At 50.4% G+C, this 140,027-nt stretch overlaps 1 long non-coding RNA gene across 5 annotated transcripts; it reads left to right on the forward strand.

Annotated features, from left to right (window-relative positions):
• Positions 1-5,836: 5,836 nt before the first annotated feature.
• On the forward strand, positions 5,837-84,322 carry LOC142436754 (uncharacterized). 5 transcript variants are annotated; one of them, XR_012782101.1, is made up of 8 exons: positions 5,837-6,005; positions 6,300-6,342; positions 57,139-57,284; positions 62,331-62,442; positions 62,903-63,084; positions 64,152-64,274; positions 66,151-66,277; positions 70,241-74,740. It is a non-coding gene; the product is annotated as an uncharacterized LOC142436754 (long non-coding RNA). The 5 variants fall into 5 exon arrangements; XR_012782099.1 differs by lacking the exons at positions 64,152-64,274; positions 70,241-74,740 and adding exons at positions 75,917-76,010; positions 82,102-84,322 and having other exon boundaries at positions 5,839-6,005; XR_012782102.1 differs by lacking the exons at positions 66,151-66,277; positions 70,241-74,740 and adding an exon at positions 65,057-66,144.
• The last annotated feature ends 55,705 nt before the right edge of the window (positions 84,323-140,027 follow it).

The following is a 140,027-nucleotide window of genomic DNA, read 5'->3' on the forward strand; positions in this document are numbered from 1 at the left end:
CACAGTAATACACGGCTGTGTCCTCAGGATTCACAGAGCTCAGTTTTAAATAAACTTGGCTCTTGGAGGTGGCCCAGGTGATGCTGACTTGGGCCTGGAGAGCTGGATTATAGTCTGTGCTCCCATCACCCCGTATATCACCAACTCACTCCAGTCCTTTTCCTGGGGCCTGGCAGATCCAGTACACACCATAGCTGGTTAAAGAGAATCCAGAGACAGTACAGGTGAGAGACAGGGTCTGTGAGGGCTTCACCAGTCCAAGACCTGACTCATAATTGCACCTTGGCCAGGATACCTGGGTATAAAGACAAACACAGTGAGTCGTGTGCTCAAATGCTGTAATCTCAGACTTCATGTACGAATCTCTGAAGCACTCACCTCCCAGAGTTGCCACCAGAAACAAGAAAAGCCATACACAATTCATGTTCATGTGGCTGAGATTCATGATAAAGGAATGCTCTCCAGGGTGAGAAGGCATATGACTTTAAGTACATGTATGCTGTGGTTTCATCTGAATGCATATTAGGTATTTGCATGTGGGAGGTGCGGTTGTATGTAAAAAGGTGGAAAGGGCAGAATGGTGGTGTCCAAGTGTGTAATCTAAAAAGACTTTTCCCCAGCTTTGTCTTCCCTAAAAATATGCCAAACATTAGAGGCTATTTGCCAGCGTATTGTGGGAGGTAATTGTTTCCATGGAGAGCCAGAGAAGTGGTCAAACCTGCTCAGTGACATCCAAAGTTAGGCTGCCATCCTGAATCTGAGATCCGTCCATCTTGGCACAGGTATACCCCAATCCCTCCCCTTCCTATTGCCTGTATAACCCTAGATTTTCATCCTCTCATTACTGTATTACCTATAGTATGACCCCTCCCTGTGATGTGTGTCTTTACCTGAAATTAGGGGGCTTGCACACCCTCAAAGATATATAAATCTTGGTTAGAAATAAAGAATCTCTCTCCCGTGGTGCTCTCCTCTGCGGTCCTCGCTTCCGTGTCCCCTCTCCCCTTGTTCTCCTTCCCCTCACTCTCCTGCCCTCAGGTCTCCCATCTCTATGGGAATCACCGAGCCGGGGCTACGGTGAGCATGCTAACATGAAATTTGTCTGATTCCATCATTTTACTCTTTCTTCTATCGCCTGTATTTCTCTATGAGTTTACTATAATCTTTAATTATTATCACTGTACAATTGTGCCTACCAGACCTGGGATGATTTGTGAGGCGCTGGCTACCCTGACAGCCATGGGAGAATACAGTCTTCTCCCTGAGGTCTTCACTCTAGCAATCATACAAACATCTGTGCAGATTTCATGTTTAATGTAGCTTTATGTCATTTCCATCAAAATACCCAGATGTTCTATTGAAATTAAAGACAATCTCTATCCTAACGATGTTTAGGTAACAAGACCAGGCCTACCTGAATCTTTCCATACATCTGAACACATAGGGAAACAAGAGTATGTCATCCATAAAGCTCCTTGGCCCTATGATATTTCAGAATATTTAGAAAGGAGTAAAAATACTTTAACCCTATCTTCTAGATTTAGAGTTGGAATAAAAGGTTTCCTAACAATATGGTTATTGTGTGGTTAAAAGAAACCACAGAAATAAGAAAAAGTGCATTTATCCTCTCATGAGTTAGTACCGAGGGTGGGCATTGGGCTCAGTGTATTTTGAGAGGCGCCTGCTAACAGCAAGAGGCGTTTCCTGGACTTACACTGTCTTCCACATCTGTGGGTACCTCAGCAACATTCTTTTCTGGTACTGAGCTTTCAGACTCTTGGTCAGGAGTATTACCTGGAGTTGTCTCTGCAGGTTTCCTGCCATGGGCAGTAGAGCTACCATAGTGGTCAGCACAGCAGTTCTAGCTGACCAGGCACTGCAGTCCTTACCCAGACTCCTGTCTTCACTTCTGTCTTCTCTTGGTCCAGAGCTGGTGGGTCCTTAGCATCCATGCAAGTCTGCTTTCTCCCTGAGACTGGTTTTCTGTCTGGACTCACACTGACTCTCACTCACCGTGAAAAGCTTGGGCCATAGAGAATGATACAAGTTGCGAACACTCTGAATTGGTTGCAGTGAAATGAAGTGAGATCGATTCATGTAGATATTTATATAGATATTGTTATGAGATATATGCCACAATAAAATATCAATCAAGAAAGACATTTGCCTGAAAGACAATCAAAGTATTAAACAGAGGTTAGGGTTCATTCTGTCCACAGAAATAGGAACCATACTTAAAGCAGATTTCTATTCAAAGTAATTCAAGCAAGAGAGTTATAGAGTTATTTATTCCATGTTAAGGAAGAAATTGTCAAGTGAGAATTCTTTTTATGGGTTTCTGTGATGCTTTTGGGAGGGAATTTTGCAGCTGTTGGTAATTGTTGAACACAATAATAATCTAATGCCATTTGTGTTAGTCTGGGTACATTAGATAAATGATCCACAGAAACTCATATGTATAAGAGAGTTTTATATAAAGGTTAAGTGCACATCAAGAAAACATCCTAACTCAGTGGTACCCAAGCCCACAACTCCAACATTAGCCCATATGCCCAACACCAATCCACAAAGTCTTCTTCCATCTCACAAAACATGCACAATGAGGCCGATGGCAGGAAGAAAGCCAAGTAAGAGAATGTGTAAGCATCTCAGCACAGGCAGGGTCACCCCTCAGCTGTTCTAGCACTCAGGGCTTCATGGGGGTAGGTCCATGCAGCTTCTCTTAAGGGATGTTCTTGCAGGAAGTGAGCCTTGCCAGATGAAGCAGGGAACTGTCTAAGGCAGCTGCACCCTTGTCTGACCATCAGAAAACAAGTGACCCTAGAACTAGAAAGGCGAGGCTCACCAAGCCATTTATCCCTCGGCCCTTCAATTGACCCCATAAGTCTTTATCGGCCAGGTTGGCACAATAAACTATGTACCTCTCCATTGAATTATGTATGAGAAGAATGTTGAAAATATTATTTTGTAGCACATATATGATAAAAATAACTTAGAATATGACATAGTTTTCATTTTTTACTCACAATTAGAAACTGATGGAGAGTGTTGCTGGTACAACATTTCAAAAGACTAGCTAAAATATTCAATCAGAAAAGAGATTATGATATAAGCCAGAAATTTGAATTTATAAAAAGTGTTAGCAATGGAATAAATATTCTTTATTTAATATTTTATTTATTGTCTCACTTTTCCTCCAAATCTGTTTTATTGGGAGCAAATGCAGTTGTCATATCCATCCGTAGTTCAAGTGCATCAAGCAGTATTATACAACTGCTACCCCAATTAGCTTGAAAACATCATCTTCCTTTCTCAACTAGTGGCACCATCTCCCTTTATTCCACCACCACCACCACTCCACTGTAGTCCCAGAAACCCTTATTCTACTTGCTGTCTCTTTATGTTAATCAATTCTGGCTTTCATCTACCATCAAAAAGAAAAACATATCGCTGAAATTCAAGAATGCTATCCCCCAATGACAAAATACATGAGATAAACTCCAATAAGAATTTAAATTGAGGAAGCAGGCAGTCCAAGTGCAGTCAGCAGCCCTTCCTCGGAATCCATAACAGACCTAGGTGTGCTTCGGATGTGTCAGTCTGGCTACTGGAATGTGAGGATCTTGTCAGTTGACTGCCTTTCTCAGGATATTCTGGATCCAAAAGCACTCTTTAGTAGCTGGTGTCCTGCAACACGCCCTGTGGCTCATGCTGAACACGCAAACTGCTTGTCATATGCATGATATTGAATACAGCAAGAAACAACAAAAAACACCTACTCCCTGCCTTCAAGGAGATTTCAGCTCACAGCACAGCCTTATTTCTCTATGTTTGCTGTTCTTCAACTGCAGCACAAAGGAGGGATGCTTGCAAACCTCCCTCCCTGCACTGGCCACAGAGTGAAACCACTGGCTGTGAGGACTGCTGCCTACTCTGATGGTGAGCCGGCTCTGTCTCTTCTCTGTGAGCAAACTACTGTTGCACACAGAGCCTGTGTGTGAGCTGAGCTTTTGTCAGTGACTTCCGACACTGGTTTAACAGAAATCAACAGTTATATGTGTGCAGTACACAAGAAGGGGAGTAATTCAACTTGAAGGGAGAATAAGGTTATTTTTATAAAAGAACCTTGTAAATTGAAGCACAATCAGGAAAAATATATTTAAAAGGAAAACCATTAACATGTTAAGAAAGATTTTTAAAATAATATAAAAGATGTCACAGAAAAGGATGATATAATTAAAATGAGAATACGATATATGAAGTTTTGTGGAGACCAGGATGATGGAAAAAATAGAACAATTTTTAAAAATAGAACAATTCCTGATAATAATATGAAGTATGATTAAACACAATGCAGAATACACAGAAAACAAATTAATGGACATAAATAAACAAAACAAGATGCAAATTCAGAAATTCGATAACTATAAGCCATTGGCACCGTTGAATCCCGAATCACAGTGATTCTAGGACAGAGTAGAACTACTCCGTAGGGTGCCAGACACTGTTAATCTTTTGGAGGAGCAAACAGCCTCATCTTTCTCGCTTGGAGGAGCTGGTGATTTCAAACTACTGACATTGAACTTTGCATCCCAATGTAAAATAGATAAAAAGATGGCAAAATGAAAACCTGTGCCAGGGGAGGCTAAGAGTTAAGTGAGAAAGCCCTAATTCCAACAGGAAATCCTCCCTGTCATCCATCTGTGCCTGTCTAAGGCTGGGTTCTCTGCGCCCCCTGCTGCCCAGTGTCTTCCCTGCAGGGGAGGTTTGTGTCTGGGCTCACACTGACTTCCCCTCACTGTGCTCCTTGCACAGTAATACGTAGCCGTGTCCTCAGCGGTCACGGAGCTCAGCTGCCGGGAGAACTGATTCTTCGATGTGTCTCTGGTGATGGAGAGTCGGCTTTGGAAGGACGGGTTATAACCTGTATTACCACCATAATCTATGCACCCCATCCACTGCAGCCCCTTCCCCGAGGTCTGGCGGATCCAGCTCCAACAGTAACCACTGCTTGTTATGGAGAAACCAGAGACAATGCAGGTGAGGGACAGCTTCTGGGACGGCTTCACCAGTCCTGGACCCGACTCCTGAAGCTGCACCTGGGACAGGACGCCTGCAAATTAAAAAAAGAAAATTCCATGTCAGTCACAACTATCTCCATAGACCCAGGTCGGATATCTGAATCTCTCACCTTGGGGAACTGTCACAGGCACAGCAGAACACACAGCAATAGCATCTTTAGACCACAGCTCTGTTTCCCAAGAGACCCACAGCCCTGTCTGAAGAGAACTGATAGTTTTCCCACCCCAAGGGTGAAATTGTACCCTAGTGCCTGAAAGATAATTTGCATATGAGGGAGTCCTGTCCTTATAAACAGAAAGTGATAGAGGCCAGGCCCCCCTTTATCTTCTGAGCCCATGGTACGGTAACTGTTTGAACTCATATGTTAAGCAGGGACCCTCAGTTCTTGCTTCAGCCCCATTAACACTTTGGCAGAGTTGGGGGTTTGGGTGTTTCCAGTTTGTTAGGAGGATGCACATCCACACCCAACGTACATGGTTCTATCTCAACCATGTCACCCATGCACTCCCTCTGCAAAGGGCCAAATTACTGGTGCCTCAGCCATTGTTATCTGAGTCTTTGCCGCTGGAGTTTCAGCCACAGGTGTGGACCCTTTGGCGTGGACCGCCTCTCTCCTCTCTGGCTCCTCCCCGAGCCCCGCCCCAAGCCGGCCAGGCCCCGCCCACCCCCTCACCAGGCGCCTGTGCTGGCATCTCAGCAGAAATGGGCGGGGAAAGAGCTGCCTTGAGAGGAAGTGAAGGCAGACCCCTACCCCTCTCTGACCCCGCCAGCTCCTCCCACCCCGGGTCACGCCCAGACAGGGCCGGAAGTGGCGGTGTCTTATTCTGAACTGCAACTCACTGCAAGGATTCCACTGTCGGTGCTCTGCTTGCGGTGCCAGAGAAGCGCCCACAGCCTGAGCACCCTGTTGCCGGCGCTCCCAGGTGGGAGGCTCTGGGCTCCGGGACATGTATGTGGGCGGAGGCTGTTTTAGTCCAGCTGACTAGGGTGCAAGCGCCCTTTCTCTCCCCCAGGAACCCTGCCAGCGCTTCTCTTGGTGAGAGGTGGGCGGGTGTCCCCAAGGCCGGTCCTATTTCCCTGCTTTCAGATTGGTTGTGGTTCATGGTGGGAGTCCCTGTTGGAGAAAGGGGATCCCGGCTGGGGTTTGGGGCTTCGGGGTTCCCTGATTCTCTCTTTGTGGGTCTCCTAACCCCCCTCCCTTGTTTCCTTCTGCACAGCGATGCCTCCTCCCGAGACTCCTTGCGCCTCCTCAGCTCAAAGGTGAGCCGGGGATCTTGTTCTGCTGACCTCTCTCTGGACCCGACCAGAGTCTGTTCTAGGCGCAAGATCTCTTGCTGGTCCGTGACAGAAACGTCTTCCCTGGCTTTAAAATATTGGTGGCCGCCCTTTCTTCTTACTCTTTGTTTTTATTTCTATCTATATATTACTAAGGTTTTTAAAATCATTCCCATTTCATTTCCTTTCTATTCTTTATTGTTTCTGTTGGGTTCAGTTTGTGAAGCACAAAAGGAGTGGATGCCTAGAGATGAAATAACATGCGAGTGTCTGTAAGGATGCCTGGGTGGGGTCGGGGTGGGTCGCTGGCGGAGTTGGGGAGGGTGAGGGGACTTGGGGAGTAAGAATGAAGGATTGAGGGGACTGAACACTACAACTGAAGGTGACTAATAAGTCTGCTTAAAGGCGATTTAATCATAGTGGGAAAATAGACGATGTGAAATCGATTGTGGTAATGATTGTGGAATGCTTAAGATGGCTGAATTGTGGGATTATGTGGGATATGTGGATTAAGTGCCCCAAAACATGTTAAAAAGAAAGAAAGATGCTCTCCATCACAAAAGTAATCTAACTAAACTATGCACAGAAGAATCAAAAACCAAACTGAAACAAAGGAACCAAAAACAAGGTAATGTTAAGGTGTTCAACCTCTATTTGGGGGATGAAACTGGAAGTGACCCTGAAATGGGCCCTTGGCGTTTGAACGTTGTGAGGCTGAAGGACAATTTATTTGGGGCTGGTGTAGTGGGCGTTGGCCCTGGGGCCCTTGGCCAAGGCGCCTCTGCCAGCTGTCCAGGCAGCAGCAGGCTCATGGTCACCAGGATGTCGCAGGCTGTGATGGTGGAGTAGTTTGGAAGGTGCCAGTTGAGATGCCTGGTCGGCGATGTGCCCAAAGGTGTCTTTGATCAACGAGTGCACAACGCTCATGGCCCTGAACGAGATACTGGAGTCTGAGTGGACCTACTGGAGCATCTTGTGCACATAACACACAGTAGGTCTCCTTGCCGCTGCATTGGCATTTCTTGCTGTGCTCCCTTTGAGCCTTAGCTGCAGCCTCCTTGGGACTCCTCCCTGGAGCAGGCAGGGACTTAGCAGGGTCAGGTGGGTTGTTTGACTGGGACGGTACACCTGGTAAAGGTAATGTAGGTGTCCTAAGGCGAGCTGAGGGAGGACAGAAACCTCCCCTGGAGCAGAAATTGTTGAAGCTCACTGGATCTTGATTTTTAGTAGGAATTTAGACCATGAAAGAAGGACCTCTAGATCCCTCTGACCTGTTGGGGTTTCAGCAGGAAGTGTTGGAAAAGTTACCACAGGGATAACTGGCTTGTGGTGGCCAAGTGTTCATAGTGATGTCACTTTTTAATCCTTCAATGTCGGATGATTTGATCTAATCTTCCTTGTAAGATGGGGGTGGAGGGGTGAGGGGCAGGAGTAGAGGAGGGAGGACAGGAGAGAGGAAGGAGGTGAGAGGGAATGATTGGAGCTGCCTCCACACTCCCTGATCGCCCCTAGCCTTGAACCCCGGGCAGCCACCTGCTGGAAAAGGTGTGTAGGCCAGCCACTGAGTGGGGACTTGTTTTTCTCGACACTACCTAGGTGGTCAATGAGGAGGTCCTGTTAGGAAAATGGGTTGGAGATGCTCACATTGTGCACTTGTGTGTCAGCATGCCGTTTGGATCCCTGGCCCGCTGTCGGCACTCTCCCACCCTGGGGTCCCCAGGCTTTCCCACCTGTCTCACAAACTTGAATAGTTGAGTTGGATCCCATTTTATTTTTGTAGATCTTATCATTGTTTCAAAATGTTTCACACACACAAAAATCTATTTTCAATTTCATTATTTATGTGATTTTGGTGTGTACATAAGTGCATGTGTGTGTACCATACACGTTTTTGTAGTATCCTTTTTGATAACAACTAAGGATGTTTACCAGTAGTTTTGTTAGGGCAAAATGTGTGCTACCTGCTAACTGCATATATAAATCTCCTAGTACTGCTTTTGCCCATTTTAGCCCTGCAGGCAGGCTGGCCGGCTCTCCCTGCTCTCTGGCAAACAGCATCACCTCCTCCTCCTCTTGTGTTTTAGAAGGGTATAGGTGTGTTTGAAAGATGGTCAGCATCTTAATATGTAAGGGTTAATGGTTTGGGAGTTGGAGATTAGCAGTTTATCATTAGGGATTTAAGTACCAAGTATTTTTGTGTGTTGAAATGTTGCCTAGAACATTTTAACATTTACTACCTATATATAGTATTTATGACCTATTTGGCAACTTTTAAAAAATTTAATAAATCTTTTTATTGGGGCTCATACAACCCTTATCACAATGCATAAATATATCAATTGAGTAAAGCACCCTTATACATTAGTTGCCCTCGTTATTCTCAAAATTCTCCTTCCACTTGGGTTCCTGGAATCAGCTCGTTTTCCTTTTTATCCCTTCCCTTCCCTCCCCGCTCTCCCCTCCCCCATGAACCCTTAATAGTTTATAAATTATTATGTTATCTTATACTTCCAGGCCTCTCCCCTCACCCACCTTCCCATTGCCCATCCCCCAGAGATTAGAGGAAGGTGATCACACAATGATGGTTTTTGTTCTTGGTGTCTGCCACCTGGTCCGTTCAACACCTTGTATTCGCTTAGGTTGCGCACTTCTCTGTGGGCTTTGTTGTTTCCGAGCTAGATGGCCGCTTGTTTGCCTTCAATTGGCAACTTTTTTACATGACATCTTCAATTTATGATGAATAAGGAATTTTCTTTTCTTCTTTTTGGAAGTCATTTTCTTCTTTTTATTAATTCTTTTTTTCTGATCAATCTAGCTAGTATCATTTTTAATATGAGTGGTGAAAATGGATATGTATGTTTATCCTGATTCTGCGATGGGGTGAACTTTTTTCTCTTTCTCTTACATGTGACATTTTCAAAGTTTTTTTTACAAGAATGTATATTAGCATATTGAGTTTTACCTATTTCATGTTAGATTTGTAGTTGTTTTTTTTTAACATGAAAAGCTTTTTACTTTGTTTATTATTCATTCTGTGTCAATTTAGATAATTGACTTTTCCCCCATCACTAGGCATATTTGAGTGTTCATTTTCTTGTGTTAAATCAATTCTGGGATGAATTAGAATTAATCTTGATGCATGCTTATTTTAATATATTGTCTGACTCAGTTTCCTATTTTAAAAATAACTTTTTCATTCAGATCCATTATCAACACTCGTCTATAGTTTTCTTAAAATATCGTCATCTGACATGGGTATCAGGTTATTTCTTGTCTCATAGAAAATGTTACTAAGTGCTCTAAAAACTATTGTTATGTTGGAACCCAATAAGTTGAACTTAAGCAACAAAACAGTAAAAAAGTGCTTATTAATCTTATGTGAATACTCTAGCTGCCAGAATTTTTAGTTTTCATCTATCTTACAGTTAGGCTGGAAGTTTCTCAAGAAATTTTATTTTGATTCAATTGATTATAGACCTTCTAAGCATCCTGCAATCCAGTGAGTAATTATTGTCAGTCTCTTGCTCTGCTGGATCCTCTGAACTTCCAGCTGAACCCTCAGTGTACAGGACTGCATGATTTACAGTTTCCTAGACAGACAAATAGCTGCTCACCACTTAGTGAGTGTGTTGTTTTAGACTAGAGCCCATGTTCCTGAAAGTACTCTGCCACCTGGCATGCTGTGAGGCCCTTAGAGAACTGCCTTCAGCTCACCAAAAGAATGGACTAATGAGGGGTGGAAATGCCTCAGTGATTTTGTTGTCACCTTGTTTGTTCCAACTTTTTTTAACTGAAGAAACCTCTTCCCTTTTTTTCATGAGAGAAATAATATCTTTTGTAAACATAACACACTAATGTCTTTGTGTTTGCGCTGGGTGTATATTTGTGGTTTCTGAGACTGTTGTCATATCAGCTGTCATTGAGTCAGTGCCATCTCACTGGGACCCATTGCACAACAGAACAAAACATTGCACTCTCCTGTGCCATCCTCATAATTGAGGATGAACGCATGTTTTTAAAAAATTTATTTATTTTAACTCATTTTATCAGGGGCTTGTACAGCTTGTATTACAATCCATGCATATATCAATTGTGTTACACACATTTGTACATGTTGCTATCATCACTTTCAAAACATTTTCTTTCTACTTGAGCGCTGTATCAGCTCATTTTATTCTTCCCTCATGAAGCCCTGATAAATTATAATTTTTTATTGCTTTTTCGTGTCTTATACTGTCTGATGTCTCCCTTCACCCACTTTTCTGTTGTCCATCCCCCTGAGAAGGGGTTATATGTAGATCATTGTGTTCATTTCCCCTTTCACCCCTCACCTACCCCTTACTCTCCTGGTATTGCCACTCTGATTATTGGTCCTGATGGGTTTATCTGCCCTTGATTCCCTGTGTTTCTAGCTCTTTTCGGTACCCATGTGCATTCTCTGGTCTAGCCAGTTTCGTACAGTAGATTTGGGGTCATGATTGTGGGGTGGGGGGAGCACTAAACAACTAGAGAAAAGTTGTATGTTTCATAGGTGTTATACTGAACCCTAACTGGCTCATCCTTGTGACCCATTCTGATAGGTTAGTTTATTGTGCCAACCTGGCTCATAGGAACATGGTATAAATAATGTTGCAGTTTGATTGGAGGGCAAAGAGATAAATGGCTAGGCAAACCGTGCCTCTCTCTCTCTTGCACTCTTCTCATCAGATCAGGGTGCGCCTGCTAGTTCTCTGCCACAACTTGTGAGCTACACTAAGTGTTGGCCTAACAACCTGTGGATCATGTCGCTAGAGCTTGAGGTTCCTTTGAGAAGTGCTTCATCATGTTGCTGATGTATGCATCACTTGAGCTTGGGACTGTTGGATCCTATCTTCTTGCTCTTTGTTGATGATCTGCCCTTTGTTTGCTGCCTGTGTCCAGACTGCCTGCATTGCCGTACATAAGACTCACCTGTCTGCTTCCTTGACCTTGGACCCAGTGGCCCTCATGAGTTGAAGGACTTCCAGTATATTAAATGTTTCACGGAAGTGAGTTGAACTGAGCACTCTGGACAGCTGTGTGAACAAATTAGCTGCTATATTCTTTTGTGCTTTATATGTCTATCCATTATATAGAATATATAATAATATATAATGGTTTTATATATAATGATTATATATTGTATATGTAATAGATGTATGTATGCACATATCTATATATATTCACAAGTGTCCTGGTTTTGTTTCTGTGTAACACACCCTTCTGTAAGGGGGTGTCCAATTGCCTACAGATGGACTTTGGGTCTCACTCCACACTACCCCTCTTTCAAATTGATAGGATTTTTTGTTCTGTGTCTCTGATGCCAGATACCTGATCCTATTGACACCTCATGATCACACAGGCTTGTGTGCTTCTTCCATGTGGACTTTGTAGCTTCTCAGTTTGATGGCCTTTAGGACCCCAGAAGCTATATCTTTTGATAGCCAGGCAGCATCAGCTTTCTTCACCATATTTGCTTCTGCACCATTTTGTCTTAATCGATTGTGTCAGGAAGCTGAGCATCATGGAATGCCAGGTTATTAGAACAAAGTCTTCTTTCATTGAGAGAGTACTGGGGTAGAGGTCCAATGTCTATCTGCTACTTTTATATTTAAAATTTAAATATATTTACATAGATATGTTACCCTTTTGTCATATATATGTGTACATATGTAAATGACTGTATTTAGAACTCTATAAATGCCCTTTGTCTCCTACTTCTTTCCTCTATTTCCTTTTACTTTCCTCTTGTCCCACTATCATGTTTGGCCTTCATCAGTTTTCAGTAATTCCTCTCATTACATTGCCCTTGATCACGCCCTACCAGGCATCCTACACTCTCCTCAACGTCGATTTTAGATCACTTGTTGTGCCCTTGACCCCAGGCTTACAGCCACTTCCTTTCCCCCACTTCCCTGTTTCCTTTATCCCCCCCCCCCCAGAACCATCAGCCCCATTGTTGTCTCCTCTGGTGTGTTTATCCTGCCAATCTTATCTAGATAGACATGCGGAGACAATAATAAGCACAGAAACAAGACAGAACAAAATAACAACAACAAAAAAGGAAGCAACCACCGGAAAAAAAGAGAAAAGACTTAAGAATCATTCCAGGTTTGTTCGTTGATCATTAGGAGTATTTTACTGTTGGTTGAGTCTGATGTGGTACCATGCCTTGGCCACTCAGTCTGTTTTTTTGTATTTCCCGGGCACTTCATTGCTTTGCTCCTCTTGCTGCTCTGTTGCATGCCCTTAGAGTTTTGCCCCAGTGTGGTGAAGTCAGATCGAGCACATTTCCCACAGTGTGCCACAGTGTTGTCCCTCATAGCGCTGTGGGTCATTAAGGGATGCCGTGTCTTGTGATTGGGATGGCCCTATGGTCCTCTCTGTGCATTAGGCAATTTGAGCAGGAATATAATTCTTCGGGTTTGGTGAATCATTTGTCGCAGTCACTTTGTTAATCCATTTGGTAGTGGGATTCATGTTTTTCACTGCCCGTCATCTTTACCAAACAAAATATCCTTTTCGAGGAATGATCTTTTCTGATATATGTCCAAAGTATATAATATGAACTCTCACCATCCTTGCCTCTAAGTAGCACTCTGACATTACATCTTCCAAAACAGACTTGTTTGTCCTTTGCATGTCCATGGTATGTGGGACATTCTTGTCCAGAACTACAATTCTAATATATTCATTCTTCTTCAGCCTTCCTTTGTTCATCTTTCAAATGCACAAGAGTCAATTGACAATAGCCTGCTTTGGTCAGGTGAAACCAGTCCTCCAGGTAATATCTTTTCCTTTCAATACTCTAAAGAGGCATTGTTCAGCAGATTTATCTAATGCAATGATTGATCTCTTGACTGTTATACTTTCAGTATTCAGGATATTTGTTTGTTTGGTCTTTTTTCTATACACCAACCAATTTTTTTCTGGAAGGAGTTAAAATTTACTCAAGCTTTAGATGAAGAATTTTGATCAAGGAGGGGCTGTCGTAGCCAGCTCAGGAGTCAAACCGTCCTGAAAGAGGGGGAATGATTATTAGGGTAAAAAGAAGAGATTAAAAGTATTGGGAGGGCAACAGTGAATACTGAAGCTTCGGGTTTGTTTTACATACTCCTTTTATCCATGCAGAAACAACCCGGGGTTTATTATCTCATTGTTAAGCAAGCACATTTGCTACACATAGCAATTTTGTCTTCTGCCAAGGCAGACATCCCTGAGAAAATTAAACAACGTATCTTCCCAGACTTTGCATACTTTCTTGTTCTTTTTTTTTTGTTGTTCTTGTTCTTAACAGTATGTTCAAAACGTAAAGTCACAGAAGAAATCAGCAAACACTGACACATAGTTCATGAGACTTATCAGCTGTTTCAAAGCTGAGTCTTAATGGCCTTCAACAGCCCCCGCTTTTTTATTTACTGAAGACGTCTTTACTCAAAACGTCAGCAGATCACTGTGTCTGTCTTAGGTTGTGAAGTCCTGAAATCGCCCTTACCCGTCATCAGTCACTGTCTGCAGGAGACTATGACCTGTCTTAGGTTGGAATACTCAGACTCGATTTTACCCGTCTGACTAACCAGCCTCTGCCTTATACTCCTGTTTGGGGAGGGAGTGAAGTATGCAGGTGTACTTCCTGTAATTTTGTTCCTAAAGCCAATAATTCAACCATAACCTTGTGCAGTATCATAGGGAGTATGCATAAGATAAACAATACACACACTCCCGCTGTGACTAGAGAAAAAGCATGTGAGGTAGGCCTCTGAGATTTCCTAACGAAGGGAAAGAATCTTGAAAATGCTGGAGCCAATCCTCAGCAACCTTGTCGACATCAAAATAAAGAGACTTAGCATCTTTTATGGCTAATATTTCTTGATGGAGTTGTAATCAATCTAAAGACTCATTAGCATTGTGCCAAGTACCTTGAAGATGATTCTACACTTTAATCCAGCTATACTGACTGTTAGTGTACTATTTAGGTGTAACACAGATCCATGTATGTACAGCATGGCACTGTAGACTAGACCTGGCCTTAAGCCCCTGCACCTCGTCTCCTAAATACATGACCATGTCATAAAGAGCATTTACTTTTTGTTCTAACTTCCTGTCTATATCTTCTTGAGTACCCAAAACATTAGTCACATCTTTGGATAATTCATTTCCACAGTGGGCAGTTTGTAAGATTTGTGAAAGTACAATTGCTGCAGTAGTAGCAGTAGCAACTAAACTTAATATAGCTAAAATACTTGCTATAAGCAAACCTACAAAACACTTAAATCTGGTTGATGCTTTTTCAGTCTCTTCTAATACCTGTAACCCTCTTTCTGAATACCAAGGCCCAGTAATATTCACTGGCAGCATAACAAAAGAAGGTTGATATAAAATGGCGATGACAATACCTTCAGGGGACCAGGTAATACAATTAGACAAATTGCAGTTATTACAAGACCTGTTAAACTTAGAGTCATCATGATCTATAGTAATATTCCCTGCCAAAAGTACATAAGGCGATGGTACGCAGGCAGTAACATTTCCCTGTGGTCTGGAGGTAGGGCCCATAAGCTTCATGTCCCCCTAAGCAGCCCCTATTTTCCACCACTGAGTTTGTGGAAAACCCAAATCTGACCACCAAAGCCCTGCAGACAGCCCCTTTTCCCATTTGGCAGTGTTTTTTTTTTTAGTATTGTCCTGGTTAACAGACCAATCGATGATATATCTCTCTTTTGTGACGTTATACCTGATGGGCTTGTCTGTGAGACACGATCTCCACAATATGGTTTTATTATTCTTTTGAATCTCTAGTCTACATGAGGAAAAAGACTGTGGAGTGGGTGGAATAACATTTCCTTCACTTTGTACAGGGAGGGCGTGAGTCATTAACCCACATCTTGATTTCCAGACCTTCCCAGACAGCAGGAAGTAAGAGTGGTGGATCAGAAACTTAAGCCTAGTACTTCTCACTGAGCCATGTCCCCAGAAGCACTCTGAGGCAAATTACCATCTGCATGGTTTGCAAACTGCACCAACCATTCAGGCAGCCCCCATGCTCCATCAGCATCCTGTGTAAAAACCCAAACATGCCCTCCTCCCCATATTAATAGCGGGTTGGGGCCATTCCTCCAGGCAAAACAAGCCAATGATATCTCTTCATAGGCTCTTTGAAGTTGGTGGAAGGGACACTAAAGGCAAATCTCTTACAATATTTTGGATCCAAGGGCGTGGTATAAAAACAATCTTTTAAATCTAAAATGATCTTATATGTATTGGCTGGAATAGCAGAGGGGGAAGGGAGCCCAGCCTGCAGGGCTCCCATAAGTTCCATAGTATCATTAACCCTCCTTTACTGTTTTTCCTTACAAAGCAGCTGCTATCGCAAGCCCCTGAGTAAAGAAAGGTTCAATGTCTGAGCATAGTCTGATATAATCGGACAGGTTGCCCTTTTTTCCAAAAGGTCTCAGCGCTGCCTGGCAGGCAGTATTTGCATTTTCAAAAGCCAATTGTTTCCATTCTGCGGCGGGAAGCACCTCGAAGGAAAGTGTATCTAATAAAGATTGAGTAAAAGAGGCAGTTGGGCCATATTGGGCACAAGCAACCTTGAGTTCTTTTAGCTGTTTGAAAGGAATAGGAGTAAGCCCTCTCCAATAGTTTGTGTTATTTTTCATCAGTTAACCTTATTTAGAGAGCTTGAACCCCATTCTCTGGGCAAAGATGATGGAAGATAAGTCATCCTTTTCCTTGATCCATCTCATTTACCTTTAAACTTCTGCATTCACGTTGGCTCTTGGCATCACCCATGTACCTACAACTAGACATCCTTTGAGTGTAGCGTGCATTCTTTTACAAAGGCTTTATCATTGCCATCCATAAACACAAGAGCTTCAGAGAGGAGAAAATAAACATCCCTCTGGGCCTGTTTCCTAGTTAAGGATGTCTCTGCATTGACTAGTTCACCTCTAGGATTTGCTGTTCATGTCCTTCTGTTTCTTATTGTCCACTTTAAAAAGAAGTTTCACGGATTAGCGTACTCTGCTGTGCATATTACTATGGGCCTCTAATGGATTCCCCCATGCTTAGTAATTTCTTAACACTCAATAAAGTATTTTATTCAAGGAGATGTGAGCTCATAAAGTTTGAAGAGCTCACATGGGTTGGACTGAACACACGCAAGCAGGAAACTCACATAATGACATTTGTGTTTTAACAGTCATATTAACATACACATGCCTACTATGAACAAATCAGCACATATACTAGAACTAACAAATCTTCATACAATACCCTCAGATTAATAAATATACATGCATTTACTTAAGAAAAAAACCCACAAAGACACACTAAAATATACTAGAATTATAATAATAGAATCAATGCAGAACAGACTACAAGTTCTGTCACATAGTATAACATATTAAGGCACAGAGTAGTTCATGTGTACTAGCACATACAAAAAAACAGACAAAGTGCATACAAGAATATACACACTGAGCTACAAGAATGTGGAGGTGTGTGGCAGAGACATTTTCTCTGCAGGTAGAGGAAATAGGTACCTAATTTAACTAATCCTTCTTAGGCTCCTCTACATTTCTCCCCTGAGGGTCCCTGTTATCTGTGGGCTTGAGTGACCCCTGAGCCCCGCCCTCTCCCTGTATGGGTGTATGTGTCTGGGTTCCCATAGCCTTTCCCTCTGTGTGTGCCTGACTCAGAAATATGTGATCATAACTACAGCAGTCACAGTACTGATTGACAGAAAATCAGTCCCTGGGCATGTCTCTAGAGAAGGATATTCTGACAGAACTTGAAGGGAACCTGTGGGTGCCCTGTACAGAATAGGATGCTTATAGCCCATGCACAAGGGGACATAGGGCAGGAAGGGAGGTGAGGTCTGTGGAGGCATGTTGAGACTAAGCATAAAATGTGTCTTATCTCCCTTTTCCTACTCTTGTATCAATATGCACAACTGCTAAATTAAACAGCCTTTGGAGAAAAAAACACTGACTCTCAAATTAGCCTGTGGTGGACAAGGACAGACAGGAGCTGTGAATGAATAAAATGAATGAACTCAGAGAAGAAAGTCTCCATTTGGATGAATGGAGAGAGGTGACTTGATCTAGGATTGGGCTACTGGTGGTAAGTTCATGTAGTATGTTGTGTGGAAATATATATATATATATACACACACACACATACAAAGATAATAAAGTGAGATCCTTTGCACAGCAGGGACTGTTATCCCGAGGAAGGAGGGAATACAGGAGGGTTATTGAAAGCAAGGGATAAAGTTTTTGATGAAGCCGATGATTTGAACAGAATTTGTCCTAGATGCAGGAATTACCAATTACATGGGAAATTTGAGACAATTCAAGGGAAAAACGAAACAAGCTAAGTTTGAAATCATCCTATCATCAGAGGGAGATTGGGTGAGTGTTTCAGAAAGACGGGAGGAGATGCACTGATTCCCTGAGGGATGCTGAGAAGGAGAAGAATCCCCAGACACAACAGGAAGCCAGTAGTGAAGCTCCATTTGGACCTGCTCCTGGGTCTGAGTCCTGTGCTCTGCAGATCCTGAGGGGTTCCTGCAGCCTAACCTCTTCCACTAGGGTACATTCATGTCTGGGTTAACTCTGACTTCTCCTCACTGTGTGCGTTGGTCTGGGTAGACTAGAGAAACCAATCCATAGACACACGTATATTGTGTATAAGAGATTTAATATAAAGGGCAATTGTACATTTAGAAAGCATCTTAACCCCAGTTAGGGCCAAGCCCATAAGTCCATTATTAGCCCATGTGTCGGATACCAATGTATAAATTCCTCTTCATACTTATGAAATACATACAATGATCCAGAATGCAAGATGGTCACAGGCCAGTGGGCAGAAAGTCTTTGGATCCAGTGGCATTGTAAGCTTTTCAGCGGAGACGGGTCTCTACATGTCTTCTCCAGAACCCAGGGCTGCATGGGGTAGGTCCATGTGGCTTCTATTCAGGGATGTCTCACAGAGAGTCACCCTTGTCAGTAGGGTGTCTCCCAGGGATTAGAGAATCTCTCTTCCACCTCCAAGATGGAATACGGGATTTCCCAGAATTCTCAGAAGGCCATGCCCACGCAGAGGCTTCATTGGCTATGATCCAATTGACAGACTCCAACCCTTCCCTCTTTATCCTCTGAAGTCCCAAATTCACACCAGATTATGTAACTACCATACTGTGCATCTTTTGCACAGAAATACAAAACTGTGTCCTTGAAGTTCAGGTTGTCCATTTGAAGTTATAGTATGTCCTTACCATTGTCTTTGGAGATGGTGAATTGGCCCTTCGGAGAGTCCTACCAACACTATTCATGTATGAAACCCACTGCCGCCCCTTCTCTGGGGCTAGGCAGATCCAGTGTATATTATAAATACAGGCAATGAATGCAGAGACTGTACGGGAGAATATCAGAGAAGCCTCCGACTGCCTCAAGTCTCCCTCAGATGCCATAGCTCCACCTCACACTGGACACCTGCAAACACACAGACATCCTGATCCTGAAAATCATATTTACTGCCTCTCACTCATGCCCCCTCATGCACACTTTCTCTGCATCAAAGCGTCTTTTGAAATTCCAAAAAGGAAAATTGAGCTCAATAGAGATTCCATTGTGACTTGATTTGTTCAGTCTTGAATGGGGGTACCTTGGAATTCCAGAGGTGGAGCAACTGTCCAAGAGCTTCAGAGTTGGGACTTGGATGGTTTTCCTCAGCAGGGGAGGGGTCTATTTGCATACCTTCTGCCTTCATAAGTAATGTTGAATGACTTCTAAGAGAGTCACTCCAAGAGTAGATAAGAATGTTCTAGATATCTTGGAAAGCCCTGCGTGTGGGGTTCATTATGCAGTGTGCTGCTAAATGCAAGGTCAGTCATTCTAAATCTCCAATGGCTCTGCAGGGGGAAGAATTCTCTACACACCCATGAAGATTTATAGACTCAGAAGCCTACAAGGGCAGCCCTATTCTATAGGGTTGTTAAGAGAAAGAATTGACTTAATGGAAATGTCAACCTACAGTTAGAGACAGTGCCTTGAAATGTGCCCTCCTCCTCTCCACCCCTTAAGTGTGGTGCTTATTCATTTCTTGATGCAGTTAAATAAATATTCCCCTAGAAATATATATTTAATCTGACACAAGCTTCCCTTGTCTAATTCTCTTTTAAATTATCTTTTGGAAAAGAAAATTCATATGCTAAAAGTAAAACCCTCCCCAGCCCCTTCTAGACCTTCCCTTAATTGTCCCCTTGAGCTGAATATGACAGCGGCTCCTGAGTCTCGCTCCTTCCCTGCAGGTTTGTCTTGCCTTGAATCAAGCTTGCCTTCCCTTCACAAATCTTTTGCACACCAAGAATTTTAAGGTACTGAGTTAAACTTAGAAGTTCTGTAGATGCTGAAGGTCTCTACATACCCAGAGAAGCCAATGCTGTCTGTGAATTTGCATAACACATCGGGACGTTTCCAGGGCATCTTCCAAAAACTAGAGGAAGTCTCCCATGCTTGAGGAGTTGATTGTGCTCTCCAAATCTAGGTATTATGCTTTACAATACTAATGCTTTCTTTTTTATTAAATACTTTTATTGGGGGCTCTTAGGGCTCTTATCACAATTCATGCATTCATCCATTGTCAAGCACATTTGTACATATGCTGCCATCATCATTTTCAAAGCGTTTGCTTTGTACTGGAGCCCTTGATATCAGTTCCTCATTTTCCCCTCCCTCTCCCACTCTCCCTCTTTCATGAACCTTGATGAATTATAAATTATGATTTTCATATTTTGCATTGTCTGCTGTCTCATTTCACCTACTTTTCTGCTGTTTGTCCCACTGGGAGGGAGTTCTATGTCAATCCTTGTGATTGATTTCCTCTTTCTACTCCCACCTTCCCATTACTCTCTTGATATCTCTATTCTCATTGTTGGTTCTGAGCGGTTTATCTGTCCTGGATTCCCTGTGTTGCGAGATCTTATCTGTAGCAGTGTAAATATTCTGGTCTACTAAGATTTATAAGGTAGGATTGAGGCCATGATAGTGGGGAGAGAAGCATTAAAGAACTAGAGGAAAGTTGTTTGTTTCATCGGTGCTGTAGTGCACCCTGACTGGCTCTTCTCTTTCTTGTGACCTTTCTGTAAGGGGATGTCCAATTGTCTATAGATGGGCTTTGGGTCGCCACTGCACACTCCTCTTCATTCACAAAGATATTATTTTGTTCTGGGTCTTTGATGTCTGATACATGATCACGTGTACACCTCATGATCATACAGGCTGGTGTGCAAAGAATGTACAGACGTGCTTTATACAATTGATGTATGTATATTTATGGATTGTGATAAGAGTTTTATGAGCCCCTAATAAAATGTAAAAAAAATAATTGGACAAATCCTGGTTAAAGGATATGTTTTTCTCAAGAGAATAATTACCTATTAAAATAATAAATATTGACAAAAATAATATACAACTGTCAATTATTTCAGAAATGGTAAAATCAGGTTTGGTTTGGTTTTCTCTTCACAGGAGATACTTGGGCTGGGATTCACACACATACAATTTCAACCTAAAGTAATTTGGAAAAAATAATTAGGATGGAGAGAAACTGATTGTGTTGAGTGAAGCACATGGAGGTCAGAATTTAACGGCATAGAGAGACTACCAGTCCTTCTGGGATTGATTTCAACTTGTCCCAAGTGTGATTTCTTTCTCCCCTGTCTTCTGAGGAAGAATATGGGCTTTTAATTTTTAGGATCTGCCCTCCAGGAAAATAAGAGGCATGCGAACCTAGTTGCTGAAGGTTCCTTGAAGTGGTCTTCCACATGGGTGAATTGGAAAACTCCAGACACAAGAGCAAAGAAACACTTGGCACCCCCTGCACCTGCTCCTGTGGCAAAGATTGTGTCCCATGTACCCTGAGCTCCCTCTGCTGCCCAATTAGGGTTGTGATGCTTGAGATGTTTGACCATTAAGCCTTCATTATGTCTCCTAGTACGTTTCCTACATTTTACATGTCAGTGTCCTCAGGTTTCAGATTGTTAAAACACATGCAGCTGGTTGAGCTATAGTGGTTGCAATGCATCAATATGTGAAAACTGAGTTGTTGCTAAGACTCATCACAAGGCTTCTGTGCCACCTAACACAGGTCGTGTTTCCCAGAGCCTTTTAGATCTAGAAACATTGATATTTTCAGACCTGGAAGCTAGACATAGCACTTTGAGACATAGCACATAGCTTTCCCAACTCATGACTGGTCTGTAGCAGCTCTACCTGCACGATCACACCTAGGAATACGGGGGGAAATATAATTTAAAACCATTCTAAGATGAAAAGAACTGCTTTTGACATGAAGGTGCTTACAGGGTAGGACATTCATGTCACCAAGAAGAATCCAGAAGGGTGTCACCTCCACAGGCATCTCTGATTAACATGGTAAGGATGAAGGCCTAAGATACCTGACTTTCATGTGTGACTTGGAGCTCTGTTACCATATTTTACTGTAGGCGATCCACGTGTGCTGTGCTTGTGGAAGCAGAAAGAGGATGGCTCTGAGTAGGAGCAGTAATGGCCTCTAGAGGGGATTTTCCTGACCTGTGTTCTGTGAGGTCAATCTCTACCCTTCATCATTTGCACTGACTGTGGACAAACAATTTCTTCCTGAAAACCATGGGTAGATTTGTAGAAATGCAGACAGTTGGCCTGAGGTGTGAGCCATAATGAAGGGAATTCCTGGGGATACTATTTTCCTAGGAATGTTCCACTTTCTCTCTGGGCAGCCCAGTTCTACCCTTAGGACAAGGGTAGCCCATGAGATGTGCAGGCTGTTGAGTTAAAGTGGAAGGTAAAATGATGAACATTTCTGAGCATCCACTTCAAAACAAAACACTTTTATTAGAACTTTCCCCCTTATATAATTCAATACTTCAACCATATCAAGAAGAGTTGTATAATCTTTACCACAGTCAATTATAGAACAATTTCTCCCCCTCTGTAATCATTATTCATGTAATATATTTCACATACTTGCAAAACTGTATGCAACAAAACTTTCACCGATTCAACGCCTTCTACATGTGTAATTCAGTGCCATTGAGTATTCTTTTCAGGTTGTACAACCATTATTTTTATCCCCCTGCATATTGTTTCACTGCAGTTAAACTTAATTTAATGCCCCCCTAAGCCAAATCTCTTCCCACTTCACACATGGTAACCATAGATCGTTTTCTTTCTTTCTTTCTTTCTTTCTTTCTTTCTTTCTTTCTTTTTCTTTCTTTCTTTCTTTCTTTCTTTCTTTCTCTTTCTTTCCTTCCTCCCTCCCTCCCTTCTTTCCTTCCTTCCTTTTCTTTCTTTTTCTTTCTTTCTTTCTTTCTTTCTTTCTTTCTTTTCCTGATATAACATTCACATTTCCATACTTAAAACACTTCTAAAAAAAAGTTGTATGCCCATTTTCAAAATAAGCTTAATGCTCCCTCCTGCTTCACAGATCCACTGATTACTCCTCCCCCTTCCATATAAACCATTGCCTCAGTTATGGTCTCTATTCATCCACTCCTTTACTTCCAAACTTGGAGATAATAACAAAAACAATTAAAAACAAAGATATAATTAAACATAAAGAAAAATTATAATGACATAAAGATACAAATAAGAGTAGAGTACAAAACAAATAGAGAAGGTACCTACTTCGCTTTTCCTGTCCTGCTCTTTATCTGCCTCCATGGTTGCTGTGGTAGTTGTATAATCTGCTGTCAATTTGAGACTTAAGATGAAGGGATGGAGTTTAGTCTGTCAATCTGGGTGCAGTTTGATGACATCATTTGGAGGCACTGAGGAGAAAAATAGCTCGCTGGAGGCAGGACACAGTCTCATGCCCTATGAGACATTCCTGTCAACAATGCACAAGGAGCTACGCTAGAGCCCTGGAGCTGAAGGAGCCACGTGGAGACTCTTAACAGCTTTGAGATGTTTCCACCCATCTCCACTGGATCCACAAGACTTTGCACCCACTGGCATGTGCTCTTCATGCATTCGGCATCATTGCATGTGTTGCATGAGTCTGAAGAATTTATAGTCTGGTGTCAGATATCTGGGCTAATATCAGACTTATGGACTTGAACTGGACTGGGCGGTTATGCCTTCTTAATGTACAATTTCTCTGTGATATAAAGTTCTCTCTTGTACACATATGAATGTCTGTGAATTTTTTTCCCTAGTCCACCCAGACTAACATAGTTGTGGAGTTTCACATGTTCACTTTCCAGGCACTAGTTAGAGGTGCCCATGGTATATGACAGGATTTAGCTAGATCCATCCTCTAGGTGATCATATTCTGGGTACAGGATCTTAACATGGCTCTGCTCAATACTTACCTTCATTGAAAAATCAATGAAGATAGGGGCATTACAGCAAAGTGGGGTGAAGAAAGCAGATGGTACCAGGGTATCAATTATCTGGGATCTAAATGGCTTGTCTTCAAGCAGCCATCTAAGTCAGGTGTCAAGGAAGTCCACAATGAAGAAGCACACCAGCATGTGTGACCCAAAGATAGTGACAATTCAAATGTGATGAAGGAAAAACCTTCAGAGCTCAAATTATGAACATCCAATTTGTCGAAGGGTAGGTGAACAGTGAGAACTCAAAAAAATCCATCTGAAGAATATTTAGTCATATTAAACCTCTGGCAGATCCCCTTGAAAAGCTTTACTCTCAGACAGAGATAACTGCGAACTTGATCACGGTGGATCAGACCATGGCATAATATGACAATTGGTCAGTTGACCTACCTCTCGATCCAACCTGTACTTGCTCTAAGGTAAAGCATTTCTCACTTGTTCCATGACAGGATTTTTTTTTTTTTGCTGAACTTTAAAATATTGATGGTAGTCTTTCCTTCTTTATTCTTCATTTTCATTTTTATCTTTATATTATTATTATTTTCTTCTTGCTGTTTTATTTTGGTTTTGTTTTTTGTTGTTTCTATTGGGTTTCAAAGTTTGTAAAGCACAGAAGGCGCGGATCCCTAGAGACAATAACTGATGCAATGGTCTATAGGGCCCTAGGGGAGTAGAGGAGTAGGAAGGGTGAGGAACTTTCGGGAGCAAACAATGAATGTGGGAGGGGGAGAGAACCAAAGAATTCATTATTATATATATGCATATATACATATAGTACAACATTTTAAACATCTATGTAAATGAATACTATTTTTAAAAAACATTTTATTAGGGACTCAGACAACTCTTATGACAATCCATACTTACATTAATTGTATAAAGCACATCTGTACATTCTTTGCCCTCATCATTTTCAAAGCTCCCTCCTCCCTCATGTTCCCTTGACAATTTATAAATTATTATTTTGTCATATCTTGCCCAGTTCAGAGTCTCCCTTCACCCCCTTTTCTGTTGTCTGTCCCCCAGGGAGGAGGTCACATGTAGAGCCTTGTAATCGGTTCCCTCTTTCCAACCTACTCACCCTCTACCCTGCCAGTATCACCCCTCACACCCTGGTCCTGAAGGTATCATCCTCCCTGGATTCCCTGTGCCTCCAGCTCCTATCTGCACCAGTGTACATCCTCTGCTCTATCCAGACTTGCAAGGTAGAATTTGGATCATGGTAGTGGGGTGGGGTGGGGTGGAGGGAGGGGTGGAAGCATTTATGAACTGGAGGAAAGCTGTATTCTTCATCAGTGCTATATCACACCCTGACTGACTCAAGTCCTCCCCTAGACCGCTCTGCAAGGGGATCTACAGTGGCCAACAAATGGGCTTAGGGTCACCACTCTGCACTTTCCCCTTCATTCACTCTGGTAAGATTTTTTTTTTCTTATGATGCCTATACCTGATCCCTTCCACACCTCTTGATGACACAGGCTGGTGTGCTTCTTCCATGTGGGCTTTGTTGCTTCTGAGTTAGATAGCCGTTTGTTTACCTTCAAGCCTTTAAGACCCCAGACACTATCTCTTTTGATAGCCGGCACCATCAGCTTTGTTCACCACATTTGCATATGCACCTGTTTGTCCTCGGTGATTGTATCATGGAGGTATGCACCCAATTATAAAGATTTTTTTGTTCTTTGATGCCTGATATGTGAATATTATATACATCTATTTTTAAAACTATATAAAAACAAACAAAGCTTGACCAATGGTTACCATGGGTGAAGGTGAAATGGTTGTTGCTTAGGGGGAATTCAGTTTATATTATTGGTGATGGGATAATTTTGAAAAGGATATCAATAATGGTTGTAAACATGAAAAGTATCATCAAAGATACTCAATTGTACATATAACAGTGGTTGAATTGGAGAATGTTTTCTTGTGTACATTTTGCCAAAAATGTAATGATATGAACAAAAGGAAGAAAAAATTTAATCGATAGTGATGATGATTGTATGCCCCCCACTTTTTTTAAAAAAAAGAAGCATCTTTATTAATACAGTATTTATTTGTCTCTGTCAAACCTTGAGCCAATTATTTTCCCCAGGCTGTCCGGGGAGGTGCAGGGAAGGGAAATTTTGGGCAGAGAGACTTGGGACAGAGAAATGTGGGGGGTAGATATGGCTCCTTCACATGGTAAAAAGGATGAGGAAGGCCACCATCAGGCAGAAAAGCCCGAGGGCCTTCGAGAAGGCAAAGCCCAGGATGGCATAGGAGAAGAGCGGCTGCTTCAGAGAAGGGTTCCTGGCATAAGCAAGGATGAGGCTCCCAAACCCAGTCCCAATGCGGGCTCCAGAGATGCCACTCCAACTGTGGCAGCCCCAATGAGCTTGGCTGCTGTGTCAATGTCCTTTGAGATATGCTGGTTTGGAAGCTGTGACTAGGGATCAATCAAGTCAGGGAATGTAGGGATGCCAAGCTGCTGAAGCGCTCTTCTGTCAGTGTCTAGGATGTTTCTGCGCCACAGATGGGACACCTCATCAGCTGGAAGGCATTCCTGACCAAGGGATGAGTGGAGAAGAATTTGGCACTGGCAAAAATTTTTAGGGGATGAGGGGTAGTGGCAGGCAAGCTGCTCCTGCTGCAGAGAAAATCAAGACAGGTATATGCCTCTTCTTGATATGATTGAATTATATCATGTGCATGAAATTCCAATAAAACTGTTTTAGAAAAGAAACAGAAGATCATCTGTTACTTACACAGACCGTCATTGAAGGGCTTTGGTTAACAGGCTCATGGCCCAGTGCCTGTCTTTGTGAATAACATTCTATTAGCACACAGCTATGCCCTTTTCTCTTTCCTGCTGTTGTTTTCACAATCAGTAAGGTTGAATAATTGTCTCCAAGTCTATATGACCAATGGAATAATCAATTATAGTTTTCAGAGGTCTTTTTGAAAAAAGAAATTTACTGACCCCTGATCTAGGGGAAGAATCTGGATGAAAAACAGCAAGGCTTGATGAAAAACATAATTCTAAACTATGAAGACTGTTTGACAGGATATAATATTTTTTAAAAATAACTGATAGATAAGTAAGAACTACCAATCCTAATGGGACAGTCATGACTTGCCTAGCTGTTAAATGAAAATTCAGTCATTCAGACCCACGAACTGCTGTGTGGGAGAATTTGTGGTGGAATAATCTCATAAGGAAATACAGGCTTGGAAATCTTGTAGGAGCAGTTCTAGTCTGTCCTCTAGGATTACTATGACTTGGAACTGATCAATGTCAACAGAATTTTAGTTTGGGTGAAAGCAACTTTTTACAATATATTGTACTTGAATAAATGACACCACGTTTCAAACCACCAACTTTACAGCCATTAATTGAGGCCTTAACGGTTAGCACTCCACTGAGTCTTCCTGAAAGATATTCAGACTGTGGCAGTTACATGATCTCCTGTGAACCTGCGAAGGGGTGCAGTCTAGCCTGTCAATCAGGTCACGCCTTCATGACCTCATTTGGAGGTGCAAAGGAGATGAATAGCTCACTGAAGGCTAGATACACTCTCTCCCTGTGAGGCATTGTTGTTGACAAGCCACATGGAGCTATGCTAATGGCAGCCAGAACCTTGGAGCTGGAGGAGTCACGTGGAGGCCCACGCCAGCAGTAAGATGCTTCTAATGCCACTGGATCCACAAGACTTTCCACCCACTAACCTGTGATTTTCTTGCACCTGGCATTGTATCATGTATTGCATGAGTCTGAAGAGGAATTTACAGAATGGTATCAGACATATGGGCTAATATTGGCCTTATGGGTTTAATCTGCACTGGACTGGTGTGTTTTCTCAATATACCGTTGCTCTTTATATAAAGCTTTTTCCTATACACATAGGAGTGTCTATGAATTTGTTTCTCCAGTCCACCAGGACTAAAACACTGACCTTCTCAAAATACACGCTGATCACCCCTGGAAAATTTCTACTCCCTATGGGACAAGCTCATTTTGGTTGGTTGTTTTTCTCTCTATGAGAATGTTTTATTTTCTTACAATACAACTTTGAATTCACAGATATTAAGGGTAGGAACTGAATCATAAAAAGAAAACAAAACATAAATTCCCGTGTGAAATAGTGAGATGAAGAACCCTGGATCACAATAGAGATCCAGACTAGAAACTCCCTCTCCAAATGCACATGATCCAGAATCATTCCTTCTGTTCATGCCCTTACAGAGCCCTGCAACACAGCTCCCTCCCTGCATAGGAGGTTTGTGTCTGTACTCACTTTGACTTCTCTCTGTGTTTCTTCCCCACCATTATACATGGACGTGTGATTGACTTTTAGACTGTCCTTTCGCTGATACGGTGTGTTCTTGGCAATGTCTCTGGAGATGGTAAACCAGCTTTCATGGAATCTGTACAATATGTGATATCAACAGTACTAATAAGACACCCTGCAGGCCTGGAACTTGGCTCATACAGGTCATGGAAAAGTTACTAAATGTAAATCCAGAGTTTGCACATTAGAATCTCAAAAATGTCTTATGCTCCCTCAAGTTTCCTTCAGACTCAACCAGTTGCACATTGCAATTGCCATTTTCAAACAAAATATATGCCGGTCATGAAAACGATCACACATGTCAACTGTGTGCAACTCATACCCACTCACACACACTTGCTCTCAATAGCATTACTTATTAAAATAGCTGCCTGAAAAACCCAGCTTAGTACAGACTCCATGATGATTCTGTGTTCATACAAATTTCAGAACAGCGACTCTTGTAGATTATGGTACTGAGGATCTTCTCCAAGAACTGTTTTGTTGGGATTGGGGTGTTTTTTTTTATCAGCATAAGGAGGGCCTTTATTTGCATATGCTTCTCCTGGAGTGAATGAGCCTGATTCACAGATAAAGCAGTCACAAAACCCCATGCTTCAATCCCTGAGCGTTTCACCTCTGAGAGTTTCCCCAAGAAGAGGAAGAAACTGACATATTGGCAATGAGGCCTATTTTCCCAGGTGTATTAAATCAGAATAAGAGCTAAATTTGAGTAAATACATCATGAGACTATATCCAATGGACTATGTGCAGATTTGCATGTGAGTGGTAACTTTGTAATAAAGTTTAAAAGGGGTCAATCTGAGATGAGAATGTTGGCTGCTTCCTCATAGAACACATTCCCTTCCGTGACTTCTCCATTCTTCAAGAACAAGGCCTATTCTTTCAGGCCACAGAAAGTGATGAAGAAGATGGTTGAGGAGGGAGACACAAATTAAGTTTGAGAACAGCTTTGGGAATAAAGGCAGTAGTCCTCTCCTCTCAGGGACTTATATCTTTCTAAGATACTCAGAACAAAACCAAGAGCATTTAAATTGTCAGATACACATTTTCTCTCTGCAATAGATTATGTAAAATTAGATATTCAAATATTTGAAGGTCAGCTAAATCTAGAAATCTCATTGAATTCAGCCAAAAATAGCTCCCATTCAATGCGTGCTGTAAATAGGAGTGGCTTTTGTAAGTCACTAAGAAGGAAGAACTTTTCTTTGACAACTACACTCCTACATCTACTCAAGAGTTATTCTAGTGTGGAAAGAGTACATGCAACACTAAAAAAATTACCTTTGACACAGGAAGACATGTAGTATCCACAAAGTCATCATTAATAAAGTTATTCACACCTAATCTTACATTTCATACAGGATCTTATACCAAAATAGCTGAAATCCTTCACTTAAGGTTGTGTGTCAATGGATACTGGGAATGTTACCGGTATCAAACAACAAAATACTAGCAAAGCCACTAGGAGGAGGATGAGCTCATTAATAGGACAAATGTGGACCCTCTGGGTAAAACCAGAAGGAGTGGCCGACATTCTTTGGGGCTGTGAAGGTGAAGATACAACATCCAGCATGAAGAACTGAATGATCCCGTTTGGCCCTAAGCTCTCCCTGAATCCTGAATTTTCACAAAAAGGTAGTGTGCTTCCTGGACTATCATGGGCTGCAGGTTCTGAAGGATAGACTGATATAGGATATTAACACCCAGATAATAAAATGCAGTTGGCGAATTTATGTATTTTCAGATGGGATTCCAGAAAAGATACACACACACACACACAGCCACAAAGGTTAGGAAAAACAACCAAAGCTGTCCTGACCCCTGAGATTTCCCCAAATGTTGGAAACTTGACTGAATAATTTGTGGTAGTAGAGCCCTGCGTTTGCACTCTACCCTGGGGTAAAAAAAAGGAAAACAAAAAAAGCAAAAATCAGCAACAACAAAAATTGTGTCATTTGAAGAAACAATTCAATATAAAATAGGCAGACTGCCTATCTTTTATTAAATTATTAGCTAGATGATTGCCAGAATTCCTCAGAGTGTGCTGAAAGAACATACTGTTAGACTTTCAGCCAATACTCAAACACTTAATAGATACCTTTACCCAGGCACCATTTTCCTGAAGTCTGATTGGAAAATATTTTATCTGAGCGTCTTGAGAACTCTGATGCAGGGACCGCTGGCAAAGTCATTTCCTGTCCTTAAAGGTTAAGAAGCGGATTGTTGCTGTGGGACAGAATATAGTTTTGGTTACAATATAACTTTGAATTCACAGATGCCAGGAGTAGGCACAGAAGTATTATTTTTTAAATTAGAGATTTCCCACAAGGAACTGAGATTTCTGAGAATCCACATATAACCACAGGAAACCAGCCTTGAGCTCCAGCTGCTCCTGGGTCTGAGTCCTGTGCTTTGTGGGTCCTGCGCACCCCCTGGAGACCAATATCCTCCCACCAGGGGAAGTTTGTGTCCGGGCTCTCACTGACTTCCCCTCACTGTGTCTCTTGCACAGTAATACATGGCTGTGTCTTCGGCTTTCAGGCTGTTCATCTGCAGATACAGCGTGTTCTTGGCGTTGTCTCTGGAGATGGTTAATTGGCCCTTTACTGAATCTGTATAGTATGTACTAACACCAGTACTAATGCCTGCGACCCACTGCAGGCCCTTCCCTGGATACTGGCGGGCCCAGCTCATCCATGGTCACTGAAGGTGAATCCAGAAGCTGCACAAGAGAGTCTCAAAGACTCTCCAGGCTTTCTCAGATCGCCCACAGACTACACCAGGTGCACCTCACACTGAACACCTGCAAACAGACACTCTGATTAGATGACTTACATACAAACACATGCACTCACAATTATACACACACACAGCAAGCTCTACAATGATTACCATGTAAAATGGCCAAAATGAAAGCCACGTTTGGTACCAAATTCATTATGTGTCCTCTGGACTAGCTCTTGCTTTCAAAATATTAACAGCAGAGACCCAAGAAACGGGTACTGTCCTCTGAGAAGTCCCACATCAGGGCCTGTGGTTGTTTTATCAGCAGGCAGAGAGCTGCATTTGCATGTCCCCTGATATTTAGAAGCAGATGAGTAGAGAATATGGACAAGAGTTCTCCCTCAGACTGAACGAGCACTCCCAACAGAAAACAGCTCTTAAGCAGGTTGTTTATCAAGCATTGCTTTAATTGTTATCAATTATCAATCTTTTTAAAAAAATAGTTTTCAATTTGTAAACTTTATATTACATACATAACAAACTTTCTAATTGAGTGGTATGAGCATTCACAATGCATCCTCTCTGATTCCCCTTATGGTGTGGATTCACATGATGATAGTGGACCGTTCTATTACCTGTTTCTTGTGTGGGAACCTTACTGATTTTCTTTCCTTCTAAGCATTTCCATATTTCAGTGATATTTGTACAGTGTGGACAGGAAGTTCTTCATAAAGCATGTCCACAAAACATGCAGAATGGTGTCTCCTCTCCGGTTTCTGATCTGAGAGATTCCAGTCCTCCTGCTTTTGTGATAATCAGGAAACCTGGCTATTTATCACTTTTCTTCATCTTCTAAAAGAGTCAGTTTTCATATAATCAGCTTACTGGTTGTGTTCCTGTTATTTCATTTACCTTGGTTACTTTTTTATTGTCTCTCCCAGGCCCGTGCTACCTATGACATGGATATTACCTATGCATACTCACCTTTTTCTAGTTCCATTAGTTGGAAACTGAAGTAATCAATCTCAGAGTTTTACTTCTACACTATACAACTGTGTGTTGCTATGAATTCCTCATTAAGTTCTCTTCAGATGAACCCCACGGTTTGTTGTCTTGTGATTTCATTTAATCCAGTACAGCCATCCAGGATGTGAAAATCATTAAACACATGTTCATGACACAAATAATATAGTATATATCCATATATTCATCACTCACACTCACTGCCATGAGCCAGTGCAGACTCATCATGACCCTATAGACAGCGTAGAATTGTCCTTGAGCACTTCTGAAACTGTAACTCTTTAGGGAGAAGAAAGCCCTGTTTTTCTACTGTGGAACAGCTAGTACTTAAGAACTCCTGAAATTTCAGGTCGCAGCTTAATGAGTAACCAAAACACCACCAGGATTCATTTATGCATACATATATTTAAATGTGTTTATGCATACAACATATAAATGAATGAATATTGAAATTGATGTGGTGTTTTGTAATATTTAGGAAGACAAGATTCTCAGAGAAAATGTTTTGGAGGGAAAGGAAACCCTAGATACTAAGAGGAAGCTCCTTGCTCCCATGCCTCCCCCATTGCCCTTGCCCAGAAGTCTGGCTCCTGTGCTCTGTGCAGCTCATGTGATCCCTATAGACTAAGGTCATTATTACAGGGAAGGTTGTGCCTGGATGGCACTGAGTCCTCTCACTGTTCCTCTCACACAGTAATGGACAGCTGTGCCCTCAGTGGTCATTGCGCTCAGCTGCGGGGAGAACTGCTTGGTGGATATGCTTTTGGCGCTTGAGAGTCAGCTGCATTAAGGCAGGTAATTGTTTCCTGATGCTCAGACATATTGATAACAAGTGCTGCAAACTTTTCTGCTGGTTGTGGTGGATTCAGGTCCAGAAATATGGAGCCACAAGAGACAGCAAATCTTAGGGAGAGGATTTGTGAGGGATTCATCACTCCTGGGCTCAAATCCTGATGCTGTACCTGTCACAGGGCACCCAGGACAGGGAGGAAAAAAATCCATGCTGACAACTAATGTAAGTCTCTTTTATGTTAACCCATTTTTGGAGTCTCTTGCTATTACGAGAGACATAACTTCCAGGCCAAAGAATATATGAAAGAAAATAAAAACTTGCGGACAGGTTATACAGTTTCTGGAGAATTGTGACCAGTGTGGTGCCTTTCACCATGTTTTGAACTTTAACCTGGAAATTGAAGGAGTGATCTGCATGTTAGAGCCCAAGGAGAACAAAGTAGAGATACTTTCAATCTTTTCTCAAAAAACCGAAAAGAGAGTCTAATGTCTTCATCTTCTCTGGAATTGGCTTCCATTTATTGAGAACTCAAGTTCCTTACACCAAAGAGTGGAGAAAATGTCTGGACACAGAAAGCTTAGAGAGTGTTAAGAAATTCTGATTTCATTAACCCCCAGCTGACAGTGGATATTACTTCTACTGTGTTCTCTCATTTCTCTGAATAGTCTCTTGAAAATTCAGTCCTCTTTCTTTAGCCTAACATGTAAATTAGCACGAGTTGAGATGGTGGACATGTACAGAGTTTTGAGATGCAAATGGGCAAAGGACATGAATAGATACTTGACTAAAGGGGACATTCAATTTGCAAAGATACACATACAAATATGTTAATTCCCATTACTCATTGGTGGTGTTATTGTTTATTTGGTTGACTTTGTTTTTGAGATCTTTTCTTGGAATGGTTACAGAATACCTGGCCATATTTTCTGGAAAACATTTTAAGCACTTTCACGGAATATTTTTTCTAAAACATATATGTTTAATACAACCTGTAGTGTGGTTTGTTTGTTTTTTCCATGAATTTTCATTGTGCATCACAGTAATACAGAATCATTGAAAGCTGTAGTAGTTTCTCTGTGCAACACGCTGTTCTGAGCAAATAACCTGAGAAGCTGTACTAACTGAAAACTATGACATCAAGATTGAAGGAAGCCAGGTTCATAATCCGGCACATGCAAATGACATAAAACTACATGTTGTAAGACAATATGACTTGTAGAACTTACTGATAAAGAGCAGGGATTACTGCCTTCACTTTAGATTAAAATTCAATGTAAAGAAAATTAAACTCCCTAATATGGGACCAATGGAAAGTATCAGGATAAATGGGGATAATATTGAAATTTGGAAGAAGTTCATCTCTCTTGGATCTACAATCAATATTCATGGAAGCTTGACTCAATCAACTGCTGCATTTAGTTGAGGAAACCTGCTGCACAGACCTCGTCAAAGGTGAAGAGCAAGGAAGTCTCTTTGAAGACTCAGATGTACCTGGCCCAAATTATGAGGTTTCCAATTGTCTCATGTGCATGTCAAAGTCGGACAATGAATGAAAAGGATGAAAGATCAAACGATGTACCTGAATTATGGTACTGGAGAATAATTTGATGGTAGGATGGACCACCAGAAGAACAAACAATTGTATATTGAATGATGTGCAATGCTTAATAGAAAGAAGGGAGGAGGTGATTACTTCATCTCAAGTACTTCGGACATTTGTTAGGAAAATCAGAACTTGGATAAGGACCTAATGCTTTATGAAACATAAGGTTATTAAAAAAGGTAACCTTTAACAAGCTAGATTGGCACAGTAACTGCAAAAAAGGCCTCATACATCACAACTGTGAGAATGAAGCAAGACCTACGCTTCATTCTGTTTTCTCTAGTGTTGCTGTGGGTCCAAATTTATTTGATAGGACTTAAAACAGCAAAATGCAAGGTCAATGACAAACATTGAACTCAATGCAGAGTAAGTGAAGGCATTCACCTTTCAAATTGGAATCAGATAAGGCTATCATTAAATACCAATCTTAATTCGTATTGTGCTGAAACTGTGGTAGTTAAATAATCTGGTGTCAGCTTGAGAATATTGAAAGTGAAGGGGTGGAATTTAGCCTGTCAATCGGGTCACAGCTTGATGACCTCATTTGGTAATGCTATGGAAATAAATAGCTTGCTGGAGGAGGGATACACACTCACTCTAGTTGTGGGATACAAAATGCCCCCCAGCTTTGTCTCACACAAATTTCTGACAAACAGAGGTTATTTGAAAGCTCATGGTGGGAGGTCAGATGCTTAGACATATTCCTCCTGCAGGCATCTGTTCCACTCTAGGTGGGGTACCCACCCAACTGTTAATGGTTTCCATGGAGAGCCAGGAAACAGGTCAAACCTGCTTGGTGACATACAAAGTTAGGCTGCCATCCTGAATCTAGGATCCACCCATCTTATCACATGTAAACCCTTAATCCCTCCTCTTCCTATAGTGTATGTACCCCTATATCACCCCCCCTACCACTACTGTATTACCTATTCCACAACCCTTTTCTCTGATGTATGTCTTTACCTGTAATTCGGGGGCTTACATGCCCCACCCAAAAGAAGATATATAAGCCTGGGTTAACAATATAAAGCCCTCTCCCCTCACTCTCCCTGGCTCTCAGCTCTCCCTTCATCTCCCTCCATCCTTGCTCCCCTGTTCCCTTTCCCATTGTCCTCCTTCCTCTCCTCCTCTCTCCTGCCCTCCTGTCTCCCATCTCCACGTGGACCACCAAGTGGGGCTGAGGTGAGCATGCTACCAGGAAATGTGTCTGACTCCATTATTTCAATCTCTCTTCTAATCTCTCCGTATTCTCTAGGACTTTATTATAATCTTTATATATCTCAACTGTACTATTGTGCCTATCAAACCTGCAATTAGTTGTGGGAGGCTGACCTTTACCTCACACTCCCTGTGACACGTTCCTGCTGTTAAGACACATGGAGCTACACTAGATTCCTGCAGCTGGAGGATCCTGTAGAGACCCCTGCCAGCATTGAGAGTTTCCATTGCCTCTGGATCCACAAGTCTTTCCACCTACTGGCCTGCGATCTTCCTGTATCCAGGGTCATTGCATGTGTTGCATGAGTCTGAAGCGGTATTTTTAGATTGGTATTGGACATATGGGTTAATATAGGACGTATGGACTTGGATAGGATGTTTTCTCAATATACAATTGCTCTTTTATGTAAAGGTCTTTCTTAAACAGATTTGAGTGTCTATGAGTTTGTTTCTCTAGTCCACCCTGACTAACACAAACTTTGAACAATAGCTATCAGTCAACAAATGAAAACCAAATGCATCCTAAATGGCAACAAAGAGGTAAAACTCTCTATAATTGCTGATGACAACTCTCTGTAATTGCTGATGATTTTCTAAACATAGAAAATCCAAAAGCCCTAGAAGAAAATTGTTGAAAGCTCTGAAAAGGAAATCAGAAAATAATATCATTTACAATAGCTACCTAAAAGATAAAATAAATGGAATAAACCTAAGAGAACCAAAGTCTTGTAGAAAGAAGTCTATAAGAAAAACACTACTCCAAGTTACCAAAAGAAATGCAAATAATGAGACTAATGGACCATGTTCATGAAGCAGAAGGCTCAGCTTTGTGAAAATAACACACTCTAAGCAATCTATAATTATAATGCAATTACCATTATAATTAACTTCTGACCAAGATCCCAGTGTCTATCTTCAAGGACATGGAAATTACTGACCATATTTTAAAAGAAATGGGAGGAGATGAGTCACTCAGGGTTCAGTGTAGCAACAATGAAAATCAAAACCTTCCTCTAGTGCTTGAACGCTTCCTCCCCTCAATTCTCATGATCCCAATTCTGCCTTGGGGACCTGGTTAGACCAGAGGATGCACAGCGGTGCAGTAAGGATCTGGAAACAGGGAATCTAGGACGGATGAACCCCTTAGGACCAGCGGTGAGAGTGGCGACACCTGGAGGGAAGGGGGTATAGAAAGGGAGAACCGATCTAGGGGATCTACATGTAACCTCCTCTCTGGGTGATGGGAAACGGGAAGGAAGGTGAGGGGAGAGACCGGACAGTGTAAGATAAGATAAAATAATAATTTATAAACTATTAAGGGTTCATGGGGGAGGGGGGAGAAAAGAGGGAGGGGTAGGGGAAAAAGGAAAATGAGATGATTCCAGGAACCCAAGTGGAAGGCGAATTTTGAGAATGATGAGGGCAATGAATGTATAAGGATGCTTTACTCAATTGATGTATGTATGGATTGTGATAAGAGTTGTATGAGCCCCAATAAACTGATTTATTAAAAATTACTCTTCAACTTAAAAAAATGAAACAAATCCATCATAAAAAGGCCAAAACTACACAGACACTCCATACCTAGGAGATCCAGTGGTGTTGTAGATTACAAAATAGACTACTATTTGCAAGTTCTGCAGTTCAAGACCATCATCTAATCCTCAGGAGAAAGACAAAGCTTTCTGATCATGGAAGGTTTTACAGTCTCAGAAATCCAAAGGGGCAATGATGGTTTGTCCTGTACAGTTTCTATGAATCTTAATTGATTCAACAGCAGTTAAGTTGGGTGTTTGGGGGTGGGGGGACAATCCCTATAACTGCACCTGAGATTGACCTATGGGAAAACGGACAATCACAGTTTAAGTGGATCATCGCTAGACTTGTCTCTGAGTCCCTAAGACAGTCTTCTCTGGAAATGTCCACCTGGAAAAAAAATCACTCACTTGTGTCTCAGGTATTCTGGATGTGAATGAGCTAGTTTCTAGAGAATATACTAGAACAGATTGATCCATATATAAAGCCAAGGGTCACACAGCAGAATATGTTTCACAAATCCAGGCAGATGAACTACCTCAAGAAATGATTTCAAAATACTTTCCCTATGCAAATGAATGGATTGAAATTGAGGACACAACCTTGTATGAGTGTGCAAGATAAAAACAAATTTTAAAAAAATGTCCCCAAACAAAGCAACACACTCAGGGAATTAAAATAGAGATAAAATGACTCCAGGTGGGAATACACAGTTAAAATGGAGTCGGCATAAGTCTAAACATAGGACAAGCTACTAGAAACTTCTTCAGAGGAAACAGAAATTTACCTTTGGGCAATAAATAAGCAGGAGCAGCTCCCACACTCCCCCGGCTTTGTAAAAATTAAAGAAACAACGCAAAATTCTTGAAGAGTGTATGTGGGAAGGGAGATCTTCAGTACTTGGCTCTTGCCCTTCTATCGAGACCAATACGCTTTCCCAAAGAAAGACTGGCCTTCACTTTGGCTGAGTTCCTGCTCACTGAACCCCATCTTTGTACAGCTGGGCCTTTCTCTTTCTCCTTTTACTTGCCACCTGCCAGACTGTTGACTGATAGCCACCAACCTGGGTCACCTCGCTTGAGGCCTCCAGTCCTGGAAGGACTTAGCCCAGCTACCTGGGAATGCCAATCATGTCTCAGTGCGCCGTGCGTGCGCTGGAATATCACTTCAACAACCTCAAGGGTGGGTGTACTCCCCGCAGACACCCTACTGGCTGGCAAGGAGCCAGGGCATTTCCAGACCTGGGTTCTCCCCCCGCCCCGCTCCCCGGGGAAAGTTACTGCACAGGTCACAACATTGGGCAAACCTCAGGAGGAAGCCCTAACGTTCTGTGCACCAGCTGCAACCACTCGCTTCCTGAATAGCGTTCACTTCTTCATAGCGAGAGAAGAAAGGGACCCGGGGCTCATCTTTGAGCTGAAGATGTTCCAGGAGTCTCGGGGAGGTGGCACACTGTATGGAGACAATGCAGGGGGCTTAGGAGAGACCTGCAAAGCGACTAATCGGGAACACAGACGCCCAAAGCCAGTCTGGGATCCCCCTTTCTCCAACAGGTTTCTCGCAAGGAATTCCAACCAATCCCCAAACAGGGGGATGGGACCAGTCTCTGGGACACCCTCCCACATCTCACCGTACAAGGGGAGAGGTACTGGATAAGAGGAGGTGAGGGGAGAAGGGTGCTTGCACCCGAGCCAGGCTGCTGTGTGCGGCAAGGTCAACCCAACTGGTCACCAACACGACCCCAACGTGGGCGCGCCGACTACACAGAGCTCAGGCTGCAACACTTCTCTGGCTCCACACCGTGCACAGCAAGTAGGAACCTAGCTATGACCCTCACTTCCGGCTAGGACACTGCCACTTCTGTCCTGTCTCAGCGTGACCCGGAATAGGAGAAGCATAGTCATGGGTGTGATTGGGAAACACATAAGTGAAAATTCAGTCAGGACAGACTTCATTAAGCACAGATATTCAGGAAAATATGGATGTGGTAGAGGTTAATATGGATGTGGCAGAGACATCAAAAACAGTAGTTCCTGGTGCTTAAATTCCCACCAACGTATCTGAAAGTTTGTTCTTCATAACACTGACCATACAGGAAATAATTCAGATGAGTTGGAAATAATGCAATGTGTAGGTCTTAGTGGGGAAAACCCCCCCACCAGATTCTTATCCTGAAAAACGGTTAGATTAGTATTACATGTATGATCAAAGTCACATATCCCATACAGCACTGAGCTAAAAGCACCAACCTGTGACATTCAGTATCCACATCGGAAAAGGTGACGCCTGAGTCACTGTGATAGTGGGTCAGGATGTCATTCTCTTACAACCAGAATCTCACAGCTGTGCTCAGGGCCTCATAAAACAATTAACAATACACTTCTACCATATCGACACAGTTGTATACAAAATAAACTGAATATGTTCTTCAGCTCTTGGATAGTCGAGTACATTTTAACTTCCAGGTGGTGCTTATACATGTCTGAGACTGAGAAAATCAACCACTGCATCACCTGTCTAGTTTTGGACTATTGTCTATAAGGACACTACTTGCTGTGGTAAAGATGAAACATGTTCTATAAAATGTAAAACACAAAAGCCTAAGGAGCTGTTTCTCTGCTCTCTGTGGTTCTATGAGTCAGAATTCACACAACAGCTCTGACTTTATTGTTCTTTTAAATGTGTTTTCTTATTCCATATATGTAAAACCTTTAGAGTTTTGTGTATTTGCAAACCGGAGGCAAAAACAAGAGGTATATCACTTCAACCATGGAGCTTGGTAAACAAGAGGAAAACTTTTTAGATTGAAAGAGGCTGAGACAATGGGCTCAAATATAAGAACAATTATGAGGACGGTTTAGGGCAAGCCAGTGTTTCTCCCTGTGGTGATATGGTCACTATGATTTGGAACTAACTTAGTGACACCTAACAACAACCTCTCTTGTACAGGGACTGTATGTACAATAAGTACTGAAATGTTAGAGTGTTTCTTTTTAAAATAAGCAATAAAGTAATAATCATTCCAGAATCTTGTTGAAAAAAATATAATCATGGTTTTAATATGTATACCTGCAATATGAATCAATAGTAAAGGACAAAATTGAATAAATATAGATTTGTACAAGAAACCTTTTTATTAATGCATGAGAAACTTTAAAAGAAAATTTTATGACTACAGAGAATATGGGGTAAAATTATTTATAAAATACATTCTACAACAGAATATATTATACTAATATTTTAACAATAAAGGAACATATTTGATGATTACATAACTATTGGTTTAGGTGAGTGAGTAGATCATACATCAGACCAGTTTATCTTTACATTTGTGGAAATGGGATGGATTGAGTTAGAGAGCGCCTATCCCTGACTTTGAGTTCATATTTCAACTTGATTAAGTGGGATTATTACCAGGGATACAAGAATGTTTCGATATTAGAAAAAATTAATGTAACCAACCACATAAATAGGACAAATAATAAGAACCATATCATATTAGTAGATGCGTAAAAGGCATTTGACAATATCTACTACCTATTCCTGATAAAAACCCTCAATAACATAGAAATAGAAAGGAGAGACCTCAACACATGAAATATATTAAAGGAAACATTCTGTGTAGGACAATTAGTTGACTGTAACTTGGTCGAAATAGACACTTGTTCACATAGAAAGGTTTCATAAAAACCTATGTAAACATAAGAACCCACAGATTGGGGGGAAATAAATCTTAAGCAGTGCGGGGAGAGAGAGAGAGCAAGGGAGGAGAAGAAGACAACAGGATAACTGGCATTTTCAGGGATTCCCCATCTTGATGCTCACCTGATCATACACAGGGAGCAGAGCCTGAAGCACAGGGAGCAGAGCCTGAAATCAGTGTCTGAGTTTCAGAGGCGTCCAGGTGAAAAGCAGGAGAGATGTGGTCAGGTGGAGCAGATGGCAGCAGATGCTGTCAAGTGTGTGTCTCTGTGGCCCTAGCTGCTGGAGTGTCTCTTGGGGAAATTCCCACTTGGGAAGCATGCCTTCCACCCATCACTTTTCTTTCAGTTTGTCTTTGTGCCTGGACTTGTGTGGTGTTGGGATTCAAATGCAAACGCTTTTCAAATGCAAGCTGGGCCACCCAAAGTGCTCAGATTTCAGCAGGGCTTCCAGACTAAGAAGAAACTACTAAGAATGAATCCTTTGCCTTGCCAGGCCCTGAGCCTCACCTCCAGGAACCTCCCTCCACGACACCCTCATTACCTCCAGGCCCCGCCCCTTCCCACAGAGACCACCCCACCCCCTCCCCAGGTGATAGTTTCCTGCTGAACCCATTTCCTCTGAGTGAGAAGGATCCAAGAGTGCGGCCCAAGAGCTTCTGTGGGTGAGTTTCTGTGTTTCTGTGCTGATCCCTGGCGCGGAATCCCCTGCAGGCCTGGAGTCCCAGCTGTGTCCGGGTTCCCGTGGACGTTACACTTCCCGCACCCCATACAACAGTGTTCCAGGTCGCCGCGACCCCCTGGGACATTTCCAGTTAAATCCTTATTGAATTGGTTGCAGGCCTTTGCCTTCGGGCGCGGGAATACTCTGGCCGCTTTTTCTGCTCAGAGCTCCTCCGTCCAGAAAGGCGCGATTGCGTGTTTTTTTTTTTGGGGGGGGGTTGCCTGGGGCCTGTCCCTTCGTGTCAGGTCGCGGGCATGAGAGCATGGGGACCCCAGAGTGGCCTTTACTGAAAGGAGAGGCAGCCTTGCAGTCATCAGGCCACCCCACTGATGACCGAGGTCTGTATTAGAGCTTAACTTCTCAGCACCCTGCTTTGCAAAGGGGTACCAGAGCAGTGACAGCCCCAAATCCCCGCACAGATCTGGTCCTTGCATAGATTGCAGAGCCCCACATGGAGTGAGCCTCTATTGAGTGGTTTCTGCCCAGGAACCAAGGTAGTAGGTAATCTGGCCCTCAGGCTTTGCAGGGTGGCTTTGCTTCACCTCTGCAGGCAGCCCATGGAGAAGCAGTTTCTCTTGGAGGTTTGCCTGAGTGTGTGTCCTTGATGGAGGTCACCAAACTGGAGACAGTCCAGGGGACTCCTAGTCAGGAGCCACTTGCTTTTAGCCTTTCCCTGACTGCATTGGTCAGGAGGCCCTGGACCCATTTTGTAAGCCTGCTATCTAAGGATGGAATGTCTGCCATTGAGATGCATGCTTTTGTGAGTTTCCTTTGCCCCGCCCCTCCCCCACACCCTCTTTGGCTCACATCTCAGTTGTGAACCTTGGAAGCCATTTCCACCTCCTGTTGGTGGCTTCCTTCATTCAGATGATGTGTTTGTGCCCTTGTGCTGTCTTTGTCTCATAAGATTTAATAGATGTTCTCTTTAAACTATATTTAAAACGCGGTCTCCTTTTTACTCTACTGCATGTTCTTAACCATTTCTGCCCATCAAAAACTAGCTTGTGCTCTGATTTGGACTACAAAAGGAACTCCAATCTCAAATATAATTTACGGAGAACATTTATTAATTATTAAAAGAGACAAAGAGAATACAAAGACACGGACCCATCACCGGATGGAGATCATAGTGCAGTTCAGGGAAACAGTCAAGTCGGGAATCGAATGAAATAAGATTGCAACAGAGGAAACGGTCACACGTTTCTGATTGGTGGAGCATCAGTACAGCATGTTATAAATGGGACTACAGAAGCAGGGACAGGACTGTAACTGAGCCACCTTCATTGCCAGATAGAGCATTTTACAAGATTGTTCCAAGTCCTTCTGACCCAGGCAGTCAGGGCTCAACTGCTAAGGCATTTTGGGCTCCTGACTATAGGACCCTCTGCATTACCTGGAGATCAGTGAATGGTGTTCACCTTCCCAGTTCCTCTGTCCCTGGGCCAATTTAATCTATTTCCTTGCTTGATGATCAGAAAGAATTCAATGGAGGCTTAATCTACAGCCATCTATCCTATAGCGCTTTACTCACTGGAGTGCTAAGACTTTAATCTCTAATACAGCTCCTGAGATTTGTGTCTGCGGATGCTGGACTTTTCCACTTGGAGTGTGAAGAGCCCCAGGGGGGGATGTTTCCCCTATAAGCCTCATCTCAGAGATTGGTTGCATTGATGGCTCATCTCTCTTCAAACTGCCACTTTCCCCCCTGCCGCCACCCTCTTATGATCCTTCTTGGCTCTTAGAGCTTGCTGGCCCAGATTTAATATCCACTCATATTTTTAATAGGGAGTTTTGGTTTCCTTTTACATCCTTTTGAATTGCAGGACCCAGCAATTATTTTACTTACTTATTTTCAAGTCATTTTATATATTAATGTGGAGAAATAATAGGTCTTCCCCTGTAGTGTTTCAGTTTTGAAAATCCACAGGGCAGTTCTACTCTGTCCTCGGGGGTCACTGTGAGTCAGAATTGATGTAAGTTAGTGGCACATGTGGTCAAGGTCAGCACTTTTTGGTAATTTCAGTTATTTTATTTTCACAGTGACATAGATTGAAATCCATCATTTATCCTACTGGATACAGAAAGCGTTTGAAATATCCTGATGTTTATTAATTAACCAGATGAATTTAGCTTCTATATTTTCCAGCTTATGCTTGAGTTGGTCCCCATCCTCCCCAACCCCCTCTCCCCACATGATTTATTTTGAAATCATTAATAGTGGACATACATCCACATCCTAATGGCTGCATACTGTGACTGAACAACCCTAAGTCTCATTTGCTAACCTGCTGACACTCGCCTCTATATTTCCATTGCTTAAGCTTGCTATTTCTGCATTGGTCCCCGGACCCACCAGATTCAAAATGTTAGTGGGCTGCTGCCCATGCCCATGTTGGATATCAGCAGGAAGTTCCCTAGCTGCTCCACCCCCCTTAGTCAGCGTGTACAGTTGTGATCGGAGGAGAAAAGTATTCCCGACCGTTCGTGGTTTCTTGCTGTATAAACCAGAGTTCAAGTAGTGCGCTTGGGGCCCGATGGATTGAGCGCCAGCTGTTTCCTGGCGGCCAGCTCCAGTGAAGCTTTGCATTTGATCCTTTTCCCTGTGGCCCTGATTAATCTTTTGATTTACTTTTTTTTCATATGTTAGCTCTTCAATTTGTTTGCATTTGCTGTTCAAGAACAGAGTCCTACTAATAGCTCCTCCTTTTAAAATTTGTGTCATGATTATTTCTAATAGAAGGCAACCTCCAGATATATAACTGTTATATATAGTAAGATAGCATGTTATTTTCTCTGTGCCCCACTGCATGGTAATGCTTGAATGTTCTAGCCTTTTATCCACGCGTTCTTGATAAGAGGCTTGTTTTGTCCACTGCGCTACAGTGGATTCTGTGAGTGATGTCACAGCACCTTCCACTCCTCGTTGGGGTTTCTAGGCTATAATCATGCGTTACCAGATGGCCACTTCATGGAGCTGCCAGTCCTTTAACCACTGGAGCAGTGGGGCTTCTTCACGGACTAATTTAGATGGGCCACACTGACATGTTATTCATTGCAGACATGGTGATTCTTAATGGGAATTATATTTGTTTTTTATTTAGTCATAATTTCAATGTAATATCCATGTGTATACATAGACAAGAATATGTGATCATGTTCAATTTCCCCTTTGGTTAGGTGTCATGGAGTTAGTTCCATCTCATGGCTATGTCATGTGTTATAGAGCAGAACTGTTCCATAGTTTTTCTGGAGCATCATGTTTGTGGAAGCAGATCTCCTGTTCTTCCACAGTAATGCGGGCTGTTTACCCCCATCAAGCCTCAGGGGAACAGTCTAGTGCAAGCTGTTTGTGCCACCTAGAAACTTTGTCCCACCCCCCAAAACAAACTCACTGCCACACAGTCAATTCTGACTCATAGTGTTCCTCCATAGGTATCTGATAACAAAATCTATACAGAAGCAACCAGCCTCATTTTCCTTTTGCAGATGTGCTGGTGAGGTTGAACTGCCAGCCTGCAGAGTAGCAAATGATACCAGAATTCATTTTTCCCCCAAAGGAATGAACCAAATCAAGCATCTGCCATCAAACCCACACCAACTCCTGGGGACTCCATGTGAGTCAGAGTGCAGGGATGTTGCCGAGGGGTTTCAGTGACTGGTTTCTCAAGTGCATCACCCAGGCTTTCTTCCCTGGAGACTGAGTAGACACAAACTTCCAGCCTTTCCATGAACACCTATCCATGGTAACCATTATCATGCTCAGGGACATAAAAAACTAAGCAAGACACACATGTGTGTATGTACACACATGCCAGAACCTATGAAACCTGGCAATCTATCAAAGAAGGAAAATTCAAAACTACAAGGAGATTGAGTTTCTAACTATAACATGAAAAACCACACAGTTGAATTTGTAAAATTTGCAGGACCCAGAAAAATAAAGTCATTCTGTAAATTTTCAGCTCTCAAGTTTTTATGTGTATCGTACATATATACGGTAACCTAACTGGTCTCTTTACCATAGATAGAGAATAAAATTAATATCAGCTTTAATAGATCTTTAAGAGAGATGCTATATGTAAATAGCTTAGTATTCTTTCTGAATTATCATGGAAGATGAACAGGGATCCTAAATACTTTAAAGATGTACAATATTTGAGGAATTTAAAAAGATTTATGACATTATTCTATTTAGCATAATTTTGCACTGTTTAGCATAATCTATTAGGAAAAGATATGCAGTAGCTTCCAAATGGAAAAATTCCATTATTTTTATTCCATTTTCCCATGGCCTTTTTCAAAAACCCCTTGTGCATTCATGGCATGAAGGATTGGCTACCAATGAGCTCCTTGTATCTCAATTAAGTAATACTTGTTAAATATCAATCATTTTGCCTACCATTGGGTTCCATATGGTGACCGTATGTGGTTTCGGAGTAAAACTATGCTCCGTAAGATTTTCATTGGCTAACTTCAGAAGTTGTTGATTTCTTCTAAGGTTGCCTTCAGTCTCTAATCATTTGTTTGGTAGCTGAGCACTCTGTTGCTCACACTACTCAGGGACTCCATTTAGGGACCTGCATCTTGAAGTGTGAGTGCTTGCAGGCAGAGCCCTGTGTAGCCTGATGTGTCAGGAATTAGCTTCCCTTACAAATTGGTGGGCCTTTCTGGAGCTGCTTTTCTTTTTCTGTAGGTCTTTCATGAGTTCCTGTAATGATACTTTATTGTATGTGGGACACGTGAACAAAGGAGTCCTTTTGTCCAGTGGGTTAAATATTGGGCTGCTGACTGCAAGGGCAGCTGTGCACACTCACCAGAAATGTGCAGAGAAGATGAGTCTGCCTGCTCCACTAAAGATGTGCAGGCGTGGGAGTCCTACAGGGAGTTCTGCTCTGTGATAGCTCTGCTGTGAGTTGGACCAGATGTGGTGGCAGGGAGTTATGTGCGGACAATGCCAACCCTTGTTCTTGACCCCTTATTAGCTATTTGAGGCTAAATGCAATTTGATTCACATTTTTTGTGGACTCTTGTGAAGTGCAAAAAATAGAATATTTTTTGTTGACAGTTTTGGGAACTGATATATTAGTGGAGGAGAGTTTTTTGGAACATGCTATTTTTTTTAATCATTTACGTTGGGCTCAGACAACTCTTATCACTATCCATACATCCATCCACTGTGTCCGATGTCTCCCTTCACCCACTTTTCTGTTGTTCATCCCCCATTTGTCTTTAGTGATCTTATAGGGAAAGTGAGCACACAATGGTATGAAATTTTGGAACATGCTACTTTTTTATTGATTTCAATCTTTTTGCATTTCTTCATTGAAATCCCAACGACACACCTTTCTGACTTCCTTTATCCTTATAAAAATGTATTTGTTCAACCTGGGCTTTGACTATCCTTAAAACATAGCAAGTACATTTCTTCCTAATACCCTGTGGTCTGGTATTTTCTCCTCTAGGAACAAACTCTTTTGGACTACCCATTAGTTAATCCCATCACATCCTTCAAATCACTGTTTTCAATGAATGCAATTGATTAGACTACTAAGGGCAGATAAGGAAAACCACTTGTAAACAAAAGGGCCCCATAGGCAGGTACACAGAATGATTTCACAATGAAATCAGCTGAGAGAGTACCTGTTTTCACCGCCCCTCTGTATTGAGGACAGATGTTTGCTCTGGGTCCTAACTAGAGTAATTAATTAGAGGCATTTAAAAGGATGCTTTTCTTGTTGTTAGTTACCATCTAGTTTTCTCCAATTTATTACAACACTGTGCACCCATGGTGATGTAGTGTGCTATGCGTTGGGTTGGTACCCACATGTTCAGCCATTCAAAACTGCTCACTGGTCCACAGTAGAAGATGAGGCTTTCTACTCCCTTAAAGAGTTGCAGTTTCAGAAACGCGCAGGCCCTGTTCTACTCTGCTCTGTGGGGATGCTTTGAGTCAGAATTGACTCAATGACAGTAATTTTTTAAAAAAATGTACACCAGAAAGAAAAACATGCCCTGTGACCTCCGTACTCTGACTTCAACATGGTCAGCTTTTATCTCTGAGACTGGAATGGTGACTTTGAGCTCTTCACATATTGGTCATAAACCTGAACGTCCTCATTTGCATTTCTTTTAACTATTGCCTCTTTTGTTTTACTTTCTTGCTGGTGCTTCTTCATGCTCCACTTATTTTCCAGTGTGGGAAGTTCCATGAATGCTTATTGCTAACGAGCTTTTCATTTAGTGGCTGACCATGGAGCTTCCCTCTCCGGCCCCTGAAGACCTGGGTGCTCTTTGACTCCTTAGCCTGTATGTTTGAGAAACGGAAATCGAACTGAGCATTTGCAAATTCATCACAGAACCTTCCCATGTTGTTAGAATTTCCTTATCATGCCAGGGTTCTCTGGCTAGTGTTTCCTAAAGTGATCATTTTATTTCTCCCTACACTAGCTCACGAAATGTAAATATGTATGTGTTAATGCTTAGACTCCACCTCTGTTGCATTTCTCATAAGAGTTATTATCATTTGGCCTTGTGCTTTTGTTCTTGTTATTTACTGTGGAGTGTTTTCAACTCATAGCCACCTCATGTGTCCAGGGTTGAACTGTTGGTTTTGGAATGGTGTGCCCTCTCAGAACACATTGGTCTGGTTTTGTTCTGATTTGCTCAATGGTTTTTTATTTGCTCAATCAATCTAATAATTTCTTATATGCAAGAGCCAGTTGTACGGCCCTGAGGTAAGCAGTATTGTCTGAGGGTCCTGGCTTTTCCAGGACAATGCGTTCCAGTTATCTGAATTGAATAGATTGTTTTCTTCGTCTCCTCTTTGTACTACACAGAAGATCCAGATCATCTCTGTAACTGATGACTGACAGAATAAAAAGCTCTGGGCATATGAACAGAAATGTAATTGCCAGGCATTTAGTTGTACACACATGGACCTGCATGCTGACCTGGTTCAACAAGTTTTCATTTGAGCAATACTGAAATTGTGAGTAATGTTGGTGACTTCAGCTCTATCCCATTGGGAGCAACATCTGCTTAAAAGTGAGTGACAAGAGGACTAAATGAGCCAATGTGGCCAAATCTTTTTGGAAATTGCCTCAGAATCGTGGTTGCTGAATAAATGCAGTGTTTTATCATGAACATGTTGTGTGAAAGAGGCCCTAGTGGTTCACTGGTTTAATCGATGCCGCTGGCCAGACCCTTTGTGGCTCCAGCATTCCAGGCCCATCAAGGGAGGCCAAGGAGGCTGCGTGGGCCCGTGAAGATTTACAGACTTGGAAACACTAGCGAGCAGTTCCACTCCCTGTTTTATGGTCAAAATGAGTTAAAATGTACTTGACCGCAGTCCATTTGGTTTTGGTTCATCATGAAGGAAAGGGAAGGCTTTAAAACCCGGCACCCGATGCACTGCTGTGGATGAGATTTTGAAAGGCTTATTGGGTCGACACTAGGTTACACTGTTGTAGCAGAATTGTGGAGTGACCGTGACAGCTCATGCGACTTTATGCCATAGCTAGTTGGCCATGCTGTGAAATCTTAGCATAAAGTGCAACCTTTTCTATGTTGTTGTTAGGTGGCTTCGTGTCCATTCCAGCCCCTAAAGCCCTCTATGTAACAGCGCGACACACTGCCCTGTCCTGCACCATCCTCACATGTTCCCACGTTGGAGCCATTGCGACAGCCCCTGTGTCGATCCATGTTGGCGAAGGCCTTTCTCTTCTTTGCCTCTCTCTCCCTCACCAAGCACCATGTCCTTCTCCAGGGACTGGTCTCTCCTGAAAAGATGCGGGAACAAAAGTATGACAAGTCATGGAGGCCAGTCCCACAGCTGAGAGAATGCTAGTGGTCATCATGTTCAGCTAGTCGTCCTTCCATGATCTGCAAATGTGAAAAAATCTTTAAAAATCTAAAATGTGAAAAACATCTCAAAGCCTGGTATGTAAGTCCTAGTATCCTAACAGTTTAACATTGAAATGCACTGAAGTTCAGTCAACTTATAAGAAAATTGGAACCTAAGTACATTTTCCCAATCAGCAAAAAGGACATGCTATTATGATACTGAATATATTGTGCTCTTTTGTCAGTATATCCTATGAGCTTAGTGTGTATTGATGTGCGTATCCAGTATTTTTTGAGGGGAGCAGTCCATAATAATTACATGACAGTAGCTTTGTCTCAGTGGGAAAATTTTCAAGATATCTGCATATATTCTTTTTTTTAATCATTATATTACAACTCATCACAATCCATACATCAATTGTGTAAAGCACATTTGCACATTCATTTCCATTATCAATCTCAAAGCATTTGCACTTTACCTAAGCCCCTGGCATCAGCTCCTCATTTTTGCCCCTCCCTCCCCACTACCCCCTCCCTTATGAACCCTTGATAACTTATAAATTATTATTTTGTCATATCTTATACTGTCCAAAATGTCCCTTCACCCACTTTTCTGTTGTCAATCCCCCAGGGAGGAGGTTATATGTAGATCCTTGTAATCAGTTCGCTCTTTCCACCCCACCCTCCCTCCATCCTCCTGGTATCGCCACTCTCACCACTGGACCTGAATGGATCATCCACCTTGGATTCCTTGTTTCCATGTTCCTATCTGTACCAGTGTACAGAGGGTATCTATATTCTGTTGTTACCTTTCACTCTTGCCCGGTTTCCCTTTTCAATAGCTTGTCCTATCTCATTGAAAATACAAAATACACAAGCGTGCAACTGCAGAGTGACTGGAAAGTAGGCGAGTAACATAGACACTCTATAGAAAATTTCATAATTCCCCAAATAATCATCTCTATCACCAGGTAACACGTCAGCTCTTGATCACGTAGAATTCTCCAAGAGGATACCATGACTCCAGGGCTTTGGGTCCCTACTTTGTTAGTTCATACCAGCAGCTCTCCAATGGCTAAGGAGGGGCGACAGGGAGAAGCACAAATTCTGCAGTGTTTCCTAGTTGTCATCTTCCTTTCACCCTGTGCTTCCTGTTCTGATAAATATTCTAATTTCAATCCTCCCTCCAATGGAAGAGAGGATATGAATTTGGAATCGAGGCTTTTATTTTTGATCATTCATCTGATTTATGTGTTCTGACTGTTCTCTATTCTGAAACAGCTAGATAGAAATAAGGCTGCAGTTGGTCACAGACAAACTGTACAGAGATAAACTCATTATGCTAGAAGCATGCAGTCCTTGGGATAACATGTAATTAGTGAGGGAGTGTGTCTAGTGCAGTGGTTCTCAACCTTCCTAATGCTGCAACCCTTTAATACAGTTCCTCATGTGTGCTCACCCCCCAACCAAAAAATTATTTTCATTACTGTAATTTTGCTACTGTTATGAACGGGAGAACCCTTTGAGAGGGTTGTTCAACCCCCAAAGGAGTTGCAACCCACAGGTTCAGAACAGCTGATCTAGTGGGTGAAGTGGGTTAGCTAAACCCTGATGGAAATCCTTAGAGCAAGACCCCTGTGTCTAATGCCCATGTGAAGTCTCTGTTTCCCCAGGACTGTCTTCTTCATCCTTTCACATAGTGGAATGCATGGTACCTTGCCAAGCCAGAATATACGGGATGTTTTAGGACACTGTGGCTGTTGAGGAGGTGGCTCTGAATTTCTCCGAGGAAGAATGGGCATTGCTGGACCTTTCTGAGAGGAAACTATAGAGACACGGGATGATGGAAACTTTTAGAAACCTGGCCTCAGTAGGTATGAATATTTTCATTAAAAACGGAAAGATGTGTGCGTGCGTGTGTATATGTATATTTGTGTATGTTTCATACTCAGTGATGCTATTGCAGTATGTGAGCTGAGTAATGGGAATACTTTGTTATATAAACAAGTGTAGTACTTTCCTCTCAGGAGCATGATGTCATGTTTCCCCATGAATATAAGGCTCTTAGTGTTATACTGATTTCTTATATCAAGTGTGACTATGAGTCTACTAAGTTTCCTTACGTGTTATAAATGTGAGTGTTGACCTTTGGTGCAGAGAGGCTATGTGTGCATTGTGCCTTGTAAGAGCTCTGTGTTTTTTCAAGGTTAACATGATAGCTTTATCTATTTATTATCTATTTATCCATTGTGTGTCAAGCACAGTTGTACATGTGTTACCTCATCATCCTCAAAACATTTGCTTTCTACTTGAGCCCTTGGTATCAGCTCCTCAATTTCCCCCCTCCCTGCTCACTGCCTCTCCATCATGAACCCTTGATAATTTATAAATTATTATTTTTTCATCCTTACACTGTCCGATGTCTCCCTTCACCCACTTTTCTGTTGTCCATCCCCCAGGGAGGGGGTTTTATGTAGATCCTTGTAATGGGTCCCCCCTTTCTGCCCCACCTTCCTTTCACCCTCATGATAGCACCACTCTCACCACTGGTCCTGAAGGCATCTTCTGTCCCAGATTCCCTATGTTTCAGGTTCCTATCTGTACCAGTGTGCATCCTCTGGTCTAGCTGGATTTGTAAGAGAATTAGGTTCATGATAGTGGAGGGGAGGAGGAGCATTTAGGAAGTAGAGGAAAGTTGTATTTTCATTGTTTCTACACTGTACCCTGACTGGCTCGTCTCTTCCCTATGATCCTTCTGTAAGGGGCTGTCCAGTTGCTGACAGACGGGCTTTGGATCCCCAATCTTCACTCCCCTTCATTCACAATATGCCCGATACTGATCCCATCGACACCTTGTAATCAATCCATAGGTTGTGTGCTTTTTCCATGTGGGCTTTCTTGCTTCTAAGCTAGATGGCCACTTGTTTACCTTCAACCCTGTAAGATCCCATATGCTATATCTTTTGGTAGCTGGGCTCCATCAGTTTTCTTCACATTTTCTTTGCACACAGTTGTCTTCAGCTATCATCTTAGGAAGGTGAGCATCGTGGAATGCCAGGTAATAGAACAAAGTGTTCTTGCATTGAGGGAGCACTTGCATGGAGGCCCAATGTCCATCTGATACCGTAATACTAAACCTATTAATATATGCACCTAGATCTATTTCCCCACCCTAATATAAATATATTTACATATGCACATGCTTGTATTTAGACTTCTGTAAATGCTCTTTGTCTCCTAGTTCTTTCCTCTATTTCCTTTTACTTTCCTCTTGTCCCACTATCATGCTCTGTCTGTAGTTCAGTAATTTCAGGGTTTCAGTAATTCTTCTCAGTTACATTGCCTTGATCAATCCCTACCAGGCATCTTACACCCTCCTTGCCACTTATTTTGTGTCAGGGGAAAGGCCAGACCCTAACACATCACAGCGGGTGGTTGGTGCAATTGTACAGTGATAATAAATAAAGATTATAGTAAAGTCATAGGGAGCATGAGAGATAGAAGAGAGATTGAAATAATGGAGTCAGACACATTTCATAGTTGCATGTTCACCTCAGCCTCACTTGGTGGTCCACATGGGGAGAGAAATATTTATTGCTAACCAAGGCTTTTATATCATCTGGGGATGTGCAGGCCCCCTAATTACAGGTGAAGAAATCCATCACAGGAAAGTGTTGTGCTATAGGTAATATAGTAATGGGAGTGGGATGCTGTAGGGGTTCATATGCTGTTGGAAGAGGAGGGAGTAAGGGTGTGCATGTGACAAGATGGGCGGACCCGAGATTCAGCATGGCAGCCTAACTTTGGATGTCACTGAGCAGGTTTGACCTGTTCTCTGGTTCACTGTAGAAATCATTATCAGTAAGGTGTACTGTAAACCCACCTTGCAGGGTCTAAATTGAAGCCTTTAGGGGGAAGTATCCCATTGTCCTTAACAGCAGGGATGGGCCCTATATGTGGTGGGACTAGACAGTCCTCTGACAGCTGATTGCCTTCAGGGAGGTAACTTGACAATTATTTACCATTAATTGTGAGCAGTGTCCTAAGTCTAACATATATTTGGGGGAGATGACTTGGAGAAATCTTTCTGTTTCCCACTATTTTGGATCACTTATTGATTGTTCCCTTTTCCCTGGGTTGGTTAACACCACTTTCTTTCCCCCACCTCCCCTTCTCCCATGTCATACTCCCCGCCCCAACCATGGGTCCTGTTGCTTTCTCCTCCAGATTGTTTATCTGGCCTATATTATCTAGTTAGAAGTGCAGATATAATATGCACACACACACACACACACACACACACATACACACACACAAGCACACATACACACAAAAGAGCAAAACAAAATGACAAAAGAAAACAAAACAACAGCAACAAGAAAAAAAGGGAAAAAAGAGAAAAGCCTGTAAAAAGTTAGAGGTCTCTATGTTGACCTTTAGGAGTGCTTTTCTGTGGAGTCTGATGGGGTGCCACGCCCTGGCCCCCGAGTCTAATTTTGGTACTCTTGGGACTTCCTTGCTCTACTTCCCTTGCTGTTCTGTTGCACAACACCCTTAGTGTTTTGTCTGGGTGTGGTGGGGTCAGATCGGATGCAATTCCCAAACTGTCTCCAGTGTTGTCCCCTATAGGGCTATAGGTCAGTGAGGGATGTCATGACTCATAGTCGGGGCAGCCATAGTGCTTCTTTTTGCATGGGCTGCTCAGAGCAGGCATATTGTCCTCAAAGCTTGGTGGGCCAGGATGTGTGCTCCACTCTCTCTTCCTCCCCCTTCATTTTCTCCCGTGTGCTCTGATCAGACATGTCCCTTTCCCTGAGCTGTAGCTTCAGTGTTGTCCTCTGAAGTAAATTCTTCTGGGGGAAGGGGCAGCTGTCCTCTTAGTTGGGATTGGGGCTGGCCCCTCTGATATTTTTGTTATAAATAGATTTTCTTCCACCAAAATTCCACAGACCTAGAGGAGCATAGGACTGGCTCAGTGTCAGGGAATTGTTGATTATCTTTTCACACTTTCCTTGTGATGTGTTTTTCTCCAAGAGCAGCATGTCAGGTACACCTTTTCGCCCTCATATGACACTAATGTGATGGGGATCTGCCTTAGGCTGGGTTCTCTAGAAAAATAAAACTATAGACACTGACATATGCATAAGAGAGAGCTTTTCATCAAGAGAACATCCCAGCCCAGTCCAACTGAAGCCCATGGGTCCAATGCTACCTAGAGCATCCATGGCTCAGTGTGTTCAAGTCCCCAAACTTCAGTTTTTGGGTGAGCATCAATCCTATCTGTTGTCCAGCTTGATATATGTGTGTGTATCACATACATATATGTGTGTGTATCACATACATATATGTGTGTGTATCACATACATATATGTGTGTCTATATAGTCACTCTAATATTATATGTGCACACGAATGCCTTGGTTTAGTTTATTAATGCATCAGTATATGAGGACCTTCAACACTACAGAAAACTACAGGACTCTAAATTCATGCTTTCATCACAGAATGGGTGGAAACAAATTCCCTGTTTCAGGGTTTTAATCTGAATACATTTGTACTTCCTTTTCTGTAAGATAAATGCTATAATTTTGATCATGCTGTATTTCTTTTTTTATTAAATCACTTTATTGGGTCTTGTAGAACTCTTATCATAATCCACACCTCCATCCATTGTGTCAAGCACATTAGTACATTTGTTGGCATACTCATTCTCAAAGCATTTTCTTTCTACTTGAGCCCTTGCTGTCAGCTTCTCATTTTTATTCCCCCCTCCTCATGAACCCTTGATAATTTGTAAAGTATTATTTGTTCATCTCTTACACTGCCCTATGTCTTCCTTCACCCACTTTTCTGTTGTCTATCCCCCTGGGGAGGGAGTTATACGTAGATCATTGTGATAGGTTCCCTCTTTCTCCCCCCACCTTCCCCTTCCACTTCTGATTAACAATTAATAGTTAGGGAGTTAAGTACCAAGAGTTATTTCAGCGTGTTTAAATGTAGCCTACAATGTTTTAGCATTTATTAGCTATTCATGGCATATCATGAATATTTTATGGATGTGATAATTAAATTATGATTAAAGGAATTTTTATGTCTTTTTGGAAGCCTCTTCCTTAAAAAAAAGTGAACCTGGTAGCTCTAGTTAGAACATACAGTCAATTTTTAATATCACTGGTAAAAGTGGACATTTATGGTTGTCCTTTTTCTGACGTGGGGTGATGTTTTTTCAAGTATGACTTTTTCTTTTTAGGAATGTATATTAGCATATTAACATTTTGAACTATATTTGTTTTATGTTAGATTTGTAGAGTTATTTTTCCTTAGCATGAAAAGTCTTTGACTTTGTTTAGTAAGTTTTGTGTCTATTTAGATTATTAATTCTTTTTTACATTAATTGGTATATATTACAGTGCTCATTTTCTTATATTAAATCAACTCTAGGATAGATTCTACTTAATTATCATGTGTAATTATTTTCATGTGTTTTCTGACTCTGTTCCCAATGTTTTCAAGAACTTTTTCATGTAGATCCATTATCAATATTGCTCTACAGTTTTCTTGAAGTATCATTATCTGACCTTGTTTACAGGTTATTACTGGTCTCATAGAAAATATTAATAAGGTTACTCTGACAATTATTGTTATGTTTCACCCAATAACGTGAACTTAGACAAAAAGAATAAAGCGTCTATTCATATTGCGTGAATACTCTCCTGTCTAGCTGCCAGAATCTTCAACTTTAATCTGTCTTACAGTTAGCCTTGAAGTTTCTCATGGAATTGAATTGTGATTCAGTTGATTGTAAACTTTCTGAACATCCTGAAACCCACTCGACTCTCATAGATCACTTGCTCTGGCTGGATCCTCTAGAGTGATAAATGATTTACACCCCTCTTGACGGGACAAATCGTCACTCACACCTGAGACTATGGATGGGACATCCTTGAACCCAAGCCAATAAGCCCACTACTACAGTGTGTGTTGTTTGCCATCAGTCAGCATTACCTAGAAAGCTTGGAATCCAGAATTTAGGTCAAGATGACAAAATGGTTTGATCAGTCATCTCTTTTCTGGATACATCTTGCATTTTTAAGCATCTTCCCTCACCTTGGCTCTTACCATGACCCCTTGCCATTCCATGACTGTAAGCTGCAGTCTTTCCCAAAGGCTTTAAAATCGGACATCTGTAAACACAAGAGCTTAAGAGAGTAGCAAATAAGGATTCCCCTGGCTTGTTTTCTTGTTTAGAATATCTCTATCTTGGCCAAGGTACCTCTAGGATGTGCTATTGGTGTCGCTCTGTCTCTTGTTGTCCACCTGTACAAAAACTTTCTCTAGTTACTACACTATTGTGCATAAATGGGCTACCCAACCATAGGGATTTCTTCACACAATAGATATTGTAAAGAATACCCAGGATGCAAGGGGATTGGAGTAGGTTTTACTTAATGAGAAGCTCAGCCTGAGTTGGAGTGGCAGATATGAGCGTGATTCAGCTTGATCACTTTCACCAGATATGTCAAGGGTTTTGGTCTGAGGTTCCGTTATGGGCTTTTAAAGAACATTCTTCATAAAATATTCCGTTCTTCAGTTAGATTGCTGGTGAAAAGAAGATATTTACCTTCAATGGAGCTTGAGAAATTTGAGGCCTTAAGTACTTCCACTTTGTGGATCCAAAGTTGATCATGATATTTGGGAAATTAGTAAAATTGCTCTGCAAAGATAGAGTGGACCCTTGTTTAATGCAAACCCTCAGCTTTGAGCAGGATTTTGATCCCAGGTGGTGGGGGTGGTCACTATTTAGCGCAAGAAGTACAGGCCAAGAAAGTGATATGCCTTTTTCAACATTGCCTCCTCTTCTGTTTCAGAACAAAGATTTGCCACAGAGAAATACAGTCCAGTCTAGGGAGCTAGAAATCTGGTACTAGTGTCTTGCACATTGAAGCATGACAAGGAAGGACTTCAACTTCTGACTGGGTCGTGAACCAAATCCATTCACCTGACTCCAAGCAGGGTGAGCATCCCTGGGGTTCCTGGGGTCAGCACTGGGCAGAGGAGTTTGAGGGGAAGCAGGAGGGATCTGAGCTTTCTGGGGTCTGAACCCAGGAAACACCAGTGTACAAGAACCCAGGCTGCCCCATTGGTCGGGGTCCGAGCAATTTGCGCATCTCCCGGAATGATAGAATTTGCTGATAATGTAACCATGTATAATTGTATTAGAACTTAAATTGTGAGCACTCCAATTTGCAAAAGGCGGGTGGCATAGTGGTTACAGATTGGACTGCTAACTGCAAGGTCAGCAGTTCAGAATTACAAGTCACCCCTGAGGAGAAAAACAAGGTTTCCAATCTTGGTAAGAGTTATAGTCTCCGAAATCCACAAGGGGCCATTCCACCTCCCTTTAAAGGGTCACTGTAACCAGAATCCACTCTGTGGCACTGAGTTGGGTTTAAGGTTTGCATTGCTGATGACAGTGACAACTCTGTCCATTTGCTGCCTCCCCAGTTTGATTAAGCCTCCATTGAATTCCTTTTGATAATTAGCCAAGAATGTAGATCATCTTACCCTTGCGGAAAATGCCTTACAAAATAGATTGCCTGCACTCCTCTCCATCCATCCCCCTCCAAGGGCCTGCCTAGATGTATCCTTGATGGAGCTCACCTAAGCGAGGACAGCACAGGGGCCATTGTTATGAGTCTGGCCTTGATTGCCTCAGTTTGAAGGCCCTGGACCAATCTTTTAAGTCTTTCTATCTAATAATGTGCATGTCCCAATTATGGTCCCATTCCTGCTGCTGCAGTCCCACCTGTATCTGATGTATTGCTTTGCCACCAATCATGATCTGTGACATGGCCTTTTGTTCTGTGTCCTATTTATCTAGGGTCCCGACTCTGAATCCTCAGTTGCATTTGAACTGCTAATGGCCTCCCTTATCCATATGATGTGTGTGCGTATCTTTTGTTGTCTCTTAAAGTTCAATAAATGCTCTCCTCAAATTATGTTTGACAAAGAAGTCACTTTTCCACCCTAACACACAATTTAGCATCATCAGTGCCTCAAGGTACAGTTCTCTGGGACAGCATCTTGACAGCCGTACCTGCAGGTGAGGTCAGGCCCTACAACCCCCTGGCTTCTGTCCTAAATGTACAAAAATTACAAAGTTCTCTTAGTTCTGCGGATAAATTCTCTCTCTGCACCTTAGCCTTATACCAGACACACTTAGCTCTATGTGGGTTGGCAAATCTAGTTCCCCAGATAAGAACTCAAATGTACCCCTATTTCACCTCTAACCTCCTGCCCAAAGGCACTTAGCTCTCTTGTTCTGTGGTCTGGGAATGCCACTGCTCTGTCTCAGGCTCTTGGTTCTGCTGCCACCATGTCTCTGTTGCTGCTTCTTCCCTTCATGTCCACTCTTGTGTCACAGCTGCCTGTCTGCTGGATTGAAGAATTTCTGTGAAAGAATCTGGGATCTAAAGGCCCCTACTCCTGGTTCTTTTTTTTTTTTAAGTCATTTTATTAGGGACTCATACAACTCCTAATACAATCCATACATATATCAATTGTGTAAAGCACATTTTTACATTCGTTGCCCTCATCATTCTCAAAACATTTGCTCTCCACCCAAGCCCCTGGCTTCAGGTCCTCAATTTTTCTTCTCCCTCCTCACTCCCTCCTCCCTCATGAACCCTTGATAATTTATAAATTGTTATTTTGTCATATATTTCTGTGTCCCATTTTTCTGTTGTATGTCCCCCAGGGAGGAGGTCACATGTAGATTCTTGAAATAGGTTCCACTTTTCCAACCCAACCTCACTGTGCCCTTCAAATATCACCACTCACACCACCAGTCCTGAGGGGATTATCTGCCATGGCTTCCCTGCATTTTCAGTTCCCATCTGCACCAGTGTACATTCCCTGGTCTAGTCAGACCTGCAAGTCAGGATTCAGACCATGACAGTTGGAGGGGGGAAGGAAGCACCCAGAAACTTGATCAAAGTTGTATTTTTCATCGTTGCTACATCACACCCTGACTGTTTCATCGCCTCCCCAAGACCCTTCTGTAAGGGAATGTCCAGTGGCCTACAAATGGGCTTTGGGTCTCCACTCCACACTCCCCCGCTGATTCACTATGGTAAGATTTTTTGTTCTGATGATGCCTGATACCTGATCCCTTGATACCTTGTGATTGCACAGGCTGGTATGCTTCTTCCATGTGGGCTTTGTTGCTTCTGAGCTAGATGGCCGCTTTTTTACCTTCAAACCATTAAGATCCCAGATGCTATATCTTTTGATAGCTGAGCACCATCAACTTTCTTCACCACATTTGCTTATGCACAAATCTGTCTTCAGTGATCATATTATCGAGATGAGCGTGCAATGTAATGACTCTTCTCCATCTATCTTGATTGATAATTTGGCTTGGTAGCGTATTCTTGGGTTTGCATTGTTTTCCTTCAATTTTTTGAAAATGTTACTCCACTCTCTCTTCTTCATAGTTTCTGCTGATAGGTCTGATCATATTCTTATTTGGGAACCTTTATATATGATTGCTTGTTTTCCCCTAGCTGCTCTCATGATTTTCTCCTTTTCCTCAAAGTTGGATAATTTTACTATTATGTGCCTTGATGACTTCTTCTTGGGATCCAGTCTTGCTGGGATTCTTTCAGCTTCCTGAATGGTTGCCTTGTTTTAATTCACTAAGCTGGGGAAGCTTTCCTCCAAGAATTCTCTCACTACTGTTGCAGATGACTTCTTTGTTGTGTCTTCCTCCAGTAAGCCAATACTTCTAATGATGTACCGCTTCATAGCATCAGACTTAGTTCTTAAGTTTTCTTCAGCTTCTCTGATGATCTTATTAGATTTTTGTTCTCGTTTGTTGAAGTCTGCTTGGCTGTCCTCCAAGTCACTGATGCGGGCCTCTGATTCTTCCAGTTGCTTGTCGAGGTCCATGAGTGTGCTACTGGTTTTTGTTATCTCCTCCCTAAGCTCCTGTATTTCTCTTTGATTTATGGTTTTTACCTTTTCTATCATTTCATCATTTTTCTGTATTGTTTCCCTCATATCCCCTGACTCCAAGTAACATTCTGAAAATTTCTTTCTGTGGCAGCTCAATGTCTGCTTCCTCTATGCATGCATTATGTTCAGGACATCTTCTGGCTTTGCCTTTTGTTCCTCTCCTTTTTTTGTTGAGGTTTTTGGGGATGATGGCTGCTTGTGTTGCGTTGTTTTAGATGAGCCAGGTGCCATTTTCCAGGGAGTCGAAGAGCACTGGCTCTCTCTGGGAGACTTTGAACTGCCTATAGCTTATTTCACTATGGAATTAACCTACCACTTTGTCCTCCTGTGGCTTCCCTCTCGGGGGAGTGACCCAGAAGGGTTGCCTGCTTTGGTGTTGCAGAGGTTGGGCAGAGGCTCCTGCAGTAACTTTTGTTGAGGAGTGTTGGCCGAGCTGCCTTATGCCCCACAGGCACAAAGGCTGGAAGGAGTTCCCCAGTCAGAAGTTGAGCAGAGTATCCCCTGTTGGGGGCCAGCAGGGATTTTTCCAGCCTGCTAACTACACAGGGTGGAGCTCACCTAGCTGCGTGTGGCTCAGGTGTAAATGCCCTAAGCTAAGGGAGTGGTCTGGAGGTTAGCAGTAGAGTGTGAGAGACCAAGAAAGAGGAAAAGAGGAGAAAAAAAAGTTAAAAAGCAAGCCAAATGTGCCCATGAGGGGCGGGGGAGGGGGAATATAGTGAAGAGATGGATAGAAAGCAACAATGTAGCTGAGCCCTTATCCAGGCCAGAGGAGCTGCAAGGGTTTAATCCTCGTTCGGAGGTGGTAGCAGCAAGCTGTGGCTGTGTTGAGAAAAGGCTGCTGCACAGCCCTCCAAGACTGATAGGGTGACAGAGAGGAGATGCAAAGGTCTAGTGCCTGCCCCAAGGCAGGTGGTGGCAAACTGTGGCTGTGTTGAGACCAAGCAGCCCTACAGGCTCCAAATGGTCCTGGCTCTGGCAGAGACAGTGGCGGGGCAAAGGTCAAGCCCCAGCCGGCCTCCACTGAAGTAAACCAAAAGCCCCCAGCCCCTCAAAACCCCATGGGTCTGTGCCTACTTGTCTTTATGATGCTCCTCCTGCATTCCAGCAGTGTTCAGTTATCTCTAAGTAACTCTCCTAGCTTGAATTCTGTGGAGTTCCTCTGGTGTTTGTTACTCCTTCGCCATCTTGCCGGAAGTCCCCCTGGTTCTTCTTTTTTGTTGGTAGTGAGATCCCAATTTCTGTCTCTGAAATAACTCAATTAGTTGTAACATGAATTCCAAAGTAACTAATCTGTAGGTTAGGTTTCAGACAGTTTATTTACATAACCACAAGGCACAACGGTACCAATGTATTGTTGGCCAAGCTGCCCGATTGTCTTATATGACAGCCCCAGTGGGTTTCCAAGACTGTAACTTTATAACGGAGTAAAAAGCCATGTCACTCATGCTTTCGAGGAGAAATTGGTGGTTTCCAATTGCTGACCTTGCAATTAGCAGCCTGACAGTAACCACTATGAGGGACAACTTTTCCTCGTTCACATTGGCAGGCGACAAACCCAGGTAAATAATTTGGAGGAAGTTAAGGGGGCATAGCTAGACTGTGTACTTGTATAGACCACCTGTCTGACTCAGTGATTCTCAACCTTCCTAATGCTGCGACCCTTTAATGCAGTTCCTCATGTTGTGGTGAAGCTCCAACCATAAAACTACTTTTGTTGCTACTTCATGACAGTAAGTTTACTACTGTTATGAATCAGGCAACCCCTGTGAAAGGGTCCTTCAACCCCCAAAAGGGTCTCAACCCATAGGTGGAGAACCACTGATCTAACTGCATTAGGTACTACAAATAATGGTATATTAAAAACATTATCTATATTGGGATTCAAAAGTGCACTCATTATTGGGGGATATATACTTCTTCATTTACATTTATATGTAATTTATATATGTATAGATATAAATTTCAATCTAATAAATGTCATATAAATGTTTATTATGGAGCCTTGTTTTTGACATGTGTTAAGTGTTGGACTTCTATCCTCAAGGTCAGAGGTACACACCCATTAGCATCCTGTCATGGCTTTAGAATCTTGGAAGCTCTGTACAGCAGTTCTCCTGTGTCCTATCGGCAGCTTATATGTCTAACTCTACTTGATGGTGAGTTTTAAAGTGTTTCTAAAGTTATTTTACAATTTATAGTTCTCCTATAAAATAATCTTTAGTTTATAATAGCTCTTTATATATCCCATGTAAAATGTTTCCAGATGCTTTAATTAACATAATCATCTTAAAGGTTCATTGATTTGTCATTCTCTTTGAGAGTCACACAGTAAGGAATTGGTAGTTTGTATGGTGTGGGGTAGGGATCCAACTCTTTGTTTATTTTTTTATATTTATATTTGATTGCCCAATCTCTATTTGTTATAAAATAATCTTTTATTCACATGTGTGAACATTATGAGTTTTAGATTTTATTGCTCATGGTATAAGCATGTTTCCCATTACTCAGTAAGGGCACCGTTAACAGTATTGGGGACTTTGGGTGTTTAGAAGAAGGAAAGAACAGTAACAGCACCTGGACCTATTGGTTATGTGTTACACTGTATTCTCCCATCAGCCTGCCGATGGTGCATCACCAGCAGCTTAGAGGAAGGAGGAAGAGTGCCTTGTATTATTACTTTTGGGATTTCCTCACGAGAGATTGAAATTTGTGAGCATCATTAGAGCTGATCCAGATAAGACAGAGCATCCCAGTTGCCTGTAGTGTCCTAAGGACCAAAGAAAATGGCCAAGGCTCAGGTGCTTCTGATGTGTTTTATCCTTTTCTGTATTTTCTACTGGAATTGTAGGAGCCTGTATAATACTGATTCAGTTCATTGGAAAAGCAGAAATTTGAAATAGTAGAACTTAGAGCTAAACTTTTACTCTGATTTCAACATTTGGCTGGAGAAGATTAGGAATATATTGATCATAGGATTAACAATAAACTATTGACATTGAACATAATATAGCACTGAGGATTCTTTGGATAACATTATCTTCCAGCTCATAATTTATTATTCTATGGCCAGCATATCTTTCAAATTATATGCTATACATGGTTTTTAAGGAGAAATAAAATCACTTCTTTAGGAGAGTTCAGTAGTCCATGGGATTTTTGTTTGAGTAACTTTCTTTAATGCTTATTTCTGAAGGTGATATGTTAAATACTCTCCCACACAGCAGCATTCTCATCAATGCATCTAAAATGGGTCTTGTTGCATTAGTGGTTTAAAAATGAGACAGCATCTCACCTCCTCTAACTAGAGATGCAGGAGAGAGAATTAACTGTCAACATCAGCTCTGATTCATATGAGGCAGAGCTTAGACAGACCTGTACCCTCCAATGGTTTTCCAGTCTGACACCAGTATCTTTGCCACACTCCTCTCCTACTCAGCTTATTCTTTTTTTTTTTTTTTTTTTGCAGTGGCCATGGACTAATTACAGTCCAGAGTCACAGGTACAAGTTTTACTCAGTAACAGAGTATAATTTGGTATCAGAATTAGTAGGCTACACATTGACTTTCATATTAAAGAACCATGTAGGCACATTTGCTCTTCTTCAGGGAAGGCCTGTTTTCCCTGTCCCCTATCAGACATTTTTCCTTCTAAAGATAGGCTCATTTCTTAGTTCCATCTTTATATGGTCCTCTCAACTACTTTTGGATATCCTCTTCTTGATCTTGCCTGCCTGTCCCACTTTCTTGGCTGAAAAGCCCTTTCTGGACCTGACACCATTGGCTCTGTCACTCCTGTCCCTTCTACCCTGGTCATTGTCTCCATTGGTGCAGCTCTTGACCCATGAATAGTACAGTTCATTTTGCAGGAGCAGCAGTAGACCCATCCCTATGTGGTAGAGGTTCAAGATGGTCCATGATTTGCTCAGCAACATCTCACAAAACTCAAAAGTCATCAAGTAAATAAATCGCACTTCAAGATGTGGAAGCTGGTGAGTTCCAGATCTATATAAAGGTCAGGAATCAGTCTGTAGGTTTTTCCTCATTGATTTGTTTATAAACGCTGATGAACCAGATCATCAGGTCAGACCACAGTCCACTGCCTCACAAAGAGAAGTTGTTGAATCTCGTCAGCTAATAGGTTGCAGGGGCTGAGGAACCCAAATTGGAAGGTCAGACAGCAAGCTAATGGCTCATAGAGTGGAGGAAGCTCTCAAGTCAGGTCACACAGGCAGCTCATAGTTGCCATTCAAGGAAATGCCACATTAATTTTTTGGAAGCTGCAAATCCCTAATCCATGGGTTCATTCTGAACTGTGTGGCTGCAGGGGCTAATAAACCCAAATCAACAGCTCAGATGACAGGATAATGCCTCACTGTCTCCTCTCAAACCATGCCTGCAGGCAGTTCTCTCTCTCCCTCTTAATATGTTGGCTTCTTGGGCCAACCCAGCATCTTCCCTGCCTAGGCAAGATTAGGAAGGCTCCAGAGATCCACCCAGCAGAATTAGGCTGGGGGCGCCTTGGAGAGCATGTGGTGAAAGATGGCAAGTTCAAGAGGACCTTGCAATTAAAGTTAAGATAATTCACTCCAAAGGTGGCTGAGGAGAATTTGTCCTAAGGTTGTCAAGAGGAGCTTGTCCTAAGGTGGCCTTTAAGAGCTTAGAAAGTTGTTCTGCACTCAGTAAGGGAGATAATGTCTATGAACATTCTGATCTTGGTTCTGACTTATAGCTTCTTGTTCCTGATCCCGAGTTGTACCTTGTTCATTAATAGACCACTTTGATCTATTGAGTGTTGTGTGACCACAGCAACAGATTATCAAACCCAGAAGTGAGACAGAGTGGTGTGGAAGGATTGACTTGTTTTAGAGTTGACAAAAAGTGTTGGAGAGTTGAGGTATGTTTGACCTCCCCCATCTGCACTGTTCCCAGTACTTATTGCCACTGAAGGTACCGAGCCTCTAATAATGGTGATGCTGGTAGAAACCCTAATGCCATTTAATAACAAATAGGTCTTTATATACCTTGTGTGATTATAAAGCTGAGCTATTTCTAGAACATTCAGATAATGTCACTGGAACTCAAAATTCTAATGTTAAGAGTGGGTGCATTATTTTCAGGCACTGGGGTCCCCAACACTCCAAAAGTGATCCTCAGGAGTGACATTGCAATTGTGAAAATATTAAAAGACAGAGAGCAGACAGCTGGACACAGGGGCTCTCTTCCCATGTCAGGCCTGAGAGAGTGAATATATTTTCCAGTGGGTATATATAATGGAGCTTACAGGTCTTTCCATAAGGCGTTCGTGTCATGCAGTTAGCATGTACATAGTTAATGGGTCATATCATAAGCGGGTAAAATTCTAAACAAGCAAGATGCTGAGTTACCATCTTGACCTAGTGTTAGTTGACTTCAAACCGGCCCTGTGCCCTCCCCAGGTGTTTGCTACATTTATGTTGGGCTGGCTCTAGAACCTGATTGCTCAGATATACAGATAACCTTCAGGCATAGTGAAGTAGCCAGGTACAGAAATGATTCCTCTACTATGGGAGCTCCTTTAAGCCTGCTCCTTAATGTGGAGCTAGCTATTGTGGGGGCACTGTATTTGACCTGGAGAATGTATTTGAAAACATTTATTTCTCAGAACACTGGAGATCTTTCTAAAATTAGGGCTAGTTTTCTCGGCTGATGGTCGTGAATGTAGAAATAAGGTAAAATATTTTGTACCAAGTCCTCAGTTAATGACGCATTATGGAATGAACTACCACAATAGTTTTTATTATTGTTTTGCTTTTTTTACTGTAAGATATATTTTTTTTAAATCTTCAAATGGAAAATACTTCATTAAGTAGACCCCTCTTACTACAGGAACCACTGACATTCAACGATGTGGCTGTAAAGTTCACCCGGAAGGAATTGCAGCTCCTGAACTCTGCTCAGAAAACCCTATATCAGGATGTGATGTTGGAGAACTATCGCAACCTGGTTTCCATTGGTGAGGAGAATTCTCAAGTCATTGACCTCGTCACTGGCTTTTCCTGTCTTATATGTTAAAAACTTTGCGGTGTTTGTCGTATTCTCAAAGAGGTAGATTCTCATTGCATTGTCTCATCCTAGGTTAGTGGGTTAGGTCTTCTACCCTTGAAAGAATGCTATTTACTTTGTTCCTTTGAACATTATTTTTCTAGAAATACAAAACTGCAGTCTTTACAAACTTTACGTTAATTTTGGTGTGTCCATGATTCTGTAATTTCCCATAAACAGGTTATCTAATTGTCACCCCAGAAGCTTTCTCTCAGTTGGAACAAGAGAACTGTGTTTGGTATTAGAAGCAAGCTATAGTGGAATTTTCTCAGATGCATGGTCAAAACACCTTAAGGGGAATTGGCTGGGGTAGTTGATTGAACAGGGAGAAGGCCTCATATCTATGAAAGGTGTCAGAAAATGCATAAAAGTGTGTGCGACTTTGTATGTGAGAGTTCACTTGTCCAAGATGTTGAGGGAAGTACACCTGTAGCTCTTATGAGATTAGATTTCCATTTTCTTGTTTTACACTATGTGTGTTTGCTTCCATAATTTTCTTTAACATTCTGAAATTTTCCCTTCTTTTATGTTTCCACTTTACTATGAAAATCTGTCTTGCACGCTTCTCTCCAAACAGAGAACTCTGAATTAGTAACTGTCCTCTGAATACAGCACATTCCTCCCCTACTGAGTAAGAATGGATATCCATTTGCAGTATGCAGCACCATCTTGCATCTTGAGCTCCCACCATAAATGGGTCTCCTTTGTGCTTCCTTAGCTTCCCCCCTTGGAGTTTCTCTAAAGATTTGGTGTCCATATTCTCATTTGGTGTCCTGTTCCTTTAAAGTTTTCTTCATGCAGGTGATGTCAGTTCTTTCTGTTTTCTTAGAGAGATGGTCAATTTGCCTTCTCTGTTGGAATTCTTTAACAGACATATTTCCCCATATTTTACTCCTTTTGGTGAAATATATTTATGACTTCTGTTGTTTCCAGGTATCTAAAATCATCTTCCTAGCAAGAAAATTATCAGCTTTAAAGTATACTTTAGCACTGTACCTTACATTTTTTTCTACCTGTAAGATTTTTTTAAGTTGTCTGTTCCTCCAATAATTTTTGTAAGTGGAAAGGGCATGTTTTTTTTTTAATTAAGCAATGTCTGCTATATATTTCTTACTATGTAGTGTCCCTTCCTTAGGCCCACCCCTTCTTAACAGGTCCAATACACGAAAGATGACTGTTGCTGCTTCTAAAGAACATTTTTGCAGTATATTCCAATAGGTTTTATTGCTGTTATTCAAACAATGCATAGTACATTCAATATTGCTCTCTTTTCTTTTCTGTCTCTTGAGTAGCCTTTTGGTTTCCATGTGTAAGTTGCCTTTCATGTCATCCCACATCTCATCTGGTCTCTCATTAGTCTTCAGTCAGACTTTTATTCCTCATGTTTATTCTTTACATAGTCTCTAAGCTGTGCTCTAGCTACTTTGGCTAGCTTCTACTTGGATTTGAGCAATTTATGATCTGTTCCACAGTTAACCCCTGGGCGTGTTTTGACTTATAAGCTTCTCCACCATTTCTTTCTGTAGTTGTGGTTGATTTGATTTTCATTTGTTCCATTCCGGAAAATCCATATGTGTAGTTTCCATTTCTGGTGTTTAATAAGGAATTTGCTATGAATTCATCATTAGTCTCAAAATGTTATCAGTGAACCTGTGTGTCATTTCTGTTACTAAGGTCACATTTTCCAACTACTGCTACTTTCCCCAAATTTTACACTTATCAGTGTGTATGATTGTTTGGTTGATCAATGTCAGGCTGAAAAATTCATGTGAAAATTTCAATATATATTTTTAAATATTTTATTGGGAGCTCTTATAGATATCATAACTTCCCATAGTTCAATTACATGGAGCAGTCCTGTACAATAGCTACCACAGTTTGAAAACTTTTTCTTCTTTAATTCCTTGATATCAGCTCTCCTTTATCCCTTCTCCCCTCAATTTCATTATTGTGGTGGTAAACAGAACCTGGATGAAAGTGTGAGCAGCAGCCTTATATCTGTACTCCTGACCACAGGGCTTGGAAGACCAGTTCTAGTGTTGGAAGAAAACCCCCACAAGTCCCAAAGCTAGAACTGCTAATGAGCAATCTCCAGACAGAGATTTCCCCCCAACTGCCCTCCAGGAAGATGTTAGTATACAGCTGCTACAGGTGCCTGACTTCTTGCTTCTCAGCTGAAAGATGCCTAGCTTTGAAAGCAATCAGGTTCCCTTTGTTGCTGTCACTTAAGGAATCAATTATCTCTTTCTCTCTTAAATGCCCACTGGATGGGTCCTAAAGGACTGGTGTGTAATTGAAGGGCAGAAATAAAAAGGCTTTGCATTCTTTCACCAATTTATATAATCTCAGGGCATGCAGCTCCCCCGCCTCCCACACAAACACAGGCAGACACCTAGCTACCTAACAAGGTAGGCAGGATCTTTAGCCTCGGGATCCCTGAAATAATTGGATGAGCAACTTAAGACCAGTGCTGAGGGTAGGTGGAGTGGAGTAATTGTCTCCTGAGCGGGGAGAACAATAACAACAACATGTCTGCTCTTGTCGTTAAAGCTGCTGGCAGATAGTAATTAGCCATGCGCTTGTATGAGGTATCATTAAGGTGGCACTACAATGAAAGGATAGTGTGGCGATATTTAACTAAGAGTATGTGACTGGGACTCTTCTCCAACTTTGTGAATGCTTCTATGTTTGCTTTAATTGGTGCACAAAACTGAATAACACTTGTACTAACTGGTCTTGCTTGCAGGCATATGAATATTAGCCTACCACTGACAAAATTATACATCAGGGAAGATATTGCAGTGTGCTTTTGGATAATGAATATGATGCCAATCTTCTTGAATTTGTCGATCTCAGCCTTATAAACCACTTGATTATCTAATTAAAAATAGCCAGTACCAGTCTATTAAAGTTGAATAATGCATACACTATCAATTTTTACCATTCCATTTTGTTTTGACAACTTGCAATTTTTCATGATAATATTGCATGTATGCCATTTTCCATTTACTAGAGGATATTAGCAGCTATTTTTTCTCATTTTCAGTCATGCCATGTCAAGCACTGAAGGTCCCCAAAGCTTTTCCTCCATCTACATCATTATGGTTGACTGTACTTTGAGGATTTAGTACTTGTTCAGTGTTATTTCATTGCCATTAAACCTGAGGGGTTCATGTTCCAGAAGTCGATCACCAGATCTTCCTCCCAGTCCCTATTTCTGGAGAATCCACTAAGACCTGTGCACCATGGGTGGTCCTGCTTGTATTTGAAACACTGGGTGGCAGTGCTTCTGGCATCACAGCAACCTGCACGCCACCACAGGACAGCACTGTAAGAGGAGTGCTGTGAGCTAAAATACAGGCTCCACAAACATAAGGAATGTGTTTCTGTACCATAATCCCTTTCATATATACCTGTAAAAATGGTTTTCTCCCAAGTAGAATATTCGCCATGTTTCGCATTCCCAACTTTATCTAGCACTTAGTTGTCTTTCAGTAAAGATTGATTAAATGAATACATTTAACCTCTACCAAATGGAATTAGCAAGTCATATCACTCCTGTGGTCTATTGGTCTCATGTCTTCCTTCTGTTATGTTTGTTGTATGTATTCATGTACCTCTTTAAGCAAATATCAAACCTGTGTCCATTTATCACTTTCATATCCAACCTGATTTCTATAGTAACTATTTTTACCATTTGAATTGTTTACATGATTGTATTTCGTCCAATGGGCAATAAACATTAAGCATAGTGTTTTATTTATAGTCATAAAAGAGGGTTGTCACTAAAGATCTACTTTATATCAATGTGTATTTTATGGGGTCCATTGAAAACCAAGATATTTAAAAGAGTCAATGTTGTGTTCTTTTATAGAAATCCAGAAAGATGATGATCATTTGCTTGAGCACTTGCAATGTGAAAGATGCATTGACAGAATGGAATGGTGCTACAAATGTAATACATATTCTCAGCATAAAAATAATTTTCCTCCAAAGGAAACTTATGAGATGTTTGGATTACATGAAAAAAATGTAAAATCAGATTTAATCATTCTGGAATTAAATCAGAACAGAAGCAACAAAATACAGAAGTCAGTTGTGCTCACTGAAGATGAGAAAACTTTTCTCCACAGTGAACAAGAGCAATTTAATACTGAAATGAAATTCCCTGAGTGTGAACCACCCAGGTTCATGAAGTCACAGTGCATTCAGCATCAGGAGTCTGATGAAATTGAGAAACCACACACAGGCGATAAATGTGGAACAACCTTCATTGAAGACTCTGTGTTCTATGAACACCAGATTATTGGTATACTAGATAAGACCTACGAATGCAGTCAGTGTGGGCAAATATTCAAGAAAATGTTCAAACTCAATGAACATTATCAAAAAAGTCATGAAGGACAAAAGCTAGGAAAATGCTTGCAATGTGGGAAAAATTTTCACAGTGTATCATACCTCAAGGGACATCAGGAACCTCATGTGGCAGGAATGTCCTATGTATGCAGTGAATGTGGGAAAGGCTTCACTAGGCAGAGTGATCTCACTGCTCATCAGCAAACTCATACTGGAGAGAAACCCCACATATGTGGTGAATATGGAAAAGCCTTTATCAGGAAGACTCTTCTCACTTTTCATCAGCGAACTCATACTGGAGAGAAACCCCATGTATGTGGTGAATATGGCAAAGGCTTTAGCCAGAAGAGTAAATTTACTGTTTATCAGCGAACTCATACTGGTGAGAAATCCTATGTATGTGGTCAATGTGGAAAAACCTTTCTCACGAAGGATGTTCTCACCGTTCATCAGTGAACCCATACTGGAGAGAAACCCCATGTATGTGGTGAATGTGGAAAAGCCTTTATTCGGAAGCATGCTCTCACTGTTCATCAGCGAACTCATACTGGAGAGAAACCCCATGTGTGTAGTCAATGTGGAAAAGCTTTTATCAGAAAGAGTAAACTTACTGTTCATCAGCGAACTCATACTGGAGAAAACCTCCATGTATGTGGTGAATGTGGAAAAGGCTTTATCCAGAAGACTGCTCTCACTATTAATCAGCAAACTCATAGTGGAGAGAAACCACATAAATGTGGTGAATGTGGCAAAAGCTTCATTCGTAAAGGAAATCTCAAAACTCATATAAAAATTCACAGGAGTAAAACCCTATATATGTGGCAAAGGCTTTATCCAGAAGATTTCTCTCACTGTTCATCAGCTAATTCACACTCGGGAGAAACCCCATGTATGTCATGAATGTGGAAAAGCCTTTATCTGGATGGCTTCTCTTACTGTTCATCAGTGAACTCATACTGGAGAGAAACCCCATATATGTGATGAATGTGGAAAAGCTTTCAGCCAGACACAATGCCTTACAGCACATCAGAGATTTGACAAAAGGAAAAAAGCCCTTTGCATGAATTAAATGTGGAACATCTTATATGTGGGCATCAGATCTCGTTAATCATGAGAAATTTTCATCAAGAAAAACTTTCATTGGAGTTAGTGTAACAAAGCTTTCAAAACAAAGGAAGAGGTGCTGGAGTTTGGCCTGGGCCAAGTGTGTGAACGGACAGTTGTGACTTACCATATGGGTACCCGTGTTCTGTGTTGCTGTCCCTCTACTGACATGGCCCACCATTTTGGCGACAGATGACCTTCCAGACTTCCACAGAGTGCATGTTCTTCCTCAGATGCATGAAGGTTCCCTAGACTATACACGGTAGTCCCTGGAGAAGTGCTGACAAGGTGGGGAAACCACAGCTTCTGAGAGGAAAGCCTCACTGCCTTCATTCCCTTGTCTCTGCTGAAACTGAGTTTGTGTCTGGGCTCACACTGAGTTCCCATCACTGTGTAACTTGCACAGTAATACATGGCCGTGACGTCAGGATTCACAGAGCTCAGTTTTAAATTAACCTGGTTCTGGGATGTATCCCTGGTGATGCTGACTCAGTACTGGAGAGCTAGATTATAGTTTGTGCCCACCATTCTCCCTTATTATCCCAATCCACTCCAGATCCTTTCCTGGAGCCCGGTGGACCCAGGTCACATTATAGCTGGTTAAAGACAATCTAGAGACCGCACAAGTGAGAGATAGGGTCTGTGAGGGCCTCACTAGTCCAGGGCCTGACTCTTGTACCTGCACCTGGGCATATACAGCTGGGGATAGAGAGAAACCCAGTGAGTCATGTGCCCCGATTCTTCACTCCCAGACTTCATGTCTGACTCCCTGAACCACTCACCACCCTGAGTTGCCAGAAAGAGGAAAACCCACACATGCTTCATGTTCATGTGGATAAGATTCGTGACACCCAGAAAATGCTCTCCAGGTGAGAAGGAATATGAATTTAAGTCCTTGCATGTTGTGGTTTTATTTGGGTTCTTGTCAGGCATTTGCGTGTGGGAGGTGCATGGTATGTAAAGGTGGAAAGGGCTGAATGGGGCCCCTGCCTCTGGGACTCACACTAGAAAAGTGATGCTGGTGGAGTCCTTGAGAGAACACAGCCCTCTCTTTGAGGTCTTCCCTCTACCAATCATGCGGACATCTGTGTAGATTTTAAGTTTAATGTAGCTTTACATCTATTACCATCAGAAGTACACAGATGATCTGGTGAAATTAAAGACAATCTCTAGGCTTACCATGCAATGGAATCAAGACTAGGCCTACCTGAATCTTTTCATTCCTTTGACCACGTAGGGAAACAAGTATATGTCTCCCTAAAACTCCTTTCCCCTATAACATTTCAGAATATTTGGGAAAGGATAAAATATACTGCGTTATAGTCCATGTTTAATATTGGAAAAAAAGTGTTTCCTACCAACAAGGTTATTTGTGGGGAAACAGGAACCCACAGAAGTCTTAAGAAGGTCATATTTCTTCCCATGGATTAGTACCCTCTGTGGGTGATGGGTATTCTGAGCCCCCTGCTGACAGCAACCCATCACATACAGGAGAGGTGTTTCCTGGGCTTACACAGTCTTCCAACTTCTGTGGGGCACACAGTAACATTTTCTCTGGTCATAAGCATTCAGATTGTTGGTCAGGAGTGTTACCTGGAGTTGTCTCTGCAGATTTCCAAACACGGGCACTGGAGCTACCATAGTGGTCAGCACAGCAGCTCTAACTACAGTCTGTATCCAGGCTCCTGTGGGGCCTAAGCACCCCTGCAAGTCAACTTTTCTCCCTGAGGTTATTTTTACCTCTGGTCCCTCAGTGGGAAAAGCTTTAGAGGTAGAGAGTGCTACAAGTTGCAAACACTGTGAGCTGGATACAGTGAAAGGAAGTATGATCTACAGACATAGCTCTTTATACAGATTTTGATATTGAGATATAAGCCACAAAAAATACTGGTAAAGAAAATCTGGCTCAAAGACAAAGATATTCTACAGGATTTAGGCTGCCTTCTTTACAGAGGAACGGGGAAGTATTTAAATCAGGCTTCTATTCAAAATAATTGAAACTGGAACGTTTTAGTTAATTATTTGATGTTAAGGGGAAAGTTTCTAGTCAGAATTATTTTGGGGGTGGTTTTCTGTTATGTTTGATGGGAAATTTTGCAGATGTTTTTAATTGTTGAAAACAATACTCTAATGCCACTGAACTACACCTGAGAAGAATGTTGCAAATAGTATTTTGTTGCATGTTTCATGAGAAAAATATGTTCCAATACATGACAGAAAGTTTTGCACACATAGCTGCAAACGGACAGAAATTCTTGCCAGTACAATATTTCAAAAACTTTAAAATATTGAACAGGAAAAGGGATTGTGATATAAACCAATAACTGAATTTACAATAAAAAATTTCATAATGAAATAATCTATGTTTATTATTTTATTTGATTATTTGTTTTTTGCCCAAACCATCTTATAGTTAGCTGTGGTCGTCATATAATCATTTGTCAATTTCACAGGATTAAGAGTGAAGGGGTGGAGTCTAGCCAGTTAATCAGATCATAGCCAATGTGGCCTCTGTGTTGGAGTGGCCTCCTGAGGATTCTGGGAACTCCTTCATTCCTCCTTGAATGTAGGAGTCTGTCTCTCTCTGTCTCTTTCTGTTGACTTCCTGGGAGACATTGCAGCTGACAAGACATGTGGAACTATGTGAGTGCTCTCAGCTGGAGAAATCACGTGGACCCATGCGAGCGCTGAGATGCTTACAATGCCACCAGATCCAGAAGACTTCCCACCCACTGGCCTGTGCTCTTGCTGCATTTGGCATCATTGCATGTGTTTTGTGAGTCTGAAGAAGACTTTAAAAATAGGTATCGGACATATGGTCTAAGATTGGACTTAAGGAATTGATCTGGACTGGGCTGGGATGTTTTCTTGATATTTGAGTTCTCTTGTACATAAAGCTATTTCTCAAGGACGTGAGTGTCTATGAATTTGTTTCTCTAGTCTACCCATAGTAACATAGATATCATATCATCCCACAGTTCCATCACATCAAGCAGGAGGAAAACATCTTTCTTGAACTTTTTAATATCGGCTCCCTTTTACCCCACCCATTGCCCCACTGTATCTCCAAGAAATCCTTGTTTGTCTTGCTGCCTCTATACATTTATCAATTCTGGGTTCGTATACTGTTAAACAGAAAGACACATAACAAAACTCAAGAGAATTACCCCCAATTGCAAAATACATCTGAGGTGAACCCAAAAGGAATTGCAAGTTGAGGAAGAAGGCAGTCCAAGTGTACTCTTCTGTCCTTCCCTGGAGTCCAGGACTGAACCAGTTGTGTTTAGGATCAATTATGTCAGTCTGGCTCCTGGGATGTGGTGACCTTGCTGGATCACTGCCTTTCCAGGGCTTCTGTGTTCAAACATACTCTTTAGGTCTGGTGTCCTACAGCCTGCCCCTTCTACCTTTGGTTGAACACATGCTAACATTCCCCAAACTGATTGTTAAATATATTACAAGGAATACAAACGACGACGACAAAACTAACTCCCTGCCTTCCAGTAGATTCTCCCTCATAGCACAGCCCTATTTTGTCATCTTTGCTGGTGAGGAGGGAACACTGTTCTTTTAGCAGCTCAAACGAAGGATGCTTACAAAACAACATCCCTGCACTGGTCGCAAAGTGAGACTGCTGGCTGGGGGTAGTGAGACCCATTACTGATGAGCCAGCTCCATCTCTTCTCTGTGTGTGCAAAGTACTGTTGCATGCAGTGTTTGTTGGTAAACTGTGCTTTTGCTGGGGACCGCAGACAATGGTTTAACAGATTCATGCTGTTAAGTTGACCTTACATTACAATAGAGGGGGATACTATTGGAAGGAAGAATAAGGCTATTTTTGTACATCTACCTTTAAATTGAAGCAAAGCAAGTGAAAAAATATATTTAAAAGGAAAGCTAAGTGTTGGATCGGCCCTGTGAACAGCTCACTGCTGTGGGATTGCCAAATTTGCAGGTAGGTAGCTGGGTTGGGGCCTGGGATATAATACCAGGTGTCCTTTAAATTGGTTTATCCACAGAGAGCACAGCTGTGCTCTCAATCATGCCGTCGGAGTTCACAGCACCTTCCTGTGCTTTGCTTCCCTTGCAGATGCTGTGGCAACTCCCGGCCGAACTGTTGATACTTCAGGATCATCCCACAGAAGCCTGCAGAGACAACTGGAGGCTTGATGCTGAACCACAAGGTCTGCAGAGGGAGGAGAGCTCCCACTGGTGATAATCCCTAGCTATGCCCAGCTCCTTCCTGCAGATGATTAGATCAGGCCACGTGGAGAGAGTCTCAGCACTGGGGAAACAGGAGTGCTTGGAATCTGCCAGGAGCAGGGCTAGGTGTCGGTGGAGGTGTTTCTATATTGCTTTGAGAAAGGAATCACAAAATGCCTCACCGTGCTAGTAGAAATAGGACCTGGTATTTCCAGGTTTCCGGCACTTGTCCTGCACAGGCCAGGTACCTTTCAGAACTGGTGCCCAGACTGTAGCCTGATCCACTTCTGAATGTACACTCCTCCCTGGGCCATTCATTGTAATAGAAAATTGACACCCCAGGACCACGCATAAACAGCGGATAATTCTGAGCTGTTTAGGAAACCACTGTTATAAGCACAATAAAAGTGCACTCTTCTAAAAATAATTCACAGGGTACATAAGGGACTGTAGTGGATTGATTATACTCCTCCCTTGCCCCAAACCACAATAACCTCTGGAAATACAGACTGGTATCTCTCATGAATATAGATGCCAAAATCCTCAACAAAGCCCTGGTCAATAGAATCCAACAGCATATAAATTTATTTTAAAAGACCAATATTCTCAGGTCAATGAATCAGGACAGAAAACCCAACAATAAAAACATCCACATACAATTGATTTTTACATTGGCCCAAAAGACATTAAATGGGAAGCAGGTGCCCTCCTCAATAAATGGTGCTGGAAAATCTGGATAACCACCTGCAGAAGAATGAAATAAAATATCTCATTCTATGTACTAAAATAACTCCAGGTGGATTAAACACCTACATGTAAAATCCAGAGCTAGCAGGATCATTAGTCCAGGGAATACATGGGTTGGCAGAATTAACAAAAGAAACATACTCCATAGAAGGTAACATAGATGAATGGGACCTATGAAAAAGAAAACACTTGTGTAAATCAATAGAGTTTATTTAATAAAAGAGTAAAAAGAGAGCCCCCAGACTGGAAAAGGATATTTAGTAATGACACATCATATAAAAGACTGATGATTAAGATCCACAGAATTTTACAAGGTTATAGCAAGAAAAAAACTTGGTAAGATGGGCTAAAGACCTGAACAAACAATTCGTACAAGATGATAGATAAATGGCTAATAAACACATGTGGAAATGTTCTAGGTCTGTAGTCATTCAGGAATTGGAAATCAAAACAACAATGTGATACCAACTAAAGCCCAGTAATGTATCCCAATTTAAAAACAAAACATAACAGAACAATAAAGGGTGGACAGGGTCTGGTGGGATAAGGACTTTTGTACAACTGCTAGTAGTCATGTAAATATGTACAGCCACTATAGAAGGCGATATGGCGATACCTAAAACATATGGAAATTGAACTACCATCTGACTCACCAATACCATTACTGGGCATATACCCCAAAGAAATAAGAAAGAGATGATGAACAGACATGTGTTCCCCCATGATCATTGCAGCACAGTTCACAATAGCACGAAGCTGGAAACAGCCTAAATTCCCATCAAGAGAAAAGTGGATACATTAAAAAAAAACCAACTCTGATGTAAACACACAAATAATATGAATCCCTAAAAAGCAGCATTGAAACACTTCAAGTCGTGGAAGGATCTGGAAGACATGCTTAGTGAAGTTAGTCAAGCACAAAAGGACAAATGCTATTTAAGTTCACTCCACTTGGAAAAAGTCGCAGAAAGGGCACAAGCTCAAGTTTGCACGTCATCAGGCCCTCTGGCTAGGAGCTAGATCGCCTGGGAAAGAGCTGGACCAGTGCCATGAACCACAAATCCTCTGGTTAAGGTAAGTATAGTGGAGGTCATTTGGCCAGAGGACACTTCCTGATCTCCTGATAGCTGGGATCCATTGGTGGGGGAAAGGGGGCAGGATGCTGAGTAGTAGCAATATGGATCTGGGGTGAGGTCCCCTGGAGAGGGTGGTGGCCCTCTCAAAGGGGTGAGGCTTAGTGATGGTAGGGCGTGGGCAGCACTGAAGAGGGGAGATGGAACAGTCAATTTTGGGTGAACGTAAGTGCATGTCTGCTCGGGTGTGGGAAAGGAGAGCTGACAGCCAAGTGGAGTAAGGAGAGACTGCAGGTGCTCTTCGGATCAAAAGGTAGGGAGGGTATTTCATGACTTGCACTCGGAGAGCAGAGCTGACTTAGGACTCTGGGGTTACCTGGGAAGCCAGGTCAGATGTCACAGAACAGTGGGAAACTGAATCCTGACTCTCAGAGTACAAGTCATGCTGCAGAGCTGCTTCTGTGGGATCCCCAAATGGGAACTCCACTGGGGGAACTGGATTCTACCCCAGACTCACTATAACCTGAGGAATTAAGCTGGAAAACACATGGTGTCTGGGGTTGAAGAAAATAGCTGTACCAAGAGCTGTCTACTATTGGTTGTCTAACAAACAAGTCTTGGTACAGCAAGTGTGCTGTGTTAAGACGTATTATCCTGGCAACTGTGTGGCTGTTCTGTTGCAGTCTGCTTATACTCATCTACATTAGGCTGTTTCTCACAGGTGTGCCGCCATTGGAGCTCACCGTCTTGAAGCAGTGTAATTTGTTTGGTTATTTTTCAGAAAATGAAACCTAGGGATGTTGTGCCCACAGGGAAAGAAAGCATAACAAGGTTTTAGGGTGCTTGAAGGGTGGAGGAGAAAAAAGGGAGATGATTTCAAGAAGTCTAGGAAGGAACCCTATCATTTGGAAAACATGTATGAGTATGCAAGAAATTGCACAATTCGTTTTGACAGAATTGAACTATGGAACAATATGACCTATACAGTGGTTCCCAAGTTAAATAATTTTAATTTTATCAAATAAAAGGTAATAAAGTAATAGATCAAAGAATGGGTTTGGGGCTTGCACTAAATCCTATCCCCAATTTAAGGACTATCAGTTCGAGCCCACAGGACGATGGCAACGTAGTGACACATGCCAGGGGGACTCTGCAGAATCCAGCCCAGGAGAGTTGCTTAGAGGGAAATTCAAAGCTGCTGGATCGCAGGAGGTGCATCATAAAGATAAGTATGCACATATCCACTGGGTTTTGAAGGGCTGTGGGTTTTGGCTTACATCACTGGAAGCTGCCGGGGGCTTGACCTTAGCCCAGCCACTGTAACTGCTGGAGCCCGGACCATTTGGAGCCCAGCCAATGTATCTGCCGGAGCCGGGGCCATTTGGAGCCTGTAGCAGGGCTTGGTCTAAACACAGCCACAATTTTCCCCTGCCTGCCTCAGGGCAGGGACAGGACCCTGGCAGCTCCACCAGCAGTGATCAGGGTTCAGCTACATTGTTGCTTCTGTTTATATCTCTGCTTTCTATTCCAACACAGCCGTGGAGGGCTGCACAGGAGCTTTTTCATGTCATGGCCACAGCTTGCGGTGCCTACGTGGTCTGAGCAGGGACTAAACCCAACACCCCACAGCCCAACAGGCAGGGATCAGGGTTCAGCTACACTGCTGCATCTGTTAACATCTCTGCTCTGTGTCCCCCCACTTCTTTGGGGGCTGCTCAGCAGCTTTCTTGCGACTCTTGGGGCTCAGCTGTGGATAGCAGCTGGGGCTTGGGGCAGGGAGTAAGCCCTTGCAGCTCCACAGGCAGGGAGTGGGACTCAGCTACATAGTTGCTTTTGCTTCCCTCACTTCCCTATACCCCTGCAGAGTCTAGTCTAACATTTTAATTTTTCTCCCCCTGCTCTTTATTCCTACCCTGCTCTCTCATGCTCCATTGCAGACATATGGGGCACTCCCATTGCCCTAGGGCATTTGCGCCTTGGCCACACCCAGCTAGGTGAGCTCCACCCTGCATAGATAGCCAAAGGCTAGGGAAAGGCCTGCTTGCTCTCCAGGGGATACTCCTCAGACTTCTCACCAGGGAGTTCCTGCCTGAGTACCTGGGGACATAAGGCAGCTCAGCCAACACTTTTCAACATTCAAACCAATAACAGGAACATCAGCCCAGCCTGTGCAACACTGGGGCAGGCAGCCGACCTGCCATCTGGGGTACTCCCCTGATAGGGAAGCCACAGGAAGATAAAGTGGTAGGTTAATACCATAGCAAAATCAGCTGTAGGCAGTTCGAAGAAGCATTCCTGTAAGTCTTCCAGAGAGAGACTAGAAAATGGCACCTGGTCCCTCTAAAATAACTCAACGCAAAAAGCCATCACCCCTAATGACTTCAACGAAAAAAACAGGAGAAAAAAAGACAAAGGCAGAAGATGTCCTGAACATAACAACATACATAGAAGAAGCAGACATTGAGATGCCACTCAAAGAAATTCTCAGAATGCTGCTTGGAGCCATGCAGGATATGAGGGAAACAATACAGAAAAAGGATGAAACGATACAGGAGCTTAGCGAGGAGATAATGAAAAACAATAGCACAATCATGTTCCTTGAAAATTGATTGGAGGAATCAGAGAACCCTATCAGTGTCTTGGAGGACAGCCAAGCAGACTTTAATAAACGTGAACAAAAATCTAACAAGAGCATCAGAGAAGCTGAAGAAAACCTAAGAGCTATGTCTGATGCTATGAAGCAGAACATTAGAATTATTGGCCTACCGGAGGAAGACACAACAAAGAATCATCTGCTACAATAGCGAGAGAATTCTTGGAGGAAAACTTGCCCAGCCTAATGAATGAAAACCAGGCAACCATCCAGGAGGCTGAAAGAACACCAGCATGACAGGACCCCAAGATGAAATCACCAAGGCACATAATAGTTAAACTATCCAACTTTGAGGAAAAGGAGAAAATCATGACAGCAGCCAGGGAAAAACAAGCAGTCACATATAAAGGTTCCCACATAAGGATATGCTCAGACCTATCAGCAGAAACTATGAAAAAAAGGAGAGAGTGGAGTGACATTACTCCAAAAATTGAAGGAAAACAACGCAAATCCAAGAATATCTACCCAGCCAAATTATCGATCAAGATCGATGGAGAAGTAAAAGTCTTCCCAGACAAGGAAAAACTCAAAAATTACATTACAACAAACCCAGCCTTACAAAAGATCCTCGCCGACTCAGTATGGGCAGATGAACAACACTCACCAAGCACAAATAAGAGACCAATACATAGAACAACTTCACCCAGAGCACAACAAGGAGAAAAGAGACCCCAAGATAGCATTGGTTTAAGGATGGAAAGAAGTCAAGAATGATACACACAAAAAACACACACTAATGAGAAAGGAAAGTAGGAAAACTCCCAACACAAAAGGTATAAAATGGCATCACAGAGTCCACAGATGGAGATAATAACCCTGATTATCAGTGGCCTGAACTCAGGCATTAAAAGACTGAGACTAGCAGAATGGCTTAGAAAACACAACCCATCCATTTGCTGCCTACAGGAGACACATCTCAAGGCTACAGACAAAAATAGGCTGAGAATCAAAGGCTGGAGAAGGACCTACCAAGTACACAGCAATACAAAAAAAGCAGGGGTTGCAATCCTAATCTCGGAATAAATTGACCTCAAAGTACAAACCATAAAAAGAGATAAGGAAGGATACTATCTAATGCTCAAGGGAATCATAGACAATGAACCACTAAGCATTGTAAACATATATTCCCTGAATGAGAGACCAGCTGAATATGTCAACCAAACACTCCAAAAGATTAAGAAAAAATCACAGACCCGACAATTATAGTGGGTGACTTCAACACACCACTCTGAGAAAGATAGATCACAGGGAAAGAAACTCAACTATGATGCACATACCGGCTTGGGAGGAACTGGAGGAAATCATGCTAAGTGAAGTAAGTCAGGTACAAAAGGAAAAGTAAAACATGATCCTGCTGAGGCAAATATTAAAAAAAATGCTAATGTGGCATAGGGGAAAAAGTTACTATATACTCACATTTTTGGGTTGAAGACTGTGTAGTATGGCAGAGACCAGATCAAAACCAGGGATGCACATAGTAGACAACTGGGGAGGAGGTGGGGAAAGAAAAATAAAAGGATGAATATAAGGAAGAAAAGGTGAGCTGGGGCATGGGGCACTAACCCACCCAAGGGGAGGGTATTGTTTATATCTCCACAGGGAAAGTGGGACCAGACTTCCACCCAGTGCCGCGAGGTGTGAATGCAGCATTCCGGAGTGGAGTAGGGAACCAGTGGAGAGGTCTGGGAGGCTGGCCCCAACACCAAAAATTAAGTGGATTCCTGCCCCTCCCCCAAGAAGAATTTGTTTCAAAGGACGACATTGATTCTACAGCTCGGGCAGAAGGATATATCGGATCAGAGCACACGGGCGCAGATGAAGGGGAGGAGGAGAGAGTGGAGCACAGACTTGCCCACCAGGCCGTGAGGATGATGTTCCTGATTAGAGCAGCCAGTCCACAGAGAGGACAACATGCCCCCCACTATAAGACATGAAACCCCTCAGTGACCAATGGCGCTACCGGAGAAAGCATCAGAGACACAGTGTGCAGATTGCACCTGACCTGATCCAACCACACTGAGGCAAATCACTGGGAGAGTTCAGCAGAACAGCAAGGGAATGGAGTGGCAAGGTCCCCAGGGAATGCTGAAAGTGGATTTGGGGCCAGGGCGTGGTGCCCATACAGACTGGACTGGAAAACACTCCTAAAGGCCAACAAACGAACCTTGAACTAACTACAAGCTTTTCTATCTTGATGTGTTTTGTTTTGTTCTTTGTCAGTGGTTTTTTGTTGTTTTGTTGTCTGGCTGTATACTGTTGCTTTGTTTTCCTCTGTCTTATTTTTGTGCATGTTATTATCTCCACAGGTTTGTCTACATAAGACAGGCTGGATGAACTATCTGGAGGAAAAACAAAGGGACCGACAGTTCTGGGGGTACCTGGGATAGGGGGAGATTGGGCGTAAAGAAGTGGTGTTAACAAACCCAGGGACAAGGGAGCAACATGGGATCCAAATTGGTGGCGAGGTGGGGAGTGGCTGGCCTGGTAGGGAATGATAAGGGCAAGGTTACTTAAAGAAGAGGTATAGCTGTAAGCCAGGTGGGGATGGAGCATGATAGTGGGGCAGGAGGAAAGTCAAGGGAAATAGAGAAAAGAACTAGGAGGCAAAGTGCATTTATAGAGGTCTAGACAAAGACATGTACATGCAAATATATATATATGAGGATGGGAAAATAGATCTATGTGTCTATATTTATAGGTTTAGTATTAAGGTGGCAGAAGGACCTTGGGCCTCTACTGAAGCACTCCCTCAATACATGAATAGTTTCTTCTATTAAATTGTCATTCTATGATCCTCACCCTCCCGACACAATTGCTGAAGCCAAAGCATTTGAACAAGTAAATATGAAGAAAGTTGATGGTGCCCGGCTATCAAAAGAGATAGCGTCTGGGGTCTTAAAGCCTTGAAGGTGCACAAGTGGCCATCTAGCTCAGAAGCAACAAAGCCCACATGGAAGAGCACATCAGCTTGTGTGATCACGTGGTCCCGATGGGATCAGTTTTCAGGTATCAAAGAGCAAAAAATCATATCATTGGCTGCACAGCTCCATGATACGATTGTCGAGGACAAACGGGTGCATAAGCAAACGTGGCAAAGGAATCTGATGATGCCCGGCTATCAAAAGAGATAGTGTCTGGGGTCTTAATGCCTTGAAGGTGAGCAAGCGGCCATCTAGCTCAGAAGCAATAAAGCCCACACGGAAGAAGCACACCAGCTTGTGTGATCACGAGGTGCCAAAGGTATCAGGAATAAGGCATCATCATAAAAAAAAAAAAACCCAAAAACTTAACATCGTGAATGAAGGAGGAAGTGTAGAGTGGAGACCCAAAGCCCATTTGTCAGCCACTGGAGATCCCCTCACAGAGGAGTCTAAGGGAGGAGATGAGTCAGTCAGGGTGCGATGTAGCACCAATGAAGTATACAACTTTCCTCCAGTTCCTAAATGCTTCCTCCACCCCACCCCCCAACTATCATGATCTGAAATCTACCTTGATAGAGCAGAGGTTGTACACTGGTGCATATAGGAGCTGGAGGCACAGGGAATCCAGGGTGGATGATACCTTCAGGACCAGGAGTGTGAGGTGCGATACTGGGAGGGTAGAGGGTGAGTGGGCTGGAAAGGGGAAACCGATTACAAGGATCTACATGTGACCTCCTCCCTGAGGGACAGACAACAGAAAAGGGGTGAAGGGAGACGCTGGATAGGGCAAGATATGACAAAATAATAATTTAAAAATTATTAAGGGCTCATGAGGTAGGGGTAGCAGGGAGGGAGGGGAAAAAAGAGGATCTGATGCAAAGGGCTTAAATGGAGAGCAAATGCTTTGAAAATGATGAGGACAAAGAATGTACAGATGTGCTTTATACAATTGATGTATGTATATGTATGAATTGTGATAAGAGTTGTATGAGTAATAAAATGTTAAAAAAAGAAAATAATCTAAGAAGTTGTCCTAAATATAGAAGAGCACAGAAATAATATTTGTGAAAGCCTTATTAATTCCCTGTAGTGTGAAGATGCCTTAATACTGCATGCCATAAGGTAGTCTGACTTGAAAAATGTACTGATGAAGATCAGAGACTGGTGCCTTAACTACAGCATACAGCTCGATGAAAGAAAACCAAAATCCTCACTATAGGACCAATACAAATTACCATGAAAAATGGAGATATCATTGAAGTTGTCAAGGATTTCATTTCACTTGGACCTCAATCAATATACACAGAAGCCATAGACAAGTGATGTGTTTCCCTGGGCATATTTGTTTCCCAGGACCTCTTTAAACATTTAAAAAGCAGTGTCTATTTGAGAACTAATATTTACCAGATCCAAGCTATTTTATTTTTAATTGTCTCATATGCCACTGAAAGTTGAAAAATGAATGAGGCTGTTTAAAAGTAAAATGATGCATTTTAATTATAGTGCTAGTGAAGAACTTGATAGTTTGATGCACTGTCAATTGTAGCTTAGAAGTTGTACAATTATAATGCTTGTCATAAATGGATACTATGAAAATTTCATTTTAAGTATATTAGAAATTTGTTGAGAGATCTGTCCATTAAAGGACATCATGCTTGATAAAGCAAAATATCATTGAAAAAAGGATGAACTTCAACAACATAGAACATCACAGTAACTGCAACTAAGCTCAAACTTGACAACTGTGAGAAGGAAGCAGGACCCATATGTGTTTCATTCTTTTTTTCTCTAACATTTCTATGAGAGTGACATGATTTAATTTGACTTAAACAGCAAAATGCAATGCCAATGACAAACATTTTGCTTGATGCATAGTTAATTAAATTTTTCCCTTTACATATTGGCACCTGATAAGGATACCATTTAATACCACTTTTATTTAATAATATGCTGCAAGTCTTTATGGCAGTTATTGATCAAAAAGTGTCTAATAAAAGCTGACAATGGTAGCAAAGATGTAAAACTGTAATTGGAGATGGTATCACTCTAAACATGGACAATCCAAGGCCCTACAAGAAAATCATTGCATCCAAATGAAATGTTCAGCAATTTCACACGCCATAGGTCAATATAGAAAAGTCCATTTGGATTCCGTGTACCAACAGAGAACGCCTAGGGGAGCCCGAACCTAAAGCCTAGGGGTGCCCTAGCCTGAAGGCTAGGGGAGCCCTAGCCTGAAGCCTAGGGGTGCCCGAGCCTGAAGGCTATGGGAGCCTTAGCCTGAAGCCTAGGGGAGCCCTAGCCTGATGCCTAGGGGTGCCCTAGCCTGAAGGCTAGGGGAGCCCTAGCCTGAAGCCTAGGGGAGCCCTAACCTGAAGCCTAGGGGTGCGCTAGCCTGAAGGCTAGGGGAGCCCTAGCCTAAAGCCTAGGGGTGCCCTAGCCTGAAGCCTAGGGGTGCCCTAGCCTGTAGGCTAGGGGAGCCCTAGCCTTAGCCTAGGGGAGCCCTAGCCTGAAGCCTAGGGGTGCCCTAGCCTGAAGACTAGGGGAGCCCTAGCCTAAAGCCTAGGGGTGCCCTAGCCTGAAGGCTAGGGGTGCCCTAGCCTGAAGCCTAGGGGTGCCCTAGCCTGAAGGCTAGGGGAGCCCTAGCCTTAGCCTAGGGAAGCCCTAGCCTGAAGCCTAGGGGTGCCCTAGCCTGAAGGCTAGGGGAGCCCTAGCCTAAAGCCTAGGGGTGCCCTAGCCTGAAGCCTAGGGGTGCCCTAGCCTGAAGGCTAGGGGAGCCCTAGCCTTACCCTAGAGGAGCCCTAGCCTGAAGCCTAGGGGTGCCCTAGCCTGAAGGCTAGGGGAGCCCTAGCCTGATGCCTAGGGGTGCCCTAGCCTGAAGCCTAGGGGAGCCCTAGCCTGAAGCCTAGGGGTGCCCTAGCCTGAAGCCTAGGGGTGCCCTAGCCTGAAGGCTAGGGGAGCCCTAGCCATAGCCTAGGGGAGCCCTAGCCTGAAGCCTAGGGGTGCCCTAGCCTGAAGGCTAGTGGAGCCCTTGCCTAAAGCCTAGGGGTGCCCTAACCTGAAGCCTAGGGGTGCCCTAGCCTGAAGGCTAGGGGTGTCCTAGCCTGAAGGCTAGGGGAGCCCTAGCCTAAGCCTAGGGGAGCCCTAGCCTGAAGCCTAGGGGTGCCCTAGCCTAAAGGCTAGGGGAGCCCTAGCCTAAAGCCTAGGGGTACCCTAGCCTGAAGCCTAGGGGTGCCCTAGCCTGAATGCTAGGGGAGCCCTAGCCTTAGCCTAGGGGAGCCCTAGCCTGAAGCCTACGGGTGCCCTAGCCTGAAGGCTAGGGGATACCTAGCCTGAAGCCTAGGGGAGCCCTAGCCTAAAGCCTAGGGGTGCCCTAGACTGAAGTCTAGGGGAGCCCTAGCCTAAAGCCTAGGGGTGCCCTAGCCTGAAGCCTAGGGGTGCCCTAGCCTGAATGCTAGGGGAGCCCTAGCCTTAGCCTAGGGTAGCCCTAGCCTGAAGCCTACGGGTGCCCTAGCCTGAAGGCTAGGGGAGCCCTAGCCTGAAGCCTAGGGGAGCCCTACCCTAAAGCCTAGGGGTGCCCTAGCCTGAAGGCTAGGGGAGCCCTAGCCTTAGCCTAGGGGAGCCCTAGCCTAAAGCCTAGGGGTGCCCTAGCCTGAAGACTAGGGGAGCCCTCGCCTTAGTCTAGGGGAGCCCTTCCCTAAAGCCTAGGGGTGCCCTAGCCTGAAGGCTAGGGGAGTCCTAGCCTTAGCCGAGGGGAGCACTAGCCTAAAGCCTAGGGGTGCCCTAGCCTGAAGGCTAGGGGAGCGCTAGCCTTAGCCTAGGGGAGCCCTAGCCTAAAGCCTAGGGGTGCCCTAGCCTGAAGGCTAGGGGAGCCCTAGCCTTAGCCTAGGGGAGCCCTAGCCTAAAGCCTAGGGGTGCCCTAGCCTGAAGGCTAGGGGAGTCCTAGCCTTAGCCGAGGGGAGCCCTAGCCTAACGCCTAGGGGTGCCCTAGCATGAAGGCTAGAGGAGCCCTAGCCTTAGCCTAGGGGAGCCCTAGCCTAAAGCCTAGGGGTGCCCTAGCCTGAAGGCTAGGGGAGCCCTAGCCTTAGCCTAGAGGAGCCCTAGCCTAAAGCCTAGGGGTGCCCTAGCCTGAAGGCTAGGGGAGCCCTAGCCTTAGCCTAGGGGAGCCCTAGCCTAAAGCCTAGGGGTGCCCTAGCCTGAAGGCTAGGGGAGCCCTAGCCTTAGCTTAGGGGAGCCCTAGCCTAAAGCCTAGGGGTGCACTAGCCTGAAGGCTAGGGGAGCCCTAGCCTTAGCCTAGGGGAGCCTAAAGCCTAGGGGTGCCCTAGCCTGAAGGCTGGGGGAGCCCTAGCCTTAGCCTAGTGGAGCCTAAAGCCTAGGGGTGCCCAACTTGAAGGCTAGGGGAGCCCTAGCCTCAGCCCAGGGGAGCCTAAAGCATAGGGGTGCCCTAGCCTGAAGGCTAGGGGAGCCCTAGCCTTAGCCTAGGGGAGCCTAAGGCCTAGGGGTGCCCTAGCTTGAAGGCTAGGTGAGCCCTAGCCTTAGCCCAAGGGCGCCTAAAGCTTAGGGGTGCCCTAGCCTGAAGGCTAGGGGAGCCCTAGCCTTAGACCAGGGGAGCCTAAATCCTAGGGGTGCCCTAGCCTGAAGGCTAGGGGAGCCCTAGGCTTAGCCTAGGGCAGCCCTAGCCTAAAGCCTAGGGGTGCCCTAGCCTGAAGGCTATGTGAGCCCTAGCCTTAGCCTAGGGTAGCCTAAAGCCTTGGGGTGCCCTAGCCTGTAGGCTAGGGGAGCCCTACCCTTAGCCTAGGGGAGCCTAAAGCCTAGGGGTGCCCTAGCCTGAAGGCTAGGGGAGCCCTAGCCTTTGTCTGGGGGAGCCCTAGCCTAAAGCCTAGGGGTGCCCTTGCCTGAAGGCTAGGGGAGCCCTAGGCTTAGCCTAGGGGAGCCCTAGCCTAAAGCCTAGGGGTGCCCTAGCCTGAAGGCTAGGGGAGGCCTAGTCTTAGCCTAGGGGAGCCCTTGCCTAAAGCCTAGGGGTGCCCTAGCGATAAGCCTAGGGGAGCCCTAGCCTTAGCCTAGGGGAGCCCTAGACTAAAGCTAGGGGTGCCCTAGCCTGAAGGCTAGGGGAGCCCTAGCCTTAGCCTAGGGGAGCCCTAGCCTAAAGCCTAGGGGTGCCCTAGCCTGAAGGCTAGGGGAGTCCTAGCCTTAGCCGAGGGGAGACCTAGCCTAACGCCTAGGGGTGCCCTAGCATGAAGGCTACAGGAGCCCTAGCCTAAAGCCTAGGGGTGCCCTAGCCTGAAGGCTAGGGGAGCCCTAGCCTTAGCCTAGGGGAGCCCTAGCCTAAAGCCTAGGGGTGCCCTAGCCTGAAGGCTAGGGGAGCCCTAGCCTTAGTTTAGAGGAGCCCTAGCCTAAAGCCTAGGGGTGCCCTAACCTGAAGGCTAGGGGAGCCCTAGCCTTAGCCTAGGGGAGCCCTAGCCTAAAGCCTAGGGGTGCCCTAGCCTGAAGGCTAGGGGAGCCCTAGCCTTAGCTTAGGGGAGCCCTAGCGTAAAGCCTAGGGGTGCCCTAGCCTGAAGGTAGGGGAGCCCTAGCCTTAGCCTAGGGGAGCCTAAAGCCTAGGGGTGCCCTAGCCTGAAGGCTAGGGGATCCCTAGCCTTAGCCTAGTGGAGCCTAAAGCCTAGGGGTGCCCAACCTGAAGGCTAGGGGAGCCCTAGCCTCAGCCCAGGGGAGCCTAAAGCATAGGGGTGCCCTAGCCTGAAGGCTAGGGGAGCCCTAGCCTTAGCCTAGGGGAGCCTAAGGTCTAGGGGTGCCCTAGCTTGAAGGCTAGGTGAGCCCTAGCCTTAGCCCAAGGGCGCCTAAAGCCTAGGGGTGCCCTAGCCTGAAGGCTAGGGGAGCCCTAGCCTTTGTCTGGGGGAGCCCTAGCCTAAAGCCTAGGGGTGCCCTTGCCTGAAGGCTAGGGGAGCCCTAGGCTTAGCCTAGGGGAGCCCTAGCCTAAAGCCTAGGGGTGCCCTAGCCTGAAGGCTAGGGGAGGCCTAGTCTTAGCCTAGGGGAGACCTTGCCTAAAGCCTAGGGGTGCCCTAGCCTGAAGGCTAGGGGAGCCCTAGGCTTAGCCTAGGGGAGCCCTAGCCTAAAGCCTAGGGGTGCCCTAGCGATAAGGCTAGGGGAGCCCTAGCCTTAGCCTAGGGGAGCCCTAGACTAAAGCTAGGGGTGCCCTAGCCTGAAGGCTAGGGGAGCCCTAACCTTAGCCTATGGAAGCCCTAGCCTAAAGCCTAGGGGTGCCCTAGCCTGAAGTCTAGGGGAGCCCTAGCCTTAGCCTATGGAAGCCCTAGCCTAAACCCTAGGGGTGCCCTAGCCTGAAGGCTAGGGGAGCCGTAGCCTTAGCCTAGGGGAGCCCTAGCCTAAAGCCTAGGGGTGCCCTAGCCTGAAGGATAGGGGAGCCTTAGCCTTAGCCTAGGGGAGCCCTAGCCTAAAGCCTAGGGGTGCCCTAGCCTGAAGGCTAGAGGAGCCTTAGCCTTAGCCTAGGGGAGCCCTTGCCTAAAGCCTAGGGGTGCTCTAGCCTGAAGGCTAGAGGAGCCCTAGGCTTAGCCTAGTGGAGCCCTAGCCTAAAGCCTAGGGGTGCCCTAGCATGAAGGCTAGGGGAGCCCTAGCCTTAGACTAGGGGAGCCCTAGACTAAAGCTAGGGGTGCCCTAGCCTGAAGGCTGGGTGGGCCCTAACCTTAGCCTATGGAAGCCCTAGCCTAAAGCCGAGGGGTGCCCTAACCTGAAGGCTAGGGGAGCCCGAGCCTTAGCCTAGGGGAGCCCTAGCCTAAAGCATAGGGGTGCCCTAGCCTGAAGGCTAGGGGAGTCCTAGCCTTAGCCGAGTGGAGCCCTAGCCTAAAGCCTAGGGGTGCCCTAGCCTGAAGTCTAGGGGAGCGCTAGCCTTAGCCTAGGGGAGCCCTAGCCTAAAGCCTAGGGGTGCCCTAGCCTGAAGGCTAGGGGAGCCCTAGCCTTAGCCTAGGGGAGCCCTAGCCTAAAGCCTAGGGGTGCCCTAGCCTGAAGGCTAGGGGAGTTCTAGCCTTAGCCGAGGGGAGCCCTAGCCTAACGCCTAGGGGTGCCCTAGCATGAAGGCTAGGGGAGCCCTAGCCTAAAGCCTAGGGGTGCCCTAGCCTGAAGGCTAGGGGAGCCCTAGCCTTAGCCTAGGGGTGCCCTAGCCTGAAGGCTAGGGGAGTCCTAGCCTTAACCGAGGGGAGCCCTAGCCTAACGCCTAGGGGTGCCCTAGCATGAAGGCTAGAGGAGCCCTAGCCTAAAGCCTAGGTGTGCCCTAGACTGAAGGCTAGGGGAGCCCTAGCCTTAGCCTAGGGGAGCCCTAGCCTAAAGCCTAGGGGTGCCCTAGCCTGAAGGCTAGGGAAGCCCTAGCCTTAGTTTAGAGGAGCCCTAGCCTAAAGCCTAGGGGTTCCCTAGCCTGAAGGCTAGGGGAGCCCTAGCCTTAGCCTAGGGGAGCCCTAGCCTAAAGCCTAGGGGTGCCCTAGCCTGAAGGCTAGGGGAGCCCTAGCCTTAGCTTAGGGGAGCCCTTGCCTAAAGCCTAGGGGTGCCCTAGCCTGAAGGCTAGGGGATCCCTAGCCTTAGCCTAGTGGAGCCTAAAGCCTAGGGGTGCCCAACCTGAAGGCTAGGGGAGCCCTAGCCTCAGCCCAGGGGAGCCTAAAGCATAGGGGTGCCCTAGCCTGAAGGCTAGGGGAGCCCTAGCCTTAGCCTAGGGGAGCCTAAGGCCTAGGGGTGCCCTAGCTTGAAGGCTAGGTGAGCCCTAGCCTTAGCCCAAGGGCGCCTAAAGCCTAGGGGTGCCCTAGCCTGAAGGCTATGTGAGCCCTAGCCTTAGCCTAGGGTAGCCTAAAGCCTTGGGGTGCCCTAGCCTGTAGGCTAGGGGAGCCCTACCCTTAGCCTAGGGGAGCCTATAGCCTAGGGGTGCCCTAGCCTGAAGGCTAGGGGAGCCCTAGCCTTTGTCTGGGGGAGCCCTAGCCTAAAGCCTAGGGGTGCCCTTGCCTGAAGGCTAGGGGAGCCCTAGGCTTAGCCTAGGGGAGCCCTAGCCTAAACCCTAGGGGTGCCCTAGCCTGAAGGCTAGGGGAGGCCTAGTCTTAGCCTAGGGGAGACCTTGCCTAAAGCCTAGGGGTGCCCTAGCCTGAAGGCTAGGGGAGCCCTAGGCTTAGCCTAGGGGAGCCCTAGCCTAAAGCCTAGGGGTGCCCTAGCGATAAGGCTAGGGGAGCCCTAGCCTTAGCCTAGGGGAGCCCTAGACTAAAGCTAGGGGTGCCCTAGCCTGAAGGCTAGGGGAGCCCTAACCTTAGCCTATGGAAGCCCTTGCCTAAAGCCTAGGGGTGCCCTAGCCTGAAGGCTAGGGGAGCCCTAGCCTTAGCCTAAGGGAGCCCTAGCCTAAAGCCTAGGGGTGCCCTAGCCTGAAGGCTAGGGGAGCCTTAGCCTTAGCCTAGGGGAGCCCTACCCTAAAGCCTAGGGGTGCCCTAGCCTGAAGGCTAGGGGAGCCCTAGCCTTAGCCTTTGGGGAGCCCTAGCCTAAAGCCTAGGGGTGCTCTAGCCTGAAGGCTAGAGGAGCCCTAGGCTTAGCCTAGGGGAGCCCTAGCCTAAAGGCTAGGGGAGCCCTAGCCTTAGCCTAGGGGAGCCCTAGCCTAAAGCCTAGGGGTGCCCTTGCCTGAAGGCTAGGGGAGCCCTGTCCTTAGCCTAGGGGAGCCTAAAGCCTAGGGGTGCCCTAGCCTGAAGGCTAGGGGAGCCCTAGCCTTAGCCTAGGGGAGCCTAAAGCCTAGGGGTGCTCTAGCCTGAAGGCTAGGGGAGCCCTAGCCTTAGACTAGGGGAGCCTAAAGCCTAGGGGTGCCCAAGCCTGAAGGCGAGGGGAGCCCTAGCCTTAGCCTAGGGGAGCCTAACACCTAGGGGTGCCCTAGCCTGAAGGCGAGGGGAGCCCTAGCCTTAGCCTAGGGGAGTCTAAAGCCTAGGGGTGCCCTAGCCTGAAGGCTGGGGGAGCCCTAGCCTTAGCCTAGGGGAGCCTAAAGCCTAGGGGAGCCCTAGCCTGAAGCCTAGGGGAGCCCTAGCCTGAAGGCTCGGGGAACCCGAGCCTGAAGGCTAGGGGAGCCCTAGCATAAAGCCTAGGGGAGCCCTAGCCTGAAGGCTAGGGCAGCCCTAGCCTTAGCCCAGGGGAGCCTAAAGCCTAGGGGTGCCCTAGCCTGAAGGCTAGGGGAGCCCTTGCCTTAGCCCAGGGGAGCCTTAAGCCTAGGGGTTCCCTAGCCTGAAGGCTAGGGGAGCCCTAGCCTTAGCCCAGGGGAGCCAAAAGCCTAGGGGTGCCCTAGCCTGAAGGCTAGGGGAGCCCTAGCCTTAGCCCAGGGGAGCCTAAAGCCTAGGGGTGCCCTAGCTTGAAGGCTAGGTGAGCCCTTGCCTTAGCCCATGGGCACCTAAAGCTTAGGGGTGCCCTAGCCTGAAGGCTAGGTGAGCCCTAGCCTTAGCCCAGGGGAGCCAAAAGCCTAGGGGAGCCCTAGCCTTAGCCTAGGGGAGCCTAAAGCCTAGGGGTGCCCTAGCCTGAAGGGTAGGGGAGCCCTAGCCTTAGCCCAGGGGAGCCTAAAGCCTAGGGGTGCCCTAGCCTGAAGGCTAGGTGAGCCCTAGCTTTAGCCCAGGGGAAATTAAAGCCTAGGGGTGCCCTAGCCTGAAGGCTAGGTGAGCCCTAGCCTTAGCCCAGGGGAGCCTAAAGCCTAGGGGTGCCCTAGCCAGAAGGCTAGGGGAGCCCTAGCCTTAGCCCAGGAGAGCCTAACACCTAGGGGTGCCCTAGCCTGAAGGCGAGGGGAGCCCTAGCCTTAGCCTAGGGGAGTCTAAAGCCTAGGGGTGCCCTAGCCTGAAGGCTAGGGGAGCCCTAGCCTTAGCCTAGGGGAGCCTAAAGCCTAGGGGAGCCCTAGCCTGAAGGCTAGGGGAGCCCTAGCATAAAGCCTAGGGGAGCCCTAGCCTGAAGGCTAGGGCAGCCCTAGCCTTAGTCCAGGGGAGCCTAAAGCCTAGGGGTGCCCTAGCCTGAAGGCTAGGGGAGCCCTAGCCTTAGCCCAGGGGAGCCTAAAGCCTAGGGGTTCCCTAGCCTGAAGGCTAGGGGAGCCCTAGCCTTAGCCCAGGGGAGCCAAAAGCCTAGGGGTGCCCTAGCCTGAAGGCTAGGGGAGCCCTAGCCTTAGCCCAGGGGAGCCTAAAGCCTAGGGGTGCCCTAGCTTGAAGGCTAGGTGAGCCCTTGCCTTAGCCCATGGGCACCTAAAGCTTAGGGGTGCCCTAGCCTGAAGGCTAGGTGAGCCCTAGCCTTAGCCCAGGGGAGCCAAAAGCCTAGGGGAGCCCTAGCCTTAGCCTAGGGGAGCCTAAAGCCTAGGGGTGCCCTAGCCTGAAGGGTAGGGGAGCCCTAGCCTTAGCCCAGGGGAGCCTAAAGCCTAGGGGTGCCCTAGCCTGAAGGCTAGGTGAGCCCTAGCTTTAGCCCAGGGGAAATTAAAGCCTAGGGGTGCCCTAGCCTGAAGGCTAGGTGAGCCCTAGCCTTAGCCCAGGGGAGCCTAAAGCCTAGGGGTGCCCTAGCCAGAAGGCTAGGGGAGCCCTAGCCTTAGCCCAGGAGAGCCTAAAGCCTAGGGGTGACCTAGCCTGAAGGCTAGGGGTGCCCTAGCCTTAGCCCAGGGGAGCCTAAAGCCTAGGGGTTCCCTAGCCTGAAGGCAAGGGGAGCCCTAGCCTTAGCCCAGGGGAGCCAAAAGCCTAGGGGTGCCCTAGCCTAAAGGCTAGGGGAGCCCTAGCCTTAGCTTAGGGGAGCCTAAAGCCTAGGGGTGCCCTAGCTTGAAGGCTAGGTGAGCCCTAGCCTTAGCCCAGGGGTGCCTAAAGCTTAAGGGTGCCCTAGCCTGAAGGCTAGGGGAGCCCTAGCCTTAGCCTAGGGGAGCCCTAGCCTTAGCCTAGGGGAGCCTAAAACCTAGGGGTGCCCTAGCCTGAAGGCTAGGAGAGCCCTAGCCTTAGCCCAGGGGAGCCTAAAGCCTAGGGGTGCCCTAGCCTGAAGGCTAGGTGAGCCCTAGCCTGAAGGCTAGGTGAGCCCTAGCTTTAGCCCAGGGGAGCCTAAAGCCTAGGCGTGCCCTAGCCTGAAGGCTAGGGGAGCCCTAGCCTTAGCCCAGGAGAGCCTAATGCCTAGGGGTGCCCTAGCCTGAAGGCTAGGGGAGCCCCAGCCTTAGCCCAGGGGAGCCTAACGGCTAGGGGTGCCATAGCCTGAAGGCTAGGGGAGCCCTAGCCTAAAGCCTAGGGGAGCCCGAGCCTGAAGGCTTGGGGAGCCCTAGCCTAAAGCCTAGGGGAGCCCTAGCCTGAAGGCTAGGGGAGCCCTAGCCTTAGCCCAGGGGAGCCTAAAGCTTAGCGGTGCCCTAGCCTGATGGCTAGGGGAGCCCTAGCCTTAGCCCAGGGTAGCCTAAAGCCTAGGGGTGCCCTTGCCTGATTTCAATGGGGAGCCCTAGCCTTAGCCTAGGGGAGCCTCAAGCCTAGGGGAGCCCTAGCCGGAGGGTAAGGGGAGCCCTAGCCTTAGCCTAGGGGAGCCTCAAGCCTAGGTGTACCCTAGCCTGAGGGCTAGGGGAGCCCTAGCCTTAGCCTAGGGGAGCCTCAAGTCTAGGGGTGCCCTAGCCTGAGGGCTAGGGGAGCCCTAGCCTTAGCCTAAGGGAGCCTCAAGCCTAGAGGTGCCCTAGCCTGAGGGCTAGAGGAGCCCTAGCCTTAGCCTAGGGGATCCTTAAGCCTAGGGGTACCCTAACCTGAGGTCTAGGGGAGCCCTATCCTTAGCCTAGGGGAGCCTAAAGCCTAGGGGTGCCCTAGCCTGAAGGCTACGGGAGCCCTCTCCTTAGCCTAGGGGAGCCTAAAGCCTAGGGGTGCCCTAGCCTGAAGGCTAGGGGAGCCCTAGCCGTAGCCTAGGGGAGCCTAAAGCCTAGGGGTGCTCTAGCCTGAAGGCTATGGGAGCCCTAGCCTTAGACTAGGGGAGCCTAAATCCTAGGGGTGCCCAAGCCTGAAGGCGAGGGGAGCCCTAGCCTTAGCCTAGGGGAGCCTAAAGCCTAGGGGTGCCCTAGCCTGAAGGCGAGGGGAGCCCTAGCCTTAGCCTAGGGGAGTCTAAAGCCTAGGGGTGCCCTAGCATGAAGGCTAGGTGAGCCCTATCCTTAGCCTAGGGGAGCCTAAAGCCTAGGGGAGCCCTAGCCTGAAGCCTAGGGGAGCCCTAGCCTGAAGGCTAGGGGAACCCGAGCCTGAAGGCTAGGGGAGCCCTAGCCTAAAGCCTAGGGGAGCCCTAGCCTGAAGGCTAGGGCAGCCCTAGCCTTAGCCCAGGGGAGCCTAAAGCCTAGGGGTGCCCTAGCCTGAAGGCTAGGGGAGCCCTAGCCTTAGCCCACGGGAGCCTAAAGCCTAGGGGTTCCCTAGCCTGAAGGCTAGGGGAGCCCTAGCCTTAGCCCAGGGGAGCCAAAAGCCTAGGGGTGTCCTAGCCTGAAGGCTAGGGGAGCCCTAGCCTTAGCCTAGGGGAGCCTAAAGCCTAGGGGTACCCTAGCTTGAAGGCTAGGGGAGCCCTAGCCTTAGCCCAGGAGAGCCTAAAGCCTAGGGGTGACCTAGCCTGAAGACTAGGGGAGCCCTAGCCTTAGCCCAGGAGAGCCTAAAGCCTAGGGGTTCCCTAGCCTGAAGGCAAGGAGAGCCCTAGCCTTAGCCCAGGAGAGCCAAAAGCCTAGGGGTGCCCTAGCCTAAAGGCTAGGGGAGCCCTAGCCTTAGCCTAGGGGAGCCTAAAGCCTAGGGGTGCCCTAGCTTGAAGGCTAGGTGAGCCCTAGCCTTAGCCCAGGGGCGCCTAAAACTTAGGGGTGCCCTAGCCTGCAGCCTAGGGGAGCCCTAGCCTTAGCCTAGGGGTGCCCTAGCCTTAGCCTAGGGGAGCCTAAAGCCTAGGGGTGCCCTAGCCTGAAGGCTAGGGGAGCCCTAGCCTTAGCCCAGGGGAGCCTAAAGCCTAGGGGTGCCCTAGCCTGAAGGCTAGGTGAGCCCTAGCCTTAGCCCAGGGGAGCTAAAGCCTAGGGGTGCCCTAGCCTGAAGGCTAGGGGAGCCCTAGCTTTAGCCCAGGAGAGCCTAAAGCCTAGGGGTGCCCTAGCCTGAAGGCTAGGGGAGCCCTAGCCTTAGCCCAGGGGAGCCTAACGGCTAGGGGTGCCATAGCCTGAAGGCTAGGGGAGCCCTAGCCTAAAGCCTAGGGGAGCCCGAGCTGAAGGCTTGGGGAGCCCTAGCCTAAAGCCTAGGGGAGCCCTAGCCTGAAGGCTAGGGGAGCCCTAGCCTTAGCCTAGGGGAGCCTCAAGCCTAGGGGAGCCCTAGCCTGAGGGTAAGGGGAGCCCTAGCCTTAGCCTAGTGGAGCCTCAAGCCTAGGTGTACCCTAGCCTGAGGGCTAGGGGAGCCCTAGCCTTAGCCTAGGGGAGCCTCAAGTCTAGGGGTGCCCTAGCCTGAGGGCTAGGGGAGCCCTAGCCTTAGCCTAAGGGAGCCTCAAGCCTAGCGGTGCCCTACCCTGAGGGCTAGAGGAGCCCTAGCCTTAGCCTAGGGGATCCTTAAGCCTAGGGGTTCCCTAACCTGAGGTCTAGGGGAGCCCTATCCTTAGCCTAGGGGAGCCTAAAGCCTAGGGGTGCCCAAGCCTGAAGGCGAGGGGAGCCCTAGCCTTAGCCTAGGGGAGCCTAAAGCCTAGGGGTGCCCTAGCCTGAAGGCGAGGGGAGCCCTAGCCTTAGCCTAGGGGAGTCTAAAGCCTAGGGGTGCCCTAGCCTGAAGGCTAGGGGAGCCCTAGCCTTAGCCTAGGGGAGCCTAAAGCCTAGGGGAGCCCTAGCCTGAAGCCTAGGTGAGCACTAGCCTGAAGGCTAGGGGAACCCGAGCCTGAAGGCTAGGGGAACCCGAGCCTGAAGGCTAGGGGAGCCCTAGCCTAAAGCCTAGGTGAGCCCTAGCCTGAAGGCTAGGGCAGCCCTAGCCTTACCCCAGGGGAGCCTAAAGCCTAGGGGTGCCCTATCAGGAAGGCTAGGGGAGCCCTAGCCTTAGCCCAGGGGAGCCTAAAGCCTAGGGGTTCCCTAGCCTGAAGGCTAGGGGAGCCCTAGCCTTAGCCCAGGGGAGCCAAAAGCCTAGGGGTACCCTAGCCTGAAGGCTAGGGGAGCCCTAGCCTTAGCCTAGGGGAGCCTAAAGCCTAGGGGTGCCCTAGCTTGAAGGCTAGGTGAGCCCTTGCCTTAGCCCATGGGCACCTAAAGCTTATGGGTGCCCTAGCCTGAAGGCTAGGGGAGCCCTAGCCTTAACCTAGGGGAGCCCTAGCCTTAGCCTAGGGGAGCCTAAAGCCTAGGGGTGCCCTAGCCTGAAGGCTAGGGGAGCCCTAGCCTTAGCCCAGGGGAGCCTAAAGCCTAGGGGTGCCCTAGCCTTCAGGCTAGGTTAGCCCTAGCCTTAGCCCAGGGGAGCCTAAAGCCTAGGGGTGCCCTAGCCTGAAGGCTAGGTGAGCCCTAGCCTTAGCCCAGGAGAGCCTAAAGCCTAGGGGTGCCCTAGCCTGAAGGCTACGGGAGCCCTAGCCTTAGCCCAGGGGAGCCTAACAGCTAGGGGTGCCATAGCCTGAAGGCTAGGGGAGCCCTAGCCTAAAGCCTAGGGGAGCCCGAGCCTGAAGGCTTGGGGAGCCCTAGCCTAAAGCCTAGGGGAGCCCTAGCCTGAAGGCTAGGGGAGCCCTAACCTTAGCCCAGGGGAGCCTAAAGCTTAGCGGTGCCCTAGCCTGATGGCTAGGGGAGCCCTAGCCTTAGCCCAGGGGAGCCTAAAGCCTAGGGGTGCCCTAGCCTGATTTCTAGGGGAGCCCTAGCCTTAGCCTAGGGGAGCCTCAAGCCTAGGGGAGCCCTAGCCTGAGGGTAAGGGGAGCCCTAGCCTTAGCCTAGGGGAGCCTCAAGCCTAGGTGTACCCTAGCCTGAGGGCTAGGGGAGCCCTAGCCTTAGCCTAGGGGAGCCTCAAGTCTAGGGGTGCCCTAGCCTGAGGGCTAGGGGAGCCCTAGCCTTAGCCTAAGGGAGCCTCAAGCCTAGAGCTGCCCTAGCCTGAGGGCTAGAGGAGCCCTAGCCTTAGCCTAGGGGATCCTTAAGCCTAGGGGTACCCTAACCTGAGGTCTAGGGGAGCCCTAGCCTTAGCCTAGGGGAGCCTCAAACCTATGGGTGCCCTAGCCTGAGGGCTAGGGGAGCCCTAGCCTTAGCCTAGGGGAGCCTCAAGCATAGGGGTGCCCTAGCCTGAGGGCTAGGGGAGCCCTAGCCTTAGCCTAGGGGAGCCTCAGGCCTAGGGGTGCCCTAGCCTGAGGGCTAGGGGAGCCCTAGCCTTAGCCTAGGGGAGCCTCAAGCCTAGGGGTGCCGTAGCCTGAGGGCTAGGGGAGCCATAGCCTTAGCCTAGGGGAGCCTCAAGCCTAGGGGTGCCCTAGCCTGAGGGCTAGGGGAGCCCTAGCCTTCGCCTAGGGGAGCCTCAAGCCTAGGGGTGCCCTAGCCTGAGTGCTAGGGGAGCCCTAGCCATAGCCTAGGGGAGCCTCAAGCCTAGGGGTGCCCTAGCCTGAGGGCTAGGGGAGCCCTAGTTTAGCCTAGCGGAGCCTCAAGCCTAGGGGTGCCCTAGCCTGAGGGCTAGGGGTGCCCTAGCCTTAGCCTAGGGGAGCACTAGCCTGAAGGCTAGGGGAGCCCTAGCCTTAGCCCAGGGGAGCCTAAAGCCTAGGGGTGCCCTAGCCTGAAGGCTAGGGGAGCCCTAGCCTTAGACGAGGGGAGCCCTAGCCTTAGCCTAGGGGAGCCTCAAGCCTAGGGGTGCACTAGCCTGAAGGCTAGGGGAGCCCTAACCTTAGCCCAGGAGAGCCTAAAGCCTAGGGGTGCCCTAGCTGAAGGCTAGGGGAGCCCTAGCCTTAGCCCAGGGGAGCCTAAAGCCTAGGGGTGCCCTATCCTGAAGGCTAGGGGAGCCCTAGCCTAAAGCCTAGGGGAGCCCTAGCCTGAAGGCTAGGGGAGACCTAGCCTTAGCCTAGGGGAGCCTAAAGCCTAGGGGTGCCCTAGTCTGAAGGCTAGGGGAGCCCAAGCCTTAGCCTAGGGGAGCCATAGCATTAGCCTAGGGGAGCCTCAAGCCTAGGGGAGCCTTAGCCTGGGGGCTAGGGGAGCCCTAGCCTTAGCCTAGGGGAGCCTCAAGTCTAGGGGTGACCTAGCCTGAGGGCTAGGGGAGCCCTAGCCTTAGCCTAGGGGAGCCTGAAGCCTGGGGGTGCCCTAGCCTGAGGGCTAGGGGATCCCTAGCCTTAGCCTAGGGGAGCCTCAAGCCTAGGGGTGCCCTAGCCTGAGGGCTAGGGGAGCCCTAGCTTTAGCCTAGGGGAGCCTCAAGCCTAAGGGTGCCCTAGCCTGAGGGCTAGGGGAGCCCTAGCCTTAGCCTAGGGGAGCCTCAAGCCTAGGGGCGCCCTAACCTGAGGCTAGGGGAGCCCTAGCATTAGCCTAGGGGAGCCCTAGCCTAGGGGTGCCCTAGCCTGAGGGCTAGGGGAGCCCTAGCCTTAGCCTAGGGGAGCCTCAAACCTAGGGGTGCCCTAGCCTGAGGGCTAGGGGAGCCCTAGCCTTAGCCTAGGGGAGCCTCAAGCATAGGGGTGCCCTAGCCTGAGGGCTAGGGGAGCCCTAGCCTTAGCCTAGGGGAGCCTCAAGCCTAGGGGTGCCCTAGCCTGAGGGCTAGGGGAGCCCTAGCCTGAGGGCTAGGGGATCCTTAGCCTTAGCCTAGGGGAGCCTCAAGCCTAGGGGTGCACTAGCCTGAGGGCTAGGGGAGCCCTAGCCGTAGCCTAGGGGATACTCAAGCCTAGGGGTGCCCTAGCCTGAGGGCTAGGGGAGCCCTACCTTTAGCCTACGGCAGCCTCAAGCCTAGGGGTGCCCTAGCCTGAGGGATATGGGAGCCCTAGCCTTAGCCTAGGGGAGCCTCAAGCCTAGGGGTGCCCTAGCCTGAGGGCTAGAGGTGCCCTAGCGTTAGCCTAGGGGAGCCTCAAGCCTAGGGGTGCCCTAGCCTGAGGGCTAGGGGTGCCCTAGCCTTAGCCTAGGGGAGCCTCAAGCCTAGGGGTGCCCTAGCCTGAGCCCTAGGGAAGCCCTAGCCTTAGCCTAGGGGAGCCTCAAGTCTAGGGGTGCCCTAGCCTGAGGGCTAGGTGAGCCCTAGCCTTAGCCTAAGGGAGCCTCAAGCCTAGGGGTGCCGTAGCCTGAGGGCTAGGGGAGCCCTAGCCTTAGCCTAGGGGAGCCTCAAGCCTAGGGGTGCCCTAGCCTTAGCCTAGGGGAGCCTCAAGCCTAGGGGTACCCTAAACTGAGGTCTAGGGGAGCCCTAGCCTTAGCCTAGGGGAGCCTCAAGCCTAGGGGTGCCCTAGCCTGAGGGCTAGTGGAGCCCTAGCCTTAGCCTAGGGGAGCCTCAAACCTAGGGGTGCCCTAGCCTGAGGGCAAGGGGAGCCCTAGCCTTAGCCTAGGGGAGCCTCAAGCCTAGGGGTGCCCTAGCCTGAGGGCTAGGGGAGCCCTAGCCTTAGCCTAGGGGAGCCTCAAACCTAGGGGTGCCCTAGCCTGAGGGCAAGGGGAGCCCTAGCCTTAGCCTAGGGGATCCTCAAGCCTAGGGGTGCCCTATCCTGAGGGCTAGGGGAGCCCTAGCCTTGGCCTAGGGGAGCCTCAAGCCTAGGGGTGCCCTAGCCTGAGGGATAGGGGAGCCCTAGCCTTAGCCTAGGGGAGCCTCAAGCCTAGGGGTGCCCTAGCCTGAGGGCTAGGGGAGACCTAGCCTTAGCCTAGGGGAGCCTCAAGCCTAGGGGTGCCCTAGCCTGAGGGCTAGGGGAGCACTAGCCTTAGCCTAGGGGAGCCCTAGCCTAAAGCCTAGTGGTGCCCTAGCCTGAATGCTAGTGGAGCCCTAGCCTTAGCCTAGGGGAGCCCTAGCCTAAAGCCTAGGGGTGCCCTAGCCTGAAGGCTAGGGTAGCCCTAGCCTTAGCCTAGGGGAGCCCTAGCCTAAAGCCTAGGGGTGCCCTTGCCTAAAGGCTAGGGGAGCCCTATCCTTAGCCTAGGGGAGCCTAAAGCCTAGGGGTGCCCTAGCCTGAAGGCTAGGGGAGCCCTATCCTTAGCCTAGGGGAGCCTAAAGCCTAGGGTTGCCCTAGCCTGAAGGCTAGGGGAGCCCTAGCCTTAGCCTAGGGGAGCCTAAAGCCTAGGGGTGCCGTAGCCTGAAGGCTAGGGGAGCCCTAGCCTTAGCCTAGGGGAACCTCAAGCCTAGGGGTCCCTAGCCTGAGGGCTAGTGGAGCCCTAGCCTTAGCCTAGGGGAGCCCTAGCCTAAAGCCTAGTGGTGCCCTAGCCTGAAGGCTAGGGGAGCCCTAGCCTTAGCCTAGGGGAGCCCTAGCCTTAGCCCAGGAGAGCCTAACACCTAGGGGTGCCCTAGCCTGAAGGCGAGGGGAGCCCTAGCCTTAGCCTAGGGGAGTCTAAAGCCTAGGGGTGCCCTAGCCTGAAGGCTAGGGGAGCCCTAGCCTTAGCCTAGGGGAGCCTAAAGCCTAGGGGAGCCCTAGCCTGAAGGCTAGGGGAGCCCTAGCCTGAAGGCTCGGGGAACCCGAGCCTGAAGGCTAGGGGAGCCCTAGCATAAAGCCTAGGGGAGCCCTAGCCTGAAGGCTAGGGCAGCCCTAGCCTTAGTCCAGGGGAGCCTAAAGCCTAGGGGTGCCCTAGCCTGAAGGCTAGGGGAGCCCTAGCCTTAGCCCAGGGGAGCCTAAAGCCTAGGGGTTCCCTAGCCTGAAGGCTAGGGGAGCCCTAGCCTTAGCCCAGGGGAGCCAAAAGCCTAGGGGTGCCCTAGCCTGAAGGCTAGGGGAGCCCTAGCCTTAGCCCAGGGGAGCCTAAAGCCTAGGGGTGCCCTAGCTTGAAGGCTAGGTGAGCCCTTGCCTTAGCCCATGGGCACCTAAAGCTTAGGGGTGCCCTAGCCTGAAGGCTAGGTGAGCCCTAGCCTTAGCCCAGGGGAGCCAAAAGCCTAGGGGAGCCCTAGCCTTAGCCTAGGGGAGCCTAAAGCCTAGGGGTGCCCTAGCCTGAAGGGTAGGGGAGCCCTAGCCTTAGCCCAGGGGAGCCTAAAGCCTAGGGGTGCCCTAGCCTGAAGGCTAGGTGAGCCCTAGCTTTAGCCCAGGGGAAATTAAAGCCTAGGGGTGCCCTAGCCTGAAGGCTAGGTGAGCCCTAGCCTTAGCCCAGGGGAGCCTAAAGCCTAGGGGTGCCCTAGCCAGAAGGCTAGGGGAGCCCTAGCCTTAGCCCAGGAGAGCCTAAAGCCTAGGGGTGACCTAGCCTGAAGGCTAGGGGTGCCCTAGCCTTAGCCCAGGGGAGCCTAAAGCCTAGGGGTTCCCTAGCCTGAAGGCAAGGGGAGCCCTAGCCTTAGCCCAGGGGAGCCAAAAGCCTAGGGGTGCCCTAGCCTAAAGGCTAGGTGAGCCCTAGCCTTAGCCCAGGGGTGCCTAAAGCTTAAGGGTGCCCTAGCCTGAAGGCTAGGGGAGCCCTAGCCTTAGCCTAGGGGAGCCCTAGCCTTAGCCTAGGGGAGCCTAAAACCTAGGGGTGCCCTAGCCTGAAGGCTAGGAGAGCCCTAGCCTTAGCCCAGGGGAGCCTAAAGCCTAGGGGTGCCCTAGCCTGAAGGCTACGGGAGCCCTCTCCTTAGCCTAGGGGAGCCTAAAGCCTAGGGGTGCCCTAGCCTGAAGGCTAGGGGAGCCCTAGCCGTAGCCTAGGGGAGCCTAAAGCCTAGGGGTGCTCTAGCCTGAAGGCTATGGGAGCCCTAGCCTTAGACTAGGGGAGCCTAAATCCTAGGGGTGCCCAAGCCTGAAGGCGAGGGGAGCCCTAGCCTTAGCCTAGGGGAGCCTAAAGCCTAGGGGTGCCCTAGCCTGAAGGCGAGGGGAGCCCTAGCCTTAGCCTAGGGGAGTCTAAAGCCTAGGGGTGCCCTAGCATGAAGGCTAGGTGAGCCCTATCCTTAGCCTAGGGGAGCCTAAAGCCTAGGGGAGCCCTAGCCTGAAGCCTAGGGGAGCCCTAGCCTGAAGGCTAGGGGAACCCGAGCCTGAAGGCTAGGGGAGCCCTAGCCTAAAGCCTAGGGGATCCCTAGCCTGAAGGCTAGGGCAGCCCTAGCCTTAGCCCAGGGGAGCCTAAAGCCTAGGGGTGCCCTAGCCTGAAGGCTAGGGGAGCCCTAGCCTTAGCCCACGGGAGCCTAAAGCCTAGGGGTTCCCTAGCCTGAAGGCTAGGGGAGCCCTAGCCTTAGCCCAGGGGAGCCAAAAGCCTAGGGGTGCCCTAGCCTGAAGGCTAGGGGAGCCCTAGCCTTAGCCTAGGGGAGCCTAAAGCCTAGGGGTGCCCTAGCTTGAAGGCTAGGGGAGCCCTAGCCTTAGCCCAGGAGAGCCTAAAGCCTAGGGGTGACCTAGCCTGAAGACTAGGGGAGCCCTAGCCTTAGCCCAGGAGAGCCTAAAGCCTAGGGGTTCCCTAGCCTGAAGGCAAGGAGAGCCCTAGCCTTAGCCCAGGAGAGCCAAAAGCCTAGGGGTGCCCTAGCCTAAAGGCTAGGGGAGCCCTAGCCTTAGCCTAGGGGAGCCTAAAGCCTAGGGTTGCCCTAGCTTGAAGGCTAGGTGAGCCCTAGCCTTAGCCCAGGGGCGCCTAAAACTTAGGGGTGCCCTAGCCTGCAGCCTAGGGGAGCCCTAGCCTTAGCCTAGGGGAGCCCTAGCCTTAGCCTAGGGGAGCCTAAAGCCTAGGGGTGCCCTAGCCTGAAGGCTAGGGGAGCCCTAGCCTTAGCCCAGGGGAGCCTAAAGCCTAGGGGTGCCCTAGCCTGAAGGCTAGGTGAGCCCTAGCCTTAGCCCAGGGGAGCTAAAGCCTAGGGGTGCCCTAGCCTGAAGGCTAGGGGAGCCCTAGCCTTAGCCCAGGAGAGCCTAAAGCCTAGGGGTGCCCTAGCCTGAAGGATAGGGGAGCCCTAGCCTAAGCCCAGGGGAGCCTAACGGCTAGGGGTGCCATAGCCTGAAGGCTAGGGGAGCCCTAGCTTAAAGCCTAGGGGAGCCCGAGCCTGAAGGCTTGGGGAGCCCTAGCCTAAAGCCTAGGGGAGCCCTAGCCTGAAGGCTAGGGGAGCCCTAGCCTTAGCTCAGGGGAGCCTAAAGCTTAGCGGTGCCCTAGCCTGATGGCTAGGGGAGCCCTAGCCTTAGCCCAGGGGAGCCTAAAGCCTAGGGGTGCCCTAGCCTGATTTCTAGGGGAGCCCTAGCCTTAGCCTAGGGGAGCCTGAAGCCTAGGGGAGCCCTAGCCTGAGGGTAAGGGGAGCCCTAGCCTTAGCCTAGTGGAGCCTCAAGCCTAGGTGTACCCTAGCCTGAGGGCTAGGGGAGCCCTAGCCTTAGCCTAGGGGAGCCTCAAGTCTAGGGGTGCCCTAGCCTGAGGGCTAGGGGAGCCCTAGCCTTAGCCTAAGGGAGCCTCAAGCCTAGCGGTGCCCTACCCTGAGGGCTAGAGGAGCCCTAGCCTTAGCCTAGGGGATCCTTAAGCCTAGGGGTTCCCTAACCTGAGGTCTAGGGGAGCCCTATCCTTAGCCTAGGGGAGCCTAAAGCCTAGGGGTGCCCAAGCCTGAAGGCGAGGGGAGCCCTAGCCTTAGCCTAGGGGAGCCTAAAGCCTAGGGGTGCCCTAGCCTGAAGGCGAGGGGAGCCCTAGCCTTAGCCTAGGGGAGTCTAAAGCCTAGGGGTGCCCTAGCCTGAAGGCTAGGGGAGCCCTAGCCTTAGCCTAGGGGAGCCTAAAGCCTAGGGGAGCCCTAGCCTGAAGCCTAGGTGAGCACTAGCCTGAAGGCTAGGGGAACCCGAGCCTGAAGGCTAGGGGAACCCGAGCCTGAAGGCTAGGGGAGCCCTAGCCTAAAGCCTAGGTGAGCCCTAGCCTGAAGGCTAGGGCAGCCCTAGCCTTACCCCAGGGGAGCCTAAAGCCTAGGGGTGCCCTATCAGGAAGGCTAGGGGAGCCCTAGCCTTAGCCCAGGGGAGCCTAAAGCCTAGGGGTTCCCTAGCCTGAAGGCTAGGGGAGCCCTAGCCTTAGCCCAGGGGAGCCAAAAGCCTAGGGGTGCCCTAGCCTGAAGGCTAGGGGAGCCCTAGCCTTAGCCCAGGGGAGCCTAAAGCCTAGGGGTGCCCTAGCCTTAAGGCTAGGTTAGCCCTAGCCTTAGCCCAGGGGAGCCTAAAGCCTAGGGGTGCCCTAGCCTGAAGGCTAGGTGAGCCCTAGCCTTAGCCCAGGAGAGCCTAAAGCCTAGGGGTGCCCTAGCCTGAAGGCTACGGGAGCCCTAGCCTTAGCCCAGGGGAGCCTAACAGCTAGGGGTGCCATAGCCTGAAGGCTAGGGGAGCCCTAGCCTAAAGCCTAGGGGAGCCCGAGCCTGAAGGCTTGGGGAGCCTTAGCCTAAAGCCTAGGGGAGCCCTAGCCTGAAGGCTAGGGGAGCCCTAACCTTAGCCCAGGGGAGCCTAAAGCTTAGCGGTGCCCTAGCCTGATGGCTAGGGGAGCCCTAGCCTTAGCCCAGGGGAGCCTAAAGCCTAGGGGTGCCCTAGCCTGATTTCTAGGGGAGCCCTAGCCTTAGCCTAGGGGAGCCTCAAGCCTAGGGGAGCCCTAGCCTGAGGGTAAGGGGAGCCCTAGCCTTAGCCTAGGGGAGCCTCAAGCCTAGGTGTACCCTAGCCTGAGGGCTAGGGGAGCCCTAGCCTTAGCCTAGGGGAACCTCAAGTCTAGGGGTGCCCTAGCCTGAGGGCTAGGGGAGCCCTAGCCTTAGCCTAAGGGAGCCTCAAGCCTAGAGCAGCCCTAGCCTGAGGGCTAGAGGAGCCCTAGCCTTAGCCTAGGGGATCCTTAAGCCTAGGGGTACCCTAACCTGAGGTCTAGGGGAGCCCTAGCCTTAGCCTAGGGGAGCCTCAAACCTAGGGGTGCCCTAGCCTGAGGGCTAGGGGAGCCCTAGCCTTAGCCTAGGGGAGCCTCAAGCATAGGGGTGCCCTAGCCTGAGGGCTAGGGGAGCCCTAGCCTTAGCCTAGGGGAGCCTCAGGCCTAGGGGTGCCCTAGCCTGAGGGCTAGGGGAGCCCTAGCCTTAGCCTAGGGGAGCCTCAAGCCTAGGGGTGCCGTAGCCTGAGGGCTAGGGGAGCCATAGCCTTAGCCTAGGGGAGCCTCAAGCCTAGGGGTGCCCTAGCCTGAGGGCTAGGGGAGCCCTAGCCTTCGCCTAGGGGAGCCTCAAGCCTAGGGGTGCCCTAGCCTGAGTGCTAGGGGAGCCCTAGCCATAGCCTAGGGGAGCCTCAAGCCTAGGGGTGCCCTAGCCTGAGGGCTAGGGGAGCCCTAGTTTAGCCTAGCGGAGCCTCAAGCCTAGGGGTGCCCTAGCCTGAGGGCTAGGGGTGCCCTAGCCTTAGCCTAAGGGAGCACTAGCCTGAAGGCTAGGGGAGCCCTAGCCTTAGCCCAGGGGAGCCTAAAGCCTAGGGGTGCCCTAGCCTGAAGGCTAGGGGAGCCCTAGCCTTAGACGAGGGGAGCCCTAGCCTTAGCCTAGGGGAGCCTCAAGCCTAGGGGTGCCCTAGCCTGAAGGCTAGGGGAGCCCTAACCTTAGCCCAGGAGAGCCTAAAGCCTAGGGGTGCCCTAGCCTGAAGGCTAGGGGAGCCCTAGCCTTAGCCCAGGGGAGCCTAAAGCCTAGGGGTGCCCTATCCTGAAGGCTAGGGGAGCCCTAGCCTAAAGCCTAGGGGAGCCCTAGCCTGAAGGCTAGGGGAGACCTAGCCTTAGCCTAGGGGAGCCTAAAGCCTAGGGGTGCCCTAGTCTGAAGGCTAGGGGAGCCCAAGCCTTAGCCTAGGGGAGCCATAGCATTAGCCTAGGGGAGCCTCAAGCCTAGGGGAGCCTTAGCCTGGGGGCTAGGGGAGCCCTAGCCTTAGCCTAGGGGAGCCTCAAGTCTAGGGGTGACCTAGCCTGAGGGCTAGGGGAGCCCTAGCCTTAGCCTAGGGGAGCCTGAAGCCTGGGGGTGCCCTAGCCTGAGGGCTAGGGGATCCCTAGCCTTAGCCTAGGGGAGCCTCAAGCCTAGGGGTGCCCTAGCCTGAGGGCTAGGGGAGCCCTAGCCTTAGCCTAGGGGAGCCTCAAGCCTAAGGGTGCCCTAGCCTGAGGGCTAGGGGAGCCCTAGCCTTTATCTAGGGGAGCCTCAAGCCTAGGGGCGCCCTAACCTGAGGCTAGGGGAGCCCTAGCATTAGCCTAGGGGAGCCCTAGCCTAGGGGTGCCCTAGCCTGAGGGCTAGGGGAGCCCTAGCCTTAGCCTAGGGGAGCCTCAAACCTAGGGGTGCCCTAGCCTGAGGGCTAGGGGAGCCCTAGCCTTAGCCTAGGGGAGCCTCAAGCATAGGGGTGCCCTAGCCTGAGGGCTAGGGGAGCCCTAGCCTTAGCCTAGGGGAGCCTCAAGCCTAGGGGTGCCCTAGCCTGAGGGCTAGGGGAGCCCTAGCCTGAGGGCTAGGGGATCCTTAGCCTTAGCCTAGGGGAGCCTCAAGCCTAGGGGTGCACTAGCCTGAGGGCTAGGGGAGCTCTAGCCGTAGCCTAGGGGATACTCAAGCCTAGGGGTGCCCTAGCCTGAGGGCTAGGGGAACCCTACCTTTAGCCTACGGCAGCCTCAAGCCTAGGGGTACCCTAGCCTGAGGGATATGGGAGCCCTAGCCTTAGCCTAGGGGAGCCTCAAGCCTAGGGGTGCCCTAGCCTGAGGGCTAGAGGTGCCCTAGCGTTAGCCTAGGGGAGCCTCAAGCCTAGGGGTGCCCTAGCCTGAGGGCTAGGGGTGCCCTAGCCTTAGCCTAGGGGAGCCTCAAGCCTAGGGGTGCCCTAGCCTGAGCCCTAGGGGAGCCCTAGCCTTAGCCTAGGGGAGCCTCAAGTCTAGGGGTGCCCTAGCCTGAGGGCTAGGTGAGCCCTAGCCTTAGCCTAAGGGAGCCTCAAGCCTAGGGGTGCCGTAGCCTGAGGGCTAGGGGAGCCCTAGCCTTAGCCTAGGCGATCCTCAAGCCTAGGGGTGCCCTAGCCTGAGGGCTAGGGGAGCCCTAGCCTTAGCCTAGGGGAGCCTCAAGCCTAGGGGTGCCCTAGCCTTAGCCTAGGGGAGCCTCAAGCCTAGGGGTACCCTAAACTGAGGTCTAGGGGAGCCCTAGCCTTAGCCTAGGGGAGCCTCAAGCCTAGGGGTGCCCTAGCCTGAGGGCTAGGGGAGCCCTAGCCTTAGCCTAGGGGAGCCTCAAACCTAGGGGTGCCCTAGCCTGAGGGCAAGGGGAGCCCTAGCCTTAGCCTAGGGGAGCCTCAAGCCTAGGGGTGCCCTAGCCTGAGGGCTAGGGGAGCCCTAGCCTTAGCCTAGGGGAGCCTCAAACCTAGGGGTGCCCTAGCCTGAGGGCAAGGGGAGCCCTAGCCTTAGCCTAGGGGATCCTCAAGCCTAGGGGTGCCCTATCCTGAGGGCTAGGGGAGCCCTAGCCTTGGCCTAGGGGAGCCTCAAGCCTAGGGGTGCCCTAGCCTGAGGGATAGGGGAGCCCTAGCCTTAGCCTAGGGGAGCCTCAAGCCTAGGGGTGCCCTAGCCTGAGGGCTAGGGGAGACCTAGCCTTAGCCTAGGGGAGCCTCAAGCCTAGGGGTGCCCTAGCCTGAGGGCTAGGGGAGCACTAGCCTTAGCCTAGGGGAGCCCTAGCCTAAAGCCTAGTGGTGCCCTAGCCTGAATGCTAGTGGAGCCCTAGCCTTAGCCTAGGGGAGCCCTAGCCTAAAGCCTAGGGGTGCCCTAGCCTGAAGGCTAGGGTAGCCCTAGCCTTAGCCTAGGGGAGCCCTAGCCTAAAGCCTAGGGGTGCCCTTGCCTAAAGGCTAGGGGAGCCCTATCCTTAGCCTAGGGGAGCCTAAAGCCTAGGGGTGCCCTAGCCTGAAGGCTAGGGGAGCCCTATCCTTAGCCTAGGGGAGCCTAAAGCCTAGGGTTGCCCTAGCCTGAAGGCTAGGGGAGCCCTAGCCTTAGCCTAGGGGAGCCTAAAGCCTAGGGGTGCCCTAGCCTGAAGGCTAGGGGAGCCCTAGCCTTAGCCTAGGGGAACCTCAAGCCTAGGGGTCCCTAGCCTGAGGGCTAGGGGAGCCCTAGCCTTAGCCTAGGGGAGCCCTAGCCTAAAGCCTAGTGGTGCCCTAGCCTGAAGGCTAGGGGAGCCCTAGCCTTAGCCTAGGGGAGCCCTAGCCTAAAGCCTAGGGGTGCCCTAGCCTGAAGGCTAGGGTAGCCCTAGCCTTAGCCTAGGGGAGCCCAAGCCTAAAGCCTAGGGGTGCCCTTGCCTAAAGGCTAGGGGAGCCCTAGCCTTAGCCAGGGGAGCCTCAAGCCTAGGGGTGCCCTAGCCTGAGGGCTAGGGGAGCCCTAGCCTTAGCCTAGGGGAGCCTCAAGTCTAGGGGTGCCCTAGCCTGAGGGCTAGGGGAGCCCTAACCTTAGCCAATGGGAGCCTCAAGCCTAGGGGTGCCCTAGCCTGAGGGCTAGGGGAGCCATAGCCTTAGCCTAGGGGAGCCTCAAGCCTAGGGGTGCCCTAGCCTGAGGGCTAGGGGAGCCCTAGCCTTCGCCTAGCGGAGCCTCAAGCCTAGGAGTGCCCTAGCCTGAGTGCTAGGGGAGCCCTAGCCATAGCCTAGGGGAGCCTCAAGCCTAGGGGTGCCCTAGCCTGAGGGCTAGGGGAGCCCTAGTTTAGCCTAGCGGAGCCTCAAGCCTAGGGGTGCCCTAGCCTGAGGGCTAGGGGTGCCCTAGCCTTAGCCTAGGGGAGCACTAGCATGAAGGCTAGGGGAGCCCTAGACTTAGCCCAGGGGAGCCTAAAGCCTAGGGGTGCCCTAGCCTGAAGGCTAGGGGAGCCCTAGCCTTAGACGAGGGGAGCCCTAGCCTTAGCCTAGGGGAGCCTCAAGCCTAGGGGTGCCCTAGCCTGAAGGCTAGGGGAGCCCTAACCTTAGCCCAGGAGAGCCTAAAACCTAGGGGTGCCCTAGCCTGAAGGCTAGGGGAGCCCTAGCCTTAGCCCAGGGGAGCCTAAAGCCTAGGGGTGCCCTAGACTGAAGGCTAGGGGAGCCCTAGCCTTAGCCCAAGGGAGCCTAAAGCCTAGGGGTGCCCTATCCTGAAGGCTAGGGGAGCCCTAGCCTAAAGCCTTGGGGAGCCCTAGCCTGAAGGCTAGGGGAGACCTAGCCTTAGCCTAGGGGAGCCTAAAGCCTAGGGGTGCCCTAGTCTGAAGGCTAGGGGAGCCCAAGCCTTAGCCTAGGGGAGCCATAGCATTAGCCTAGGGGAGCCTCAAGCCTAGGGGAGCCCTAGCCTGGGGGCTAGGGGAGCCCTAGCCTTAGCCTAAGGGAGCCTCAAGTCTAGGGGTGACGTAGCCTGAGGGCTAGGGGAGCCCTAGCCTTAGCCTAGGGGAGCCTCAAGCCTGGGGGTGCCCTAGACTGAGGGCTAGGGGAGCCCTAGCCTTAGCCTAGGGGAGCCTCAAGCCTAGGGGTGCCCTAGCCTGAGGGCTAGGGGAGCCCTAGCCTTAGCCTAGGGGAGCCTCAAGCCTAAGGGTGCCCTAGCCTGAGGGCTAGGGGAGCCCTAGCCTTAGCCTAGGGGAGCCTCAAGCCTAGGGGTGCCCTAACCTGAGGCTAGGGGAGCCCTAGCCTTAGCCTAGGGGAGCCCTAGCCTAGGGGTGCCCTAGCCTGAGGGCTAGGGGAGCCCTAGCCTTAGCCTAGGGGAGCCTCAAACCTAGGGGTGCCCTAGCCTGAGGGCTAGGGGAGCCCTAGCCTTAGCCTAGGGGAGCCTCAAGCATAGGGGTGCCCTAGCCTGAGGGCTAGGGGAGCCCTAGCCTTAGCCTAGGGGAGCCTCAAGCCTAGGGGTGCCCTAGCCTGAGGGCTAGGGGAGCCCTAACCTTAGCCAATGGGAGCCTCAAGCCTAGGGGTGCCCTAGCCTGAGGGCTAGGGGAGCCATAGCCTTAGCCTAGGGGAGCCTCAAGCCTAGGGGTGCCCTAGCCTGAGGGCTAGGGGAGCCCTAGCCTTCGCCTAGGGGAGCCTCAAGCCTAGGGGTGCCCTAGCCTGAGTGCTAGGGGAGCCCTAGCCATAGCCTAGGGGAGCCTCAAGCCTAGGGGTGCCCTAGCCTGTGGGCTAGGGGAGCCCTAGTTTAGCCTAGCGGAGCCTCAAGCCTAGGGGTGCCCTAGCCTGAGGGCTAGGGGTGCCCTAGCCTTAGCCTAGGGGAGCACTAGCCTGAAGGCTAGGGCAGCCCTAGACTTAGCCCAGGGGAGCCTAAAGCCTAGGGGTGCCCTAGCCTGAAGGCTAGGGGAGCCCTAGCCTTAGACGAGGGGAGCCCTAGCCTTAGCCTAGGCGAGCCTCAAGCCTAGGGGTGCCCTAGCCTGAAGGCTAGGGGAGCCCTAACCTTAGCCCAGGACAGCCTAAAACCTAGGGGTGCCCTAGCCTGAAGGCTAGGGGAGCCCTAGCCTTAGCCCAGGGGAGCCTAAAGCCTAGGGGTGCCCTAGCCTGAAGGCTAGGGGAGCCCTAGCCTTAGCCCAGGGGAGCCTAAAGCCTAGGGGTGCCCTATCCTGAAGGCTAGGGGAGCCCTAGCCTAAAGCCTAGGGGAGCCCTAGCCTGAAGGCTAGGGGAGACCTAGCCTTAGCCTAGGGGAGCCTAAAGCCTAGGGGTGCCCTAGTCTGAAGGCTAGGGGAGCCCAAGCCTTAGCCTAGGGGAGCCTCAAGCCTAGGGGAGCCCTAGCCTGGGGGCTAGGGGAGCCCTAGCCTTAGCCTAAGGGAGCCTCAAGTCTAGGGGTGACGTAGCCTGAGGGCTAGGGGAGCCCTAGCCTTAGCCTAGGGGAGCCTCAAGCCTGGGGGTGCCCTAGCCTGAGGGCTAGGGGAGCCCTAGCCTTAGCCTAGGGGAGCCTCAAGCCTAGGGGTGCCCTAGCCTGAGGGCTAGGGGAGCCCTAGCCTTAGCCTAGGGGAGCCTCAAGCCTAAGGGTGCCCTAGCCTGAGGGCTAGGGGAGCCCTAGCCTTAGCCTAGGGGAGCCTCAAGCCTAGGGGTGCCCTAACCTGAGGCTAGGGGAGCCCTAGCCTTAGCCTAGGGGAGCCCTAGCCTAGGGGTGCCCTAGCCTGAGGGCTAGGGGAGCCCTAGCCTTAGCCTAGGGGAGCCTCAAACCTAGGGGTGCCCTAGCCTGAGGGCTAGGGGAGCCCTAGCCTTAGCCTAGGGGAGCCTCAAGCATAGGGGTGCCCTAGCCTGAGGGCTAGGGGAGCCCTAGCCTTAGCCTAGGGGAGCCTCAAGCCTAGGGGTGCCCTAGCCTGAGGGCTAGGGGAGCCCTAGCCTTAGGGCTAGGGGATCCCGAGCCTTAGCCTAGGGGAGCCTCAAGCCTAGGGGTGCACTAGCCTGAGGGCTAGGGGAGCCCTAGCCATAGCCTAGGGGATACTCAAGCCTAGGGGTGCCCTAGCCTGAGGGCTAGGGGAGCCCTACCTTTAGCCTACGGCAGCCTCAAGCCTAGGGGTGCCCTAGCCTGAGGGATATGGGAGCCCTAGCCTTAGCCTAGGGGAGCCTCAAGCCTAGGGGTGCCCTAGCCTGAGGGCTAGAGGTGCCCTAGCGTTAGCCTAGGGGAGCCTCAAGCCTAGGGGTGCCCTAGCCTGAGGGCTAGGGGTGCCCTAGCCTTAGCCTAGGGGAGCCTCAAGCCTAGGGGTCCCCTAGCCTGAGCCCTAGGGGAGCCCTAGCCTTAGCCTAGGGGAGCCTCAAGTCTAGGGGTGCCCTAGCCTGAGGGCTAGGGGAGCCCTAGCCTTAGCCTAAGGGAGCCTCAAGCCTAGGGGTGCCCTAGCCTGAGGGCTAGGGGAGCCCTAGCCTTAGCCTAGGGGATCCTCAAGCCTAGGGGTGCCCTAGCCTGAGGGCTAGGGGAGCCCTAGCCTTAGCCTAGGGGAGCCTCAAGCCTAGGGGTGCCCTAGCCTGAGGGCTAGGGGAGCCCTACCCTTAGCCTAGGGGAGCCTCAAGCCTAGGGGTGCCCTAGCCTTAGCCTAGGGGAGCCTCAAGCCTAGGGGTACCCTAAACTGAGGTCTAGGGGAGCCCTAGCCTTAGCCTAGGGGAGCCTCAAGCCTAGGGGTGCCCTAGCCTGAGGGCTAGGGGAGCCCTAGCCTTAGCCTAGGGGAGCCTCAAACCTAGGGGTTCCCTAGCCTGAGGGCTAGGGGAGCCCTAGCCTTAGCCTAGGGGAGCCTCAAGCATAGGGGTGCCCTAGCCTGAGGGCTAGAGGAGCCCTAGCCTTAGCCTAGGGGAGCCTCAAGCCTAGGGGTGCCCTAGCCTGAGGGCTAGGGGAGCCCTAGCCTTAGCCTAGGGGAGCCTCAAGCCTAGGGGTGCCGTAGCCTGAGGGCTAGGGGAGCCCTAGCCTTAGCCTAGGGGAGCCTCAAGCCTAGGGGTGCCCTAGCCTGAGGGCTAGGGGAGCCCTAGCCTTAGCCTAGGGGATCCTCAAGCCTAGGGGTGCCCTAGCCTGAGGGCTAGGGTAGCCCTAGCCTTGGCCTGGGGGAGCCTCAAGCCTAGTGGTGCCCTAGCCTGAGGGATAGGGGAGCCCTAGCCTTAGCCTAGGGGAGCCTCAAGCCTAGGGGTGCCCTAGCCTGAGGGCTAGGGGTGCCCTAGCCTTAGCCTAGGGCAGCCTCAAGCGTAGGGGTGCCCTAGCCTGAGGGCTAGAGGTGCCCTAGCCTTAGCCCAGGGGAGCCTCAAGCCTAGGGGTGCCCTAGCCTGAGGGCTAGGGGAGCCCTAGCCTTAGCCTAGGGGAGCCTAAAGCCTAGGGGTGCCCTAGCCTGAGGGCTAGGGGAGCCCTAGCCTTTAGCCTAGGGGAGCCCTAGCCTAAAGCCTAGTGGTGCCCTAGCCTGAAGGCTAGGGGTGCCCTAGCCTTAGCCTAGGGGAGCCCTAGCCTAAAGCATAGGGGTGCCCTAGCCTGAAGGCTAGGGTAGCCCTAGCCTTAGCCTAGGGGAGCCCTAGCCTAAAGCCTAGGGGTGCCCTTGCCTAAAGGTTAGGGGAGCCCTATCCTTAGCCTAGGGGAGCCTAAAGCCTAGGGGTGCCCTAGCCTGAAGGCTAGGGGCGCCCTATCCTTAGCCTAGGGGAGCCTAAAGCCTAGGGGTGCCCTAGCCTGAAGGCTAGGGGAGCCCTAGCCTTAGCTTAGGGGAGCCTAAAGCCTAGGGGTGCCCTAGCCTGAAGGCTAGGGGAGCCCTAGCCTTAGCCTAGGGGAGCCTCAAGCCTAGGGGTGCCCTAGCCTGAGGGCTAGGGGAGCCCTAGCCTTAGCCTAGGGGAGCCCTAGCCTAAAGCCTAGGGGTGCCCTAGCCTGAAGGCTAGGGTAGCCCAAGCCTTAGCCTAGGGGAGCCCTAGCCTAAAGCCTAGGGGTGCCCTTGCCTAAAGGCTAGGGGAGCCCTAGCCTTAGCCTAGGGGAGCCTCAAGCCTAGGGGTGCCCTAGCCTGAGGGCTAGGGGAGCCCTAGCCTTAGCCTAGGGGAGCCTCAAGTCTAGGGGTGCCCTAGCCTGAGGGCTATGGGAGCCCTAACCTTAGCCTAGGGGAGCCTCAAGCCTAGGGGTGCCCTAGCCTGAGGGCTAGGGGAGCCCTAGCCTTAGCTTAGGGGAGCCTCAAGCCTAGGGGTGCCCTAGCCTGAGGGCTAGGGGTGCCCTAGCCTTAGTCTAGGGGAGCCCTAGCCTGAAGGCAAGGGGAGCCCTAGCCTTAGCCCAGGGGAGCCTAAAGCCTAGGGGTGCCCTAGCCTGAGGGCTAGGGGAGCCCTAGCCTTAGCCTAGGGGAGCCTAAAGCCTAGGGGTGCCCTAGCCTGAGGGCTAGGGGTGCCCTAGCCTTAGCCTAGGGGAGCCCTAGCCTGAAGGCTAGGGGAGCCCTAGCCTTAGCCCAGGGGAGCCTAAAGCCTAGGGGTGCCCTAGCCTGAAGGCTAGGGGAGCCCTAGCCTTAGCCGAGGGGAGCCCTAGCCTTAGCCTAGGGGAGCCTCAAGCCTAGGGGTGCCCTAGCCTGAAGGCTAGGGGAGCCCTAACCTTAGCCCAGGAGAGCCTAAAGCCTAGGGGTGCCCTAGCATGAATGCTAGGGGAGCCCTAGCCTTAGCCCAGGGGAGCCTAAAGCCTAGGGGTGCCCTAGCCTGAAGGCTAGGGGAGCCCTAGCCTTAGCCCAGGGGAGCCTAAAGACTAGGGGTACCCTATCCTGAAGGCTAGGGGAGCCCTAGCCTAAAGCCTAGGGGAGCCCTATCCTGAAGTCTAGGGGTGCCCTAGCCTAAAGCCTAGGGGAGCCCTAGCCTGAAGGATAGGGGAGCCCTAGCCTTAGCCCAGGGGTGCCTAAAGCTTAGGGGTGTCCTAGCCTGATGGCTAAGGGAACCCTAGCATTAGCTCATGGGAGCCTAAAGCCTAGGGGTGCCCTAGCCTGAAGGCTAGGGGAGCCCTAGCCTTAGCCGAGGGGAGCCCTAGCCTTAGCCTAGGGGAGCCTCAAGCCTAGGGGTGCCCTAGCCTGAGCGCTAGGGGAGCCCTAGTCTTAGCCTAGGGGAGCCTCAAGTCTAGGGGTGCCCTAGCCAGAGGGCTAGGGGAGCCCTAGCCTTAGCCTAAGGGAGCCTCAAGCCTAGGGGTGCCCTAGCCTGAGGGCTAGGGGAGCCCTAGCCTTAGCCTAGGGGATCCTCAAGCCTAGGGGTGCCCTAGCCTGAGGGCTAGGGGAGCCCTAGCCTTAGCCTAGGGGAGCCTCAAGCCTAGGGGTGCCCTAGCCTGAGGGCTAGGGGAGCCCTACCCTTAGCCTAGGGGAGCCTCAAGCCTAGGGGTGCCCTAGCCTGAGGGCTAGAGGTGCCCTAGCGTTAGCCTAGGGGAGCCTCAAGCCTAGGGGTGCCCTAGCCTGAGGGCTAGGGGTGCCCTAGCCTTAGCCTAGGGGAGCCTCAAGCCTAGGGGTGCCCTAGCCTGAGCCCTAGGGGAGCCCTAGCCTTAGCCTAGGGGAGCCTCAAGTCTAGGGGTGCCCTAGCCTGAGGGCTAGGGGAGCCCTAGCCTTAGCCTAAGGGAGCCTCAAGCCTAGGGGTGCCCTAGCCTGAGCCCTAGGGGAGCCCTAGCCTTAGCCTAGGGGAGCCTCAAGTCTAGGGGTGCCCTAGCCTGAGGGCTAGGGGAGCCCTAGCCTTAGCCTAAGGGAGCCTCAAGCCTAGGGGTGCCCTAGCCTGAGCCCTAGGGGAGCCCTAGCCTTAGCCTAGGGGAGCCTCAAGTCTAGGGGTGCCCTAGCCTGAGGGCTAGGGGAGCCCTAGCCTTAGCCTAGGGGATCCTCAAGCCTAGGGGTGCCCTAGCCTGAGGGCTAGGGGAGCACTAGCCTTAGCCTAGGGGAGACTCAAGCCTAGGGGTGCCCTAGCCTGAGGGCTAGGGGAGCCCTACCCTTAGCCTAGGGGAGCCTCAAGCCTAGGGGTGCCCTAGCCTTAGCCTAGGGGAGCCTCAAGCCTAGGGGTACCCTAAACTGAGGTCTAGGGGAGCCCTAGCCTTAGCCTAGGGGAGCCTCAAGCCTAGGGGTGCCCTAGCCTGAGGGCTAGGGGAGCCCTAGCCTTAGCCTAGGGGAGCCTCAAACCTAGGGGTGCCCTAGCCTGAGGGCTAGGGGAGCCCTAGCCTTAGCCTAGGGGAGCCTCAAGCATAGGGGTGCCCTAGCCTGAGGGCTAGAGGAGCCCTAGCCTTAGCCTAGGGGAGCCTCAAGCCTAGGGGTGCCCTAGCCTGAGGGCTAGGGGAGCCCTAGCCTTAGCCTAGGGGAGCCTCAAGCCTAGGGGTGCCGTAGCCTGAGGGCTAGGGGAGCCCTAGCCTTAGCCTAGGGGAGCCTCAAGCCTAGGGGTGCCCTAGCCTGAGGGCTAGGGGAGCCCTAGCCTTAGCCTAGGGGATCCTCAAGCCTAGGGGTGCCCTAGCCTGAGGGCTAGGGTAGCCCTAGCCTTGGCCTGGGAGAGCCTCAAGCCTAGTGGTGCCCTAGCCTGAGGGATAGGGGAGCCCTAGCCTTAGCCTAGGGGAGCCTCAAGCCTAGGGGTGCCCTAGCCTGAGGGCTAGGGGTGCCCTAGCCTTAGCCTAGGGCAGCCTCAAGCGTAGGGGTGCCCTAGCCTGAGGGCTAGAGGTGCCCTAGCCTTAGCCTAGGGGAGCCTCAAGCCTAGGGGTGCCCTAGCCTGAGGGCTAGGGGAGCCCTAGCCTTAGCCTAGGGGAGCCTAAAGCCTAGGGGTGCCCTAGCCTGAGGTCTAGGGGAGCCCTAGCCTTTAGCCTAGGGGAGCCCTAGCCTAAAGCCTAGTGGTGCCCTAGCCTGAAGGCTAGGGGTGCCCTAGCCTTAGCCTAGGGGAGCCCTAGCCTAAAGCATAGGGGTGCCCTAGCCTGAAGGCTAGGGTAGCCCTAGCCTTAGCCTAGGGGAGCCCTAGCCTAAAGCCTAGGGGTGCCCTTGCCTAAAGGTTAGGGGAGCCCTATCCTTAGCCTAGGGGAGCCTAAAGCCTAGGGGTGCCCTAGCCTGAAGGCTAGGGGCGCCCTATCCTTAGCCTAGGGGAGCCTAAAGCCTAGGGGTGCCCTAGCCTGAAGGCTAGGGGAGCCCTAGCCTTAGCTTAGGGGAGCCTAAAGCCTAGGGGTGCCCTAGCCTGAAGGCTAGGGGAGCCCTAGCCTTAGCCTGGGGGAGCCTCAAGCCTAGGGGTGCCCTAGCCTGAGGGCTAGGGGAGCCCTAGCCTTAGCCTAGGGGAGCCCTAGCCTAAAGCCTAGGGGTGCCCTAGCCTGAAGGCTAGGGTAGCCCAAGCCTTAGCCTAGGGGAGCCCTAGGCTAAAGCCTAGGGGTGCCCTTGCCTAAAGGCTAGGGGAGCCCTAGCCTTAGCCTAGGGGAGCCTCAAGCCTAGGGGTGCCCTAGCCTGAGGGCTAGGGGAGCCCTAGCCTTAGCCTAGGGGAGCCTCAAGTCTAGGGGTGCCCTAGCCTGAGGGCTAGGGGAGCCCTAACCTTAGCCTAGGGGAGCCTCAAGCCTAGGGGTGCCCTAGCCTGAGGGCTAGGGGTGCCCTAGCCTTAGCCTAGGGGAGCCCTAGCCTGAAGGCAAGGGGAGCCCTAGCCTTAGCCCAGGGGAGCCTAAAGCCTAGGGGTGCCCTAGCCTGAGGGCTAGGGGAGCCCTAGCCTTAGCCTAGGGGAGCCTAAAGCCTAGGGGTGCCCTAGCCTGAGGGGTAGGGGTGCCCTAGCCTTAGCCTAGGGGAGCCCTAGCCTGAAGGCTAGGGGAGCCCTAGCCTTAGCCCAGGGGAGCCTAAAGCCTAGGGGTGCCCTAGCCTGAAGGCTAGGGGAGCCCTAGCCTTAGCCGAGGGGAGCCCTAGCCTTAGCCAAGGGGAGCCTCAAGCCTAGGGGTGCCCTAGCCTGAAGGCTAGGGGAGCCCTAACCTTAGCCCAGGAGAGCCTAAAGCCTAGGGGTGCCCTAGCATGAATGCTAGGGGAGCCCTAGCCTTAGCCCAGGGGAGCCTAAAGCCTAGGGGTGCCCTAGCCTGAAGGCTAGGGGAGCCCTAGCCTTAGCCCAGGGGAGCCTAAAGCCTAGGGGTACCCTATCCTGAAGGCTAGGGGAGCCCTAGCCTAAAGCCTAGGGGAGCCCTATCCTGAAGGCTAGGGGTGCCCTAGCCTAAAGCCTAGGGGAGCCCTAGCCTGAAGGATAGGGGAGCCCTAGCCTTAGCCCAGGGGTGCCTAAAGCTTAGGGGTGTCCTAGCCTGATGGCTAAGGGAACCCTAGCATTAGCTCATGGGAGCCTAAAGCCTAGGGGTGCCCTAGCCTGAAGGCTAGGGGAGACCTAGCCTTAGCCTAGGGGAGCCAAAAGCCTAGGGGTGCCCTAGTCTGAAGGCTAGGGGAGCCCAAGCCTTAGCCTAGGGGAGCCCTAGCCTTAGCCTAGGGGAGCCTCAAGCCTAGGGGAGCCCTAGCCTGGGGGCTAGGGGAGCCCTAGCCTTAGCCTAGGGGAGCCTCAAGTCTAGGGGTGACCTGGCCTGAGGGCTAGGGGAGCCCTAGCCTAAGCCTAGGGGAGCCTCAAGCCTGGGAGTGCCCTAGCCTGAGGGCTAGGGGAGCCCTAGCCTTAGCCTAGGAGAGCCTCAAGCCTAGGGGTGCCCTAGCCTGAGGGCTAGGGGAGCCCTAGCCTTATCCTAGGGGAGCCTCAAGCCTAGGGGTGCCCTAGCCTGAGGGCTAGGGGAGCCCTAGCCTTAGCCTAGGGGAGCCTCAAGCCTAGGGGTGCCCTAACCTGAGGCTAGGGGAGCCCTAGCCTTAGCCTAGGGGAGCCCTAGCCTAGGGGTGCCCTAGCCTGAGGGCTAGGGGAGCCCTAGCCTTAGCCTAGGGGAGCCTCAAACCTAGGGGTGCCCTAGCCTGAGGGCTAGGGGAGCCCTAGCCTTAGCCTAGGGGAGCCTCAAGCATAGGGGTGCCCTAGCCTGAGGGCTAGGGGAGCCCTAGCCTTAGCCTAGGGGAGCCTCAAGCCTAGGGGTGCCCTAGCCTGAGGGCTAGGGGAGCCCTAGCCTGAGGGCTAGGGGATCCCTAGCCTTAGCCTAGGGGAGCCTCAAGCCTAGGGGTGCACTAGCCTGAGGGCTAGGGGAGCCCTACCCTTAGCCTACGGCAGCCTCAAGCCTAGGGGTGCCCTAGCCTGAGGGATAGGGGAGCCCTAGCCTTAGCCTAGGGGAGCCTCAAGCCTAGGGTATGCCCTAGCCTGAGGGCTAGAGGTGACCTAGCGTTAACCTAGGGGAGCCTCAAGCCTAGGGGTGCCCTAGCCTTAGGGTAGGGGTGCCCTAGCCTTAGCCTAGGGGAGCCTCAAGCCTAGGGGTGCCCTAGCCTGAGCGCTAGGGGAGCCCTAGCCTTAGCCTAGGGGAGCCTCAAGTCTAGGGGTGCCCTAGCCTGAGGGCTAGGGGAGCCCTAGCCTTAGCCTAAGGGAGCCTCAAGCCTAGGGGTGCCCTAGCCTGAGGGCTAGGGGAGCCCTAGCCTTAGCCTAGGGGATCCTCAAGCCTAGGGGTGCCCTAGCCTGAGGGCTAGGGGAGCCCTAGCCTTAGCCTAGGGGAGCCTCAAGCCTAGGGGTGCCCTAGCCTGAGGGCTAGGGGAGCCCTACCCTTAGCCTAGGGGAGCCTCAAGCCTAGGGGTGCCCTAGCCTTAGCCTAGGGGAGCCTCAAGCATAGGGGTACCCTAACCTGAGGTCTAGGGGAGCCCTAGCCTTAGCCTAGGGGAGCCTCAAGCCTAGGGGTGCCCTAGCCTGAGGGCTAGGGGAGCCCTAGCCTTAGCCTAGGGGAGCCTCAAACCTAGGGGTGCCCTAGCCTGAGGGCTAGGGGAGCCCTAGCCTTAGCCTAGGGGAGCCTCAAGCCTAGGGGTGCCCTAGCTTGAGGGCTAGGGGAGCCCTAGCCTTAGCCTAGGGGAGCCTCAAGCCTAGGGGTGCCCTAGCCTGAGGGCTAGGGGAGCCCTAGCCTTAGCCTAGGGGAGCCTCAAGCCTAGGGGTGCCGTAGCCTGAGGGCTAGGGGAGCCCTAGCCTTAGCCTAGGGGATCCTCAAGCCTAGGGGTTCCCTACCCTGAGGGCTAGGGGAGCCCTAGCCTTGGCCTAGGGGAGCCTCAAGCCTAGGGGTGCCCTAGCCTGAGGGATAGGGGAGCCCTAGCCTTAGCCTAGGGGAGCCTCAAGCCTAGGGGTGCCCTAGCCTGAGGACTAGGGGTGCCCTAGCCTTAGCCTAGGGGAGCCTTAAGCCTAGGGGTGCCCTAGCCTGAGGGCTAGAGGTGCCCTAGCCTTAGCCTAGGGGAGCATCAAGCCTAGGGGTGCCCTAGCCAGAGGGCTAGGGGATCCCTAGCCTTAGCCTAGGGGAGCCTAAAGCCTAGGGGTGCCCTAGCCTGAAGGCGAGGGGAGCCCTAGCCTTAGCCTAGGGGAGCCTAAAGCCTAGGGGTGCCCTAGCCTGAGGGCTAGGGGAGCCCTAGCCTTAGCCCAGGGGCGCCTAAAGCTTAGGGGTGCCCTAGCCTGAAGGCTAGGGAAGCCCTAGCCTTAGCCTAGGGGAGCCCTACCCTTGGCCTAGGGGAGCCTCAAGCCTAGGGGTGCCCTAGCCTGAGGGATAGGGGAGCCCTAGCCTTAGCCTAGGGGAGCCTCAAGCCTATGGGTGCCCTAGCCTGAGGGCTAGGGGAGCCCTAGCCTTAGCCTAGGGGAGCCCGGGCTCGAAGCCTAGGGGTGCCCTAGCCTGAAGGCTAGGGGAGACCTAGCCTTAGCCTAGGAGAGCCCGAGCCCGAAGCCTAGGGGTGCCCTAGACTGAAGGCTAGGGGAGCCCTAGCCTTAGCCTAGGGGAGCCCGAGCCCAAAGCCTAGGGGTGCCCTAGCCTGAAGGCTAGGGGAGCCCTAGCCTTAGGATTGGGAGCCCGAGCCCAAAGCCTAGGGGTGCCCTAGCTTGAAGGCTAGGGGAGCCCTGGCCTTAACCTAGGGGAGCCTCAAGCCTAGGGGTGCCCTAGCCTGAGGGCTAGGGGAGCCCTAGCCTTAGCCTAGGGGAGCCTAAAGCCTAGGGATGCCCTAGCCTGAAGGCTAGGGGAGCCCTAGCCTTAGCCTAGGGGAGCCCTAGCCTTAGCCTAGGGGAGCCTCAAGCCAAGCGGAGCCCTAGCCTGAGGGCTAGTGGAGCTCTAGCCTTAGCCAAGGGGAGCCTCATGCCTAGGGATGCCCTAGCCTGAGGGCTAGGGAGCCCTAGCCTTAGCCTAGGGGAGCCTCAAGCCTAGGGTGCCCTAGCCTGAGGGCTAGGGGAGCCCTAGCCTTAGCCTAGGCAGCCTCAAGCCTAGGGGTGCCCTAGCCTGAAGGCTAGGGGAGCCCTAGCCTGAAGGCTAGGGGAGCCCTAGCCTTAGCCCCGGGGAGCCTAAAGCTTAGGGGTGCCCTAGCCTGATGGCAAGGGGAGCCCTAGCCTTAGCCTAGTGGAGCCTCAAGCCTAGGGGTGCCCTAGCCTGAGGGCTAGGGGAGCCCTAGCCTTAGCCTAGGGGAGCCTCAAGCCTAGGGGTGCCCTAGCCTGAGGGCTAGGGGAGCCCTAGCCTTAGCCGAGGGGAGCCTCAAGCCTTGGGGTGCCCTAGCCTGAGGGCTAGGGGTGCCCTAGCCTTAGCCTCGGGGAGCCTCAAGCCTAGGGGTGCTCTAGCCTGAGGGCTACGGGAGCCCTAGCCTTAGCCTAGGGGAGCCTGAGCCTAAAGCCTAGGGGTGCCCTAGCCTGAATGCTAGGGGAGCCCTAGCCTTAGCCTAGGGGAGCCTGAGCCTAAAGCCTAGGGGTGCCCTAGCATGAAGGCTGGGGGAGCCCTAGCCTTAGCCTAGGGGAGCCCGAGCCTAAAGCCTAGGGGTGCCCTAGCCTGAAGGCTAGGGAGCCCTAGCCTTAGCCTAGGGGAGCCCAAAGCCTAGGGGTGCCCTAGCCTGAAGTCTAAGGGAGCCCTAGCCTTAGCCTAGGGGAGCCCGAGCCTAAAGCCTAGGGGTGCCCTAGCCTGAAGGCTAGGGAAGACCTAGCCTTAGCCTAGGGGAGCCCAAAGCCTAGGGGTGCCCTAGCCTGAAGGCTAGTGGAGCCCTAGCCTTAGCCTAGGGGAACCCGAGCCCAAAGCCTAGGGGTGCCCTAGCCTGAAGGCTATGGGAGCCCTAGCCTTAGCCTTGGGGAGCCCGAGCCCGAAGCCTAGGGGTGCCCTAGCCTGAAGGCTAGGGGAGCCCTAGCCTTAGCCTAGGGGAGCCCGGGCCCGAAGCCTAGGGGTGCCCTAGCCTGAAGGCTAGGGGAGACCTAGCCTTAGCCTAGGAGAGCCTGGGCCCGAAGCCTAGGGGTGCCCAAGCCTGAAGTCTAGGGGAGACCTAGCCTTAGCCTAGGGGAGCCCGAGCCCGAAGCCTAGGGGTGCCCTAGCCTGAAGTCTAGGGGAGCCCTAGCCTTAGCCTAGGGGAGCCCGAGCCCACAGCCTAGGGTTGCCCTAGCCTGAAGGCTAGGGGAGCCCTAGCCTTAGCCTAGGGGAGCCCAAAGCCTAGGGGTGCCCTAGCCTGAAGGCTAGGGGAGCCCTAGCCTTAGCCTAGGGGAGCCTGAGCCCAAAGCCTAGGGGTGCCCTAGCCTGAAGTCTAGGGGAGCCCTAGCCTTAGCCTAGGGGAGCCCGAGCCCAAAGCCTAGGGTTGCCCTAGCCTGAAGGCTAGGGGAGCCCTAGCCTTAGCCTAGGGGATCCTGAGCCCAAAGCCTAGGGGTGCCCTAGCCTGAAGGCTAGGGGAGCCCTAGCCTTAGCCTAGGGGAGCCCAAAGCCTAGGGGTGCCCTAGCCTGAAGGCTAGGGGAGCCCTACCCTTAGCCTAGGGGAGCCCGAGCCCAAAGCCTAGGGGTGCCCTAGCCTGAAGTCTAGGGGAGCCCTAGCCTTAGCCTAGGGGAGCCCGAGCCCAAAGCCTAGGGTTGCCCTAGCCTGAAAGCTAGGGGAGCCCTAGCCTTAGCCTAGGGGAGCCCGAGCCCAAAGCCTAGGGGTGCCCTAGCCTGAAGGCTAGGGGAGCCCTAGACTTAGCCTAAGAGAGCCCAATGCCTGCGGGTGCCCTAGCCTGAAGGCTAGGGGAGCCCTGGCCTTAGCTTAGGGGAGCCCAAAGCCTAGGAGTGCCCTAGGCTGAAGGCTAGGGGAGCCCTAGCCTTAGCCTAGAGGAGCCCAAAGCCTAGGGGTGGCCTAGCCTGAAGGCTAGGGGAGCCCTAGCCTTGGCCTAGGGGAGCCCAAAGCCTAGGGGTGCCCTAGCTGAAGGCTAGGGTTGCCCTAGCCTTAGCCTAGGGGAGCCCGAGCCTCAAGCCTAGGGGTGCCCTAGCCTGAAGGCTAGGGGAGCCCTAGCCTGAGCCTAGGGGAGCCCAAAGCCTAGGGGTGCCTTAGCCTGAAGGCTAGGGGAGCCCTAGCCTTAGCCTAGGGGAGCCCGAGCCTAAAGTCTAGTGGAGCCCTAGCCTAAGCCTAGGGGAGACCAAAGCCTAGGCGTCACCTAGCCTGAAGGCTAGGGGAGCCCTAGCCTTAGCCTAGGGGAGCTCGAGCCTAAAGCCTGGGGTGCTCTAGCCTGGAGGCTAGGGGAGCCCTAGCCTTAGCCTAGGGGAGCCCGAGCGTAAAGCCTAGGGGTGCCCTAGCCTGAAGGCTAGGGGAGCCCTAGCCTTAGCCTAGGGGAGCCCAAAGCCTAGAGGTGCCCTAGCCTGAAGTCTAGGAGAGCCCTAGCCTTAGCCTAAGGGAGCCCGAGCCTCAAGCCTAGGGGTGCCCTAGCCTGAAGACTAGGGGAGACCTAGCCTTAGCCTAGGGGAGCCCAAAGCCTAGGGGTGCCCTAGCCTGAACGTTGGGGAGCAATCGCCTTAGCCTAGGGGAGCCCGAGCCTAAAGCCTAGGGGTGCCCTAGCCTGAAGGCTAGGGGAGCGCTAGCCTTAGACTAGGGGAGCCCAAAGCCTTGGGGTGCCCTAGCCAGAAGGCTAGGGGAGCCCTAGCCTTAACCTAGGGGAGTCCGAACCCAAAGCCTAGGGCTGCCCTAGCCTGAAGGCTAGGGGAGCCCTAGCCTTAGCCTAGGGGAGCCCGAGCCCAAAGCCTAGGGGTGCCCTAGCCTGAAGGCTAGGGGAGCCCTAGCCTTAGCCTAGGGGAGCCCGGGCCCAAAGCCTAGGGGTGCCCTAGCCTGAAGGTTAGGGGAGCCCTAGCTTTAGCCTAGGGGAGCCCGGGCCCGAAGCCTAGGGGTGCCCTAGCCTGAAGGCTCGGGGAGCCCTAGCCTTAGCCTAGGGGAGCCCGGGCCCAAAGCCTAGGGGTGCCCTAGCCTGAAGGTTAGGGGAGCCCTAGCTTTAGCCTAGGGGAGCCCGGGCCCGAAGCCTAGGGGTGCCCTAGCCTGAAGGCTAGGGGAGACCTAGCCTTAGCCTAGGGGAGCCCGAGCCCGAAGCCTAGGGGTGCCCTAGCCTGAAGGCTAGGGGAGCCCTAGCCTTAGCCTAGGGGAGACCGAGCCCAAAGCCTAGGGGTGCCCTAGCCTGAAGGCTAGGGGAGCCCTAGCCTTAGGCTTGGGAGCCCGAGCCCAAAGCCTAGGGGTGCCCTAGCTTGAAGGCTAGGGGAGCCCTAGCCGTAGCCTAGGGGAGCCTAAAGCCTAGGGGTGCCCTAGATGAAGGCTAGGGGTGCCATAGCCTTAGCATAGGGAGCCTGAGCCTGAAGCCTAGGGGTGCCCTAGCCTGAAGGCTAGGGGAGCCCTAGCCTTAGCATAGGGGAGCCCAAAGCCTAGGGGTGCCCTAGCCTGAAGGCTAGGGGAGCCGTAGCCTTAGCTGAGGGGAGCCCGAGCCTAAAGCCTAGTGGTGCCCTAACCTGAAGGCTAGTGGAGCACTAGCCTTAGCCTAGGGGAGCCCAAAGCCTAGGGGTGTCCTAGCCTGAAGGCTAGGGGAGCCCTAGCCTTAGCCTACTGGAGCCCGAGCCTATAGCCTAGGGGTGCCCTAGCCTGAGGGCTAGGGGATCCCTAGCCTTAGCCTAGGGGAGCCCAAAGCCTAGGGGTGCCCTAGCCTGAAGGCTAGGGGAGCCCTAGCCTTAGCCTAGGGGAGCCCGAGCCTAAAGCCTAGGGGTGCCCTAGCCTGAGGGCTAGGGGAGCACTAGCCGTAGCCTAGGGGAGCCTAAAGCCTAGGGGTGCCCTAGCTGAAGGCTAGGGTTGCCCTAGCCTTAGCCTAGGGGAGCCCGAGCCTCAAACCTAGGGGTGCCCTAGCCTGAAGGCTAGGGGAGCCCTAGCCTTAGCCTAGGGGAGCTCAAAGCCTAGGGGTGCCCTAGCCTGAAGGCTAGGGGAGCCCTAGCCTTAGCCTAGGGGAGCCCGAGCCTAAAGCCTAGGGGTGCCCTAGCCTGAAGGCTAGTGGATCCCTAACCTTAGCCTAGGGGAGCCCAAAGCCTGGGGTGCCCTAGCCTGGAGGCTAGGGGAGCCCTAGCCTTAGCCTAGGTGAGCCCAAAGCCTAGGGGTGCCCTAGCCTGAAGGCTAGGGGTGCCCTAGCCTTAGCCTAGGGGAGCCCGAGCCTAAAGCCTAGGGGTGCCCTAGCCTGAAGGTTAGGGGAGCCCTAGCCTTAGCCTAGGGGAGCCCAAAGCCTAGGAGTGCCCTATCCTTCAGGCTAGCGGAGCCCTAGCCTTAGCCTAGGGGAGCCCGAGCCTAAAGCCTAGGGGTGCCCTAGCCTGAAGCCTAGGGGAGCCCTAGCCTTAGCCTAGGGGAGCCAAAAGCCTAGGGGTGCCCTAGCCTGAAAGCTAGGGGAGCCCTAGCCTTAGCCTAGGGGAGCCCGAGCCTAAAGCCTAGGGGTGCCCTAGCCTGAAGACTAGGGGAGCCCTAGCCTTAGCCTAGGGGAGCCAAAAGCCTAGGGGTGCCCTAGCCTGAAGGCTAGGGGAGCCCTAGCCTTAGCCTAGGGGTATCCAAAGCCAAGGGATGCCCTAGCCTGAAGGCTAGGGGAGCCCTAGCCTTGGCCTACGGGGGCCCGAGCCTAAAGCCTATGGGTGCCCTAGCCTGAAGGCTAGGGGAGACCTAGCCTTAGCGTAGGGGAGCCCAAAGCCTAGGGGTGCCCTAGTCTGAAGGCTAGGGGTGCCCTAGCCTTAGCGTAGGGGAGCCCAACGCCTAGGGTTGCCCTAGCCTGAAGGCTAGGGGAGCCCTAGCCTTAGCCTAGGGGAGCCCAAAGCCTAGGGGTGCCCTAGCCTGAAGTCTAGGGGAGCCCTAGCATTAGCCTAGGGGAGCCCGAGCGTAAAGCCTAGGGGTGCCCTAGCCTGAAGGCTAGGGGAGCCCTAGCCTTAGCCTAGGGGAGCCCAAAGCCTAGAGGTGCCCTAGCCTGAAGGCTAGGAGAGCCCTAGCCTTAGCCTAGGGGAGCCCGAGCCTCAAGCCTAGGAGTGCCCTAGCCTGAAGACTAGCGGAGACCTAGCCTTAGCCTAGGGGAGCCCAAAGCCTAGGGGTGCCCTAGCCTGAACGCTGGGGAGCAATCGCCTTAGCCTAGGGGAGCCCGAGTCTAAAGCTTAGGGGTGCCCTAGCCTGAAGGCTAGGGGAGCCCTAGCCTTAGCCTAGGGGAGCCCAAAGCCTAGGGGTGCCCTAGCCAGAAGGCTAGGGGAGCCCTAGCCTTAGCCTAGGGGTGCCTGAGCTCAAAGCCTAGGGGTGCCCTAGCCTGAAGGCTAGGGGAGCCCTAGCCTTAGCCTTGGGGAGCCCGAGCCCGAAGCCTAGGGGTGCCCTAGCCTGAAGGCTAGGGGAGCCCTAACCTTAGCCTAGGGGAGCCCGGGCCCGAAGCCTAGGGGTGCCCTAGCCTGAAGGTTAGGGGAGCCCTAGCCTTAGCCTAGGGGAGCCCGTGCCTGAAGCCTAGGGGTGCCCTAGCCTGAAGGCTATGGGAGACCTAGCCTTAGCCTTGGGGAGCCCGAGCCCAAAGCCTAGGGGTGCCCTAGCCTGAAGGCTAGGGGAGCCATAGCCTTAGCGTTGGGGAGCCCGAGCCCGAAGCCTAGGGGTGCCCTAGCCTGAAGGCTAGGGGAGCCCTAGGCTTAGCCTAGGGGAGCCCGAGCCCAAAGTCCTAGGGGTGTCCTTGCCTGAAGGCTAGGGGAGCCCTAGCCTTAGGCTTGGGAGCCAGAGCCCAAAGCCTAGGGGTGCCCTAGCCTGAAGGCTAGGGGAGCCCTAGCCTTAGCCTAGGGGAGACCGAGCCCAAAGCCTAGGGGTGCCCTAGCCTGAAGGCTAGGGGAGCCCTAGCCTTAGGCTTGGGAGCCCGAGCCCAAAGCCTAGGGGTGCCCTAGCTTGAAGGCTAGGGGAGCCCTAGCCGTAGCCTAGGGGAGACTAAAGCCTAGGGGTGCCCTAGATGAAGGCTAGGGGTGCCATAGCCTTAGCATAGGGAGCCTGAGCCTCAAGCCTAGGGGTGCCCTAGCCTGAAGGCTAGGGGAGCCCTAGCCTTAGCATAGGGGAGCCCAAAGCCTAGGGGTGCCCTAGCCTGAAGGCTAGGGGAGCCGTAGCCTTAGCTGAGGGGAGCCCGAGCCTAAAGCCTAGTGGTGCCCTAACCTGAAGGCTAGTGGAGCACTAGCCTTAGCCTAGGGGAGCCCAAAGCCTAGGGGTGCCCTAGCCTGAAGGCTAGGGGAGCCCTAGCCTTAGCCTACTGGAGCCCGAGCCTATAGCCTAGGGGTGCCCTAGCCTGAGGGCTAGGGGATCCCTAGCCTTAGCCTAGGGGAGCCCAAAGCCTAGGGGTGCCCTAGCCTGAAGGCTAGGGGAGCCCTAGCCTTAGCCTAGGGGAGCCCGAGCCTAAAGCCTAGGGGTGCCCTAGCCTGAGGGCTAGGGGAGCACTAGCCGTAGCCTAGGGGAGCCTAAAGCCTAGGGGTGCCCTAGCTGAAGGCTAGGGTTGCCCTAGCCTTAGCCTAGGGGAGCCCGAGCCTCAAACCTAGGGGTGCCCTAGCCTGAAGGCTAGGGGAGCCCTAGCCTTAGCCTAGGGGAGCTCAAAGCCTAGGGGTGCCCTAGCCTGAAGGCTAGGGGAGCCCTAGCCTTAGCCTAGGGGAGCCCGAGCCTAAAGCCTAGGGGTGCCCTAGCCTGAAGGCTAGTGGATCCCTAACCTTAGCCTAGGGGAGCCCAAAGCCTGGGGTGCCCTGGCCTGGAGGCTAGGGGAGCCCTAGCCTTAGCCTAGGTGAGCCCAAAGCCTAGGGGTGCCCTAGCCTGAAGGCTAGGGGTGCCCTAGCCTTAGCCTAGGGGAGCCCGAGCCTAAAGCCTAGGGGTGCCCTAGCCTGAAGGTTAGGGGAGCCCTAGCCTTAGCCTAGGGGAGCCCAAAGCCTAGGAGTGCCCTATCCTTCAGGCTAGCGGAGCCCTAGACTTAGCCTAGGGGAGCCCGAGCCTAAAGCCTAGGGGTGCCCTAGCCTGAAGCCTAGGGGAGCCCTAGCCTTAGCCTAGGGGAGCCAAAAGCCTAGGGGTGCCCTAGCCTGAAAGCTAGGGGAGCCCTAGCCTTAGCCTAGGGGAGCCCGAGCCTAAAGCCTAGGGTTGCCCTAGCCTGAAGACTAGGGGAGCCCTAGCCTTAGCCTAGGGGAGCCAAAAGCCTAGGGGTGCCCTAGCCTGAAGGCTAGGGGAGCCCTAGCCTTAGCCTAGGGGTATCCAAAGCCAAGGGATGCCCTAGCCTGAAGGCTAGGGGAGCCCTAGCCTTGGCCTACGGGGGCCCGAGCCTAAAGCCTATGGGTGCCCAAGCCTGAAGGCTAGGGGAGACCTAGCCTTAGCGTAGGGGAGCCCAAAGCCTAGGGGTGCCCTAGTCTGAAGGCTAGGGGTGCCCTAGCCTTAGCCTAGGGGAGCCCAACGCCTAGGGTTGCCCTAGCCTGAAGGCTAGGGGAGCCCTAGCCTTAGCCTAGGGGAGCCCAAAGCCTAGGGGTGCCCTAGCCTGAAGTCTAGGGGAGCCCTAGCATTAGCCTAGGGGAGCCCGAGCGTAAAGCCTAGGGGTGCCCTAGCCTGAAGGCTAAGGGAGCCCTAGCCTTAGCCTAGGGGAGCCCAAAGCCTAGAGGTGCCCTAGCCTGAAGGCTAGGAGAGCCCTAGCCTTAGCCTAGGGGAGCCCGAGCCTCAAGCCTAGGAGTGCCCTAGCCTGAAGACTAGCGGAGACCTAGCCTTAGCCTAGGGGAGCCCAAAGCCTAGGGGTGCCCTAGCCTGAACGCTGGGGAGCAATAGCCTTAGCCTAGGGGAGCCCGAGCCTAAAGCCTAGGGGTGCCCTAGCCTGAAGGCTAGGGGAGCCCTAGCCTTAGCCTAGGGGAGCCCAAAGCCTAGGGGTGCCCTAGCCAGAAGGCTAGGGGAGCCCTAGCCTTAGCCTAGGGGTGCCCGAGCTCAAAGCCTAGGGGTGCCCTAGCCTGAAGGCTAGGGGAGCCCTAGCCTTAGCCTTGGGGAGCCCGAGCCCGAAGCCTAGGGGTGCCCTAGCCTGAAGGCTAGGGGAGCCCTAACCTTAGCCTAGGGGAGCCCGGGCCCGAAGCCTAGGGGTGCCCTAGCCTGAAGGTTAGGGGAGCCCTAGCCTTAGCCTAGGGGAGCCCGTGCCCGAAGCCTAGGGGTGCCCTAGCCTGAAGGCTATGGGAGACCTAGCCTTAGCCTTGGGGAGCCCGAGCCCAAAGCCTAGGGGTGCCCTAGCCTGAAGGCTAGGGGAGCCCTAGCCTTAGCCTTGGGGAGCCCGAGCCCGAAGCCTAGGGGTGCCCTAGCCTGAAGGCTAGGGGAGCCCTAGCCTTAGGCTTGGGAGCCAGAGCCCAAAGCCTAGGGGTGCCCTAGCTTGAAGGCTAGGGGAGCCCTAGCCGTAGCCTAGGGGAGCCTAAAGCCTAGGGGTGCCCTAGCTGAAGGCTAGGGGTGCCCTAGCCTTAGCATAGGGGAGCCCGAGCCTCAAGGCTAGGGGTGCCCTAGCCTGAAGGCTAGGGGAGCCCTAGCCTTAGCCGAGGGGAGCCCAAAGCCTAGGGGTGCCCTAGCCTGAAGGCTAGGGGAGCCCTAGCCTTAGCTGAGGGGAGCCCAAGCCTAAAGCATAGGGGTGCCCTAGCCTGAAGGCTAGTGGAGCCCTAGCCTTAGCCTAGAGGAGCCCAAAGCCTAGGGGTGACCTAGCCTGAAGGCTAGGGGAGCCCTAGCCTTAGCCTAGGGGAGCCCGAGCCTAAAGCCTAGGGGTGCCCTAGCCTGAAGGCTAGGGGAGCCCTAGCCTTAGCCTAGGTGAGCCCAAAGCTTAGAGGTGACCTAGCCTGAAGGCTAGGGGAGCCCTAGCCTTAGCATAGGGGAGCCCGAGCCTAAAGCTTAGGGGTGCCCTAGCCTGAAGGCTAGGGGAGCCCTAGCCTTAGCCTAGGCGAGCCCGAGCCTAAAGCTTAGGAGTGCACTAGCCTGAAGGCTAGGGGAGCCCTAGCCTTAGCCTAGGTGAGCCCAAAGCCTAGGGGTGCCCTAGCCTGAAGGCTAGGGGAGCCCTAGCCTTAGCCTAGGGGAGCCTGAGCCTAAAGCCTAGGGTTACCCTAGCCTGAAGGCTAGGGGAGCCCTAGTCTTAGCCTAGGGGAATCCAAAGCCTAGGGATGCCCTAGCCTGAAGGCTAGGGGAGCCCTAGCCTTAGCCTACGGGAGCCCGAGCCTAAAGCCTAGGGGTGCACTAGCCTGAAGGCTAGGGGGCCTTAGCCTTAGCCTAGGGGAGCCCAAAGCCTAGGGGTGCCCTAGCCTGAAGGCTAGGGGAGCCCTAGCCTTAGCCTAGGGGAGCCCGAAGCCTACGGGTGCCCTAGCCTGAAGGCTAGGGGAGCCCTAGCCTTAGCCTAGGGGAGCCCGAAGCCTACGGGTGCCCTAGCCTGAAGGCTAGGGGAGCCCTAGCCTTAGCCTAGGGGAGCCCGAAGCCTACGGGTGCCCTAGCCTGAAGGCTAGGGGAGCCCTAGCCTTAGCCTAGGGGAGCCCGAAGCCTACGGGTGCCCTAGCCTGAAGGCTAGGGGAGCCCTAGCCTTAGCCTAGGGGAGCCCTAGCCTTAGCCTAGGGGAGCCCGGAGCCTACGGGTGCCCTAGCCTGAAGGCTAGGGGAGCCCTAGCCTTAGCCTAGGGGAGCCCGGAGCCTACGGGTGCCCTAGCCTGAAGGCTAGGGGAGCCCTAGCCTTAGCCTAGGGGAGCCCGGAGCCGACGGGTGCCCTAGCCTGAAGGCTAGGGGAGCCCTAGCCTTAGCCAAGGGGAGCCCGGAGCCGACGGGTGCCCTAGCCTGAAGGCTAGGGGAGCCCTAGCCTTAGCCTAGGGGAGCCCGAAGCCTACGGGTGCCCTAGCCTGAAGGCTAGGGGAGCCCTAGCCTTAGCCTAGGGGAGCCCGAAGCCTACGGGTGCCCTAGCCTGAAGGCTAGGGGAGCCCTAGCCTTAGCCTAGGGGAGCCCGAAGCCTACGGGTGCCCTAGCCTGAAGGCTAGGGGAGCCCTAGCCTTAGCCTAGGGGAGCCCGAAGCCTACGGGTGCCCTAGCCTGAAGGCTAGGGGAGCCCTAGCCTTAGCCTAGGGGAGCCCGAAGCCTACGGGTGCCCTAGCCTGAAGGCTAGGGGAGCCCTAGCCTTAGCCTAGGGGAGCCCGAAGCCTACGGGTGCCCTAGCCTGAAGGCTAGGGGAGCCCTAGCCTTAGCCTAGGGGAGCCCGAAGCCTACGGGTGCCCTAGCCTGAAGGCTAGGGGAGCCCTAGCCTTAGCCTAGGGGAGCCCGAAGCCTACGGGTGCCCTAGCCTGAAGGCTAGGGGAGCCCTAGGCTTAGCCTAGGGGAGCCAGAAGCCTACGGTTGCCCTAGCCTGAAGGCTAGGGGAGCCCTAGCCTTAGCCTAGGGGAGCCCGAAGCCTACGGGTGCCCTAGCCTGAAGGCTAGGGGAGCCCTAGCCTTAGCCTAGGGGAGCCCGAAGCCTACGGGTGCCCTAGCCTGAAGGCTAGGGGAGCCCTAGCCTTAGCCTAGGGGAGCCCGAAGCCTACGGGTGCCCTAGCCTGAAGGCTAGGGGAGCCCTAGCCTTAACCTAGGGGAGCCCGAAGCCTAGGGGTGCCCTAGCCTGAAGGCTAGGGGAGCCCTAGACTTAGCCTAGGGGAGCCCGAAGCCTAGGGGTGCCCTAGCCTGAAGGCTAGGGGAGCCCTAGCCTTAGCCTAGGTGAGCCCAAAGCCTAGGGGTGCCCTAGCCTGAAGGCTAGGGGAGCCCTAGCCTTAGCCTAGGGGAGCCCAAAGCCTAGGGGTGCCCTAGCCTGAAGGCTAGGGGAGCCCTAGCCTTAGCCTAGGGGAGCCCGAAGCCTAGGGGTGCCCTAGCCTGAAGGCTAGGGGAGCCCTAGCCTTAGCCTAGGGGAGAACGAAGCCTAGGGGTGCCCTAGCCTGAAGGCTAGGGGAGCCCTAGCCTTAGCCTAGGGGAGCCCGAAGCCTAGGGGTGCCCTAGCCTGAAGGCTAGGGGAGCCCTAGCCTTAGCCTAGGGGAGCCCGAAGCCTAGGGGTGCCCTAGCCTGAAGGCTAGGGGAGCCCTAGCCTTAGCCTAGGGGAGCCCGAAGCCTACGGGTGCCCTAGCCTGAAGGCTAGGGGAGCCCTAGCCTTAGCCTAGGGGAGCCCGAAGCCTACGGGTGCCCTAGCCTGAAGGCTAGGGGAGCCCTAGCCTTAGCCTAGGGGAGCCCGAAGCCTACGGGTGCCCTAGCCTGAAGACTAGGGGAGCCCTAGCCTTAGCCTAGGGGAGCCCGAAGCCTACGGGTGCCCTAGCCTGAAGGCTAGGGGAGCCCTAGCCTTAGCCTAGGGGAGCCCGAAGCCTACGGGTGCCCTAGCCTGAAGGCTAGGGGAGCCCTAGCCTTAGCCTAGGGGAGCCCGAAGCCTACGGGTGCCCTAGCCTGAAGGCTAGGGGAGCCCTAGGCTTAGCCTAGGGGAGCCAGAAGCCTACGGTTGCCCTAGCCTGAAGGCTAGGGGAGCCCTAGCCTTAGCCTAGGGGAGCCCGAAGCCTACGGGTGCCCTAGCCTGAAGGCTAGGGGAGCCCTAGCCTTAGCCTAGGGGAGCCCGAAGCCTACGGGTGCCCTAGCCTGAAGGCTAGGGGAGCCCTAGCCTTAGCCTCGGGGAGCCCGAAGCCTACGGGTGCCCTAGCCTGAAGGCTAGGGGAGCCCTAGCCTTAACCTAGGGGAGCCCGAAGCCTAGGGGTGCCCTAGCCTGAAGGCTAGGGGAGCCCTAGCCTTAGCCTAGGGGAGCCCGAAGCCTAGGGGTGCCCTAGCCTGAAGGCTAGGGGAGCCCTAGCCTTAGCCTAGGGGAGCCCGAAGCCTAGGGGTGCCCTAGCCTGAAGGCTAGGGGAGCCCTAGCCTTAGCCTAGGAGAGAACGAAGCCTAGGGGTGCCCTAGCCTGAAGGCTAGGGGAGCCCTAGCCTTAGCCTAGGGGAGCCCGAAGCCTAGGGGTGCCCTAGCCTGAAGGCTAGGGGAGCCCTAGCCTTAGCCTAGGGGAGCCCGAAGCCTAGGGGTGCCCTAGCCTGAAGGCTAGGGGAGCCCTAGCCTTAGCCTAGGGGAGCCCAAAGCCTACGGGTGCCCTAGCCTGAAGGCTAGGGGAGCCCTAGCCTTAGCCTAGTGGAGCCCGAAGCCTACGGGTGCCCTAGCCTGAAGGCTAGGGGAGCCCTAGCCTTAGCCTAGGGGAGCCCGAAGCCTACGGGTGCCCTAGCATTAAGGCTAGGGGAGCCCTAGCCTTAGCCTAGGGGAGCCCGAAGCCTACGGGTGCCCTAGCCTGAAGGCTAGGGGAGCCCTAGCCTTAGCCTAGGGGAGCCCGAAGCCTACGGGTGCCCTAGCCTGAAGGCTAGGGGAGCCCTAGCCTTAGCCTAGGGGAGCCCGAAGCCTACGGGTGCCCTAGCCTGAAGGCTAGGGGAGCCCTAGCCTTAGCCTAGGGGAGCCCGAAGCCTACGGGTGCCCTAGCCTGAAGGCTAGGGGAGCCCTAGCCTTAGCCTAGGGGAGCCTGAAGCCTACGGGTGCCCTAGCCTGAAGGCTAGGGGAGCCTTAGCCTTAGCCTAGGGGAGCCTTAAGCCTACGGGTGCCCTAGCCTGAAGGCTAGGGGAGCCCTAGCCTTAGCCTTGGGGAGCCTGAAGCCTACGGGTGCCCTAGCCTGAAGGCTAGGGGAGCCCTAGCCTTAGCCTAGGGGAGCCCTAGCCTAAAGCCTAGGGGTGCCCTAGCCTGAAGGCTAGGGGAGCCCTAGCCTTAGCCTAGGGGAGCCTAAAGCCTAGGGGTGCCCTAGCCTGAAGGCTAGGGGAGCCCTATCCTTAGCCTAGGGGAGCTTAAAGCCTAGGGGTGCCCTAGCCTGAAGGCTAGGGGAGCCCTAGCCTTAGCCTAGGGGAGCCCTAGCCTAAAGCCTAGGGGTGCCCTAGCCTGAAGGCTAGGGGAGCCCTAGCCTTAGCCTAGGGGAGCCTAAAGCCTAGGGGTGCCCTAGCCTGAAGGCTAGGGGAGCCCTAGCCTTAGCCTAGGGGAGCCCTAGCCTAAAGCCTAGGGGTGCCCTAGCCTGAAGGCTAGGGGAGCCCTAGCCTTAGCCTAGGGGAGCCCTAGCCTAAAGCCTAGGGGTGCCCTAGCCTGAAGGCTAGGGGAGCCCTAGCCTTAGCCTAGGGGAGCCTAAAGCCTAGGGGTGCCCTAGCCTGAAGGCTAGGGGAGCCCTAGCCTTAGCCTAGGGGAGCCCTAGCCTAAAGCCTAGGGGTGCCCTAGCCTGAAGGCTAGGGGAGCCCTAGCCTTAGCCTAGGGGAGCCTAAAGCCTAGGGGTGCCCTAGCCTGAAGGCTAGGGGAGCCCTAGCCTTAGGCTAGGGGAGCCCTAGCATTAGCCTAGGGGAGCCTAAAGCCTAGGGGTGCCCTAGCCTGAAGGCTAGGGGAGCCATAGCCTTAGCCTAGGGGAGCCTAAAGCCTAGGGGTGCCCTAGCCTGAAGGCTAGGGGAGCCCTAGCCTTAGCCTAGGGGAGCCCTAGCCTTAGCCTAGAGGAGCCCAAAGCCTAGGGGTGGCCTAGCCTGAAGGCTAGGGGTGCCCTAGCCTTGGCCTAGGGGAGCCCAAAGCCTAGGGGTGCCCTAGCCTGAAGGCTAGGGGAGCCCTAGCCTTAGCCTAGGGGAGCCCTAGCCTTAGCCTAGAGGAGCCCAAAGCCTAGGGGTGGCCTAGCCTGAAGGCTAGGGTTGCCCTAGCCTTAGCCTAGGGGAGCCCGAGCCTCAAGCCTAGGGGTGCCCTAGCCTGAAGGCTAGAGGAGCCCTAGCCTGAGCTTAGGGGAGCCAAAGCCTAGGGGTGCCTTAGCCTGAAGGCTAGGGGAGCCCTAGCCTTAGCCTAGGGGAGCTCGAGCCTAAAGCCTGGGGTGCTCTAGCCTGGAGGCTAGGGGAGCCCTAGCCTTAGCCTAGGGGAGCCCGAGCGTAAAGCCTAGGGGTGCCCTAGCCTGAAGGCTAGGGGAGCCCTAGCCTTAGCCTAGGGGAGCCCAAAGCCTAGAGGTGCCCTAGCCTGAAGGCTAGGAGAGCCCTAGCCTTAGCCTAAGTGAGCCCGAGCCTCAAGCCTAGGGGTGCCCTAGCATGAAGACTAGGGGAGACCTAGCCTTAGCCTAGGGGTGCCCAAAGCCTAGGGGTGCCCTAGCCTGAACTTGGGGAGCAATCGCCTTAGCCTAGGGGAGCCCGAGCCTAAAGCCTAGGGGTGCCCTAGCCTGAAGGCTAGGGGAGCGCTAGCCTTAGCCTAGGGGAGCCCAAAGCCTTGGGGTGCCCTAGCCAGAAGGCTAGGGGAGCCCTAGCCTTAACCTAGGGGAGTCCGAACCCAAAGCCTAGGGCTGCCCTAGCCTGAAGGCTAGGGGAGCCCTAGCCTTAGCCTAGGGGAGCCCGAGCCCAAAGCCTAGGGGTGCCCTAGCCTGAAGGCTAGGGGAGCCCTAGCCTTAGCCTAGGGGAGCCCGGGCCCAAAGCCTAGGGGTGCCCTAGCCTGAAGGTTAGGGGAGCCCTAGCTTTAGCCTAGGGGAGCCCGGGCCCGAAGCCTAGGGGTGCCCTAGCCTGAAGGCTCGGGGAGCCCTACCCTTAGCCTAGGGGAGCCCGGGCCCAAAGCCTAGGGGTGCCCTAGCCTGAAGGTTAGGGGAGCCCTAGCTTTAGCCTAGGGGAGCCCGGGCCCGAAGCCTAGGGGTGCCCTAGCCTGAAGGCTAGGGGAGACCTAGCCTTAGCCTAGGGGAGCCCGAGCCCGAAGCCTAGGGGTGCCCTAGCCTGAAGGCTAGGGGAGCCCTAGCGTTAGCCTAGGGGAGACCGAGCCCAAAGCCTAGGGGTGCCCTAGCCTGAAGGCTAGGGGAGCCCTAGCCTTAGGCTTGGGAGCCCGAGCCCAAAGCCTAGGGGTGCCCTAGCTTGAAGGCTAGGGGAGCCCTAGCCGTAGCCTAGGGGAGCCTAAAGCCTAGGGGTGCCCTAGATGAAGGCTAGGGGTGCCATAGCCTTAGCATAGGGAGCCTGAGCCTGAAGCCTAGGGGTGCCCTAGCCTGAAGGCTAGGGGAGCCCTAGCCTAAGCATAGGGGAGCCCAAAGCCTAGGGGTGCCCTAGCCTGAAGGCTAGGGGAGCCGTAACCTTAGCTGAGGGGAGCCCGAGCCTAAAGCCTAGTGGTGCCCTAACCTGAAGGCTAGTGGAGCACTAGCCTTAGCCTAGGGGAGCCCAAAGCCTAGGGGTGCCCTAGCCTGAAGGCTAGGGGAGCCCTAGCCTTAGCCTACTGGAGCCCGAGCCTATAGCCTAGGGGTGCCCTAGCCTGAGGGCTAGGGGATCCCTAGCCTTAGCCTAGGGGAGCCCAAATCCTAGGGGTGCCCTAGCCTGAAGGTTAGGGGAGCCCTAGCCTTAGCCTAGGGGAGCCCGAGCCTAAAGCCTAGGGGTGCCCTAGCCTGAGGGCTAGGGGAGCACTAGCCGTAGCCTAGGGGAGCCTAAAGCCTAGGGGTGCCCTAGCTGAAGGCTAGGGTTGCCCTAGCCTTAGCCTAGGGGAGCCCGAGCCTCAAACCTAGGGGTGCCCTAGCCTGAAGGCTAGGGGAGCCCTAGCCTTAGCCTAGGGGAGCTCAAAGCCTAGGGGTGCCCTAGCCTGAAGGCTAGGGGAGCCCTAGCCTTAGCCTAGGGGAGCCCGAGCCTAAAGCCTAGGGGTGCCCTAGCCTGAAGGCCAGTGGATCCCTAACCTTAGCCTAGGGGAGCCCAAAGCCTGGGGTGCCCTAGCCTGGAGGCTAGGGGAGCCCTAGCCTTAGCCTAGGTGAGCCCAAAGCCTAGGGGTGCCCTAGCCTGAAGGCTAGGGGTGCCCTAGCCTTAGCCTAGGGGAGCCCGAGCCTAAAGCCTAGGGGTGCCCTAGCCTGAAGGTTAGGGGAGCCCTAGCCTTAGCCTAGGGGAGCCCAAAGCCTAGGAGTGCCCTATCCTTCAGGCTAGCGGAGCCCTAGCCTTAGCCTAGGGGAGCCCGAGCCTAAAGCCTAGGGGTGCCCTAGCCTGAAGCCTAGGGGAGCCCTAGCCTTAGCCTAGGGGAGCCAAAAGCCTAGGGGTGCCCTAGCCTGAAAGCTAGGGGAGCCCTAGCCTTAGCCTAGGGGAGCCCGAGCCTAAAGCCTAGGGGTGCCCTAGCCTGAAGACTAGGGGAGCCCTAGCCTTAGCCTAGGGGAGCCAAAAGCCTAGGGGTACCCTAGCCTGAAGGCTAGGGGAGCCCTAGCCTTAGCCTAGGGGTATCCAAAGCCAAGGGATGCCCTAGCCTGAAGGCTAGGGGAGCCCTAGCCTTGGCCTACGTGGGCCCGAGCCTAAAGCCTATGGGTGCCATAGCCTGAAGGCTAGGGGAGACCTAGCCTTAGCGTAGGGGAGCCCAAAGCCTAGGGGTGCCCTAGTCTGAAGGCTAGGGGTGCCCTAGCCTTAGCCTAGGGGAGCCCAACGCCTAGGGTTGCCCTAGTCTGAAGGCTAGGGGAGCCCTAGCCTTAGCCTAAGGGAGCCCAAAGCCTAGGGGTGCCCTAGCCTGAAGTCTAGGGGAGCCCTAGCATTAGCCTAGGGGAGCCCGAGCGTAAAGCCTAGGGGTGCCCTAGCCTGAAGGCTAGGGGAGCCCTAGCCTTAGCCTAGGGGAGCCCAAAGCCTAGAGGTGCCCTAGCCTGAAGGCTAGGAGAGCCCTAGCCTTAGCCTAGGGGAGCCCGAGCCTCAAGCCTAGGAGTGCCCTAGCCTGAAGACTAGCGGAGACCTAGCCTTAGCCTAGGGGAGCCCAAAGCCTAGGGGTGCCCTAGCCTGAACGCTGGGGAGCAATCGCCTTAGCCTAGGGGAGCCCGAGCCTAAAGCCTAGAGGTGCCCTAGCCTGAAGGCTAGGGGAGCCCTAGCCTTAGCCTAGGGGAGCCCAAAGCCTAGGGGTGCCCTAGCCAGAAGGCTAGGGGAGCCCTAGCCTTAGCCTAGGGGTGCCCGAGCTCAAAGCCTAGGGGTGCCCTAGCCTGAAGGCTAGGGGAGCCCTAGCCTTAGCCTTGGGGAGCCCGAGCCCGAAGCCTAGGGGTGCCCTAGCCTGAAGGCTAGGGGAGCCCTAACCTTAGCCTAGGGGAGCCCGGGCCCGAAGCCTAGGGGTGCCCTAGCCTGAAGGTTAGGGGAGCCCTAGCCTTAGCCTAGGGGAGCCCGTGCCCGAAGCCTAGGGGTGCCCTAGCCTGAAGGCTATGGGAGACCTAGCCTTAGCCTTGGGGAGCCCGAGCCCAAAGCCTAGGGGTGCCCTAGCCTGAAGGCTAGGGGAGCCCTAGCCTTAGCCTTGGGGAGCCCGAGCCCGAAGCCTAGGGGTGCCCTAGCCTGAAGGCTAGGGGAGCCCTAGGCTTAGCCTAGGGGAGCCCGAGCCCAAAGCCTAGGGGTGCCCTAGCCTGAAGGCTAGGGGAGCCCTAGCCTTAGGCTTGGGAGCCAGAGCCCAAAGCCTAGGGGTGCCCTAGCCTGAAGGCTAGGGGAGCCCTAGCCTTAGCGTAGGGGAGACCGAGCCCAAAGCCTAGGGGTGCCCTAGCCTGAAGGCTAGGGGAGCCCTAGCCTTAGGCTTGGGAGCCCGAGCCCAAAGCCTAGGGGTGCCCTAGCTTGAAGGCTAGGGGAGCCCTAGCCGTAGCCTAGGGGAGCCTAAAGCCTAGGGGTGCCCTAGATGAAGGCTAGGGGTGCCATAGCCTTAGCATAGGGAGCCTGAGCCTCAAGCCTAGGGGTGCCCTAGCCTGAAGGCTAGGGGAGCCCTAGCCTTAGCATAGGGGAGCCCAAAGCCAAGGGGTGCCCTAGCCTGAAGGCTAGGGGAGCCGTAGCCTTAGCTGAGGGGAGCCCGAGCCTAAAGCCTAGTGGTGCCCTAACCTGAAGGCTAGTGGAGCACTAGCCTTAGCCTAGGGGAGCCCAAAGCCTAGGCGTGCCATAGCCTGAAGGCTAGGGGAGCCCTAGCCTTAGCCTACTGGAGCCCGAGCCTATAGCCTAGGGGTGCCCTAGCCTGAGGGCTAGGGGATCCCTAGCCTTAGCCTAGGGGAGCCCAAAGCCTAGGGGTGCCCTAGCCTGAAGGCTAGGGGAGCCCTAGCCTTAGCCTAGGGGAGCCCGAGCCTAAAGCCTAGGGGTGCCCTAGCCTG

The sequence above is a fragment of the Tenrec ecaudatus genome, unplaced genomic scaffold (genome assembly GCF_050624435.1).
Source record: "Tenrec ecaudatus isolate mTenEca1 unplaced genomic scaffold, mTenEca1.hap1 Scaffold_60, whole genome shotgun sequence".
NCBI lineage: Eukaryota > Metazoa > Chordata > Mammalia > Afrosoricida > Tenrecidae > Tenrec > Tenrec ecaudatus.